At 54.1% G+C, this 121,896-nt stretch overlaps 1 protein-coding gene across 4 annotated transcripts; it reads left to right on the top strand.

Moving 5' to 3' along the window:
- The first annotated feature begins 36,444 nt into the window (after positions 1–36,444).
- SH3BP4 (SH3 domain binding protein 4) lies at positions 36,445–121,666 on the top strand. 4 transcript variants are annotated; one of them, XM_086719997.1, is made up of 7 exons: positions 36,445–36,635; positions 50,142–50,233; positions 73,549–73,617; positions 102,861–103,104; positions 107,393–109,749; positions 118,599–118,787; positions 119,590–121,666. In XM_086719997.1, exons 4-7 carry the CDS (start codon positions 102,987–102,989, stop codon positions 119,812–119,814), a joined length of 2,889 nt encoding a protein of 962 aa, XP_086576123.1. In that variant the 5' UTR covers positions 36,445–36,635; positions 50,142–50,233; positions 73,549–73,617; positions 102,861–102,986; the 3' UTR covers positions 119,815–121,666. The 4 variants fall into 4 exon arrangements, with proteins under 4 accessions (XP_086576123.1, XP_086576122.1, XP_086576124.1 ...); XM_086719996.1 differs by lacking the exon at positions 50,142–50,233; XM_086719998.1 differs by lacking the exons at positions 50,142–50,233; positions 73,549–73,617.
- The last annotated feature ends 230 nt before the right edge of the window (positions 121,667–121,896 follow it).

The following is a 121,896-nucleotide window of genomic DNA, read 5'->3' on the forward strand; positions in this document are numbered from 1 at the left end:
CAAAAATAAACATTACAACTTATTTTTTAAAAAAAGCTAGTAAGAAAGGTTAAGTAAGCTGTTGGGCCCAAAATTAACATGAAAGCATCCACGGTGGAAATGATATGAAATCCAGGATTTACTCTACAATCGTTGGGCAGGGAGGGGGTGGGGGACTTGGTGAGACAGAGAGGAAGTGAGTTAGTAATTGTTGAGGCTTGGGTTTCAGTCCATTAGGGTTTCTTTTTCTATCAAATTGTAAATGCTTCTGAAACTTCCCACGGTAGAAAAAAGAATTTAATATTTTATTTACAAAGCCCATCTGACACATTAAATTAAACCTTCCAAGAATTGTGATGCACCTATAAAGAGAAATCGGTCTATAAAGAGACAGACACAATATTCCTGGATGGGAATTTTTGCTATCGTAACGACATCGACGTTCACCCTAATTAATCTATTAACTCAATATAGTCCCAGGCAAAATTCCGACAGGCATTTATCGGAACTTGATTCTTAAGTTCATATGAAGAAAACATGTAGGAAAAGCAATACAATTAAAAAAAAAAAGCATTGCACTGCTTCTCGTCAAATTATTTCAACTATTTTTTTGCTTCGGAACATTCCTAATTCTTCTAGAATGGAAAGTTCTTAAGGCGACTTCAGATCAAAGAACTGATCTTCTATCAAAGTTTTCAAATCGTTTCTTATCCCTGTGACTCTGGAAGCCCTTGATCGTGTTACGGATGTGGCCGTCAGGAACAGCCCAGGTTGGGCGCCGGGGGGTGTCCTTGCAGCCAGAACATTCTCAGCCCTCCCAGAGGGGAGGAGGGGCAGTGGGGCCAGAGGTGGCACAGACCAGAGAAGGTAAAGCCTGGGGAGGGCGGTGGATTCCTGTCTCCCGGCAACAGCCAGGGAGGGCGCCAAAGGATGAACCGGGCTGAAGAAATGATGTGGTCGAAGGCTGGCGAAAGCAGTCCGTGCCTAGTGGTGCCACCATACAGGTCCCAGGCGAGTAGAGAAGTCACCCTGGGTGTCACAACATGAGTGTCATGGGACAGAGCACTGGGAGTGTGAATGCAGTTACCTGCATCTTTGTCCACCATCAGCCAGCTGCCAGTCACTGTCACAGCAGAATTTCACCCCTTGATGGAAGACGGGGCATTGCCAAGTGCATGTAAGAACCATCAGTGCCATTCTAGGGGCACCTGGGGGGCTCAGTTGGTTAAGCGTCCGACTTCGGCTCAGGTCACGATCTCGCGGTTCATGAGTTCAAGCCCCGCGTTGGGCTCTGTGCTGACGGCTCGGAGCCCGGAACCTGCTTCGGATTCTGTGTCTCCCTCTCTCTCTGCCCCTCCCCCGCTCCCACTCTGTGTCTCCCAAAAAACAAAAACATTCAAAAGAATTTTTTTTAATTTAAAGAAAGAAAAAGAGAACCATCAGTAGCATTCTAGAAGAGCCCTTTCCATATTCCGCTTGGAAAGAGAGGCGCACAACCAGTATGTATCAAAGTAATTACCTGGAGGCGTTGTTTTTCAAGAAACAATAAAAATTATATAAAAAACAGGGGCTGCCGAGACAGGGCCTTGTAATGACGATGATACGTACAGGGTTTTAGCTTCTTGAATTGCAAGTCTGTGACCCACAGAAGTGGGTGTGAGTAGAGCCAGTACAGTTGTTTGCCGAGAAAATGTCACGCTAAATATAATTATTTTCTGAATACCCTCTTCCCGTCTCCAGTGCGCAATAAGATGGAAATCACCAGGTATCTTTGGAAATCATCTCTGAGTTGGAAACATTTGGGTATTACAGAAAATTGAAAAATTTACTGGGGGGAACAATGACCCTACTTTTCATATATTGCGCAACCGGGACAAGAACCTACAAATAAAATAAGGCTTCTTCTTACGGCAGCCATCAAAAAAAAACCACAAAACAAAAAACTCTGGCATCATCATAGCAGAAACCAGTGTGTTTTGAAGGGCAAAAAAAATACGAATTGGAAAGAATTTTGCTATTGCCCAACAGATACGGACCCCCAACTGACATCATTTATTTTCTCAACTTTGGGGTTATTCCGTGGCTGAGCGATAATCCCCTGCACAGCTGTGGTCAAGCACAAGTGTGGCTTCTAGGCACTGAGAGGGATCGGAGGCAGGTACAGCCTCTGGAATGAAGGGCGATACTGCATTCCAAGCCCATTATCAGTCCCTTTGAACTCATCTCTAGCTATATACCACATGTCTTTGCAAATGGAACGGGTGACTAAGACATATAATAGGCGTTGTAAATATGTATAAACATGAACCATCTTGAATGTCAAATATTCTAATAAAACAAAAGCAGATATGTTTTCCTCATTACCCACTCAAATATATTCTAGTCCTTTTGTTTGATAATGAACTTCTTACTCTATGCTGGCTCATTCCGCTTCTTGGACTGTTTCTCACTTCTCCTTTTATTTTAAAAATTTTTTGAGAGAGAGGTGGGGGGAAGGGGGGCAGAGAGAGGGGGACGGAACATCTGAAGTGGAATCTGTGCGGACAGCAGTGAGCCCGATGCGTGGCTTGAACTCAGGAACCACGAGATCATGACGTGAGCAAAAGTCTGACGCTCAACCGACTGAGCCACCCAGGTGTCCCTCTTATTTCTCCTTCTGGAAAGACCCGATGAGAGTCTTCAATCGGAGGCGGCTGGAGGCAGAGGCAGCCGTGAAGACAGAAGGCACATACATACAAATGTCTTCTTTCCAGGTGACGTTTCGTCATGACTTCTGGGTCTCCAGCCATTGTGACAGGGGCCCCGGTAACCCAGAAAGCCCACAGGCTATGCCCTACACCGTAGCTGGCCTTGCACCCCATCTGGAACCCCATCACTGATGCTTGAAAGTCTGAGATCTTGAGATGAATAATGATTAACCAAGACTAAATGTTTGGAGTTCCCCTTGCTGGAACAGCTCGGGCGGAACCCGTAAGAGAGGTCACGGGAAATGGTACCCCCCGTGAGGGGAGCAGCTGGCATTCACACAGGGAAACTCGGAGGGGCTGGGGGTTCAGACACCACTGATGGAGAGGGGCTATAAACAATCCGTGCCTTTCACATTTTCTCTCTAGCTGCTCCGAGCGGTAACACCTAACGGCTCAGCATGACCATCTGTATCATGGCCGCTAGGAGCCCGGGGAGAGCTCTCACTTATTAACCACTGACTCATATTATTAACTGTCCCCAGGTGACCAAGGAGGCAAACAAGGACGAGAAGTTTGGGGCACTTACTGGAAGTCACTTAGAGGTAGAAAGAGGAAAAGCTATAATACAGGGTGGAGGGCAGGCGGGGTCCAGCAGGTTCACTGCTCTGCGCCTCCCCTGCGCTTAGTAGGTGCTCTGGAAACCGCACTGAACAGGTTGCAATCAGTAGGACGGAAGCAGTGCCCCTGGGCCGGGCCGCACAGAGTCGCAGCCAAGGAAACCAAAACACGAAAGGAATTCATGTCTTCACTCTGTGTCTCAAAAATGCCAAAGGGGAAAATAGACAAGCACTGAGAGGCAAACCTTCTTTGACATCCTTTTCCTTCTCGACTGTTCCTCGTCTTGCGCCAACAGCGGCCCACTGCTTCCAGAACTGACATTCTGCTCTTCAAATCTGCCCCTGGAGAAGCCCACTCTGAAATCCAGCCCTTATGACTCCCAACCTTTCCTTCCCCCTGCCCTTTTACCAGAACGTGTAGATTCTCTTCCTGCTAGACACGCTTTCTCTTTCCAAATCTTCACTACTGGGGCGTCTGGGTGGCTCAGTCGGTGAAGCGTCCGACATCGGCTCAGGTCACGATCTCGCGGTTCGTGAGTTCGAGCCCCGCGTCGGGCTCTGTGCTGACCGCTCGGGGCCTGGAGCCTGCTTTGGATTCTGTGTCTTTCTCTCTGCCCCTCCCCTGCTCATGCTCTGTCTCTGTCTCTCAAAAACAAATAAATGTTAAAAAAAAAAAATTAACAGAATCTTCACTACCTTCCCAAGGGTCCAGGCTGTGAACCCACAGGCACACACACGTGCGTGCACACACAGTCACCAAGTTGGAAAGAAGCAGTGTGTTCAGCAAGAATTTCCCCATGCAGAATGCTGGGCATCAGATTGTGTGCCCTGACTTGATGACATTATTTTGACCCAGGTCAACCCACCCCCCCCCCTTTGGCTCCCTGCCTTGAGGGCCACCGTCAAGGGGTCTCTCTCAGCCTGAAGAAGTTGTTTCAGGGTGTTTAGCACGCCTACTGTTCCATTTGTTTGTTCGTTTCTGATTTTGTTTTCCAGAAACGTTGCGTTTTTGTTTGAGTTGGTCACATAAAAGATTTCTGTTCGAGAATATAGTCTAGACTTATGAAATGTAACTCTCACTGGTTTTTTTATTTTTTTATTTTTTTTTATTTTTTTTTTTAACGTTTATTTATTTTTGAGACAGAGAGAGACAGAGCATGAACGGGGGAGGGTCAGAAAGAGGGAGACACAGAATCCGAAACAGACTCCAGGCTCCAAGCAGTCAGCACAGAGCCCGACACAGGGCTCGAACTCATGGACCGCGAGATCATGACCTGAGCCAAAGTCGGATGCTTAGCCGACTGAGCCACCCAGGTGCCCCATCTCACTGTTTTTTTTAAACGTTGATTTAATTTTGAGAGGGGGGAAGGCCGGGGGGGTCGGGACAGAGGATCCAAAGCGGGCTCTGTGCTGACAGCCAAGAGCCCGATGCAGGGCTCGAACTCAAAACTCATGGGATCATGACCTGAGCTAAAGTCGGAAGCCTAACCCACTGAGCCACCCAGGAGCCCCTCAGTGTTTTTCTTTTAAATTATCTCTTTACTGTCCTGGTTTTGTCTTTATCTTTTCACTGTTATGAGTAGAATTGTGTCCCCCCGCCCCCGCCCCACCCAAATTTCTTGTGTAGCAACCTTGACTCCACGGTCTCAAAATGTGAATTTATTTGGAAATAAGATCATTGCAGATATAATTAGTTAAGATGAGGTCATACTAGCCTAGATGGGTCCTGATCTGACACGACTGTATCCTTAGAAAAGGGCAAATCTAGGGGGCACCTGGGTGGCTCAGTCCGTTAAGCATCCGACTCTTGACTTCGGCTCAGGTCATGATCTCACGGCTTATGAGTTCAAGTCCTACATTGGGCCCTGTGCTGACAGTGTGGAGCCTGCTTGGGATTCTGTCTCTCCCCCTCTCTCTCTGCCCCTCCCTCACTCTCTTTTGCACTGGTGCTCAATCTCTCTCTCTCTCTCTCTCTCTCTCTCTCATACATAAACTTAAAAAAAGAAGAAGAAGAAGAAGAAGAGAAGCTTTGACAGAGGCACACACAGGGAGGATGCTGTGTGAGCACAAAGGCTGGGAATGCACTGTGTTTCTACAAGCCAAGGGACACCAACGATGGCCGGCAAACCACCAGAAACTCAGGGAGGGGCCTGGAACAGATTCTGTCTCATGGCCGCAGAAGAAACCGACCCCACCGACACCTTCACCTGGCACTTCCGGCCTCCAGAACTGGGACGCCCAGTTTGTGACCCGTTGTTATGCGACCCTAGCGAACAAATACGGACTAATACGAATAATCTCCTGTTCTCCCTCCACTCCTGACCCTTACATTTTGTTGTCATCCTTATGTCTCTTTCTCTTCCTTTTGATTTGATCTATCTGAATACCTCAATCTTGTAGTATTCAAACTTTGGATCTCTGCTCCTTTGTTTTTTTTTTTGGTTCTTTGGGTGACGTATCCTCCTTTGACTCTGGGCCTCTCAGTAATTTATCAGGTGGGTTTTATCAACTTTTGGCCCTGTCGTCAGCAATGACTTCTTCTCACTGTAGCCGGGAGCGACGGTGCAACAGAAGTGTGCACCCCACAAGCCCCCGGGGGAGTTAGTGCTTTCTTCCTTTTCCCTGTGTCCACAAATTTTCCTTAATGGATCTTCCATTTCTTTCAGTGTTGATCTTCTAAATATTTTCAGCGTGTTTATCTTGAGGCTCTCCAGCCAAAAGACTTCCCCTGGGACAATGATGATTCTCTCTGCCCAGATTAAACCCTGGGTCGTTGGAATGTGTTGTTTCGTATGCCATCCATCAACACGTCCCTTTCGGAGAGAGAGCCACCCCAGGCGAGGGCAACCCCCACGGTCACACGGGGGCCAGTGCTAGGTTGAACGCTCTTCTCTTGCATCTTGAACTTTCCGCACAGGGCCCTGCAAATCAACTTGTCTTGTTCGGAGAGGAGCGTTTTCTAACATCCAGAGCTTTGTGTCTTTAACTGCTTGTGTGCCGAGCAAGTTGCACACACTTCGTGTTATACGACAGCAGGTCCGCCAGGAAAGGAGCAATAGTGTGAGCCATGGGCCGGTTGTCCTGAATGTCCCGCTTGGTTTTCATGGAAGGAAGCCCAGGAGAGGCTCTGCGGTCAGTCTTTTCAAAGCATTTCTAGGCAGCCTGCCCTGAAAGTGGAGTATTTCCAGCAGGACTGGGGCTCATCAATACACAAAAATACGTTGTTACAGTCTTCGATGCCTGAAAGAGGAGTTTAAGTGAAAAGAATTCTCTTTTTTTTTTTTTTTTTTAAGATCTGATGTTTAAGTAATCTCTACACCCAACATGGAGCTCGAACACACAGCCTCGAAACGAGGAGTCACGCACTCCACCGACGGAGCCAGCCAGGCGAACAAAAGAGAATTCGACAGCCGGATGCCGGGCTGAGTGACACTCCAGCTCCCACTGGAAAGATCACGAGGCCTGTAGGTTTGGCAAACTCCAGGACCCCAGCTTGCAGCAGCCCCGTATCCCCCACAGGCCCCACGGCGCAGTGCGTCTTCTGTCCACAGACGATCTCAGCGGCCGCCAGCTATCTGGGCCCACCTCGGCTTACCTCCCACCCTAAGTCACCCCGGAGACTCAAGGCCCATCTTGACCCGCTGGTTACATCCCTGCCTCCCTCCTCCTCCTTTCCAGACCCTTCCCCTGTGTGGCCCTGCTCTCGCTGTCCAGACCCCTGGAAACACAGTAACACCCACTTTCTTAGTAGCGGTGGCCTCAGAGAATGTCTTCTTGACCTGCTGGGGTTTTCAGAGTGGGCCTCCCTGTCCACCATCCTCCCCTACTTGCCTTCTCACAGCTGAACAAAGCCAGCCTCCCCAACCCAGTGAGGGGCCTTCAGCCCATGCACAGGCCTTGACTGCTGACAGATTCCCAGCATGCCCCAGTTTCCTCTCATAAAACAAAGCAGAACAGAACTCATCAATATGCAAAAATGTGTTTTCATAGTCTCCAAAGCCTGAAAGAAAAGATTTTTTTAAAAAATAAGGCCATAAGAGCTGTTGGTTAAATTTTCTTTCTCTTGTATCCCAAAAATACTATAAATATTTTTGTTTTCATTTTTTTTTTTAATTTTTCTTTTTAACGTTTATTTATTTTTGAGACAGAGAGAGACAGAGCATGAACAGGGGAGGGGCAGAGAGAGAAGGAGACACAGAATCTGAAACAGGCTCCAGGCTCTGAGCGGTCAGCACAGAGCCCGACGTGGGGCTCGAACTCACGGACCGTGAGATCATGACCTGAGCCGAAGTCGGACGTTTAACCGACCAAGCCACCCAGGCGCCCTTTTGTTTTCATTTCAACAAAGAAGAAAACTGTATTTGACTTGCCAAACATTGCAAAATTCATCTGGCAAATAAATGTTTAAGAACATCTAATACGTTTTTGAAGAAGAAAGGTGCTGAACTGAGACGTATTCTAAAGAATACCTTAAAAACATACCCTGAAAGCAAAACAATGATGATTGAAAAGGAGAAAAGAAAAAGAATGACAACAATGCAGTGATGGCCCAGAAACAGAAAGGGCAAAAGCACATGCTATAAATAAATGTAACATATTATAAAGGTAAAGTCACAAATTAGTGAAGAAGTGAAACATTTTTCAGCCAAACCACATGTGTAAAATTGACTAAGAACTTGGGAGACAGAATTAAGTTCTTACTTTTCATCTTAAAACCAAATGAATTCCAGACGGAGTAAGGATGTATATAAAACAAAGCCATAAACATAAGAGGGGAAAAAAATGTGGTGAAAAATTTATGTCACATCAAGGTGAAAAGGGGACACCAAAGATAGACATGTTGACAGGATCGTTTTGACCAGGATTGCCAGACATTTACGAGGCCAGAAATACAGATTACAAATCACAGCCCACGTATCACAAGTATAAATATCCGAAAGTTACAAATCAAGCTAACACACTGTTAAGTGAAATCTGTTTTATCCTTCTAGTTTGACAAATATACTGTCATAACAACAGAAACAGAAATTTGCATAAGGCTATGGTTTTCATAGGATCGGAAGTCGCCAACGTATCCAAGACGGAATTTAATAATTATTGTGTGTATCTGGTGTTCTGTCGCTGAGCCAGCAATATTTGGGCCAGCCACACAACAAATATATACGTAACTAGTAAAATCTGTTATATTTTTTCTATAAAAATGCTTTTCGTATCTTCACTTCAGCAAAAATCACTGTGTTTATTTTTTAAATTTTCCACAGAATTTACACTCCGTTGACATTAATGTTCTAAGGGATTAAAAAGCGAAACTTAGGGGCACCCGAGTGGCTCAGTCGTTTAAGCGCCCAGCTCTTGACTTCGGCTCAGGTCATGATCTCACGGCTCATGAGATCAAGCCCTACATTGGCCTCTGTGCTGACAATGTGGAGCCTCCTTGGGATTCCTTCTCTCCCCCTCTCTCTCAAATAAATGTTACAAAAATAACATGTAAAATTTAATTACATTCCAAATGTACAAAATTTGAGTGACGTTAGTACATTTTCAAATAATAGTTTTCTTCTAAAACATCCAAGATCACCTATTACAATTACAAGGCCAAGTTCTAATTCATGGCCATCAGAATTTTAAATGATCATTTATGTAGAGCAGCGTTTTCACACATATTTTCATTAAGTCTTACAAAATATTTTTTATTTGTTTTATATTAAACATAATTTGTTGTCAAATTGGTTTCCATACAACCCCCAGTGCTTATCCCAACAGGTGCCCTCCTCAATGCCCATCACCCACCTTCCCCTCTCCCCCACCCCCCATCAAAATATTGTAATAAAAATAACGCTATTTGCAAGTTCAGCATTCACAGTCATGGTTGCCAACATAAAGCAATGGAATCACACTCCACACTTACGTTCACATGTGTGTGTGAGAGAGACACTAACCCTTACCGAGAAAGTAATGTGTGTGTGCACATTGGTCCGGAGACAAGGAGACTGTGAATTATTTAGGATTACAACATGCTCCTTGCCACCACACGCAATCATGAATGTCCTGCTAATCTGGAAAGACCTCCAGATTCAAGAACTTGCAGGTGCAAAGAAGAGAGGAAATGGACCCTCAATCCAAGCAAAAACTTACACTTTAATATGCAAGAGTGTGTTTAATTCATACTCCACAAAAGGCAGGTTTTGACCAATCTGTCCTTTTTCTTCCCAAAGCACTCATATGCCCTAGTGGTCCCCGCTCAGGAGCAGAGGCTCCCCTCCACTTTAACAATTGCCCAACACACGACTCCGGGACGTGATCACCTTTTATCGCAGAAATAGGCAAGAGGCGAGAAATTTTTTTCTAGGAACGGGAGTGACGGCGGTCACAACAGCTGTCCTTTCGGGTATGGACCCCACTGTACCAATGGCAAGCATTTCCACCTCATAAAGGGCGTTGGCTTGGGCAACATTTCAAAAAATCACCTTCTTATGAAACAAACAAAACAAAACACCCATGAATGAAATAAAAAAGCAAACTAGAATATACATGGCTATGTACGCACAAAACTAAGGATTAACACCTTTGCTGTGTTCAAAAACAAACTCTTACAAATGATTTTACACATAACAGCTCCCAAAGAAAAATGTCCAAAGATTAACAGCATCAAACAATTCACTAAAGGAAAACTATAGATGGCAAATATATATACACACACATATATATACATATGTGTATATATACGTATATGTGTATGTATATATATATATATGTATGTATATGTGTGTGTGTGTATTTGTGTGTGTGTATGTATATATCATTCAAACTTATTAAAGGCTCACCTTCCAGGTAAAAGGGTCTTGATGGAGATCCTAAGTGGCCTAAAGGCTTGCTATTTGCAAGTTTGAGAGCAGCAGGAATTGGAATCCACAAGGACGTGGGAGTTAGGGGAGAACTGTGAAGGCACCGAGGATCTCAGGAGGCAAGGGGGTGCAGGTCACAGGCCACAGAGAGGTCCAGGATAGAGGGACCTGTCGACTTCACCACTGGAGTCTGGAGAGGAAGGAACAGAGCGGCTGCACTATATCCCACAGGGTATTTTCTGCAGCCCCGGATGACCAACCACTGCCATGGTTGTTCTGCTGGGCCGTTACGTGTCACACATGGTGCTAGATGCTCACGGGGGGCACTTGTTTGGAATCTGACAACCTTTACTTATTCCTTTGCCCAGAGACAAAATACGGTGCATGGCTCTTGGGAGGTCACCAGGGATCCCTGAAAGAGTGATTCAGTAACCTGATGGCTTTTGCCAAATGCAGGTTCGCAAATCAGGGACCCGATGCTGGTTTAATTAGCCACGTCCTCTACTAGTTCAGAAGTTTAAATAGCTGCTTGTAGTTATTTGCCCTCTACATCTAAAGCATCACTTTTTGCTTTTTAACAAAACACACGGCTAAAAAATGTTCTGCTACCACAACTAATTTCAACTAACAATAAACACTTAAACTAGAATTTCAGGACGAATAGGTAGTGAGCCTAAAAATAATTTCTTTTTATTTGACATTAACTGTGCTAAGCACCTTTTTGTTTAACAAAGGACTTTAGAAGTCCTTATTAAAAGGAAATATTACAAAAGCCAGCTCTTGGAAACCAGCGCCTATCATAGATTTACATATTAAATAAGAGCAGCCCAGATAAAATTATAACACCCTTTCCCAAGTCATCCCTTGCCTAGCCATATTCTCATTGGGATACTGTGCTAAAGAAAGTGGAAATAATATTATCCTACATTCAGCTAAACTAAGATCATCACAACCTTAAATTTCAGTTTACAAAAACACTGTGCTCGGTGTGTCTGGGGGGCTCAGTCGGTTAAGTGTCTGAGTCTTGATTTCAGGCTCAGGTCATGATCTCACAGTTTGTGAGAGTGAGCCCCACATCACCCTGCACTCATAGCATGGAGCCTGTTTGGGATTTTGTCTCTCTCTCCCCCTCTCTCTCTGCATGCCCCCCCCCCACTCTCCAAATAATAAATAAATGAACTTAAAAAAGTAAAAACATTGATTGTCCATTGATCCAGTAGATTACTGCACGATGCTACTCTCCTGGACCTCCCACTGGCATATTACCACCTCTACTTCATAGAGAAACTCTTCATGGAAATTACATTTGATCTTGGAAATAACAGAAGAATTGCAAACAAAAGTGTTAATCACTTACACCTTTGGAAATGAAAGACCCATATATTGAAAACTACAAGACATTAATGAAAGCAATGGAAAAAGACACAAATAAATGGAGAGGTATTCCATGTGCGTGGACTGCAAGAATTGATATTGTTAAAACGTCCATACTACCCAAAGCAATACACAGATTCGGTGCAATCCTTATCACAATTCCAGAGGTATTTTTCGCAGAAATAGAACAATCTTAAATTTTGTATGGAAACATAAAAGGCCACAAATAGAACAATCTTAAATTTTGTATGGAAACATAAAAGGCCACAAATAGCTAAAGCAATCTTGAGAAAGAAAAACAGAGCTGGAAACATCACGCTCCCTGATTTTAAACTATGTTACAAAGCTATAGTGAGCACTATGGTGATGCCATAGAAACAGATACATAGATGAATGGAACAGAATAGAGAGCCCAGAAATAAACCCATGCATAAATGGTCAATTAATTTACAATAAAGGAACCAAGAATATAAAATAGGGAAAGGACAGTCTATCTGATAAGTAATGTTGGGAAAATTGGACAGTCACATGCAAAGAATGAAACTAGACCACCATCTTAACACCACACACAAAAATTAACTCAAAGTGGATTAAAGGTTTGAACATAAGACCTGAAACCATAAAGCTCATAGAAGAAAACATAGGTGGTGAGCTCCTTGACCCAGGTCGTGGCAATGATCTTTTAAATCTGCCTCCAAAAGCAAAAGCAACAAAAGATAAAACAAGTAGGACTACGTCAAACCAAAAGGCTTCTGCACAACAAAGGAAACAGTCAACAAAATGAAAGGGCAACCTACCGAACGGGAGAGAAGAATCGCACATCATATATCTGATAAGAGGTTAATATCCAAAACACAACATACAGCTCAAGAGCAAAACGATAAGCAATTTAATTTTAAAAAGTGGACAGAGGACTCGAATAGACATTTTCCCAAAGAAGACATCCAGATGGCCAACAGGTGCATGAGAAGACACTCAGCATCCCTGATCATCAGGGAAATGCAAATTGAAACCACAATGAGATAGTGCCAGCCACATGCTAGAACAGCTAGTAACAAAAAGACAAGAAATAATAAGTGTTGGCAAAGATGTGGAGAAACGGGAACCTTCATGCGCTGTTGACAGGAATGCAAATTGGTGTAGCCACTGTGGACAACAGGATGGGGGCTCTTCCAAAATTAAAAATAGGACTACCGTAGGATCCAGCAATTTCACTACTAGGTATTCATCCAAAGAAAGTGAAAACACTTACTTGAAGAGATATCTGCGCTCCTATGTTCTTGGCAGCATTATTGACAAAAGCCAAGATATGCAACCAACCTAAGTGTCCACTGATGGATAAATGAGTAAAGAAATTGTAGTGTGCATATATACATATATATATTATATATATATTATGATAATGGAATATTATTCAGCCATGAGATAGAACGATATCCTGTCATTTGAGACGACATGGATGGACATTGAGAGTATTGTGCTAAGTGGAATAAGCCAGACAGAGAAAGACAAATACTTTGTGATCTCTCTCATAAGTGGAATTAAGGAAAGGAAAGGAAAGGAAAGGAAAGGAAAGGAAAGGAAAGGAAAGGAAAGGAAAGGAAAGGAAAAAAAAAGGAAAAGAAAAGAAAAGAAAAAAAGAGAAAAACCCAAGCTCAGAGATATAGAAAATAATGGTTGCAAGAGGCAGGAGATGGGGGTAGAAGAAATCAGTGAGTTGTTTTGTTATGTTTTGTTTTTAGTTTAAATAAAATTCATAACAATTTAAAACAAATCATATATACATTTCACTGAAATTACAAAAAAAAAAAAAAAAATCCTGAGATGCTGTTTTTCCCTGGATCATGCTGCTGGTGCTCGTGTGTGGCTGTACTTCAACCATTGGTCTAAGTTCACATCACACCCAACAGTTCTGTGTCCTGAGGGTTAAGGAGAACAAGCCTAATAGTGCAGGCACATAGTAGGTGCTTATAAAATACCTGTCTAATGAATGCTAATGAACTGTGTGCTCGCTAGACCTCTCTGTGCTTATGACTGTTTCCAAGAGCACAAAACGTTCTTGAGATCTGGAACCGCTGACCCCTTATAGCCAGTTGTGCGGGAGAGAAGCCCATGGCTTGCGCCCCAGACCCTGCACTGGGGTGGGGCGGATGCAGGGGGAACCCGCAGAGACGCTCCGTCCGGCGGGAACCATCACTGTGTCGAAGGGACGCAAAGCTCTCCGGACGTGGCTCGGAAAATCGACGACGAGACCACACAGGGCGACTTGTTGATGTGTGACGGGAAAAGGTCAGGTGTCAGACAGGAAGTGAACACTGGGTTGGGTGAACAGAGGGAGCATGGGGATGTGTTAGGTCTTCGTCCTTGGGATGAGCAAGCCCAAAGCCAGGAGGGAAGGACCATGAATGGAAGCGGGACAGACAGTAGACCCATCACAGAAATGAAAATAAGGCCCAAAGCCAAGGTCCAGGTGGAATGACTCGGACCTGCAGGAGGTATGGGGCTCAAAAATAAAGGAGGGGTCACTTATAACGACCCGCCCCAGTCAGACCAGCTGCAAAGGGGAAAGCTCGCTAAGCCTCTCAGGGCCGTTCTGGCCTCGTTTCGATATCTGTCCAAGAAGTAAAATGCAGTGCAGTGTGGGGGGCGGGGAGGATTGTCCTTGGGACCCCAGCTAAAGGAAGAGGAGGGTCTTTGAGGCTGGGCTACAGAAGTGGGAACCGACACAGAAAATTACCGTTGGACGGAAGTCATTCGACCAAGGGTATAAAATCATTTCATTTCGTGTTTATAAAAACAGGGACAAAGGGGAGGGTGCGGTGATTAGGCGGGAGTTGGGTGGTACGATGTAGGCCGTACGGATGCACAAGAGAAGACAGTTACAAAGAACCTTTTGTTTAAACGTCTGTTATAGAGACTCTCCATTCTTAAGTCACACCTGTCACTTCCTACCGCCATCAAGAAGGCTTTTGACAGACTTTGAAGAGTACAAAAAAAAAAAAAAAAAAAAAAGGTTGCCGTGTGTCCTGTCTAGCACACCTTTCCAGGGTCTCCGCTCACTGCCTCTGAGCTACGTTACAAGTCTGTAAGTTGTAGAACAGAAGTACCAATGCAGTTTTCTCTTTTTGTGCGTAAAAATGCAAATTAGTGGTGTCTCCCGGAACGCGACTGATCGCCGACCGGTTTGCGCCTCTTGGTGAAATCGTTTCTGCATCTTGCCTGCTGTTGTCTGTATGATAGTTTGTATTCTCCTTTGAACAGGTTGTAATATCTTGCTGGTTCCCTCATTCGTCAATGAGTTACAAGAATTCTTTTTATTTTTATTCTTTTTTTAGAGAGAGAGAGAGAACGCAAGAAGGGGAGGGGCAGAGAGAGAGGGAGACACAGAATCCGAAGCAGAATCTGCCAGCGCAGAGCCCGGCGTGGGGCTCAAACTCACGGACCGTGAGATCATGACCTGAGCCAAAGCCCGATGCTTAACCGACTGAGCCACCCGGGCGCCCCTAAAAATTGTCTTTTGACACTACGCAAGGGGTGAGACACCGGAAAGATGTCAGGTTGTATTTACGTGTACATTGGAACAGGAATAAAAAACTCAAAATAACAGCACTCACGACAGAAGTTCTGTGAACCAGTCTTGGGAAGGCCTGGCTCCTCCCACCACCCTCCTCCCCCAGGGGTTGGAATAGATCGTGCGGCCCTGGGCAAGTCCGGGCCTTTCTCTGGGACTCAGTTTCCCCCTCTGGGGAAATCAACACTAGCTCCAGTTTCTGTGATCCCACACCGTCCATTCAATTTGATTTGTTTTCGAACAGGGGGCTCCTAACCAAGCCCTGGCAAGTTTGACTTTGATATAAAGGAGAGGGTAGGACGGAACGGACAAAGTGAAGTCCATCCGCTCGGAACACATATATCTATATACTCAGAACCGCCAACAGTTCCAAATACCCATGAAATTGTTAAAAGTTATTCTTTTGCGAATCTTTGATGAGTATTTATAGGCCCGCATTTAGCTGGGCAGGAAGGTGGGGAGTGAGTGTTAAAAGGAGTTACCAGCTGGCCGTCGCGTTGGGACAGGCGGCCTGTCTCGAGGGACAGCTTTAGAGATGCTTTCAGAAGTGATTACAAATCCGAACCGTCCACCCACAGGGAGGAGGAGAGACTGGAGCTCCGAGTTCACTCACCAGAGCACTTGACCCTGAACTTGTGGGTTGGGCGTGCAGGCACCTGGTGGGTCCTAGCTGGTCAATCCTTGGCGACGACAGGGACGCTGGAGGCAAGAGACAAGAGACATGTGTTGTGAGCGCAAGGCGGGACACCATCCGGTGCTGCCCTCGGGCCACAGGAAGGACTGGGGTGGCCACTTTGGTGGCTCCCTAAGGTGCCCATGGCCTGGCTTCCTGTCACTGCCAGAGCCGCTCCGGTCAGAAATCAAGGCACGCACACAGATGCGGGAGGCGCGGACCTGGTCCGAATACATGGTAATGTTCCCGTGGTCTTTAGATGTCATTCTATCCGGCTTCATTTGCCCTCTTCCTTTTTCCAGGAGAAAAATGCCTGATCACTCCCATGTTCATGCCTCAAAGGAGAGGCCTCGATTTCTCATTCCTCTCGCTCTGCTTCGCGAGTCAACATGAAATATATTTTACAACAACCCCGTAAGGAGAGCCGCATTTTCGGCCCGCGCACAACCCAGGTAAAATCACCTCTTACGCAAGAAAGTTTACTGCTATAAGTTCAAATTGTCCCCCGAGCCAGTAAGATCCTGTTCCTAGAACCTGCGTACGTTTTATGACTCGCTTCCTGTTACCAGGACCTAAATCTTCTGGAAAGGAGTCGTTAAACCGGAGGAATGTTAACCAGCAGATGGGTCTCGTTTTTCCACATCTGGCCCAGCGCACATTTCTAGTTGGATGAATGGTGGTGGCAGTTCTCACTCACTCCTTCCAAGTTCCATTTGACACAAGTCTGCAGCTGTGTGCAGCACAGGCCTGGCCTGGTTTCTGAGTTGTCCCTTCAGCAACGCTTCCCTCCTTCTTCTGATGCTGTGGCTGGTCTCTCATTTTAGGGGTTGTGCTTCCGGTCCTCTCTGCCGATGCAAAAATGGGTCAAAGAGGAAATGTGAGCTCCCTGGCTTGTGTTCGTCGTAGCATGGCACGTGGCTCAGCGTGACAGATGAAAAGGACCTCGTCAGTTTTAAAGAGCTACACGAGGTCAGTGGCCCAGGTGACACCACCCCGGAGATAAATTCAATCGCAGCAAGTCATTCGCAGAGATTATTTTGCTCTGGCCGCCATCTGCTGTGTGAGCTCCCGACCTTTCCTTCCACCCACTCCCCCCTGCCCCCCGGTCATCGCTGGGGTGTCTCCCGGGGAAGCCTCACGCGGACCACGTGCAGATTCTCATCGTTCCGCTGATCTGCAGCTGAGTGTCCGGTTATGGGCGAACGAAGCTCAGATTCAAGCGGAGGCCCATGTTTCCCTCTCCCAGGTAAAACTTGGCCATCTTGGCAAGTTTGCCTTTTTTTGCTCAAGGATCCTTTTCTGCAAGGAGGCGTGGAATGATGAGCCACCTTTGCAGTGAGTTCTCAGCGGCTCTCCTGGCGTCGCCTCTCGGGTTCCCCAGCTCTTGAGCGAGGTTTGGCGGAACGGGGGATTCCTTCGAGAGGTGTCGCCGAAGCCACTGGCATCCCCTCGCCTACACCGTGGTCCATACAGAAAGTTGGCTCCTTGTTACAGAGCTCAACCTCATTTAGCTCTAAAGAACCTCAAGCTTGGAGTGTCCCGAGTCTCACCTGGGTGGCCAACGGGTCTCGAGACCCCCGGGGGAGGATCGTGCTTCGGAAGAATGAGAAGTCTGAGCCCAGAGCCTGGGTCTGCACCCAGAGAGACCAACTTGTCTTGATTTGCCAAGGACATGTCCAGGGAATTGACTTGGTCCCAGGAAAATGAGACAATTGGTCACCCTACCTGTATTTCATGTGTTCACTGGTGGCAGCGGTGGGTACCTTTCTGACCTGTTTGCTCCACAGGCATGAGAGCGTTCCAAGGGAAAAGCATCTCTTTCCTGGAACAACCTCTTCCACCATCAACACGCATGTCCCTACCTCCGTGGGAAGTCCATCCTTCTCCCTCTTATGACTTCTACGAGGACACAGAAGCTTCCCTCTTCTAGAAGTGTTGCAAGGTGCTGTGATAACCAAACTAGGACTCTTGGTTTGAAGGCACATTGGGTATGGCCCCCAATGCCCATTCCAAAATAAAAATGCTCTACACCCCCAATGCCCATTCCAAAATAAAGGTCAGTGGGAAAGAAAGATTCCTGACCAAGCATAAGACACTGTAAATGCCAGGCATAGCTGCTGATCCCTCCACTTCGCCAAGCCTGCTTTCACCTCAGGCCCCTTGCATTGGCTCTTCCTCCTATTTGTTTTTTTTGTTTTTTTTTTTAATTTTTTTTTCAACGTTTTTATTTATTTTTGGGACAGAGAGAGACAGAGCATGAACGGGGGAGGGGCAGAGAGAGAGGGAGACACAGAATCGGAAACAGGCTCCAGGCTCTGAGCCATCAGCCCAGAGCCCGACGCGGGGCTCGAACTCACGGACCGCGAGATCGTGACCTGGCTGAAGTCGGACGCTTAACCGACTGCGCCACCCAGGCGCCCCATCTTCCTCCTATTTGAAATAGGTTCTCACCCTTCAAATCTTTGCACGGGTCACTTCTGCACTTCATCCAGATCTCTGCACAACGTCACCTCCTTAGAAAGAGCTTCCGTGATTAATACGGCTGCAAGTACGCTTCCCCGTTCATACTCTGCCTTGTTTGTCTTGACAGCCTTAATACTGTCCACACTTTATGTCTCAATTTGCCTGTGATACCTCTTCTCCACAAGCATGTAACCTTTATCGAGGAAGGGACTAATCGCGTTCATCACTATTGTGCCCCAGTCCCTGGGACACTGCTTACAAAATAGTGGATGCTCAGTTCAAAACGCCAGTGTCATGGAAAGAAGTGTCGCTTGGTTTCTTGGGTTCCAGATAAGATTTAGCATATCACACTCCGTACATATTATATAGTAATGGTCCGGTGACCTCCCCTGAAAGCCTTCTCCACATTCTCTAGGGAGGTCCAGACATTTCATGGATACTTCTGGTACTCACCGTCTGGGATTTCTAACATTGTTCAGTTTAAGTAGCTCGCCTCCACGCAATTTCAGTCTTTTAAATTGGTCCAATCCATGAGACGCTCAGAAAAGTCCCTTGTGTCAAGGAAGATGGAGATCACTATACTGTGGCAATGCTAGCAACTTAAAAAAGAGTGCTGAAAGAAAGTCAGCAAGACAGAGGTGCAAAGAACACCATAAATTTGCATGATGCAATCAATGTGATTGACTACCCAACAGCAGAACACACATTTTTTGCAAATGCATACGGACCATTTGCTGATATAAACCATGTAGTTTATAAGTAAGAAGGGTTAAAATCATATAGAGTTTTTTTTTTTAATGGACAGAATATTTGAATAGGCTCTTCACAAAGGAAGATACATGAATGGACAAAAAAATATCATGAAACAAGTTCATTCGCATTCGCGATTCTGCGGGAGAATGATAATGAAAACAGTCGTAAGGTACCAGCCACACTCACTGAAATACCTAAAATTAACAAGACTGACAATACCATGTACTGGAGAGATGGTGGACCCTCTTTGGAAAACCAACCAGCACTCCCTTGCGAAGTGAGACATATACCCACACCGCCCCCCATAATTCTACTGCTGGGATTTATCCAAGATCACTGAAAGCATCTTTTCGGAAGACTTGCGCAAGAATGCTCGCAGCATCTTTCTTCCTAACTGCCAAATCGGGACCACAAAACTCAGGTCTCCACTCAACAGGAGGACCGAAAAAGCGACCACTGTGGTGTATTCATACAATGACTAGTAGTTAGAGACCAAGTACCGACTCACTACTTATCCATACAACATGGATCGCAAATCTCCGTGATCCCAGATAGATACTGCATGGTTCATTTGCATAAAGCTGGAGAAATGACAGATAAGCCACAGTTACAGAAATCAGAGCTGTAGTGCCTCTATGAGGCGGGGCATTGACAAAAGGTGGCAAGAGGGAAGCTTCCGGAGTGATTGGCGTATCGTATATTTTGACCGGAATGTTGGTTTTGCAACCATCAAACCGAACACTTAAGATCTAAGCGTTATATTCCATGTAAGTGTTTCCAGATGATACTAAGCTAGATTTTTAGTGATGCAAAAGTCAAAGCAAAGAAAAGATCTCATCAAAAAACATGAGAGAAGCAGGTGTCCTGGGGAAGAAACACATTTGGGGGGCTTGGAGTCCTGGAACACTCTCATCCTCCACCTTGGACAGGACTTTTGGTTTCATATTTGTTAAAACACATATTCTCGGGGCGCCTGGGTGGCTCAGTCGGTTAAGCATCCGACTTCAGCTCAGGTCATGATCTCACGGCTCGTGAGTTCGAACCCCAAGTCAGGCTCTGTGCTGACAGCTCAGAGCCTGGAGCCCACTTCGGATCCCGTGTCTCCATCGCTCTCTGCCCCTCCCCCACTCATGTTCTGTCTCTCTGTGTCTCTCAAAAATAAACATTGAGAAAAAAAATTTTTTTAAAGAATACTGCATTTTCAGGATGCCAGGATACCACGATCCTAATACTTCATTCTCGGTTAGAAAGTCCCAGTTTCCATGACGATGTATTACCCCCAGCCATCACCACCTTTTTCTGAGATCCCTTATAAATGAGCTATGACATTTGATAGCAAATCCTGGATACGCAGCTGAGGGAATAGTACATGATTTTGACAATGCATTTCACGCCGAAACGCAAATGGGTGTGCATTCAGACTGTACATCACACACACTTGTAGGGTGTTAATTACTTGGAAAACGGAGATGCAGTGTTAGCGCCCTTTCAGAGCTCAGATCTGTCCTCAGTTGAAAAGGGGTGAGTATAAGCAGCCTCTGTCTCCAGGACCATTTACAGGCAGATTCCTGGAAATACCAGGGGACTCATAACGAAACCTTGCTTCTCAAGATAATCCCAAAGCGTAGAGTCTGTTACTAAAACAGCAAGACTTCAATATACAGTTTTATGTTCAGCCTATTTTAGGACACCAAAAGTAAGAGGATTCGTGGGGCATTTTGTAATTTGTTCCTGATTTCTTTCCATCGCTCTAGAAATTGCATTCATCTGTATGATTTTAGTCCGTGGGGTATTTAAAAAAAAAAAGGCAAGAAAAAGCACGGAGCATAGGTCTCAGGCATCTATCCAAAGGTGGCCTCACGACGAAGCTAGCCCCCCGGGAACGAGCTGGGCTCACTGACGAACGGGTTCAAGGCGGCCATGCCAGATTCGGGAGGCCATTCTAGCACAAAAGGCATGCTCGACATTATCTCCCATTCTCTGCAGAAACACCTACTGAGCCCAGGTAAGGGGGGACCACAGAAGAAAGCAGCCTTTGCATCAGGGTGCACCGGTGAGCCCTGCCCCGTCTGCCCGTTCCGTCCATATCAAATCATTCCAATGATGCGTTTACAGTGAAACCCCACGGCTCACCGTTGTTCAGAGACGACCAGTAAAGACAGAGCACCGGACTCCTTGGGGTCAGCCAACAAGGAGCCACGCTCTAGCACCGAGTAAAGGAGGGCAGGATGGGGGCCCCGTGAGCCCTGAACGCAGTCATCCAAGCAGTCCAGGCTTTGAACAAATGCAGCAACACAACTCCACCACCGTGGCCCAGTCTTGTGGTTGGTTCCCCCAGTATGAGGTCATGCTCTCTGCACCCCAGTTCTGGGGCGTGGGTCCTGTCTGTATAGAGAGCAGTGATGGTACCGAACGTTGCCCGACCCTACCTGATACTCTCGATTATGACATTTGTTAGGGGCCGGATCGTGTCCCCTCAAAATGCAGAGGTTGAATTCGGGGTGCCTCAGAACGTGAGCATGACCTCCGAGAGTCCTACGAACGTGGGATCCGAAAATCTGTTCTGTAGCTCTGAGAGTGGCAAACTGAATTAAAATTCACTGGAACTCTCCTCTGGGTAGGCACAGTTCTTGGCACGTGAGAGCATCCCGGTTAGGAAAAGACAGAGTCCTTGTCATTGAAAAGATGAGAAACAAACACGCAAAAAAACATTGAATAATCAAAATTCCGAGTAACAGCTCAAGGGTCACAACTGGGTGGATACCATGTTGCAGCCCAAGGATAATCTCTAGATGACTTGAAAGATAAAATTGTTATTGGAAGAATATCGAATTTTAGACCAAGTCCCCGGGACATCTAGAAAACATTTTTTCCAGCAGAGTGACTAATTAGGACACATCTGCTATGTGGTCAGTTTCATGAAATCTTGGTGACACCACCCAGTGTTAGGACCTTGATAGATTGTGACGTTTCTAGACTTGGACACAGTGTTGGTTTCTGTTTGTCTGTTTTTCACCAACACTCAACTCAGGGAATGCAGATGTGTCCGATTTGTGGATTTCTATAATAAATATGAGGTTCCGATGTTTCCGCTCTAGCCACTTTGGAAGCGACAGTTTCCTGTGCGTGGGTAGGGCTTGCTCAGCACCCATAGGAAGGTGCGCCCCGAATACCCACCTAAGAAAATACACTTGGGTGGGACAGCTGGTTGGAGGCACCCAGGGAACACTCTGAAGCTGAAAATAAAGACGCTTAGGTTTAGTGCCCATGTTGCATTATCTTCTCATTACCTCCTCCATTAGCACAAATCACTTAGTTGTAGAAAGCACATCAAAACTATTACACAAGCACGAATCTTACCATAAACTCTCCTCCGAGCTCTGCGGAAGGGTTTCCGTAGCCCCGTCAGACAAGTTCTTTTCCCAGAACTGCCCCTGTCACCTCAGGGAGAAAGGAAAGGGCTGGAAGCATTTTTTGGAAAGCAAGTGACATAACGCAGGCTTTCGTGAGCTTGACTCCCCGAGTTACACTTGACCAGAGGATGCTCACAGGCGTGACACAGCCCCCAGGGGCTTTGCCGGGGTGGAGGGGCAAGCCACCGCTCTCTGGCTGTCACTCCGATGCTTTTCTTCCAACCCAGCAAAACGGATGCCAGCGAGTGAGGATGCTGTCCTGGAGGTAGCAGCTCAATTTATTCTGATGCAAATCGTTAGCTAACTTTGGTCCTTTACGTATCTGCCGTAACAAATTGTGCGGGGTGTACCAAATGCGTCTGATACCCCCCATGGGTTGCAAACCCCGGACAGAAAGAGCTAACACAGAGTATAGAATAAAGCAGCCCCCACCATGTGAAGTAACGCACGCCAGAGAAAAAACAAGAGTCGCATTTATTTTGCAGGCATACGCAAAACTTCAGCGCAAAGCCTCAGAGCCTTGGGTGTAGACGTGCTTAAGGGAACCCTTTCTCTCTTACCAAGTGAGGTGCTGAAGGCACCAGTGAGGGAGGATCACAATTTTCACGCCAAAAACTGGAATACATCTGCTCCAGGCAGCTAGAAAACAGACGAACTATCTAAATTCCAGATGGTTCTGTGAGATCTAAGAGATGTCGTGAAGTCAGGAGAGGGAAGGCCCGTGCCATCCAGCCAAGAGGGGGACAAAGGTGGACAATTGGGAATGGGAGAGGTTCTGGAGAGGCAGCAAGGACCCGAGGCGCTGCCCTAACCATGTGACAACGAGGGGTGCGTGTCTTGCGTCCTGGTGCCCAGGGTGGCGGCACTGGGTCGTGTCCATCGGGCGCAGCCGTGAACCAAACATTGGAATCTCCACCTGTGATGCTCAGGTGCCCCTCTCCTCTACGGGACGGTGAGGACGCCACAGACACCTGCCTGCGTCTCTTGTTGGATAAGCGTTTCTGAACATGGCGGCCACTGCCCAGAACACGGCAGAACCGAATCTATTCACAAAATGGCGGGGGCGCCAACGGCCAAACACATTTCCAGCGCTGTTGTGAAAACCGCTGCAGGCCTGTGAAGTTGACATTGTTCTCACTTCTTCCTGGCGATCCTATAAACTGAACTTTGCAAGCCGATTCCTAAAACGTAAATATTTAGAAGGCGTGCTCGGTGATAAAAATACTCCATTAATAAATATTTAGGGAAACCAAAGTGTTTCTGCAAATGGTACCAAGATGAGAAATTCTTACAGCAAGAGAAAAAAAAAAGTCTGAGGTTAGTCATAAATGGCCAAGCCACTTGAATTCTTTGTTTTGAGAATCGAAACTTACTCCACAAAGTTGAAGGAATCCAAAATCCCCAGAAACTGAAACGCGTGTAAGGGTTAAACCTCTGGGAAGCGAAACAAAGGATACAGATTGAAAGGCGGCGGGAGAGTTTTGAGGAGATGGAGGTGCTCCAGAATGTTCTCTGTAGAAGATGGCCAAACGGAACACACACACGCATTTGCTCACACACACACACACACACACACACACACACCACACACACACACGCAGTTATGGTTTGTCATTGGATACTTTTTGAAATACGTATTTAATAAAGGAGCAAAAGTTTGGGGGGTTGTGGGTGGCTCAGCCGGTTAAGCTCAGGTCATGATCGCACGGTTTGTGAGTCCGAGCCCCACAGCAGGTTCTGGACTGACGGCGTGGAGCCTGCCTGGGGTTCTTGCTTGCTCGCTCTCTCTCTCTCTCTCCCAAAATAAATAAATACACTTTAATAAAATGAAAGTAAATAAACATATGAGCAAATTTTCGGAAGCTGCTGCAGCACAAGTGGGTTCCTGACTATGGTGCCATCGTCATTCTCGTGCTCTTTCGTGCAGTGGGTACTGACTGAGCCCTGAGACACCGAGGGAGAGGGTGGGACTCAAAGGCAAAAGACCCCAAGCGCAGGCTTCGCCCTCCTGGGCTTGGGGACAAAGGGAACACACCCAGGCCTGAGGTACAATCTCCAGTGAGCATCACCCATCGTCGTGAGAACAGCAGCAGGGGGACTTCTCTGTGGCGGGAGACTGGGGCGGCCCACCCTTCCTGGTGCGCCTGGGACTGCCCAACCGAGTACCCAAAGTCCCCGGAACCTGCGTGGTCCTGGGCCAGCGGCCGGGCGGTGGGCAGGCAGGTGTTCGGGTCAGGGAGGAACGGGGTGCCGAGATGACAGGAGAGAACCGAACCTGGGTGTAAGCTGGGGATCGTCAGCACGAGGACGACAGATGGTACCCAACCGCGGGGCAGGGGTTTGGGCCCCCTCCCCGGGACACGGTGCGCGTGCGTCTGGTACCCAGGCGCCGGGATCGCCCTTCCCCTGGGAGGCTTTTCCTTCCGGGCTCCGATGCCCACATGCCCCGTCTCCCTTTCCAGTTCTCTTCCAACTGGCGCATGTTTACCCCTGTTTACCCCCGTCGCACCACATTTAGCCCTTCCCTTTGTGAGGGCATCGCGGGGGCTCTGTTTTTCTAATTCCGATTTTTTCCTTTGACTTGGAGAGTGAACCCACTGCTACTCCTTTGTCCCTTCCAGTCAGCTCAGCCACTACCACAAACACCACCGACACTGACTTGTCACAGTTCCGGGGACAAGCTGGGAGTCCTGGATGGGCCCAGCTTGGTGGGGGGGGGGGGGGGGGGGCTGGGCCCGCTCTGCGGAGATCCCTCCTCCAGGTCTGGGACCCGCCCCTTCCCGCTGTGACCCCCGTGTGGTGGGAAGTGGGGAGAGAAGGGAGCTCTCTGGGGGGTCTCCCACTCAGGCGCTAGTCCCACAAGGAAGACTCCACCCTCATGACCTAATTACCTCCCAAAGGCCCCACCTCCAAACACCATCCCAGGTCGGTGAGGGGTTAGGATTCCAACATACCAATTTGGGGAAGACACAAGCATACACTTATGTCCTCCTGTATTAGACAGTGGGCTGTGGTCCTTCTGTTTGCTTCTATCAGCACTCTCCCCATCAGAAAACAGGTATTTACCAAAGCCAATTTTCTCCAAATCCCACTTAATGGGAACCAGGAGCAGTGGAAGTGATGAGGCAGGAGGAGAGCGTCTAATCCAGACTTGACCTCGGACAGGCGAATGGATGCATGACGAAGACGCAGAGAGACACAGAGCCACCGTGCTCCCTCCCGTCACCCGGCCTTCGTGGCCACCGTCCCAAATACCCCCACCTCCGAAATGGTGCTCCCCAGGGTCCCTTCAGACCGTGCCTTCTCCTTTATCCAAATGTCGCGCCCCCAGGCAACATACAGCAACTTGGAAAACAAAACCTGGTCACCCTCTTGCTATCCTCCTCCTTGACCTCACGCGTTGAGGAAGTCCTGAATGCTGGCCGTCCGCCTTCACCTCCCAGGCCTCCTCCAACCCTCCGCCGTCTTCCCTCTGCCCCCCTGCCCCTCCTCCATGGCTATTGCTAAAGTGATTCATTTTCCCACTGCCAATCCAATGGATGTTTTCCTGCGTTTCTCTTTTTAGCCATCCTGCTGACACCGGACCCTGCTGATGCGCTCGTATACTTGAAATCTTTTCTCTACCTGTCTCGAAGTCTCCTATCTACCCCGGATCCCTATTATCTTTGACTGCCCTTCCTTAGCCTTCTTCCAACTCCTCTTTGGATGCTCATTTACTCACTCAACAAACAGCTATGCAACATCACCTATTTGCCGGTGCATTAAGCCGTGGCAGTAGCCTCTTCTCTGGCAGAATTTACAATCCAGCGTGCAGGGAGAGGGAGGGAGAGCAAGGGGTGACGGACAAACACGGAATGAACAAGTGTGCAATCTGATGTCAAAGAACTCTGTGTGTAGGCAAAGTCAGAGCTGGTCAAGGGTAGCGGTCGAGGAGGTCTCTAAAGGGAGAGAGGTGGTCGGAGAAGGTGTCTCCAAGAAGGACACAGTCGATCAGAGATGGGACAGGGCGAGGGTCTGGGGGAGCGCGGGTCTGAAAAACAGAACAGCAAGTCTAGGACGCCGAGCAGGTGCCTGGTAGGTTGGAGGGAACGTGAAGGCCAAGGTGCTGGGGCGTAAATGACAAAGTCAGTGCCTGCACACGGAGGAAAAAAATGCCAGCGTTCTCCAGGCTGCTGTCTGAGCCTTCTCTCTCTTACATTTTCGTAGAGGAGCCTTCTCATCCATCTTCAATTAAGCTTCTGTTAAGCCCTTCATCCCGGTGACTCCAAATCTACAACTCCAGCCCGTACCTCTCAGTCAAGCGTCAGACCCGTAGTTAAGGCATCTGAGACATGACGCGTCCAAACCTGACCTCAGCTTTTCCTCCCAAACCGCCACTGCTCCTCTTCTGGGATTCTCCATTCCCCGGGGGGAGGATGGGGGGACACGTGGTCCACTAGGAAACTGAGGCCCCTTCACTCAGCCGCCAAACTGTGGTTTCCGCCTCCACAATCTTTACTACTTTGGGGGAGGGGGACACACAAGGTAGTCCGTAACGGCTGGTAAGTATTTGTGAAATGAAAAAATGAACCTGGAATCTTGGGGCTGGTGGGGACTTCAGAGGCGATCTAGCCCATCTGCTTATGGGACCCAAACTGAGAGGACAGAGTGAGCTATTCCGGGTCACGCAGGCAGCAGGGAGGACACGAAGGACTGCACAGGCTTCGCTTGTTAGGAAGCAGCAGCAGGTGCACGGCTTGCTGGGAAGGACATCGGATGTCAAAGAGACCTGGGTTCTGGGTGCCTGGGTGGCTCAGTTGGTAAAGCGTCCAACTTTGGCTCAGGTCATGATCTCATGGTTCGTGGGTTCAAACCCCACATCACACTCTGTGCTGACGGCTCAGCGCCTGGAGCCTGCTTCTGATTCTATGTCTCCCTCTCTCTCTCTCTCTCTCTCTCTCTCTCTCTCAAAAATATATAACCATGAAAAAAAAAAACCGTTTAAAGAAAGCCGGGTTCAAGTTTCTGACAATGCCACTTTCTGGCTCTGTGCGATCTCGAGCAAACCTAATTAATCATCGAGAACGATTTTGGCAGAAGGGAAAATAATACGAGGGAAAATGTTAGCATCACACCTGGCACGCTAGAAGCTCTCAAGAACGGTGAGTTAAATTTGACTCGGTGCTTCCTGGGGGAAGGTGCTGCCCTGGAAAGCGCGCTGTGGCTCCTAAGATGATGCAGACAGTCTGTGACTTTGACGGACTCTTCCTGCGGCTGCTGGAGAAACGGGACGTGACGGTGAGGCGGGCAGAGAGTCCCCACGCTGGGGCTGGGGGGTCCACCTGCAAGGCACGGAGCAGAATAAATGTCGGGAAGAGCTTCTCGTGGAAACAACTGACGAAGCCTTGGGAACTCGAGGTCTGCATTCTGAGCAAGGGCATGAACAGAGGACCCATCGCCCGAGAGTGCAAGTCCCCGCGTGACAGATGCAATAACAAGACCGAGTCAAGGGGGGCTTGTGCAGACGACATGGGTCAGGTCTACGAAGGACGAGGAAGCCTCCCACCGCCTGAGCTCCACACCACAGCCTCTGGGAGGAAGAAATTGGAAGTTGCATCAGACGCGGAGGTTTGGGGAGTCTTTTAGTGTGCAGTCTGGAGTTGTACGTTCTGAATACACCTCGGTACTGGATGCACACTTCTAGAGCAAGTGTTTTGCTGTCGAAAAGAACCCTCACGTCTTAGACTCCAGAAACAGATGGTCCCCCTCCCTCAGTCTATGAGGGCTTAGATTCTGATGCTCAGGGGAAAAGACAAGGTAACCTCGCTGACCCCCTTGCCCGGTGTGCCCTCTCTGAACATGGCCAGTTACCCGGAGAGGGAGCAGGGTGAACTCTGCGGGTCACCTGCCTGCCGCCTGCCCTCTGACCCACCTGATCCTTGATGTGGCCTTGTCCCGGGAGAGCAGCCGGGGGGCCCTTCAGGCTGATACCCTGAATAATCAGCCTAGAGGGAGGCCACCGGAGAGGGATCACCCCAAGGCCAACCCCATAGCAGGCCGCCTCCCAACACCGTCCCCTCCTCCTATGCAACGGTTCCAGCGAATGCTAAACACTCCACTGGCCAGAGCAGAGGTCTGCTGACGGCTTCTGGATTCGGCCTGCTTTCAGATAAGCAGCGAGGGCTGTTGGCAGCCAGGGAGGAATGAATCATGAGGGAAAGACCTAGACTATCTTAGAGTCACGACAAGCATGACCCTCCCCTTTGATGCCAAGAGAGCCAGAGCAACGGGGATCCAGGCACCGAACGGTGGCTGGAATCTCAGAATCTGGTGTGAGGCCCACCCACAGCTCGGTTCTCCCTCTCGTCTAGCCGGGATCTCCTCTGAGTCGTCCAAACTCCCTGAGCCTTGGTTTCTGTATCAACCACATCTTTGATGTCCTGGGTTCCGCTACGCGGACATTCGACGCTTAAGAGAGCGAACAACTTGCCTGCCAGGACAGGTTTCAGTCAATCCAGATCTCATACTCTTTATTGGGCCTCCTAAGCCCCTTTCCAGTGGCCCTAATCACCCTCCAGCCAGGTCCCAGACAGCTAGTGACAGTCCTCGCGCCCCAGAGTCGGAGGCGGTTTTTCTAAACGACTAACCCTAAGCCTGTTCACCCTGCCTTGACCGCCCCTTCCTGTTCCTCGCCTACATCTCCCACTCTCTCTGCCTCCCCACTGACCCTGGTTCTTCTCCACGTGGCCGTGGGTCCCATCCTTCTCTAAGGGACCGTATGATAAACTTCCTCCTTCATGACCGTCCTTTCCACGTCCGTGTGTCTTACCATACCTGATTAAAACACGTCTTGGATACGCTTTCTTTAAATTTTATTTTAGAGAAAATGAGAATGCGGCGGGGGAAGGGGCAGAGGGAGAGAGAGAGAGAGAGAGAGAGAGAGAGAGAGAGTCTGAAGCAGGCTCCACGCTGAACACGGAGCCCAATGGGGGTTTGATCCCACGACCCACGGATCATGACCTGAGTGGAAATCAGGAGTCGAATGCTCCACTGACGGAGCCACCCAGGTGCCCCAAGGCAAATCGTGGGTACTCTTAAAATAGTTTCCATAACTTCAAAGAAGGGATGATGAAAACTATGTCTACCTCAAAGGGTGGCTATGGGGATTGAGTATAGTTGCCCACCTAAGGGACTTAGCATAAGGTCCCTGTCGGGGCCTGATAAAGCACGGTGATTATCACCATCATTAGCACCTGGAAATTTCTTTTTTTTTTTTTTTTTTAAATTTTTTTTTTCAACGTTTATTTATTTTTGGGATAGAGAGAGACAGAGCATGAACGGGGGAGGGGCAGAGAGAGAGGGAGACACAGAATGGGAAACAGGCTCCAGGCTCTGAGCCATCAGCCCAGAGCCTGACGCGGGGCTCGAACTCACGGACCGCGAGATCGTGACCTGGCTGAAGTCGGACGCTTAACCGACTGCGCCACCCAGGCGCCCCAGCACCTGGAAATTTCTATATGCCTGGGCTTCCAATGATGCTGCCAGAACGTGTCTCTCTCCATCCCAGGTTCCTCTTTCCCTTTTAATGGGCTCAGGTGGGCCCTCTCCTGGCAACAGCAAAAGGCCACCATGCCTCCATGCAGCTTCTGTCCCACCGTGCTTCCAGAAAAGTCTGAGGTTCATGCCCCATTGGCTTACTTGAGTCACGAGTCCCTCCCTAAGGTCTGGAGGTTCTGATGGGCAGGGCCAGAAGTTGGGGGTGGGGTCATCCCCACCAGAAGCACACATACGAGAGGGTGACTCCTTAGAGGAAAACTGGGGTACACGAGTGAGGGGTTCTCTCTCTCAAAAATAAATAAATAAACTTAAAAATTTTTTAAATAGTAATCTCAAGTCCCCAGAAAGGGCAATGAAGACAAAAATGCGGCTAAGATGGCTAAGAGACAAAGAAAGCTTCTTATCACACAATAGTATAAGAGGAAGGAAGGAAGGAGGGAAGGAAGGAAGGAAGGAAGGAAGGAAGGAAGGAAGGAAGGAAGGAAGGGAGGGAGGAAGGGAAGTGGGGAGGGAGGGAGGGAGGGAGGGAGGAAGGAAGGGTGAGAATGCCCTTCCTAACATCTTATCCATGGAAAAACCCACTCCACCAGTAGACATAACAACAGAACAGAAGAAAAACTTAGAGGTTTTGCTAAGGAGTATCTGTCCACCTCTGTGCTCTATCATTAGGAAGAGATTCAAATGTTGCCTGTGGCTTCCTTATAAATTAAAAAATTTATATTTGTAGTTAGATTTTATATAGGTCATGGTTTTTGGACTGAGGTACGATCCTCCCTTTCTGACAAATAATTATTTCTTGGGGACAATAACTTCCTCCTGTAAAGCTTTAGACATCCGGGATTCTGAAGGTTCCCAAGGTTCTCCTTCCCACCGCATGGACATCCTTGGGTCTTTCTGGGGTGACTGCTGGACAGGACGGGGAAGCAGTGTGCTTCACGGTGAGGACAGCGCAAAAAGGAAGCCGCATTCCCCACTGCTGCATTGTGATGGTCTTCCCAGGTTCTGGAAAGTCTAACCCCAATTTAAAGCCGTATTTAAGCCCAATCTAAACCTACGTTGGTACGATCAGTAGTAACTGATTAAAAAAAAGAAGAAGAAGAAAGAAAGAAAGCTACTGCCCTGGGCCATGTGGCCAAGCCACTTGCAGAGAGCAGGTAAATATCAGCCTCCCGGTAGACGTTTTTGCTGATCGCACTGTTTCCCCCTCACAAAATTGGCCACGGGTTGTAGAACTGTCATCTCTGCTGTCTATTCCCAAGCCGACTGAGCACTTTTATTAAATTCTCACGGTGTGACATTGAAATACTCCCTGTGGGGAGGCCTGGCCTTGAGCTGTTGGGGTGCTCCGGGCTGCACAGGACTCCCCGGGGTTAGAGCTACACTTTGCGTCTGGCCCGTGGACACATCCCGAGCCACGCCACACACGCAGGCTGCCCCCTCCGAGCCCACAGCCCCTCCGGCCTCCAAGCCTGGCACTCGCACTTTCCACCTGGATGCCGCCCCTGTTCCCTGTTCCTACACCTGTCACAGTTGCATTCAGTCTCAACCATCCAGCCATGAGGGTCCCCGCCCCCTCATCTAGGCTGGGTCAGGTGGCTGTCCTGTGTGCGTCCTGCCACTTACTTGACTACCTAACACTCTACAGCATAAGCGCTTGTTCTCACAACTTCCTAGCCAGAAAGATCTAGAATGCACTTCTTTTCTTATCCCCGGGTCTAGCATGTTACCTGACATACAATAAGCATTCCAGACACTAACTGTTAAATGAATCACTGAATAAATGAGTAGGACTAGGAGTATCTATTTAGAAATATTTCTAGAAGTTTCCTGAAAGCCCCAGAACTCCCCTCAGCTGACTATTTTGTCCGCATCCCTTCTGGACTCTGCACGAGAGACTCGCGTGCTCCGGTGATGCCCTAGTTACGCCCTTGTGTGTACGGATTAATTAAGGACAACCAGCAAGATGGAGAGCTAAGTGTCACAGCATCTCAGAGGCTCCCCAGAATGGCAAACGGGTCACCCAACATTTTCTGACTAAAACAGTCTCTCGTAAAGCTAGTGCCTGACGGATTTCTTGGCAAAGCAATTTTCTCTGAGCTGCCGCAGGAGTGGCAGAGGACGGGGCAGTATCTGGACGCCCCACATCCCTATACAGGCAATAGGCTTTGGGGACCCAGCACCCACCATCTCTCTGTCCTCACCTGTCCATCTGTCTTCACCTCACTTTTTCACCCCAGACACATAGGGCATCATTTCAGCTTCCTAAAGGTGAAAAGCTCTTTCTGGCTTCAGGGTCTTCGCACATGCTGTTCCCTCTGCCTGGCATGCTCTTCCCTGGCTCCTTTCACTTTGTCTGATGTCACCTCTCTTGAGAGGGCCCTGCCTGGCCATCATACCTAAGGCAGGTGTCTCCTTTCTCAGCCTCTGGTGCTTGCCTTTAGGGCAGGTACCACGAGCAAGCTGGCCCCTTTCCCGTCTCAAACCACTTCTGGTCTCTCGGCACCACGAGAGCAGAGCTGATCCTGTCTCTCCCAGCCTCATATTCTCAGGGCCTGGCACACAGTAGGTGTTCAAGAAATATTTCTCAAGTACACAAACCTCATTCTTCAGGCTTATGAATCACGCAAAGACCACCTTCTCCCTCCACTTAAGCCCACAGAGGGCATTTATTCAGGCTACGGTTTTCACATTCTGAGTTGCAGACAACAAATGTGAAATTCCATTTGGCCACGTTGATGATTCACTGCCTGTTTTATGGAGTCGATTGGAAAAAAAAAAATGCCTTGTGCCTTATACTTTTTTCTCCCTTAGCTGTGTTTTGTATCTTTTTATTCTATTTTCTTCTTCTCACGGGCAATTTGGTCATTCCTGATTTCACGTCACCAAAAGAACAGTATTCTTTTTATTTCCTTGTTGAGAACGCCCTCGTCCATAGAGAGATACTTTCATGATGGGCCTACGTGAAATTTCTGGGTGGTTCCACCCTAACGGGAAGTGTATTTTGCAGGCGGCCAAAACGCTATAACATGAGCAAGTTTTGGCGGAGTTCAGGACCGTATGTGGCCCTTGGGAGTTTTCTTCTTTGACCTGCTATCTCTGGGGCCGCTGTGTCTATTTTGAGAAGCACTTAGAGTGAATCTTCGGTGGTGGCGATTGGTGCGGATTAAGCTTAAACTACCGCGGGTTGAAATAACAGAGGCACGTGTTGACAGTCCAAACCACCCCACTCCCTTCCTCTAACCTATCTGTGCATTTTGCTTTCCTACACTCAAGAATCTTCCTAGAATGGCATTTTTCCTACGCACAGAATACAGACCCTTCTAGAAGAGCCCACCCTCGTGGAGGAATCCTTTTGTGAAGTCTGAAGTTCGCTTTCTCAGCCTGTCTCCTCGACTCTTTCCCCTCAGAGCAAAGTTACCAAGTTGTCCCCTTAAGAACTACAGGGATTTGAAGAAAAGGTATTTCTGTGCACAGATGATACAAACCTAAGATTGCTCTCTTGGGTTTTATGTGACTCAAAGCACACGTGTAGATATGTGCGTGTGTAAGTAATGATGACAAGGGCTTATGTGTATAAATAATATACACACAACACAGAGCAATCTGCATGCATTCTCCCCCATCGAATCCTTGCGAGCACTGCACCCATTTTCAGATGAGTAAACACCCAGCCATTAAGCGGTGCGGCTGGCATTCAGCCACGGGAAGCCCCATCTCAGTGCCCATTACAGCCAGCCTGGCTTCCTCTGTGTACTTGAGCTTGTGTTCACACATACCAGAGTGAGTACACACATTCACATCACACACCCGCGTAAGATAAATTCAGGCACAAACACACTAACACATATGTAAATGCTTAGGAAATGTTTCTGCAGGGACATATAATAATGCACTGTTAACCCGTGGACTCTAGGGAGAAGGTATGAAATTGTTACACAACACACTTTTCTAATCATCCCTGTCCTTTGAAACAAACATGCGTTAGTTTCGTACCTAAAACCCCAACTTACTGATTTTGCTGTACATGTTCCCACTAGAAATGCTTGTTGGGCCACTGAACGTTAGGAATAGCTTACGTGTTTGTTTGTTTTTTTCTTTTGTCTTTGGAAGGGCAAGGAATAAAAATTGGTGGAACGAGAAAGCATACATTCAACAGGAAGCAACCTCTTGAGATCTCCTTGCCTTCAAGAACAGGAAAGGCAAAAAGAGTCTGCACACAACTTACCCCTAAACGTGTAACGTTGTCGCCCAGCTTCTCCCAGACCCGACTCTGGCTTTCTTATTTGATTATTTCTGTGTGTTGAATGCTGATCTGTGCTAATCTGCTAAACAGTTTACATGCAGCATTTAATTTTCATATTTGTTTAGGAAACTGAGTCACAGAGAGGTAAAACAGCCAGAGATTCAAGCCCAGCAGGCTGGCTCCCGGGTCAGTGCTCTTAGCCTGTCCTGATACCATTGAGAATTTCCTGGGCCCCCCAAATGCCCCTTTGATGTTCTCTTCCTCTCTGAGTCTTCTCTACCTGCCCTTTCAGGGTGACTGCCTCCTTTTAAAGGCTGCAACATACATTTTAGGGCTAATTGTATCATTTGCAGGAATTCAGTTGCCCACACCAAAATCAGAACACCAATATTCACCCTTCTTGAACCATGTCTCTGTCTTCCTGTGTCCTCTGAAAATCCAGGGTTTGCATTTAGAATCCTGTGCTCCCATGAGATCCTGATACAGCACATAAAATAAGCATAATAAGGGGCGTGTGGGTGGCTCATTCAGTTAAGTCTCCGACAGGCTCAGGTCGTAATCTCATGGTTCCTGAGTTTGAGCTCAGCATCAGGGACAGCTCAAGCCTGGAGCCTGCTTTAGATTCTGTGTCTCCCTCTCTCTCAGCCCCTCCCCTACTCGTGCTTTGTCTGTCTGTCTGTCTCTCTCTCTCTCTCTCTCTCTCTCTCTCAAAAATAAATAAACATTAAAAATTTTTTTTAAATGAGAATAATAAAAGTATCTGCCCTACTGGTTAATGGCGAAAAAGGACTCAAGGGGTAACTTGCTATGGACCTTGGTCAGCCAATGATAGCTTTTGTCCCAGGAAAGACCCCCGATTCCTCCAGGTTTCTGCATTGTCGAGGGCCCTCAGTCGTGCAGGGGGGACTACCGTGCTGCAGTAAGAAGGCTGGCAATTGCCGGAAGTGGTTAGAATCCAGTCTCCAGAGTGGTCTCAGGTCAAATTCTGGTCCTATCACTTTCTTGCTGTCCAATCAAACCCTGGAGCTTCAGTCTACGCAAGTGTGAAATGGACTAAAGAGAGTAGCCAAGTATGGGATTTAGGATTAAGTGTGTCACCCCATGGAAAGTGCTTGCCACGCAGTAAGTCAGTGGTGGTTCAATTTACTGAGCATTTATTGAGCGCTTATTGCATGCCTGGCTTAGGGACACAGGCTTGGCGAAACGTAAACGGTTATGATGCTACGTATTCCACTTGCATTCTGCGCAGCAGGAAGTACTCCTTCTTTGTAACGTTCACCGTGACTGCCTTTCTTTTCGTCTTACTTTTCCATTTTGCACTTGCCCTCACAGCCCCGCAACCGCCTGCATTCCACCGTCCTCGACCGGTGTTAGAAACAGGATTCTCAGAGTTAGGCACCACCCTCCGCGTCCTGGCCGACGCTGGAGGATCCAAACCTCACCCAGGGGTCCCTCTTGGAGTTCTCCAAGAAGGGGTGGGAGGACAGGGGTGCGGGGAGCACAGGAGCGTGACCGAAAGGTCACTATGAACCAGGCGCATCTAGATCTGCTCGGTGCCAGGGACCACGACCCCGGGGGCGCCCGGCGACCGGGACCCCATTCTCCGGGCTGGCGCCGGGAGGAGGAAGAGGAGGCACCGAGGCCAGGTCCTCGCCGGGGGTAGGAGGGCCGCGGCGCCACCCCCCGCCGGCACGCTCTCTCCCGGGCGGGCCTCCGGCGGCCCCGGCACAGCCCCGCCCCTGCAAACCACACCCGGCTCCGGCCTCCAGGAGGCCCCGTCGGCCCCGCCCCCTTCGCGCTCGCCCCACCCCCGGCCTCCGGCGACAACGGCTCGGCCACGCCCCCTAATTATCCACATTCCGCCCCCCGGCCTCTCGGCTGCCGCAGCGAGGTCCGCCCCTCCATGTTGGCCCGCCCCCTACTTATTCCTACCCCGCCCCGGCCTAGCAGCCGCCTGGGCTAAACCCCGCCCCCACGGCCTCGGGGGAGCGGGGGACCCGCTGGTCCACACCCCGCCCCTGCCTCTGGCCCCCTCGGCCCCTGATCGGCCACGCCCCCTCCGCTCTTGCCCCGCCTCCGTCCGCTAGGCCTGCGGAGGCCTGCTCCCTGCTCCCCCTCCCTGTCCCCCTTTCTCCCTCACTCCCCGTCTCCCAAGTAGCCTCGGCTCAGGCACCGCCCTGCCCCCAGGCCCCGCCCCGGCGCGGAGACCACCCCTCCCCTCCGAGCCCGGGTCCCCGCCTCGCGCGCCCCGCCCCCGCTCCCGCCCCCGCCCTCGCGGCCCCGCCCCGGCGCGGGGACCACCCTCCGCCCGCGGAGGCGCGGGCCGAGCGCTCGGGGCACTCTCGGCGGTCCCGGCCGTTCGCCGCCGCCGCGCGGAGATTCGCGCGGAGATTCCGCGGAGCCGCGCGCGTCCCCGGCCGGGCTGAGCTCCCAGACCGCGACGAGAGCCGCAGGAGCCCGCGGGGACGCAGTGCGAGCCAGGTAAGCTGGCGGCAGCCCGGCCGTCCCCTGCGGGCCGCTCCCGCCCCGCGCCCGACCTCGCTCCCGCGGCGCCTGCCGGGGCTCGGCGGGCTCGCACCCTCGTGGGCGCCGATCGCTCGCCCGTCGCCTGAGTTCGGAGCTCCGGCTGCCTGGGCACGGCCGGCGCCGGGAGGCTTCGGGAAGACTCGCGCCCCTGGCCGCCTCCTGGGCTCCCGAGTCACCCCGGCGCAGGCGGCCGGGCCGGGGTTCCGGGCGCCGAGCCGCTGTCGGAGCCCCCCTCTCCTGGCCCTGGCGCCTCCCAGGCAGGCCCTGCGGGGTGGCCCGGCTCGGTGACCGCACGCGTCCCCGGGGCGCCCCCTCGCGCGGCCCTGGGGAGGAGAGGGGGCGCGCGGTCCCGGGTTAAACTTGTTGGTGACAATGCATATTTCAACTTCGGAGATCCCTCGTTTTAGGATGGAAATGAAAATCCCGGGTTCTGGCCCGGCTGTCCGGTGAGCGAGCAGCCGCGAGCTGATAGCGCGGGCGGCCGGCGGGTGGGGACGGCCGGGAGAGAGGCACGTTGTTCTCCCAAGTGATGTTTCCCGGGAAGCCGGCTCCGCGCTGCGGATTGGTGGTGCCCGGGAGTGCGGGCGGCTCCTGGCCCGCGGCCGCTCCTGCAGCCGGGGGACCAGGCCGGCGCTGGCCCTTCCCCGGGGTGCCGGGCGGCGCGCGGGCGGCGGGCCCCTCTACGTGCCGAGAGGCCGGGGAAGTCTCCCGGCCAGTGAGATTCAAGAAGGGGACGTTGGGCTGGATTTTATTCGTGCTGATTCTTGGCAAGTTAATGCAGCAGATTTGCACTGTGTCCTCCATCAGTAATAAGTTCGTGTAACTTTTGATCACAAAAGCAGTATATGCTTTGGGTAGAAAATGTAATGAAGAGAAACAGAAACAGTAAAACAGAAACCATCCGTGATCTCACTCTTCCTACCTGCCTTCAATGTTTACATTCTTGGGGTCACAGGCTTGCCGATTTAATGAGTAAGTTACCACTGGATCCTCTCTTGCCTAAATGAAAGTAATCGCTTTATGCGACTCTACCCTTCCCCACCCTTCCAAGTGTGATGGTCTCTGAACACCAAAGTTTGGGCTTATTGGCCTGGCTCCCTTCTCAGCTGGCCACGGGTTCCCTTCCTGCAGGCCTGAGGTGGAGAGAGAGGGCGCAGTCAGCTTAGAACACTGGGTAAGACTTGATTGGCCTGGTGCCTCTCCACCTTCCCCTGTGGTTTTGGTTCCTTGCCTTGTAATAATGAAGGTAATGATTCTCAATCTGCTTCTCAGGCCACCATAAAAATTAATGGGTGGTTTGCAAAGCGTTTTGACATTCTTGGATGGACAGCGGCTGTACTTTAAGGGGCTAGGGAGCATTTTGCTGTTCCACGTTGCTGTCGTCATCAAATAAAAACAGTCTACCTCCCACCTGGCCGCCCTGACCAGGAAACAGTCTCTACTGATGTCCGGTGGAGCCTGGAGAACGTTCCCGGCTCCCTGCTCAGTGCATTCTGTCCAACAGGTCGGGGAGGGAGCGGGGGCTTGGAAGGAGACAGCACCCCCCCAATCCGCCTCCTCGCTCTGCTTTCCGCATGTGGGTGGATGTGGGGAGGGTGAGGGGAGACTGACATTAAGTGGGCCCCCCGTTGCACAGGCCCCCGTGCCTGTCCATCTGTGGAATGCCAAGGCCACGCTGATCCCAGAAGGAACAGTTAGTTCTGGGAGGACTCAGAAAGTGAACAAACCTGGCTTCCTAGGGATTTGTCTTACAGCTCGCTTGTTTACTAAACGAACAATGAGCAGCTCAGATCTGCGGTGCCGGAGAAGCTTCTGTGAGCTTTAGTTTTTTTCCTGTTGTTCCAAGACGCAGGCCCCACACTTTGTGGCCTTTGAAAACAATTACTAGGGACTCGGACCTGGTGTGCGAAGCCCGCGTGGGGAGCGGTGCACGCACGTTGCCTTTTGTTCCCCCGGCAGAGAAACCACGGTGGCAGAGCCTCTCTGTAGGCCGGTCTGCAGGGCGCCTGTTTGTCATTTGATAGTTTCGTGTGTTTATTGTTGCTACCACCAGCACTTTGATCTGCCCAAGGTCTAGCTGATCGCAGCCCAGACACAGGGGGATTTCCAGAAGGACCCAGAATGAGGGCTGGACAGATTGCAGCTAAGTGTCCTTAACTGGGCCCTCTGCCAATTAGTGTTGTGCTCTTAATTTTCTCGGTGGAGGGAGGAAGAGGCAGTCTTCCTGAATTTTCTCCCTTGCTGTTGTTTGCTAACTTGATTTCTGGTTACCCAGCAGCCTGGAATTACTTTCCTGCGGCTGCTGGTGCAGACTTTTTTCTTATTCTAATGGCTTCTAGTCCGTCGATAAGGTATGCTAATGTGAATGGGGTTTACGCCCTTGGGTCCTGGGAGGCCGCTCCCACATTTAAATCTTCAGATCGCAGCCAGTTCCTTGGGGGAGGAGGCCCCCTAGCTTCCCTCAGCTTCTTAGGGGAAGCCCTTGACCCAAACAAGCTTAAGAATCCCTGAGTTCGACCCTTGCCGACCTCATGCCGGGCTCCACGCAAATGTCGGTGGCTCCCTGTTTAGGGCATCAGCCTTGTTTTGACTGAGTAGAAGCTGCTGTTGTAGCGAGCGGGCCTTGGGCCAGCCACGTGGGTTTTCCTTAGGTCTGTTATTTTCAAATTCAACACCTGAACCGGGCAGTGCTGTGACTTTTCTTCTGAGAACTGGAGTCAGGCCCCCGGGATATTTTCGAAGGCCCTGAAGAGGCACACTGGGGCATCTTTGCCCCGAGGTCACTGCCTGACAACCCAGTTACTGGGAAAAGGGTCACCGAGCAGCTGCCTAGACATCACCCAGAGTGCTCTGGCTGGCTTTGCTCCTGGCCCAGAGGGGAGCCCGGGGGTCTTTCAGTGTTTACACTCAGCTCCCAGGACTCTGCCCCCGGCCTCCCCAGCTATTGGCACAATAGAAGCCCCACCTTCCGCCATCACCCTCCGCGGGAGGGACAGAAAAATAATTCACCGAGTCCCCGAACACCCAGGGCACAGTCCCGCGACTTATTCAGGATCTCTCAGGAAGCCTGAGCCTGCTTTTCAGTGGGCCCTGGGGCATCCGTGTGTTACATAACAGCACCTGGTGCCATCTGGCCGCACGTCTTAAGGGAGAGGATGTCAGTATTCGGCCTTTCGAAGGCAAGAGAATGCAGAAGGTATTTTAGAAATAAAGGGGTGTGTTTCAGGGAGGGAAGGGTGATCCCCACCCAGGGCATCACGGCCCCCCATCCGCCAGGTGACCCAGTGCCCGCCCGAACCAAACGCTCGGTAAGCGAGTAAGATTTCAGGAAGTAGAGAGGTGGGCTGGGTTCACCTAATTGAAGTTGAAATTTGGGGCGGTTTGGGGGCAAGAAGGGCTTACGAAGCATCGGGCCTGGAGTGCACGCTTAAAAATCCCTCCAGACACTGCGAGGGGTTCCATTTTACAAGGAAGCTACGAGAATTTAAGCAGCTCTCACAACACAGTGGTCCAAAAAGTGCTTGAGCTGAGAAATCAGCCTATATCTGCCTGAGCCCAGAGCTCGTGATCGCATCTCCCAGTGTGCTAAAATGAAAGGCATTCATACCTTTGGGTCACATGAAGCCACGCACAGGAGAATAGCAGAGTCCCTGCCTCCCTTGCACAATTCTAAAAAAGCTTGCACTCTGAAGGTGAGACATCTCTAAAACCTGTAAAAATCTCTGCAGCCTAAATGGAAGGCAGCCGGTTGGCACCTTTATTCCCCGGGGTTGGGGGGGGGGGGAGCGAGCTGTGTCCCGCCCTGTCCGCAGGGTCAAGGTTGATTTCCTTGGAAGACTGAGGTTTTGAAGTTGGGGTAACTCGGACAGGAGCCACCGTGAAATCTGTTCTGGTACCAGGAAGCGAGGGTATTCCGGGCAGATGAGGTCACTAGAACAAGGTAAAGATTATGGGAAGTCTGTTAAGTCAATGTGAGATAAGGATTCCGCCTTCCGCGTCGTAATCAAATAAATGACATGCCCCGAGATTATGCTTATCTGCTCATTAAAAGCTTGTCTCTGGAGAAACTCTCTGCTGGTTCCTGTTAGCCCCACTCCTCTGAACGAATTGAGAAGAAAACTTCCCGTGGAAGGCTTCTGTGGTTCCAGAATTCCTGGTATTCATTTCTCCTCTGTCTTCCTCTTTCCCCCAGTCTGTGGGACTGAGGCAGGAAACCCTGTCCCATTTTTAGGAACACGCAAGCCTGCTCTGGTCCCCGGGCCTGGAGGGAACAGAGGTGTCCTTTGCCGGCCCGCCCGGGCCTGTGCTCCACTGAAAACCCCACTCTCCGAGGAAAGGAACAAAGAGCCTTTCTGGCGGCACCTGCCGGTTAGGGTGCTGTCGTGTAAACACCCCCTCTGGCACCAGCTGCGGCACTAAATGTCGCACAACCTGCGGGAGCCAGTGGGAGCCGGCTGCAGCCCGCCTTCCGTTGCACTGAGCCTCCGCAGCCGGCCCCCTTACCGAGTGGGGGAACCCGTGACCCAGTCGCCCGGCTTCTGCCCGGACCGCGTGTGCCCGGCAGCTGGGCCGGGAGAGGACGTGGATGTCGCTGGTAGCCTGATTTCGGCCAGCCTCAAAACGTACTGGATGTTGAAATCTCCTGGGAGATTTTGTAAAAATCCACCTTCGCCAGCCTGGTGCCCGGTGGAATCCAGATCTCTGAGGGTGGGGCCCAGACACGGGCAGTTTCTACAAACTCCCCGTGAGAATCCCCATTCTACTCTAGTACTCAGGGCTCCACTCCGCCGAGGTGGGGGAATTTGTAGGAAGGACTGGAGATGTGGTTTGGGACCGGGTGGGGCAGACCCGGTATTTGAGGCCAGGGAAGGTTTTTAGGGCCAGGTTCTTGGAAGGGCAGCCAGAGGTCCCCGATCTTTCCAGTTGCCATTTGGAGACCTTACTCCGTTGGCCCTTTCCTTCCGTGGGTGGCGATCAGCATACTTCCTGGTGGTGCCTTGGTCTCTCCTGCTGGTCTAGAACAGAGAAGGGTGTTCGTGGACAAAGGGATCGGGATCAAGCCAGGAGGCCTGTCCTTGGGGCGATCGCTTCTTGGGTGGGTTTTTGAAGAGCTGATTTTAAAGCAGAGTGCCAGAGTCGAGAGGAGCTTCCCAGGACCACCCAAGCGAAGAAAGGAGAAACTAAGGGCTTTGTGAGTCTGAGCTTGGTTACACACGTAATCTGATTATTTGTTCTCTATCATCATTAGCAGCCAAATTATTTTAAAACAGCGAGAGCTCCTTGGGAGACAGCAAGCACGTGGGAAATGGGGAGCGTCCTTGAACGTCTGAGCCAGGCTTGTTAGCAGGCCTGTTAGCAGGAAGAGGGAAGCTAGGCCCCCAGGATGCAGAATTGGAGGAGGCGTCCCTGGGGTTGTTCCCTTACAGGGTGATGAGACGAGGAGGACCGGTTGAGAGGTTGAGAGCGCCGACTGGGGCCTCGTTTCCTTAGGGTTGAGCCCATGAGTGTGGAACAGCTCACTGGAGACTTTGAGTGTGAGCTGGGGCCCCTGGAAGCACGCTTCGGGTCACCCCATGAAGATGGGGCAGGAAAGCCAAGGGGGAGGAGGAAAGAAGCTGCTGGAAGCGGGAGACCATGCAGGCTCTGTGTCCCACCGAGCCGGGCAGAAGATGGGGTGGAGAGGAAGGGGGTTGAGAGCCTGACATAAACAGGGTGGTTGTGGGGTTGATCAGAGAAGCAACATCAGGAAGACAGGGGGCCCCTGGGTTTGGCTTGTTAGACCCGTGTGATTGTGGTGGTTGGAAGCTTCTAGAAAAAAATCGAGAACACCGAGCGTGGACCACTGAGAAGAATGTTAGCGGTAAAAGAAATAGGACTGTCGAGACAAGAGGGACCCAGGGCTGGGTCAGAGGGCCTGCGATGCTCCAGGGCAATGAGTGGGTGAGTTGGCCCCAGGTCCCCTGAGGGAAGGAAGGAGATGGTTGTGGGTGGTTGTCATCGGGAAGAACAGGTTACAGAAGCCTTCCCCAAATGCCTTTTCGCCCTGTGCTCATCTGGCTCGTTTTTTTGCTAGCCTTTGGGGGGTGCTGGCTGGGGGACTCCTGGGTGCAGGCCCCTTCTCGAGAACCCCTTCCTGGGTCCCCAAGATGGGGAGCTGACCCTGCTCCCTGCATGTCTGTTGACCCGCTAGGCTGGACACTGCTCAGCACCGGTTACACTTGATCGCCACACCTTCCGTGCACAGAGAGTGTGTCCCCTGCACGTGGGAACTGACAGGTGGAGAGAGGGGCTGACCAAGCTGAACACTCAAGGTGGTGACCTCCCGTATAACCATTTGGGGAGCACGTTAACATTCTCTTCTTAGACATCTTAACAGTTCAAGACGCACACTGGGTGGCGAAAGTAATTTCTGGCTTTTAAGAATTCTGGCCTGTGAATGGTAATCAGCTTACTCGGAAATGTCGAGTGGCACCTCTGTCACTCTGCCATTGAACGTTTCATTCAGCGAGGCTCACCCCACCTTTGCTTACCCGTTTTCCGCTACTGCCCCAAATTCAAATTGAAAGGATTTGAATTTTTAATAGGTTTTGGATACAAAGAAGTAAGTGGAATATGCTAACGCTGCACATGCGTTCGACTCTCTGTTTCTCATGACCCTGAGAATCGTGGCTTTGAGAAGTGGTATCACATATCTGTACGTGTCCTTTGGGCGAATGGAAAGTCAAGGCGCTGTGTTGAAATTTCACTGGAAACCGTCACTGGAGCTGATACAATAATACGTGTAAATAACTCACGTAAAGTGCCGGAATCGCTCAGTTGACGGCGCGGAGGTCCACGGTCACAGTCAACACGGTCGTCTGCTCTGGTCTGGTCTCCCTTTTCCTCTCCGTCGCCCCCATCCCGAATACCCCTCGCGGAAGTTGGGCTATTTGTTTTTCCCCCTTTGTGGTTTCAGAAATCAGTGTTCAAGACGTTTACAGGAGAAAAGCTCTGTCCCTCAGAGTCCTGGTGTCCTGGCGACACCTGTTGGATATTTTACCTTTGTAGTGCCGGATGAGGAAACCAACCGCACTGTCCCATTTTGTTCACGTTTCAGGCCCTCGTCAGAGGGTGCTGGCTCAGGGTGACGTCTCGGGAGATCGGACACTGGCTGTACATCCAAAATGAATTTCTTCGAGTTCATGCAGCGCATGTGTTTCGCTCGTATTTTATTAGAACCATCTATGATTTCAGGACTGTTCACCTGGGGACAAGTGTATGCTGGTCACAGAGACAGGTGCCTGAAGGACCTTCTCTGCTCCGTAATCAGGGCTGTGGCGGATGCTGGCAGTCACAGGTGGTATAGTGACTGTGGGAAGAAAGGAAAAGGCCACCAGGAGTTCATTTTCTCCAGGTGCGAGCCTTGTCCTTCCCCTCACTTGTATTTTATTTGTAAATATCTTAAGAGCCCGAGAAATTCAGTTTCAGGTCATATGACATTTAGATGCTCATCTCTCGGAACTGTAGTTACTGTTTGAAAGGGTGGGGCGCCTGGGTGGCGCAGTCGGTTAAGCGTCCGGCTTCAGCCAGGTCACGATCTCGCGGTCCGTGAGTTCGAGCCCCGCGTCAGGCTCTGGGCTGATGGCTCGGAGCCTGGAGCCTGTTTCCGATTCTGTGTCTCCCTCTCTCTCTGCCCCTCCCCCGTTCATGCTGTGTCTCTCTCTGTCCCAAAAATAAAAATAAACGTTGAAAGGGATACACACACACACGCACGCGCACACACTTGAAATACTCCTATCCACCTTTTAACATGGAGATTTTTCTGTGGTTTCAAGTATTCATCGGGCTTTTCCTCCTTGTCAGGCACTGTGCCGAGTCTCCTATAAATGGCCTTTTCTTTTCAGTCAATTAGGAAACAGCCTGACTTGCACAAGCGAAAGTCACACGTGCTTCAAGGAAAATCTTCAAGGAAAATGAAGAATGAAGCGACTAGCCACCTATCTTGTTCTTCCAGCCCTGTTCTTTGTACACAAGCTGCTGTCCGGGAACAGAAATAGGTGAAACTTCAGTTTTTCACAGACCGGAATCCGGGAAGTTCCTCTTTGCCGTGGTGTCTCCCATGACTTGGGGCGCACCTGGGGTTTCTCAGTCCCATGCACCTGTCCGTGTCTGGAACTTGGGCTTTTCTGTTTACTTCTGATTTTGACACTGGACAACTTCGAGACCCGGCTTTCTTGTCTGGGAAAGGGTGGTGTAGTGCTTACTTCTGGGAGCTGGGAGATGTCGACGCGGAGGTGTGGATTTTACCGCATCAGCCCCGTACCTATCCTGGGAGGTTTTTGTGACCGTGGCCTCTTTTGAGTCCTGTGTGCACCGCAGGTTTTTCTTAAATACCGAGTAAATAGAGATTCTTTGGTGATGTTTCGCCATCTGAATTAAACCGGAGTGCAGGGCTTCGATATTTTTAGGTGTTCAGTCTGACCTTTGGACCCCGTACAGGCGGAGACTGACGGCGTGATGTATTGGTAGATGTCTAAATAAGGATCACTTCCCCAATCCTTGCCCCATTCCTCAAATTTCTGGGAGCAGGAGGAAATGGAGGGATACAGTCAGCAGGTTGTGCCCCAGGCTCAGACCTGGGCTGGATTGTGGCTCTGGCTGGTCTCACGTGGGGGGGGACCAGCAGCCGGTCCCTGGTGGCCGCTGAGCCTGCGTTTTAAAAAGCCTGACCTGCCCGGACTACCCTGGGGGCTGCGAGTGGGGGGACTGAGAAACGAGTTGTGTTTAATGCAAGTACTTTCTAGATAAACACATTTTTCTGGAGGAGTTTATTGTGATTTTTCCTTCTTTTCTCTTAAAAAAAAAAAAAAAAAAAAGACCTCTCCCCCTGAGGTTTTTTAAATTAGTCAAGTAATCATATGTTCATCTTAGAAACATTAGAAAATGTGGGGCGCCTGGGTGGCTCAGTCGGTTAAGCATTCAACTCTTGATTTCAGCTCAGGTCGTGATCTCAGCGTTTGTGAGTTCGAGCTCCTTGTCAGCCTGCTTGGGATTCTCTCTCTCCTCTCTCCACCCCTCCCCTGCTCATGCGTGCTCCCTCCCTCCCTCTCTCTCTCTCTCTATCTCTCTCTCTCTCCCCTCTCAAAATCAATAAAAGTAAACTTAAAAAAATATATTATAAGATGCAAAAGGAGAAAAAAGTTCACATCACTGGAAGTCAGCCACTCACGATAACCACTCTGGTGTGGACAGGACATTTTTCTTAGGGTCTGTCTGACGTCTTCAGAGGTCAAGTCCAAGCCCTTGCAAACAGAGCAGCATGGTAGAGTGGGGACTTGTTCAGTGCGCACCTGATGCGTAGCAAGTCCTTCTTATTTTTGAATGAACTCTATGCTTTTGGAAAACTGCTTTTTACCTAAAATTGTTGCTGACGTATTTTCACATCAGCAAACACAGACTTGGACCCCCAAATGACCATCAGATTTGTACGGGAGGTACCCTCTTTAACAAATCCTTGTTCAGAGACCATTTCCAGCTCCTCTGAAATTATAAACAGTACTACAGTGAACATCTCCATACACACATCTTTCTTTCAATACATGTTTTTCCTTTGGATGAATTTTTTACCACTATTGTGCTCAAATTCTCCAGAGGACTTCTAATTCTATTAACGGTTGGACGAATGTGTAATCGCTACTCAGAGAAACACCTCCAAAGGCAGTGACCTTGAGAAGAGTTTCTACATCCGATTCATGCAACCAGGTGAACTTTAAGACCAGCCTTAGACCTGCCGGTACCCCAAACCCTCATGCTCTGCATTGTGAGCTTTTGGGGTGGGCTTGGAAATGCACACCTGAATTTTAGGATGTGCACTTACACGTGGGTTTCAAAAACATTAACATCTGGGGGGAAGTGTGCGTCTGAGGACACAGGAGGAGTTTCTGTCGGAGGTCCTAGGGGCCCCCTCCGCCCTGGAAAGGAGTGACTGATGATTTCCTCGCCGGCTGCTTCAGGAACTGTCATTGCTAGGGGCCCCCCCTGCCCCCCAGGGCCATGTCATTCCGGGCACGGGGGTGATTTGTGGGGCGGTGTCTCTGATCAGCTGTGACGAGACGGACTGCGGTTGGGTCTGGTGGGTCTGGCCCAGGGCAGCGCCCCAGACTTGGTTTTCAACTTCCAGGTTCATTAAGAGGAGAAAGTGCTTGCTGCCTTCCACGGACAGTGAGGCCGTCCTTTTGGTTCCTAACCGCGGTCTGCTGTCACAGGACTTCTTCGTTCTGGCAAGAGAGGAAGACTACGTTCGGGGTGGAATGTGTTTTGGCCTGTGTCCTCAGCGTGGCTTTGCAACGGGGGCCTGGCTGCCTCCTCTTGGCACAGCCGCGGCCATGAGTCACTGCTCACCTATTGTAACATGAGGCAGCACTGTGGAGGCTGACGGGAAGGCCTGGGGACAGCTCCTTCGCTCCGGTTATTTGTTCTCGGTGGAGTTTGGGGGGCGGGGAGCCCCTAGACTGGGCCTGAGCACTGAGCCTTTTGTAACTCTCCGGGGCGCTATCCCTGGCCCTGTTCCCCCCTCCCCGGATTAGCTGTTGTTTGACTCAAAGTCCTTCATTCCCTCACTCACACTGACCCTGCTGTGTGCCAGGCAGGAGGCTGGAGAAACCACTGGAGGAGGCCTCTGTCTAGGGAAGTGGCCACCAGAGTACAGGAGGAGAGGTCAGGGTTCGCGAGGTTAGGGAAGCGGCCACCAGTGTACAGGAGACGAGGTTAGGGAAGTGGCCACCAGAGTACAGGAGGAGAGGTCAGGGCTCACGAGGTTAGGGAAGTGGCCACCAGTACAGGAGGAGAGGTCAGGGTTCACGAGCTGTGCTGGGGGCTCAGGACACTAGGTGAGAGACCAAGAACTGGGCAGGCGCCTGCAGGGGACTTGGGGGCGGGGGCAGTGGGTAGTTGGGTGAGTACAGGAAATCAAAGGAGGTGACTGCTTTCTGGGAGACCCTGGCGGGGGATGCCAGGGGCAGGTGGCTGGATGGAACAGTCCTTCTGGGCTTCATTCAGCTTTGAACTTCCAGGCCCTGGAAAAACTTGATTAAACGTGTGGGCATGACTTGAAAGGGGTCTGACACCCTCCCCTCACCCCGGATCACCTCCTCACAGCCCTCCTCTCCCCACCTGGGACTCCCGTGACCCTGCCGGGTGACCGGCCACTTCTCCCTCCCGACCTATTAGGAAAGTCTCCTAAAATCATCCAACTAAATGACCACTCTGCGTGGGGTTGCATTACCTTTGTTAACAGGAATGACACAGGAAGCTAAGGCAGCTGTCAGATTAGTAAGAGAGCCACAGCATTTTTGTGTTCCAGAAAGGAAGAGGTATTGAGGAAGAAGGGGAGGTCTTTCAGCAGAAGCAACATCAGAGGGACCCTGTGACGGAGATCAGAGCACCTCTCCTGGGTCGCTTGTCTCCGACGTGTGCACCCAGGCCGTGGCGCACAGGGGCATCAGGGTGAGCCCTGGCTTTCCTGGTCAGGCCCAACCCCCCAGGCCAGGCCATCCTTCCCCTCCAGACAGCCCCCTCCAGGGACCGCAGCAGCCTGAGCCGCTGAGAGGCCGTGGCTTTGCTGACCGTCCTGCGGATTTCTGTGTTTAACCCACGTTGACCTGGCTAATCCCGGTTCCGCTTGGGGGGAAACTTCAGTACAGCCTTCTGTCCCAGGAGGACAACCCACCGTCCTTAACGTGCTCGGGGTAAAACCGTTACTTTTTCAAGGTTAAAAGAACATAACTGAAAAGCTGGAACATGATGTCACAAACACCGCTTTTTTGTCATTAGTCGAATTGTCAAGAAATTGGCTGCTGGCTAAATTGGGAGTCTGATTATTTTTCTGGGAAGGAGCCGGGTTATTTTGATGAGCAGGAAAAGAGAGAGAATGCAGTGATCCCCTGGGGGGGCGGGGGGGGCGCAGAGGCTGGGAGTAACAGGTAAGCCAGGCAGGCAGGACAGACACAATGCCGAATTATGGCTGAGCAGACGACTGGGACTCAGGCACTTGGGGGGGGGGGGGGAAACCTGAGCGAGTGTGACTTCGAATACGTCAGGTGGTTTGTGGTTGACCTTTGCCTTCGGGTTTTAGTGCCGGGAATTGCAAATAGGCAGTCGGGGCTGGAGGGGAGCGCCCAGAAGTAAGCAGTAGTCGTTTGGACGTGTACAGGGGCGGGTGAGGGCTGGGGTGGTCGTCACCGGTCTCCCCCCAGCCCCCTCCATTGTCTTCCACAAAACAAGTAATCTGCACATTGAAACTGTTGTGGGAGAGGAGAGGAGAGACAAGCGGTAGCTACCTCCCCCTGCACCTGCCCCTGCAGGCAACGAAACCGTTTGCTCCCGACTTACCAATGAGGACACTGAGGCCAAGAGACTCATGGATGTGTCCGTGGACCCTACGAGGACCTGGAAATACCAGGCAGTGAGGAGTCTTACGTGGTGCCAGTGCCTGGATGTGAACTGACGGGGTTGTTTGCCGAGGCACTTGACCGCGGGGCTCTCCGTGTAATGGTTGTGGATAGCAGAGTGGAGGGGCTCAGATCGCTGAAAATGACCACCCCAGACGTGTCCCTGGAGGACGGTTGTTCACGGGTGCTTCTGGGCTCAGCACCGAAGCAGGGTTAACTCGCTTTGACTGCATGTCAGGGGCCGTGCGCTTCTCCCCAGCCCCCACCCCCGCCGCGCTTGTGTTAAACACCGGCTTCTCATTTTCAGTCTCCCGTCCACACCCTGGGGGGGGGGGGGGTGTCTGTGTCTTTGATTCCCGTATCTTGCTTTGAATTGTAAGGATACTCAGAAACTTTGAAAACCAAAGTCATTTTCCTGGACGTTCTTGCATAACACAGATACGTTATGCATATGTTAGTAGTGATGGTTAATCGTAGTAGAAGAGAGGTCAGTAACACTTGCTCTGTGCCATCCCATGGCTTCACGGCTTTCCCAAAAACCTCTTCGTCCTCACGACCCGCGACGGGAGGACTCTTGCCATCTCTGTGGAGCGGGGAAACTGAGGCACCGGGAGGGTAAAGGACCTGGCGGAGCTGTGAGTGCAGAAGCAGATTTGAATCCAGGCTGTCGTGCTACACTGCTCTGGCCCCCCAGCTGGGTGCCCGGGGCAGGGAACCCCCCCAGGGCAAGCGAGGTGATATCCGGAACCAGACCAGGGAGCAGCGTGGGGGCAATGCTGTGGGCACACGGGCAAGATGACGTCTCAGGCGAGATGGGCATGGGCAGGTGACAGCCAGGTGGGTAGTCTGGACCGTTCCAGTCCACCAGCAGGAGCCAAGGGTGGAGCAGCCCCTAACGCTGGGAGGTTGGGGACCTGGGCAGGAGAGAGTGTCCACATTCCCTCCCGACTGCGCCCTCACTTGGCAAGCCCACGTGAGCCCTCCCGCTGTGCCGTGTGGCCGTGTGACCATTTCCCTCTCGTTCCCATCGAAGGTGGCACTTGGCAAGAGGTACACCACATCGGGCACCGTATGGAGCCCTCCGTTGAGATAATCGGGAATCGTGGATCTTCACAGCCCTGAGCGGTAGGTGTTCAGACAGCAGTCTTTGTACCCGAGAGGTCTGCCCTCAGATATCCCCCATTTTGGGGTGCCTTTCTGAATGGCCATTATCCGTTGAACTAAGAATCAGCACAGTACGAGAAGCCCCCTGCCCAGATGGGTGAAGGAGACCCTGCTTTTCCTGCCACCCTTGGAGAACCCCCGGTGGGGCTTCCCTCCATTAGGTGGTGGCGGCCACACCCAGGGCCACCTGATCCTCCATAACCTGGCCGCCACCGATGGGATGAATGGTAGGCAGGCCCCCTCTGGGTTGTAGTCACCCAGAAATCTGGAACTCAGGTTAGCTTGGTGGTAGAGGTGATGACTGATGGAAAGTTCCAGAATGTTGGCACCCAGAGGGAATAAATGGAAATGGCAGCATCAGTAGAACCATGGCGGGGGGGATGTGTGGTTACAGTTGGTTTTCACTGTGGGGCCTTCCAGACATAGTCACGTGATCAGGGCCTAGAGCCAGGTGGACCCTGAGCTATTCTCTTTGTTCTTTAAGTATTTAGTTTTTTTCCTTTTCTCTTTTTCCCTCTTTCTTCCCTCTTATTTTCTAGTTAGCTTCTGGTATTACTGCATTGGGGCTCAATAAAGGCCTCAGGAATGCTTCCAGTATTTTCGAGTATTCCTTGGTTACTTGCACCGCAATTGCGTTTTCTCCAGGACAGGGAGTTTGACGCAGGTCGATGAGATTAAGCTCCTCGATGATGTTGTGGTTTATGTCGGGTTTTATTTAGGTTGGGTTTGTGTGGTTTATGTGTGTTCCGCGTGTGGGCCCATCGGATTTCGAGAGCTGGGCTCACGTTCCTGGAGGTGACCGCGGTTCCGCCGTTTTCTCTGGATGACCGCTAACGGTTTCGGTGAGCATGATAACCAGATCCTTTTGCCACTTTGCGGTTTTCGTTTTGTCAGTGTAAAATTCCTCTTTTGTGTGTGTTCGACATTTCCGGTCCCGTTTTCTGGGTCGTTTTGTTTCTGATGGATTTCACGCCGCGCGTAAGCCATTCGCTGGCGGATGGACCGCCGCTGGCTTTGTCGCCACCTGATCTGAAGAGTTTGCGTCTCGGCCCACTTGGCAAGCTCCTTCTTCCGGACGCGGGGGTTACACCAAGTCCCGGGGCTCTGGTCTACTTAGCTCGAAACGACACGGAGAGCATTCCCGCCGAGGTCACCTGACGTGTGTTGGGACTGCGCGCGGTTCTCGTGGACTGTGCCCCGTGGGCCACGTGAGAGGCTTGGCCGAGCTCCCGTCCGCCACCCCTCCTCTCGTTGGGGCCCCCGGCCCAGTTTTCACCGAGACGTGTGACTTGTGTGTTGTTGGGTCCGCCGATCCTGTCACCCGGGTTTCGCTGTGTGAAGATTCTAATTAGTTGGGTTTTCCAGTCCTGTGTGCGTCTGCTTTTGGTTTGGGGCGTTTAATGCCTTCGTCTGGGGGTGCCTCTGGGGTGTGGTGAGGGTCTAGGTCCCAGCCCCTGCCCCGGTGCTCAGAAGCCCCCTTCTCTGTATTTGGGACGTGGCATTGATACGTGTGCTGGTGGGTTTCTGTGGGACTCCACAGTCGCGTCACGTCCCACGCGCGCTGACGTCAGCTGTGAGCCGTGTGGCTCTGTGACTCCGGGCGTCCCCCTTGTTCTAACCGTCCATCCATCCGTCCATCCATCCATTCGTTGATTCCCCCAGCGAATGCACACTGGTGGCTTCAGCCTGCTGGGCACGGTTCACCCCACAGCCTGTGCGTTTTCCCAAGAACTGGAAATACGATCTGGCCTGCAGGTCCCCGAGGCCTTCCTGGCTTTGCAGAGTCAGCCTAAACTTTTCGGTGTGGCCTGCTTCCGGGGACTGGCAGGCTGGTCTCCGAGCAGTTGGATCTCTGACCTCCCCTTCCTGCATCCGCCAGGCCCGGCCCCCAGATTCCACGGTGGTCCCCTAAGTGATGCGCGTCCCTACCCCTGGGCTTTGCTTTTGCTGCTTCCTGCCCCATGGGACCCTCTGCCTGAGGCCTTAAGGCTACATGGCTGCCCCACCCCCACCCCCAAACAGGGACCCTCGGCACCTTACGTCTCAGTGCAGCTGCACTGGTCAGAACTCAGAAGTCACCAGCATTAGCACCGAGCCCGGCACAGGCAGCATCCTTACTTTTGTTTTTAAGTTTACTCATTTTGAGGCGGGGGGGGGAGGGACAGAGAGAGAGAGGGAAAGAAAGAATCCCAAGCAAGCTTCACTGTCAGCGCAGAGCCCGACATGGGGCTTCATCCTGGGAACCGTGAGATCGTGACCTGAGCTGAAAACAAACGCCAGACGCTCAACCGTCTGAGCCCCCCAGGCTCCCCACTTTTCCTTGAAGAAAAACCTCAGCAGATTTAAATTTTTTTTTTAGTGTTTATTTTTGAGAGAGAGAGAGACAGAGCACAAGCAGGGGAGGGGCAGGGAGAGAGGGAGACACAGAATCCGAAGCAGGCTCCAGGCTCCGAGCTGTCAGCACCGAGCCTGACGCGGGGCTCGAACTCACAGAGCGCGAGATCATGATCTAAGCCGAAGTCAGATGTTTAACTGACTGAGCCCCCCCCCCCCCAGGCATCCCCGAACCTCAGCAGGTCTAGAATATCACCTGTGAGGATTACAAACATTGCCCAGGTCCCTTCCCTAGAGAGTTAGTTGGCCTGGGGCTGGGGTCTCTGCGTCTCTAAATTTAAAAGCATCCTAAGGTGACTGTAGGCCCAGCGGAGACGGAAAATCACCAGGTTAAAGTGACCCCTCCCCCGTGGGAATACACGTCTTGGTTCTCATTCCCAAGATGGTGTTTTTTCTAAACTTTTCGGGTGCCTAAATCTGTATTGTAAGAATAAGTGCTTTTGTAGCCATTCCGGTACTACGGACACGTAGAAGGTGAAAAGTGAGTCTCGGCTCCAGAGCCTTGGCTGCGTTCCTCGGGCAACTGACCTTGACTGCCCTTGACCTCTCGGGCAGATTCCACTGAGCCGACCTGCATCGCTCGGGTTTCTGTGTCTGGATTCCCAAGTGCTGTTCAGGTACGGTTTTCTTTTTTTGTTAGCTTCGGGGAGCAGGGTCACTTTTGTCACGTAAAACAAGGGGAGTGGACGTTCTTTTTTTGTTGTTGTCCCCCCCCCCCCGCTGCTTCAGACCCGTCTTGCCTCTTGCGGGTACCAGGCCTGACTCGCAAGGAGTTTGGCGCCTGTCGTCGTCGGGTGTGGCCGGACGCGAATTTCTTCAGAAACAACATGAGGAAACAAAAGAGGCTGTTTGTGTACGACCTTCCTCTCTTACAAGCTTTAACTTCTTTTTCATTGTGAACACAACCAAAAAAACCCCGCCTGATACGAAACTTGCCATCGTAATGGTGCTTAAGTGTAGAGTTCAGTAGTGTAAAGCGTGTTCACACGATCGTGCAACAGATCTCCACAACTTTTTTGCATCTTGCAAAAGCGAAACGTACACTAAACCTCCCCGTTTCTCACCCCCCATGCCCCGCCGCCCCCGGGGACCACCTTTCCACCCCCTGATTCTACTGACTGTGTTAGATACGCCCTCCGATGCGTGGAATCATCCAGCGTGTGTCCGTCTGTGACGGGCTTATTTCACTCAGCGCGACGTCGTCCGGGTTCATCCGCGCTGTAGCGTGTGACCGGATCTCTTTTCCCTTTCAAGGCAGAACAACGTTCCAACTGTGAGGACAGACCCCGTCTGCTTCACGCGTTCGTCCACCCGCGGACATGTGGTTGCACTTCTTGGCTCTTGAGCGTAATGCTGCTCTGAACCTGGGTGTGCAAAAATACCTCTCAAGACCCTGCTTTCCGTTCTTTTGGGTGTATTCCCAGAGGTGGGATTGCTGGATCCTATCGGTGGTTCTCGGTTTAGTTTCTTTGTTAAGTTAATTTATTTTGTTTTATTTATTTTTTGTTTATTTAGTTTTGAGAGAGAGGGAGACAGACAGTGTGAGCAGGGGAGGGGCAGAGAGAGAGGGAGACACAGAATCCGAAGCAACCTCCAGGCTCCGAGCTGTCAGCACAGAGCCTGACGCGGGGCTCGAACTCACAGGCTGCAAGATCGTGACCTGAGCTGAAGTCAGACACTTGACCGACTGAGCCACCCAGGTGCCCCTAAAGCTAATTAATTTTAGAGAGACAAGCGACAGAGAGGGTGAACAGAAGAGGGGCAGAGAGAGAGGGAGGGAGAGAATCCCAAGCAGGCTCCACGCTGCCAGCACAGAGTCCGACGCAGGGCTCAAACTCACGACCGGCAAGATCGTGACCTGAGCCGAAACCAAGGGTCGGACCCTTAAGCGACTGAGCCCCCCAGGCGCCCCCTAGTTTTAACTTTCCGAAGCACTGCCATCCTGTTTTCACGACGGCTGTACCTTTTTCCATCGTCCGCACCAGGACGCCAGTGTCCCGGGTTCTCCTGTTTTCTGTTTCTGTATGTTTGATCGGAGCCGTGCACATGCAAGTCAAGTGATACCGGGGGGTTATGATTTGCCCTCAGTGATTATTGACATGGAGTATCTTTTCATGTGCTTGTTGGCGGGTCTGCGGTTTCCAAGTGGCATTTATTTACTTAGATTTTCCATAAAGTGCTTTTGACAAACCCTTTTATAGGTACACTTTATGGGCACACACGGCTTGTGGTAAAGACGAAAACTCTAGTGAATCGTCCTGTGTGTCCTCCCATCACACAGTAGATTGGGGGGCTTCTTTCTTTCTTTCTTTCTTTCTTTCTTTCTTTCTTTCTTTCTCTTTCTCCCTTTCTTTCTTTCTTTCTCCCTTTCTTTCTTTCTTTCTTTCTCCCTTTCTTTCTTTCTTTCTTTCTTTCTTTCTTTCTTTCTTTCTATCTTTCTTTCTTCTTTCTTCCTTTCTTTCTTTCTTCTTTCTTCCTTCCTTTCTCTTGTAAGAGAGAGCACGAGCTTGAGCAGGGGAGGGGTAGAGAGAAATGGAGAGAGACTCCCAAGCAGGCTCTACATGCCAGCACAGAGCCTGATGTGGGGCTCGAACCCCCACGAACCATGAGATCATGACTGGAGCTGAAATCAAGAGTCGGAAACTCAACCCGCTGAGCCAGCCAGGCGCCCGGGAACCTTATTTCTGAATAGACCACTTAGAAGAGGAGTTTCTTCGTGAAACGAGGGAACAAGCCTTCCCCTGGCATCGCTCCCAGAGAGCCACCTTCCTTCCCCCTTGCAGATTATTTAAAGAACCTATGTAACGAAAGTCCATTGCAATGAGTAACCTCTAAAACACCCATGTGTCCTCAGGGACCTGGAATCTGAGACTAAAGGCCACCCAGTGACTGCAAAGCTTGGCCCTTCATTGTCTGTTCTGTTTAGGAGGGATCCATGCTAATCATAGATTTAGAAAACGCAGCCTATGGAAGAAATGAAAACTCCTCTGACTCCCGGTGGCTCCCTCCCTGCGAGATAAATCACTAGGACGTTCTCAGAAGTAGGGCCCATCTTGCTCAGTCCTGCAAACCTGCCTTTTCACTCCGCGGCCGTGGGAACAGCGTTTTCTGGCCGCACTGACGTCACCGCGTGCCATTCGGCGACATTGTCGCCCCGGCGTCAGGTGGAATGCTGTCTTCCGGGCGGTGTTACTGGTGGAACCCTTGACGACCCCTGAGTTGACCGCCCCCTCCTGTGCGTGCCCGGCCAGTCTTGCCCTCTGGACGGGTGCCCTCCCTTGGCATAAGTCCTTCAGCACTCTGTCCGTCCTGAAGTCAAGCCAGCGAGGCATTGGTGACCACGCTTTACGTGGCAGGCACCGGTCTGGGAGCCATTCTAGCTTTGGGAGAAGAAATACACAGTTTGAGCCTTCTGGAACAGACAGGAAATGCTTTCTCGCACTTCCCTCAGCCCTCCTGCCCTTTCTACAGCCTGGATTTGGGGCGATTGCAGGGGGCGCTGCCCCCGTGGACTGCGAGCCCTTTGCCACGTGTTTTTCCGGGTCTAGGTTGACAGGTGCGGTTGGGAGACTTCTCCTGAGCCTCTGACAAGGAATGTTTTCCGTTATCGCGGGTCAGCGCCTCGCCAGCCCCGGGAACACTCATTCAGAGATCCCCGAGAATGGTGACCTTGGCCCGCGGTGCTCCCCGTGAGATACTTCGTTGGGCAGAGCAGGTGGGGTGGCTCAGCCTGTGGACGCACGGCTCTAAGCTACCAGTGATCCTGACTCACAACTTGGAGGTGGGCACCTCTGGGATCTTCGGCCTGTCTGGGCCCCGAGGCTCCTGCCTTGGTGATGGGCTGGCCCTGTATGTCAGCGTGGCCCTTGGGTGCTCGAGGAGACTGGGGCTCCTTCCCTCACTGGCATGGGATTTCCTGGCTCAGAAAAAACTCAGGGATTCGTGGCTGGGCACAGCTTCTCCAGCTTCTCTCTACCTCCTCCCTCCCCGTGGCGCCCCATGTGTTCACTGGGTGGTGCTGGGGTGCTTTTTGGCTGATGAGTGGGAGGCGGGAGGGAGTTAGGTGGGTCCTAGCCAGTCAGTGCGCCCACACTGGAGGGGATACAGTTCATCTTTAGCCACGGCAGGCCTGCCCGTCCGGGACACGTGGCGATTTGTAACGGGGATAATCATAAAGCTCACCCTGATTGCAGGCGTGTGTGGCATCCTCCGGGCACACATCTTGGCCTTGCCCCTGGGGATAGGCCGCGCGTGGCCCAGCCAGCAGCTGCCTGGCACTTTGCGGAGTTTGGGGCCTGGAAAGGGGGAGGCCGGGGGGTAGGGTGCAGGAGCTGAACTGTCACCACCCCGAGGAGCCTCGGGCCACAAGACTAAATGTCATGTGGTGTCCTGGAACAGAAGAAAGACACCGGGGAGAAACCCAGGGAATCTGGGTAAAGAACGGACTTGGTTAATTATAATGTATCTGCGTCAGGTACGTTGGACAAATGCGCCCTCCTCACGTGAGAGGTCAGTCACCGGGGAACCCGGGTGTTGGGCAGTAGAGGGCAACTCCCTGCGTTTTCTCCCCAGCTTTTCTATAAACCTAAATCTAGTCTGAAAAGAAAGTTCATCTTTAAGAATAGACAAGAAGAGCGGCAGAGAAGCGAGTGGGCAACGGCGGGGTGGCCGGGCTGGCCCTCTGCCCCCGTGTCTGCGACGCCTCCGCCACGGTCGGTGTCAGCATGAGGGTGTCCTGCCGATGCCGGCCAGTGGTACCGGGTGCCCCCTGCCAGGAGGAGCCCGGGGCCCCCCGCAGCCCGGCCAGAAACGGCCCTTCTCTACAAAGCCAAGTGCAGTGGGCCCGGACCGCTGCGGGTCAGGCCGTGGCCTGTCTCTCTCCGTCAGCACATTCTTTGTTCTCTCCCGGACCAGACGTTTAGAGGTGAGCTGCTCTCCTGGCCAGTGAGGCAGCTGGCTTCTAAACACAAACACGGATCATCTTTTTGCCAGGTGAACTTGAGAAAGGTAGCAGAGCAGCAGAGACAATGGGCCCGTTTATAAGCTGCTCTGAAAATCGGAGTCCAGAACATTGGGCTTCGTAGCGAGCACAGGTGTTGGGGGCCAGAGCCCCGCTGGTCCTGTTAGCATCTCGGGGTCGATGCACGGAAAACAGGGTGAGATTGTCTCTCGTCTGTGTGCACAGCGTACACACGGCCGCTCTGAAGGGTGTGCTGCTTGAGATGTTTTTGGTTTATGCCGTGAGTCGGGGTTCAGGGAGCAAGCAATGTTACATTCTAGCTGCACACGCGTGCGCACACACGCACACACACACGCACAGACTTGTGGTGCACAGGCTCACAGGCACAGAGTTTGGAGTCTTAGGCAAGAAGTCTTTCCTCCAGGACCCACCTCGAGGAGGGCGGGTGGACAGAATGCTAGTCTCCGGCTGGACCCGACGTCTCCCAGCCCAGCGCTTCTCAGATCTTAGGTGCCCCGGAATCACCCCGGGATCTTGTTAAAATGCAGATTCTGGCACAGAGGGCCTGGGGTGGGTGCATTTCTGACCGGAGACTGCGCTTTGAGTGGCCGGGGCCTCCGCGATCAGCAGAGTCTCAGTCTGGGCTCTGGGCTGGCGGTGGCGTGGTATTCGGGAAAAGTGGACTTGTGCTTCACGCTTTGGGGCCGGGGCTGAAATTTTGCCAGAAGGGTGAACTGGGACATAAGCCTGACCGTGCGTAGAGGGACAAGATTCGGCGAGAAAGAGACGAGGAGGTGGCAGGGGGGTAGGAGCAGTAGGCTTGAGAGCGTCCCAGGGGGCCTGTGTGTGTGCACCTGGGGTGCCGTCATCAGAGAATGACAGCTGTGAACACTTCTGTGGAGCTGACCGTGGGCTTGGTGCTGTTCCAAGTGCTTCGCACATGCTGTTCCTTCCCCACGGCAGCCCCGTGAGGTGGGCCCCGTTTGTACCTGTTTTTTGAGATATGAGCATTTCTGCTGCCCGCTGAAGCCCTGCAGGTAAGAGAGGGTGGGAGCTGGGCCCCTGAACGCTGGGGGGTCCAACATCTGCTTGGAGGTGCTCAGGTGGGACAGGTGGCCTTTCCCGGCCGATGCGTCGGCACTCACGCGCATCAAAGCTCTCGGGCCCTGCACTGGGTCAGTGCCAGCCACCTGGGAGCTTCTGGACTCCACCCTGCTCAGGGACGAGCACTGGGGCCCCGAGGGCTCCCGGGAGGCGACCTAGAGCCGGGAGGGCGCCTTTAGGGTCCTGACTGCACCGGGGACCCCTTCACGGCTGGCCGGGCTTTCCAGAAGGTCCTTCCCCTGGCCTCCCTTTGCTTCTCAAACCCGGGTGTGTGTCTCTCCATCCCCGACTGAGACTGGCGGCACTTTGCAGCTCAAAACCACAACCTTCCCCATCCAGTCCTGGAAGAAGCTTGTCCAGATTCCTTACATGCTTAAGGTATGTGAGGGAAAACACATTTTCTGGTCCCTTCTCTGGTAGAAACAGGCAGTGCGGTTTCTCCCGGAGAAGGCCTGGTGTTTAGGGGGCTGGACTTCCAGAAGTCTTTTCTCCCTTGGGTCCCTTCCTCCCTCTCAAGATGCTGTCGGGCCACAGGACAGGTGTCTGGAGAACAAGGCGACCGCCACCGCCATGGGCCTGGCAGGGGGTTCGCTCTGCTGCCCGAAGCAGTTTTGTCTCCCTCAGACGATCCATTTATGGTTGGCATTTCTTCACGCCATCTGGAGAGGCGCTTCGTTCACCCATTCACTCAACAACCGCTTGAGAGCCGGCTCTGACCAGGGTGCGGAGGGCTGGCCCAAATGCACGGTCCCAGGCGCCGTCTCTCCTCTCAGCCCAGACGCTCTGGCCCGCAAACCCCGGAGGTCAGGCTGGCACACGCTCAGGCCACTTGTGCCCGCCGACCAGTGCCGACCCATGCGGGAACTCTGGCTGGGCTGGTTCCCTTGCTGCAGACGGCACGTCCCTCTTCTGTAAGCCTGCGTAGAAAGTTCTTTTGTTCGGCAATATTGGCATGACTGAATCGATGCTGCAGCCAAACAGGATGTGGTCTGGGTGGCTCCCAGCTTCCAGCCATCGGTGGTTCTTGTTTGCAGTTGCCTCAGGAGGTAACACCCACGGCCACCGCCCGCCACGGCGGAGCACAGGGCACTTCAAGGCCCTGGAGGGGAGCCTCTGGTCTGATGCAGGGAGACTGAGTTCTGCAGCGCCTCTGACCCCGCCTTTAACTGCAGGGAAGGGAGTGGGGGGAAGACGCGCGGGGCCAGTTCTGAGTCATAATCCAGCCTTGGAGGAGAAGGCTTCCAGGTAGAGCTTGGAGGCCTTTGAACTTAGTTTGCTGGGAGGGGAGACGAGGACTTCCAGGTGGGCCCCCCTTCTAGGTCGAAGCTGGTCTGTTTCTTTGCAGGGCGGGGTGAACAGGAGGCGGCTGTAGTGTGCGGGGCACGTGTCCTCCCTCTTCCATGAGGTGCCGGAAGGCGGGTGCCGTGGTCCCTAAATCTTGAGAAGATACAAAGAACGCTTTGAGGGATGAACAGGAACTCACAAACACAATGAGAGCCTGTATAGACCTGTAGCCACTACCCAGGCCAAGACATAGAACTTTACCTTTGAGGTCCCCGGCCCCTCCCCCCGTGCCAGTGTGTTTTATCCAAGATAGCGTAAGCGTTCAAGTGGCCCCTAACCTGAACTTTGTGGTTTCCCCCTACTATTTGTAGTCTTTCCACATTAGCCAGTAAACGTTGGGTCCTTAAGCACTGCCCTCTGGTTTTCACATCCGTAAAGTTTGTATTGATGGAAGCATGCACGTTCTGTTTGAGGCTGGCTGACCCTAATAGGGTCCCCAGTCATCCCCACCTGGGATCCACGCCCTTGGCTCATCCCTCCCCCTGGTGTGGCTGGCCCGGCAACCTGCTTCAGATAGGATTCTTCCGGTGATGGGTGCCATTTAATGATTAGGTTATCTAGATTCTAACTGCTGGATAACAGCCTTTATCTCTTGCTTGCTTTGATAAAGTAGGATGCCATACAGAGAAGCCCACTTGGCGAGGACCCGAGGCCTTCGGTCCAGTAGCCAGCAAGGGGTTGAATGGCGCCAGTAAGTACGTGAGCATGGACGGGGGGCCTCCAGATGAGCCCCTAGCCCTGGCTGAAGTCCTGAGTGTAGCCTGACGTCACAGCTGAGCCACATCTGGATCCCCGACCGCAGAAACCACAAAATAATAAACATGTGTAGTGTGGGGTCATTTATTACACAGCGCTGGCTAACTGATGTGTATTCTTCTGAGAGTTCCTTTCTGGCTGCGCACCGTGTCCCTGAGGTTCACCTGTGCTGTGATAACATATAGCTGTAGTTTATTGACTTTTACTGCACTGTGGTTTTCCACTGTATGTTAATACCCTAGTTTACTTACTCGCGGGCACCAGAGCGTGTTCACAGCCCTTCCTGTTACAGCCTGCATGCAGATGCCCGTCTCTGGGAGCCGTCTAGCAAGGGGCCAGCGTCACTTCCCGCAAGCACTATTCCGGGTCGTTCGGTTTGCTCCACACCGCCACCATTGTCCCATGTTGTGTGACTTTTCATTTTGGGAGGAGGTCTGATGGAAGGGAGAGGGCATCTGATTTGCTTTAATTTATGCTTTCATGACTATAGCTAATATATTAATGTTTATTGGCTTTTCTGGTTTCTTCCGAGGTGAAGGTCCCTTTCAGGGTTTTTAAGCCATTTTTCTTACTGGATTGCAGGATATCTTTGAATTTTGCTGGAGAATGAAACTTTCTTGGCTTTGAGTGTTGCAAGCGTTTCTTCCCAGTTTGTTACTGGGCCACAGGGGCGTTAACAGTCCCAATAACGTACATTCTGAAACCTCTCCCGAGGGGATAATCTGCAGCATTGCTTTGGAGGGTTCCACTTCTGGCCTGTGGTCCAGTCTCAGGGCCATGGCTGTGCCTGTGAAATTAGGCTCCTGGTCTGGGAGTACTTTCCTGTCCAAGGAGCTCCTGTCAGTCTCTGTCATTCTAGAGAAATCCATGAGTCAGTGCTGGGACCCGGGTTCCATGTGCGCCGCCCCCCCCCTCCCCCCGGCAGGTCTAAATCCGCATTTTTCTCTGCGGTCCAGATTGCTCCGCATGTGGGTCTGGGGAGAATGTGCCCCGCGTGTTTAGAACAAGTGCATTCCTGGAGAAAGTTAACGTTAGAGAAAGCGGCTACATTTCCTGCCATTCAGTGGCAGTGGCAGTTGGCTTGTGTTTGTTTGCACAAGGATTTTTCTGGTAACAATCTGTAGTCTGTTTCTGGTGGAATGGGAGGCGAAGTCATGATTTTGGGGATGGAGGTGATCTGTTTCCATGGCGATCTTTGTTGCCGGAGAGCGGCTGTGTGTTTGTGAGCTCTTGCAGATGATGCAGGAATGGAAAAATATTAATGGAAACAACCCTTTTCTCCAGCCGGCAAGAATTATTTTATTTTTTAACAAAGTTCTTTAGTGGGAAGTTACTATCTGGGAGCGCGCCTCTTTGTTGGTGAAGTCTGGCAGGAGTGGCCCTGGCGGGCTTGGCCGCTGATTGCCCTCCTCCTCCCACCTCTCCCCTTGAAGCGAGCCTTCTTGGGAAGTCCCGTCTGGCACAGCCTGGAGTGGCCACCCCGTCACCCCCCACCCCTGTAGGGGTGCTAGGTTTAGCAAGTAAAAATGCACGACATCCAGCTATATTTGAGTGTTTGGGACATACTTACGCTAACAAAATTATTCGCTGCGGATTCGAAATTCACATTTAATGGGATGTCTCTGGAGATCCAGCGTGTGTTCTCTGCCGATCCCAGGCTCCCCTGAGCCCCGGCTGTGCTTGGCAGTCCTGGATCTTGGTCTCTCGTGGTGCCTGGGCCTCTCCCAGGTACGGAGAGGGCATCACCTGCTCGTGGCCGACTGGCTTGTGGCACCTGGGGACACACCTTTGGCTTCCCCAGCTTTGCTCCGTCGTCCTGCCGGCCGCTGTGGGCACCGAGCTGAGGCTGGGAGTCACAGAGATGCCTCAGGGCTCACGGCCTGTCCAGCGGCGGCGGGTAGCTCGTAAACGCAGAGTCGGGTCTGCCTGCTGGAAGGCGCAGGAGCGAGAGAGCCTGGAGACATGTAGCACCTTCTGGAGAGCCAGAGTGCTCATCAGACTCACCCCCAGGGAACAGGGAGGAGCTCACGTGTGTGGGAGGCCCCGGAAGTGCCACCCTCTAAGTGGGGGGTTGGGGGGGGTTGCCAAGAGCTGAAGTGACAGGCTTTGTCGGGGGGATGGGTAGGGGCTGGACCCTGGGTTTATTATTTCTTTTGCACGGGCAGGGCAGGGCCTGGGGAGGCCTTCCCTACTGGAGCAGGCGGGATGTGTGTGTAGGAGTTTAGGGTCAGGCGGTGGAGCTGGTCAGTGAGAGGAATTGGCAGTGGGCGCTAAGGAGGCTGGGGGTGACATGGGGCCAAAGCGGGGAAGAGCCTTGGGATGGCTCCGGAAGGCCGGGCTCCACGCGGGCAGGTGGCCGGCAAGCAGGGCACCTTGTGTTCAGGAGCCGGGGAAGCGGGTGAGGCGGCGGGCAGGTAGGTGTGCGGAGGACGGGGCGGCTGGGACCCCTTGGGAGGCGGGTGATGAGCTGCTCAACATCAAACGGCAGATCGCAGCCACCTGGGGGGCTTTCTTTTACTATCAGGTGACAGGTCCTGGTGATGGAGCGTCGTCCCCGGGGGCCAGGCGCAGGCCTGGGGCCGGCGACACGGCAGTGAGCAGACAGGCGGCTCCCGCCCCCAGGGGCCCGGCCGGTTAGCTGCTTACAGAGACGGCTGCTGGCTCCTCCAGGGGCTCCCGGAGTGTCCACCGCGTGCCAGCTGTGTTCCAGGGCGTTCCGGCTGAACAGGATGAAGTCCCTGCCTTCGCGGAGCATTTTCCTCCGGTGGAAGAGAAAGGAAATAAACAAAACAACAGCACAGAATGTCTAGAGTGATCCGCGAATCCAGCCGAGGGGGCCGGGGGGGTGGAAGCGTGCTGGTTTGGATGGATATGTGGGAGCCTGAACGACCGCCCCCCGAGATAGTCCCATCCTCATCCTAGGACCTGTGAGGGGTGCTTTATATGGTAAGAAAGGACTTGGCAGATGTGATTAATGGAGAAAGACATCACCCTGGATTCTCCTAAATATAATGTAGTGACAAGTGTCATTTTAAGAGACAGGCAAAGGGGATCTGACCTTAGAGAAGGCCTCGTGATGACCGAGACCAAGATCGGGGTGGTGGGCTTTGAGGATGGAGGAGGAGCCACAAGCCAGGAACGCAGGTGGCCCCTAGAAGCCAAAAAAGGCCAGGAGACAGATTCTCCACTTGGAGCCTCCAGAAGGAACGGAACCTGCCATTGCCCTGACTTTAGGACTGGTTTCAGATTTCTGGCTTCCAGACTGAAAGCGAATGAGGTGGTGTTTTAGGCCACCAAGTTCTTGGGGGGGGTCAAGGAAGCGACATTTGAGCAGAGCCCTGAATGCGGCTGACTGAAAGTCACAGCTCATGGCGCTTCCAGAAGGCTGGGGTGGGCGTCCCTGCTGGTGTGGGCTGGGGCTGCGGGGCCTGAACCGGGATCCAGGCCCAACTTAGCGTCAGGAACTCCTTGGGAGCCATGAGCTCTGATGGCCTTGGCCTCCAGCCTGCACGTGAGCCACAGCGAATTTATGTTAATGTGAAAGGTCAGTTGGAGTACGAGGACCCTTTGCGTTTCCCCAGTTTAGCTGAATATAAATGTATCTTATTAATGGGATGGTGGTGGAAAGGGAAAGTGTCTGTTTCACATTTGCCTTGTGTTCTGGTTTGGGACCCCCGAGTGCAGAGCCGAGGTAAGGACTTGGGGACCGGTAGCGGGGAGCCGGGAGTGTGAGTTGAGAGCGGGGATAAGCAAGTGCAAGGTGAGTGAGTTTCTGAGCTCATGGTCACCGTGATGCTAGGGCTCCTTCATGCTGGGGACCGTCCTAGGAACCATGTGACTATGTCATAGAACCGTTCCTTGGAGGACAGGAGGCTGGGGCACTGACCCAGGGCCGCCCCAAGGAGCGTGTCCCTCCAGGCTGAGTGACGGCTGAGGCCTGGGGTGTTGCGATTGCACCTGTCCGTTTGGAGAGCATCTTTTCAGCACAGCGAGGGGGCAACAGATCCAATACTGTGTGGCCTTCGTGTAGTCTAGACTTGGTGACGGTTCCCTGGGGACGTGAGAAAGGCTGATAGTTCGGCTCCCTCCAGCAAGAGCCGAGACAGCCAGCAAGGTCTGGCTTAATGACTGTCGGCCATCGGTGTGACAGGAGGTGTTCCAAGGATCATCAGACAACGTTCAGATGTGTGTGGGAATGAGGGCGCACGGGGATCACGGGCCGCGCACCTGCAGAAGGACTTCTGTGCCGTGTGCCTGGCGTCCTCCCTTGAGACCTGCTGGGTGGCGCCTTCTCTGTGCCCCAGCAGCCCCTTCCCCTCCTCATCCTGTGCTCAGACGAGGACTTTGTCCCTCCGTGTCTTCCGTTTCCAGCCTCGAATTTCCCTACCTGCTTTCTCTTCCTTCCAGCTCCAGGATGCAAAACCCCAGTTTCTTACTTACCTCGCTGTCCCGCTGTGCTTCACGAGCAGAGGCCCAGTGGGGATCTGTGAGACGACAGAGTGGCCGGTTGACCCTCGAAGCTCGTGTCCCCCAAACCCGAATGAGCAGCAGCCCCCGAAGCTCGAGCCGCGTTTATAGTGGTGTTAACCTCTCGTGTTTAATCGGTGGTTGCTGATCAGGAAGGCAAGCGGAAGCAGGTGTCCAGAACAGTCACTGGGCGGAGACACCGATCATACAGGTGCAGGTGGCTTTGTTGGGAAGTGCGAGATGGCAGTGAGAACCCACCTTTCACGCCCCCCGATGACCACCTGGACTGCTGCGTTCTAAGCAGGACCCGGTTCCACACGTTCACCCTGTAGCTGGGAGCTAGGGGGACCAAGAGGGAGGTGATGTTCCACACAGCTATGCCCTTTGTCAGCCTTGCTGGTGGGCAGGGGGGCACGGTGGTCACCCAGCCCCGTGCCCCCAAGGGAGACCTTTCCCCGGGTGCACACCGCTCCAATGGCTTTTCCAAGTTTGCAAGGTTTTCTTAACTTTTTCTTTTTTTCTTGTTTGAAGATTGCGGTTTTTTTGTTTTGTTTGTTTTTAAAGTTTAATAAGTAGGATATTCCCCGAGGATGGGGACTGCTTTGCATTTCGGGATAACAATGTGTTTATCTCAACAAGGAGATCTAGAAACTGCAGATTCATTTCGGGTAAATATTTAAAACTACAGAATGGTCCTCTTGTCACATTATTTGGGTCTCGGGCTTCAGAAAATGTTTATTCCAGTCAGTGATTCTGTCACTGACCCAGTTTCTATATATGCTTCGCGGGTATGGCTTGTTATCTGCGGAGGGGAGTGGTCTGTGATATGTAGTCAAATTTAACGAATTATGAATCATTTAATGCCCCTAGTGAGTATCCTGCCCTTTGCTCCATCACTCTGGCTGGGCTTTCTAAACTGTGGGTGTTTCCACGGTCCCCGCGGCGAGGCTGGCGGAGGCCCCCCGGGCCCCTTTACGAGGCTGAATAGCGGAGGGGGCTCTCAAGGGCCTTAGTCTGGGATGAGTCAGGCGTGGAAGGGAACTGGAACCGGTTGGAAAAGCCAACCCCGGGGGGCTCCAGCTGCATTTCTCCCTCTTGTCTCTTTCACTGTTGCTGAGGTGACAGGTTGCCAGGGTGAAGGTTGGACCCCAGGAGGGAGAATCCAAGAGGTCAGGCGGCCCGCGGCCCTGGGCTCTCCCTGCCGTCGGGGAGGGGCCAGCAAACACCGAGGGCGCCCCGGGGGAGGAGGTAGCCGTGGGGTTCTGGAACAAAGCCCAAGTCAGGTGATTCCCCGCACTGCCCACCGCTGAGGCAAAGGGGTGAGACATCCCACGGTCACAGCATCCGGACAGAGCCAGGACCCGAGTCCGTGTTCTGTATCTGACAGCGTCCAGGTGTTCAGCACACCAGACTTCGACTTGCGCCCTCGCCCAGGACTCACTCCTGAACTCCCTTCGCCTCGTTCAAGCGGCCCATTTGACTTCCTCCTACTTGAAAAGCCCTGAGAGGTGTTTTTAATCTTCTCCCTGCTTTGGAGACATCAGTCTTATCGCAGCCTGCTCTGTCCTCCTCTGTTGGCTTTGCATTTGACCTTTCTTCTGTGGCTTGGTCACGCGTGCTGGCCTGGCTCTCCGCCACCGGACCTCGGCTCGGCCATCTAAAGCGTCCAGTCTTCGTTCTCCCATCTCGGAAATGGGCACAACAGTTCCTGCCTTTTCCCACCTCACGGTGTCATTGTGGGAAACAGCCGAGAGGCTGAGTGGGAAGGTATGTGTGCAGCCATCATGCGTTGTTCCAGTGGTTCTCGAAGTCTGTTCCAGGCACCCGTCGCGTCACCATCACCTGGTGGAGCCCAGCGGTCTGTTGCGGTGAGGCCTCCAGCGGGTCTGACCCGGGCTAGTCGGAGAACCGTCGCCTGATGCAAATGTTAAACGTTAGGTTCTCGCCCGTCTATTTATCGTCCAGGCGTTTTGTGGGGTCTCTGCCCTTTAGTCGGCACCAAATATCTGGTCTTGCGCGTTCCAAAGAGGAAAAAGAAAAGCCTAATTGGACAGACTGTAGCATGGCACGGAGAGCCCTGTTTTACCCTTGAGGAAACCGAGGCGCAGACTCAAGTTGGGCCGTTTGCCCGAGGCCGTCGAGCTGGTGAAGGGCCGAGCTGCCCCGTGGGCCCACGGACGTCCTGCATCCACGCGGCTGCCTTCCGCCACCCGGGCCGCTCCCAGACGCCACTCCCTCCCTGACTGGAGCTCGTCTCCCTCCCACTTATTCGGGGGAACAGTTACGGGGGCCAGACTCAAAAGCCCCGGATGCTGCCCTGGGGAAGCTGTCTCCTCTATTGTCACTTGGCCAGACGCTGGACTTACACTTCTGGTCCCCCACGGGAAGCCCAGGATCACAAGCGGGTCAGATCGCCCGTGTCCTTACGTAACCACCCAGCAAGGTGGAAAAGTTAGTCAAAGCCTGGAAGAACAACTTTCCTTTTTTTGTTTTTCTTTCTTTCTTTTTTTTTTTAATGCGAAAGCCCAGGCCCACGCATCTTCCGTTGGGTGAAGGTCTTCTCCGAGCGAGTCTGAGAGCAGGGTCTGTTACGAACCACAGCAAACCCCCCTGTTTTCCGGCTTCAAGTCACATAACAGCACAAAGACGCCAGGGAAGCAGTCTGGGTCCAGTCGTCTTATTTTTTCCTCAGGTGTTCAGTGCCGTCTCATTTGGCCACCTGCTCTTAAGCGATTCACCTTCATGGAGCCTTTGCGGAATATTCCAGCTGATTTTCGTGGAAGCTGCCCTTGTGCACACTTGGTCATTTGTTTCATGTGATCGTTAAATACAGAAAGATTTCCGTAACAGGCCCCCCACCCCCCACCAGCTGCAACCAGAGGGGACAGAAACCCAGAGGACGAGAGGCAGCGTCTGGCCACAGGAGTGCGAATCCACGTGTCTGAGACAGAGAGGGGACAGAGAGTGCCTCTGTCACACACACAAATGGAAGCCTCCCCCTGGGGAGGAGGGACAGCCAGAAACGCCGGCCATCACACACAGTGACCAACACGGACTTGTTCCCGCGTCAGGTGCCCCGGAGGAACCCACAAGTCGTGGAGAGTGAACGGATGGACCCGTAAAGAAACCACCGTGGGTGGCTGGCGGTCTGTCTCAATAAACCCCTGTCCCCTTGTGCTTAATTTTCTGTGTTTTTTTTTTTTTTTATCTTTTTGTATTTATTTATTTTTGAGAGCGAGAGACCCAGAGCATGAGTGGAGGGAGAAAGAGAGAGGGAGACACGGAATCCGAAGCGGGCTCCAGGCTCCGAGCCGTCGGCACAGAGCCCGATGCGGGGCCTGAACCCACGAACCACGAGATCATGACCCGAGCCGAAGTCGGACGCTCCGCCGACTGAGCCCCCCAGGCGCCCCATTTGTGCTTAACTTTCAATACAGGTTTAATACAGGAGAGAGGAAAGGCTATTGCTTCTCACATACCCTGTAAGACTTGAAATGTTGTATAATTATGGGAAAGGTCCGTGAGCCGGGTCTCCATCCTGTGTGAGGAAAGTTCAGCACATACATCAGGTGAGATTTCAGGCACTTTCACTTGGCTCTGTAATCCACCACCAGGCTAAATACGTTGTCCGTTAACAGAGTCGAGTTTCAATTTTGATAACATTAGATACAAAGGTCGTTGCCCGTTACCAAAGTGCCACATTTTCAGTTTTATTAATTGGTTATCTTGGAGTGGAATGGTTTTCTTCCATGACGAAAAGCCTGGGGTGAAGTCCACGGTCAGGCCAGGAGATCCCGCTTTGTCTTGAGGGTCACTTGCATAAAAACTACTGGTGTTGCCCTTGGGGGTCGGGGGTGGGGGGGGGGTCACCACTGCCCTTGGGAGGTCAGGGATGCCTCCATCACTGAGGTTAGAGGTAGGTCTAGATAACAATTTTGAATTGATGAAGTTTGCCTTTGGGGCCAGTTCTCTCTCTGTTTCTGGCCACAACCCCTATTGTTTTCTTTCCCTCCTTGTTGCCATATCTCCTCCTACCTACGATCTTGGCCAGCACGTCTGGCGTTTAGCCAGGCACCTGTGGATATATGCCCACTTCCCTTTGGCCTGAGCCAACCACGGCCTGGCCCTCTGCCCCATTGCTCAAGTAGGGCCGGGAGGGAAATGGGGTCGGCCGGCTTTCCCCGTAGAAGGTCAGACAGTGACTATTTCCGGCTTCGTGTCCCCTCTCCGGCCCGGCTGCTGAGTCCTGGACGTACAAAAGAACTAAGGACAGAACGTACACACCCGGGTATGGCTGTGTTCAATACAACTTGACTTATGGCCACTGCAACTTGCATTTCATAGAATGCTCACTCACGAAACATTCTTGTGTTTGTTCCCCCCAAACTACTTACGAATGTAAAAACATTCTTCGTTCGTGGGCCACGCGAAGACAGATGCAGCACCGGATTTGGCCCTTGGGCCAATGTTTGCCGCTGATAGGGGATGGGAATTTATCAGGTTCTGCTTTCCCCTCTTGTTCTGCTACTGTGGTTCCTTTTAGGACAGCTGTGTGACGAGGGTGAGCCGGTTCCTGTCGTGGAGACACTCCAGAGCCCGGCAGGCTCGGGGTGCCAAGGTTCCTTCAGCACATGGATCCATACATGTCCCTCGTGGTGGCTTGGAAACCTCAGCAAGTCTGTCATTCCCACAGCAGCCCCTGAGGTGGACAAGAGGGATCATGGGAATTTCTTTTCCCATCTCGCAGAGACGGTGTTACGGATTCCTACGGCTGCTGTAGCCAAGTACGCCGTGGGTGGCTTAAGCACCAGAAATGTACCGTCTCACGGGTCTGGAGGTTAGACGTCTAAGATCGAGCATCGACAGCACTGGTGCTTTCTGAGGGGGTGAGGGCGCGTCTGTTCCACGTTTTCCCCCTGCTTCTGGTGATTCGCTGGCCGTCCTTGACGTTCCTTGGCTTGTGGACACATCCCCCGATCTCTGCCTCTATCTTCACATGGCGTTATCCGTGTGTGTGTGTGTGTGTGTGTGTGTGTGTGTGTGTGTGTGCATGCATGCGCGCCTCCAGATCTCCCCCTCTATAAAGTCAGATAGGATCAGGGCCCACCCTAAGGACCTCGTTTTCTTTCCATTCCCTCCGTAAAGACCCTATTTCCAAATACGGTCACATTCTGAGGTCCTGGGGGTTAGGGCAAGACTCCAACATAGGAACGTGCGGGGCGGGGGGGGGGGGCACAATTCCCATGTTACAACAGAGGAAATGGAAGGCCTGGCTGAGCGTCTTGTTGGTGACCGTCCTGGGGTGAGAATGTAGGACCAAGCTGTCACCTCTGTGTTGGTGTGAATATAGTTTCCCATCTAAATGTCACAAGCCTCTTGATATTCATGCACCCAGCCTTCCAGACCTTTTTCAAGGAGGGTAAACCCTCTGTACTTGTGTCTTCAGCCGAGACTGTAAGCTGCGAAAACAGCTACTGACAGGTGCCCAGGGACATTGGACTGTGGGCAAAGACACTTGTGTTTGGAGACTCCCCGGATCAACAGAATCTCGTGTATCCTCCGCATTGCTTTTTGACAGCTCGGTGGTTCTTGGGGATTCCCCTTAATTTTGTCCAATGACAGCGTTGACGTTTCCTGAAATAAAACCAGGGAGTGAGGCATCTTCCCGACTTCAGGACTTGATGCCCACTTGATGAACATACATTAAGTCCTGTGGTCTCTTCTGGGGGGCCGTGGGGACGGGGGGGGCCCACTCAGGCATATGGCCACTCCCTGGGGAGAGCAGCGCTTCCCCGAAATACCACACCAGCTCTCCTCGAGGAAAGCTGGTCTCTGTGCAGAAACCTGGGGCTCTCGGAGGGGTTGAGCATGGAGCTAGGGAGTTGGAGAGGGGCCAGCAGGTCCTGTCCACTCAGTCCATCCCCCCTGGAGCTCCCCGGCAGACCCCCTCCCTTCACAGCCAGACCCCCTCCCTTCCTGCACTCTCAACACCGAATTGCCAGAGGGTTCCGTGTGCGTGTGTGTGCACGCGCACCAAGTACCTGCCCAGCGTCCAACACAGACAGCTCTGAGCCAGCTTGTTGGGCAACACGGGGTATTAGGTATAAGGTAGGAGCTGACCCAGTCACCCCCCCGTCTGCCAGAGACTCGTGTGATGCAATACAACTCAGCTTCAGGGCCACGGGTCTGTAAGCGAAAGTTCTCTCCCTAAATAATCCTCTGGAAGGAGCGAATGGAGAGCCCAGAGAGCTTGCAAGGTCCTTACCCCAAGTGCCGAGTGACTCAGCCCTTCATTCAGCAGTGAGTAAGCGTGTTGTGGTAATCTCTTCACGAAGAAAAATCCTGGCAACGTTTTCGAGTTAAGACGAGGTAGCAGCCTGCAGTTTCCCAGCAGACGTTTATTTTGTGCCTGGGAGATGGGCTCTGGGTAGCCTGGGGCGGGGTGAGCCGCAGCAGGGGTGAGGGAGGCCAAGGCAGGGACCACGTGGAGGTGCTCCTCCAGAACTCCGGCCTCGCCGGCCTCCCAAGTACCCAGCCCGCACAGGGACCAGAGCAGGGGAACGAGGCCCCCAGAGCTGGCACCCGGTCAGAACGAGGCTCGAGATTCCCAAGACCCCAGCCAAGATTTGAGGGGTTTGGGGAACAGGAAAGGAGGCACCCCGAGTTCTGGCGTAGGCTGGTATCGTGACGTGGGAGGAGTGACTTTTCGCAATGGGAAACGCGGGCTATCCTGTCCTCACCGTCGAACCAGTTGGGATCAGAGAAGTCTGAAGACGCAGAAGCCCCCGTGAGCCCCCTTGTGTTAACATTGTCACCACCTCCTGTCCTTTCTCGGCGCCTTGAGCACATTTATCCCCTTTTAACGTGATGAGGTCTCCGTTCTGTCTTGCCATCAGTCTTCCAAGGGCCGCGAGTGCCTTGCTGAATATTCGGGGAGTCCCTTGAGTCTCCTTGAGTCTTGGTGAATATTCGGGAAGTCCCTTGAGTCTCCTTGAGTCTTGGTGAATATTCGGGGAGTTCCTTGGCCCCCGTGGGTAGCAAGGTGGACGCATCCCAAACCAACGTGCCGGGTGGACAGCGGCCTCTGGTTTCCTGTGCCTTGAACGTCCTGTCCCCACCCCCCACCTTTTTCTGGCTCCTTGAGGATCTAAATCTTCTGTCGTGTTTGAATATATTTTCTCACATTGTTGCCTTTTTCAGCGCTCGTTGACTTTGATCGAGCTGTCTGCCTTGCCTCTGTGATTTCATTCATTGCTTGCGAGGTTTAGAAGTTCCGTCTACCTCGAGATTAACTGTGTACATGCCACATTTTCTCTTCGCTTCGGGTTGGTTTCTTCCTCTGTCCCCACGCCCTTCTGTACATCTGGAAATTGTTTACGTTTGAAGCCCCCGGGGGGGGGGGTGGGAGGGCAGACAACATACTCCCCGCCCCCGCCCCGTCTCAGCATCACAGGGAATGATTCCTAATGATGCCCTTTTTCATCGCGTGTGAAATATTTACAGGGAAGAGGGTCTGTTCCGGGGAAGGGGCAGGGGGCCAGGGGGCCTTGATTTAAGGAGGGCCTCCAGAATGAGATTTCAGCCTCACGTTCCACGACGTGATGGGGCCAGGAGGCAGTGGCTGAGAGGGAGTCACGCATTGGTGACCTTCAGCCCCGCTGCTCTGTCCTGCCATCCCCGCTTCAGGAGTCCTTCGCGGCCGTGGGCTCTGTAGTGTCGCGTTAGTTAGGTGGGATTCGAACCACCTCCTCCTGAGCGGCCCTGCGTGGTGTGCGTGAGGAGGCAAACCCCACTGCCGGCAAGGCGACTGGACTGTGTCTCTGGGGTTCAGCTCCTGAGATTGTCGTGTGGAGCTAAGACTGCCGGTCTCTGCAGCAGATGTAAGAGCAGGTGAGGGAAGACACGGCACTGGGGAAAAAAACAGCCAAGGGAAAAAAAAAGCCCTTGTCGCAGGCCGGGCTGCCCGGGAGGCCAACTCTGACACAGGTCTTTGTGCGGGAGGTTGACTGGGGGGATGCATGCTTGGGGTCCGCCCTGCCGGGGCAGGGCTTGCAGAGGGAAAGTGGGGCTGCAGTGGGTCTCAGGGACGCCTGGGGAGTAGGGTGGGGGCGGCTGCCCGGGGAGGGTCCCCAGCATCCCCACCTTGCCGTGCGAACGTGGCTCAGAGCACAGGGGACTCTAGAACCTGGAAGGGGTTCCGGCCAACCGACCGACGTCCTGAACCCTAGCCCCCCCACCTTGTGTCTTGCAGCTCCCCCCTTCTCTGGAAGAAAGGCCGGTTCCCGGGACTTCTGCTCTGACGTCTGGAAGCCCGTGGCAGGTAAGCCGCGCAGGCAGGGTGTTGGGGTGGGTGGCCGCCCCGGGCCTGCTTCGTGGAGACTGTGTGTGGTGTCGTGGCCAACGTGCACAGACCCGGATGGGGAGATGGGCCCGTACACCTGCAGAGCAACTCCCGAGGGAGGAGTCACTTCTGGAAGCTTCCTGGCCGTTTATGGCACGGCACACATCTCCCTCGGGGCTCTCTTGTCTTCTTATCCTCCTCCGCTCTCAGGGTCCCCAACACGGGAAGGTCAGGTGGCACCGGTGTGCCTGGCACCGGTGACTTCCCTTCCTGGTGCCACCAGTGGAACATTCTCGCTCTACCCAGAAACCAGATGGGCAGCTTGCTCTGCCCTGACAGCCATGGGGCAGAGCCCAGGTTAGCTGTCCTTCTGTGTATGCACAAAGGAGTTATTGTTACAACGGGAGAGTTTATGAGCTCCCAAACAATGACCACCAGCGACGGGGTGCAGGTTGAGAGAGTGCCATGTGGCCGCGGTTACGGGTCGCCCACCCCGGAGCTCTGGGAGGGCATTTGTCCCGGAAACGCGTTGGCAGGACGTCAGGAGGAAGCATTACCAGCCGTCACCAGGAGCAGGCGTGCCGCAGCAGCGAGACAAAGAGAATGGTGTCCTCGTAGAACATTCCCGGGTATTTTCTTGGCTTTTCCTTTTTTTTTTTTTTTTTAACTTTTATTATTGAAGGTGCAGTTGACATACAGTGTTACTTTGTGAGTTCCAGGCACACCATGTCGTGACCGGATAAGTCCGGATGTAACTCCCTGCTCCTCGGGGAAGTGGAGTCCGCGTGGGATTCCACTCCAAAGTGGGATCCTAGCAGCTCGTGATTCTTACTCGCTTGGCCAGCCATGGGACCGTCACCTCGGTGGGGTCGTCTACACAGCGTGGTGCAGGCTTCCTGTGTTTAAAAACCACACTCGTGTCCTCCCCCGGGTGAAAGGATCAGATAGAATTACATGGAGCCTCTGGGTAGGAGAGGGGAGCTCGTAAGGAATGGCGTAGAGGCTGCTGCCTTCCAGATCGTGTCTGAGTGATAAAAGCCCTTCCAAATAAAGTGGACAGCTGCTTGACTTATTCCAGGTTTTTCCTTAAGCCTTATGTATCCTCTGTTCAACTGGGGAGGGGGCTAGATGGCTGGATTCTGTTCCAACATTCTTATCCCCCCACCTTGTAGATCAGGTCTCCTCGTTCCCCAGTATCTGCAAGTGCTTTAGGACGGAAAGAATGTTTGGGATGTCTGCAGGTTACGCCCTGGGGGCTTTTAATAGTGATGTAAGGAATTTAGGAGCCTTCTGACCCCAGGGTCAGTGTGGGGGGGCCACCCCCCCGCCCCGCCCCCAACACTGAGGTCTCAGGATTTAAAATACTTCTGCCCTTGCCTTATAAGTACAGCCCCTTGCCCTGGAGGCTGTGGTCTGTTTGGATTGCAGCGAAACCCAGTGAAAGGCATCCAAATTCCTAGCATTCTTCTGGCCTGGCATTGGCCAGAATGCCAGGGGTTCTGAAATCAACGAGCAAACACGAGGCTTGGTTCTTTTCTCTAGATAAACGTGATAGACACCAGTGGGTTGTACAACACGACTCCCTGTCCGACCCCCACGTGGTCTCATCTCCGGGGTTGGGTGTGGGGTGCAGCTTGGCAAGTGCAGGCCACCCCCTCCTGAGTAAACAGCAGGAAGTTAGTGGGAGCCCCTGCCTGGGACCCCTCTCCTACCCCAGCAGCAACCTGAGTGGTATTCACGTGGCTTGCTTTTCCTGGCATTGAACCAGGCAGGGTTCCCGGGGCGGCAAGTTGCCTGTGAAGAGAAAGCAGGCTGGTGGGACAGCACCTTCCCTCTAGACAGGAGCCAGAGTGGTGCCCCTTGTCTCTGTCTTGGCATAAAGGGCTCCCAGGAGCCTGGAGAGCTTGTTTTGGGGGCTGAAATTTAGGGGAGTGGATGTGTGTCCTACAGCATTTAAAGAGATCATCTGCTGGCTGTGGCCAAAAAAAAAAGGGGGGGAGGTTCTTAACACATGTGGTCAGTGTTTGTGGCTTTCCCCCCACGGGAACGTAAATGCAGTTTTTTCTTTGTGCATTTTAATATTCAAGATCTGATTTGTGTCAAGTTCATCGTGCGGTGGGGCTTCCCAGGGTTTCAATGGGGATGTGCAGAGTTGTGCTGGTGCCCGATTCTGTGGTTTGCCTGTAATCCCAGCAACTCCGAGTTAGAGTCTTAACCTGTTAGCGAGCGCCTTGTTACCACCGCCAGACATGGTTTGTTAAAGCACCTGCTTTAATGTTGGCTGCTCAAGATGATGGACCAAGGCAGGGAGCAGAAACGAGCCCTGACTCTGTTTCTCATCACTTTAAGACCAGTGTGGATGACCGTGTCGCCGTGTCTCCAGCAAGTACCAGAACTTGGCCCTACATCTCCTCGGGAAGTGTGCCAGCCGAGGGCAGAGCTCCGTTCCTCCTCCGCAGGGGAGACCGAGGCTCGTTCCCACGGTTCTGCCAGTGCCTGGGACGGCTTCCAGTCACCACCCTCCGCATGTTGTATCTGCTCAAGCCCTGCGACACTCTTGTTGTCCTGCCCATTTTACAGACCAGAGATGTGGCTCAAGGGAGTACCTCATTCAAGTTCAAGTTCAGAGAGTCATTAGGAAGTAGAGAATCCCAATCCTGGAGCCCACCTCGTGTGCCCTAAGGCACTCCGTCCTTGCCCGCCCCCCTTTACCTTGGTCCTGGGAGGGCGCATCATGGCTCACGTGGGCTAGGGTCTCCGGGTCCAGTGCTGGCCAGTGGAAACAAATTGCAAGCCACAAACGTGAGCCACAGAGCTAATTTTTAGAGTAAACAGCTGATCACATGTTTCTTTTAGAACTGTAAATTTACCTGAAAGTCAAGGATACGATTCAGGAATGAGTTCCTCTTAAAGGAAGGTACCTTTCAGCTACCTGGATTCCTCTTCCGGAGGAGGGCCGGCCCTGGCCAGGCGCCCTCTGTCTAGACCACGTCAGAATCACCTGCTAATTCTTTTCAGGGGCTACTTTTCAGACCGGGGATCTCCAGACCTTTCTGATTGTGTGAGGTTTGGGAGTGTTTTGTTTTGTTTTGCAGTGAAATTCACGTAACATCCAATTCGCCATTTTACTTTATTGGTTGATTATTTAAAAAAAGTTTTTTAATGTTTATTTATCTTTGAGAGAGAGTCAGAGCGTGATCAGCGGAGGGGCAGAGAGAGGGAGGCTCAGAGACACAGAATCCGAAGCAGGCTCCAGGCTCTGGCACAGAGCCCGACGCAGGGCTCGAACCCACAATCTGTGAGACCACGACCTGAGCTGAAGTTGGATGCTTAACCAACCGAGCCACCCGGATGCCTCTATGGTTTTGTTTTTTTTTTTTTAATTTTAGAGAGTGAGAATGCACACACACATGCACATGGCAGTGAGCAGGGGAGGGACAGAGAGAGAGAGAGAGAGGGAGGGAGGGAGAATTTTAAGCAGGCTCTACACTCAGCGCGAGCGTGACGCGGGTCTCGATCCCACGGCCCTGGGATCATGACCTGAGCCGCCCAGGTGCCCCTCAGTTAACCGTTTTAAAGCGTACCATTTCCTGGCATCTAGTGCCTTCCCCGTGTTGTGTAGCCACCGCCTCTCTCTGGTTTGCAACGTTTTCATTACCCTGGGAGAAGAGCCTGCACCCGATAAGCAGTTACTCCCATCGTCCCCCTGCCCCCCTGGCCCCACCCCCTGGCTACCACTAAGCGGTTATTTTTTGCGGTTTCGGTCTGGCCCCAGTGTGTACGGTCTTGAGAGCCTATTTCATATGCCCTTGAGACAGAGCAGGCTAAGTCCCACATTGTCCACGGGGTGACACCCAGGCCTGCTTGGACTGCCCCTGGCCAGATGACCTAGAGGCACCCGTTCTGCACCTGCCGAGCGTGGACACCCCCTGGGGCAGGGGCTGACCTCACAGGGTCAGAGGGGGTGACCCAGGAGCAGGCAGAGGGCAGCCCCTCAGCCACGCGTCCAACCTGAGACAGCGCTCAGCCTCTTTCAAAACCTCTGCGTGAAAATGCCTTACATCGGTGCCGCCTCATTAAGTCAAGGGTGCAGTTGAATCTGAGTGAGGTCGCGGGCCAGCAAAGTACAATCTGGGGAATGTGGACAGATGAGAAACCCGAGCCACTCCCGGTGAGGGGTTACACTCAGAATGGTACCTGCCTTCTTAAAAGCCTCCTGTGTTAGTTGTGTTAACTCTCCTACCCGGCCTGCCTGAGGACAGATGAGAAATTTTTAACATACTTGAGGGTTTGGAGATAAAAGGTGTGAGTGAAGGAAGAGTCCACCATTGTTTATTTCAAGAGCCTCCCAATCTCTGGCTAAACCCCAACCCCCCCCCCCCCAGACGACAAAGAACCGATCTAATCAGAAACTCCCACATTTTCCTATCTCTCTGGCTTGAGTTTACCCCTTTGTTAGTTCATTGTTTAAAGCTGACGGGGCCGGCTGCACTCGGGAAGGGCAGAGTGAGTGTATTTTATTCTCTGGTCAGAAAGCGTCCACGCAAAGAGCTTGGCGCTTTCATCTGTCCTGAGTATATAGACGAGTTTCAGTTACGAGCCCGTGAGCATTTTGCCTACGTTAATTTCCTTGGCCTTCACTTTACTTGTCTGTAAGAATAGAGCCAGTGTCTAGAAAGTTGCTTCAGATCAAATCCAATTAAATATGCACTCCAACTTGCTCAGGAGTGGGGCGCCTGGGTGGCTCAGCAGGTTGAGCAGCTGACTTCGGCTCAGGTCACGAGCTCACGGTGAGTGGGTTCGAGCCCCGTGTCGGGCTCTGTGCTGACAGCTCGGAGCCTGGAACCTGCTTCAGATTCTGGGTCTCCCTCTCTGTCTCTGTGTCTCTCCCACTTGTGCTCTGTTTCTTTCTCTCTCTCTCTCTGAAAAATAAGTAAACATAAAAAAACTTTTTTTTAAATAAAAACTTGCTCAAGAGGAAGAAAAAGGATTATTAGAAGGATCGAGACCAAGCATAGTGGGTTACGGAGGACCCGAGAGCCAGGATTTGAGAAATGAAGCTGCTTTCCAAGAATTGGATGCCCACCCCCGCCCCCCTTCTCCTCACCCCTTCGTGCTTCTGCCCTGTCACCTGGCCTCTGCTGCTCACCCAGCGTGCACCTGGCCCAGGAATGGCCTCCAGCCAATGCACCGCAGTCCTCAGCGGGACCTGCCCCTGGGCCATGTTGGCTTCCGGCACTCGGGAGTTGCTTGGGCCAGCTCATCCTTTTGGGCCAGTCCTTGCTGAGTCGTTGGGTCAGCAGGCAGGTCGTGGACTGGCTCTCCGGTAGGGGGTGTCCCTCGCAGATCCATCAGAGGGATGGGCACAGGGCCACGGGCGTGTCCCTGGGCCAGGCAGTGACGGCTGATGGTCCTCCCGGGCAGGTGAGGAGGAGATCTGCATTCACCCTCACCTGGACTTACATGCAGTTTCCTTTCCCTCCTTCCCTCTCGCCTCCCCCCTCCCTCCTCTTCCTTCCTTCGGGACCTGGCACCACCCCATCCTTTTGGACTAGCCATTTAGCCCCTCTGGGCCTTCCTTTTCTCGTGTCTTTATTGAGGGACCGAGCATCCGCCATGTGGCTCCTCCGAACATGCGGTTAATGTGGTCAAGGGGGCGGCCCTCCCCTGACATTTCGGTCCACGCTGCCCATCAGGCACGTCGCCCTCCCCATCTTGGGCTGTCCCGAGGGTCCCAAAGGTCAGAAGAGGGATTAACATGCCCCACTGGCCAGAGTGAATGACTTGGGGCCCCTCTTTCCAAGAAGTGAGCGGCTGGCCTGCGGGACGGCCGGGCAGAGGCGCCAGCCTGGACCTTCCTGGCACACTCTGGTGGTGTTTTGTAGGCTGTCGTTGGGCAGACGCATGTCCTGGAGCTCTACCTGTGATGCGCCTAGGACCTGCTTTCCCGCTCTATCGAGAGTAGGAAGGGACTTAAAAGACCCTGGGGCCAAGCCTTGCATTTGACAGGAGAGGAAGCAGAAACTTAAAAAAAGCCGGCGTCTGTCCAAGCTCAGCGTTTTCCCAAGGTCACGGTGTCTTCCCAAGGTGTGACCACCTGGCCGTCTGCTATCCCAACAGGTCAGGGGTCCGCCCTGGTGAGGGTCTGTCATGTTCTACACTGTGTGGTGTGCCTGTCGCCTTGGCTCCTTGTGAACACGGACCCCCGTCCCCCATGCCCCCCATCCACCCCCCAGGCCTCCCTGGACTCTGTGCTCAGTAAACACAACTTGATCCTTTTTCCTTCCTTTTCTGTCGTCACTGGAAATCCTGTTTACACTCTGTTCCCTGTAGGAGCTGGAATGTGCAGCCTCCTTCAGTTGTCCTTGAAATTAAGTGTCACCGAGTGATGCTTTAGGTTGGCCTAGGCTGGCCTCTGACAGTGTCCACCACCCTCTGGGTTGTTCCTTGTTCTCTCGAACATCATGTTTATCAGAAGCGAGCAGATGTGTTTCACCTGGGGCCCACGGCCTCCTAGTGTGGTCCTTCTAGAGAGTCTGTGGCAGAACTTTACAGGTACAGGTGGTTTTCTGAAGAGAAAACCTGTAAGCCCTTACCAGGTTTCTCAAAGGATTTGCACCCTCAAAAAGGCAACAGTTCTGGACTTGGAAGGAAGCCCACGACAGGCTTGGAGATCAGATAAATTGGAGATAAATTAAGCGGGGGTCGGGTCCCACCGAGGCACCGAATCTCTCTCCTTGGCTGGAATACTGAGCGGAAACCAATGTGGAACTGGACAGAAACCGGTTAAATCTCCTCTTTCTTTACCTTCCCTTTGTTTCTTTTGCTTTTTGTTCAATGCAGCTATTATTTGCTCAGTTACAGAATGGGGAAGACTTGCCTTATGAAAATGCTTTGGATTTTCAAAAAAACAACACACGAAGAGCAAAGGCGCCGTGCAGGTGGCTAATGGAAAGCCAGCGTCCAGATCAAGGGGCAGCATCCACATTACCTGCAGGCCATCCGTGGATCCTCCCAAATTGCTTAGGTTCCACGGCGTTGAGGTCTTGAAGCAGCATTAGAAGAGGAATTAATGAGTTGTGGCTTTCAAAGGAGGCTGTTTCTTTTTAATGAATGGTACAGGAAGTCCTGGGGCCAAAGTCAGATCGGGCCAAGAGGAAGCTTCAGGGAGAGAAATGTTACTTGTATCGTGTTTAAAGATCTCTTCTGTAGCTTTGTTTCGTATTTAAATTTCGCGCAGCACTTCACAGTTTGCAAAGCTGTCTTAGATTTGTTCTAGATCTCCGCAGGGAGAGGTAGAGCGAGCCACATATTAACTACTAGCCTCGTCATACAGATGAGGGAGATTTGTGCCTCTAGAAACTGAACGGGGATTAAAGTGAGGTCAGACAGAACCTTCCAACCTCAGCACCATCACCCAGGGTCCCCATAATGAGATCTGGGGTCCCGTGGTGGAAGGCTAAAAGCAGGGTTCTGGAATTGTCCATCTGGAGAAGTCGCCCGACTCTAGTGGAGTCCAGGGGCTCCTGGATGGGCCTGCCGGGAACAGTGCTCACCAGATTCCTATCTGGCTTGGATTTCTTGATGTCAGAGGGATTTAATGAGAACCAGGCCCCCATCTGCCAAGGCGTGAAGATTGATCAGGGGGCAGAGTTGCATATAAGTCACCAGAAAATAGTTTGCCCACCTTGGGATGCCAAGTTTCTGTGGAAATTTCTTCAGGGCACCACACGGGAGTGGGCGTCTGAGTGAATCTGAATGAGTGCGTGAGGCCTGTCGAAGGGCCCTGTGGACGGGGGGTAGCCGGGAGACAGAAGGCAGCACCCCCGCTTTGCAGTCCTCTGGCGAGGCTGGACCAGCACGACCCAGAGAGTCTCTGCTGGCCCCAGAGTCCAGACTCAGGGGGGGACTTCCATCCTACAGACCCAGGCCACGGAGGCCAGGCTCCCGGTTGATGGATTTGGTGTGAGGGGAGCAGACGCTTTGGTGAGCGCATCCTGGCTCGGGGGGGGGGGAGGGGGGGGTTGGGTGCAGCCGCTGTGTGTTGCTTTACCGGTTGGGAGAAGAAGAACCCTCTTGACCAGTGTGGTTCTGCAGGGCTGCGGTCCAGACCCTGGAGAGAACCTGTCTGGGTGACTAACAGCTGTGTGGCCCCAATGACTGACCCGCCGTTGTGCCTTAATTTGTTCATCTGTAAAATGGGAATGAGGAGCTGCAGTTACGCGAGCGTGGTGCCTTCACGACTGTGCTCCCACCTCGTACAGAAGCGCATCTGTGGATAGAGCTGGTCCCGCAGGGACGGTGACAGGGGCTGGAGGCTGGGGGACGTTGCGTGTCCGCGTCCGAGTGGCTCCAGGGCCCAGCCCTGGCCTCCCTCAGCTGGACCGTGGGCACCCCCGTGTGTTCCCGCTTTTGCTTAGTGAGCCGGAGTTGAGTCTTGAGAGCCCCAAAAAACACCCGAGCTGGCCCCACACCTGTCTCTGTTCGGGGTGTGCAGCCGCAGCGGGACCCCAGTGCTCCCGGGTTCTCTGTCAGCACCTCTGGCCGCTACCGCCTCGATCCCGCCTGTTCGCGGCTTCTTCCTGCGCCTGCTTTTCCCCCCGAGTTTTCCTTTCCTTTCTCCTGACTGCACGTTAAGTTCCTTTTGTCCTGTAGTGGTTTCTTCCTGGTTGTAACTGACAGAAACCTCCGTGTGTACACGCTTCTCAGCGAAGGCGTCTTTTCGGACCGTTGGCCCAGCACAGACACAACATTTTAGCCCCTTAATGGGTTCCTGACGGGCACATTTTGAAAGCGTCCCAATCGAGCGATGTTCGGCATAGTCACGAAGTGGGGCAATCGCCACCTCTGTCTAGTTCCAAAACATTTTACCCAAAAAGAGACCTGCGAGCAGCCACTCGACCTCCCTCCGTGGCCCCAGCGCTGGAAACCGCGAACCTGCTCTCCGTCTCTGTGGATATGTGCCTGCCTGGAGCCCCACGATGTGTGACTTTTTGTGACCGTCTTCTTCCCTTTGCCAGAGTGTTCTCGGGGGTCATCCGTGTTGGGGCATGTGTCAGAATTGCCTCTCTTTTGTGGAGAGTAACGTCCATTGTGTGGCTGGACCGTGTCTTGTCGGCTTCTTCCGTCCGTGGACACTTGGGCTGTTTCTTCCTCTTGGTGATTGCATGTAGCGCTGAGGCTCGTTTCTATTTTGATGTTCTAGCTAAATTCTACGGGCTCTCCTCTGCTCCCAGCTCTTGGAGAGAGACCGCTCGCTTTGGGCTCCAGCTCCCCCAGCCTGCCCCCGTGCCAGTCCCAAGAACCAGGGCTTCACCCAATTGCTTCTTTGTGAAAGTCCTTTCGAAGGATGCTGATCCGAACACACCGTCCCCTTCCTGTCGGGACTCTCGAGTGACAGCTCAGCCTGTTCCCACCCAGTGAAACTCCAGGGCAGGGCCCGGGAACCTGCACTTCTCAGACCCCGACTGACCTGGTTGGTCGCTGCCAGTCTCGGCTGCGTGTCTCCCCCGGTTGGAGGGCCCATCAGACGAGAAGCAGATGCAGAGGCGCCCCCTGGTTCGATCGGGTGAGGAAGCAACTCTTGATCTCAGCGTCGTGAATTCAAGCCCCACGTTGGGTGTAGAGATGATTTAAATAAATAAAAGTTTTTGAAAGGTTTAAAAAATAAGAAGAGGCAGATGTTTACTGAGCCCTTCCCGACAACCGGATGTTAAGCGACCGCACTGGGCGTCCCAAGGTCGTGTCCCGCGCCCCTGACGGTGCGGGTGCCCCTGCAGCTGTCCAGCTCTGGCCCCCTGGCTCCAGATACTAACTAATCCTGTCCTGGGCTGGCTGTGGTGGAGGATGCCCGAGGATGCTGCCCTCTCCCTACCGGGGCGTGGGCTGGGCACCGACCCTTCCCGCCCACAGAGCAGGTGCAGACGGAAGCCGATAGCAGGTGGGCGGTGGGGCCTTGGACTTCGCCTCCTTTGTCTCTTCCTGCTTCGAGCCAACCAGGCTTTTTCCTCCTCCTCCTTTCTGTCTCCCTTCCTTCCCCTCCCTTCCTTTCCCCTCTCCTCCCCTCCCCTCCCGCCCCCTCCCTTTGGAGATGGGTGCGGCCGAGGAAATCTCTGAAGGGTTACTTGCTGCTTTGGGCGGTATCCTACCTAATATTCCTGTGTCTTAGTAAAGAATGGATCAGTCAGAAATTCGCGGAATAGCACTGCTATGGGAAACAGAGCATATTCCCTTTTATTTCTAATGCATTTTTAAGGGTGATACAAAAACTTTCCAGAAAGGAGCCGGTGGGGTGGAGGCAGCCAGTCCTCTAGGATTCTCAGCACTGGCGTTCCCTGCACGCCGAGCTCACCTCACTTGCCCCCTGGGGCCACCAGCCGGGGAGATTCCTGCTCCACCAGCGTCCAGACCACTGAGAGGAGTGCTGCCACAGGCCTCCAGGGCCACCCCTCCGTCCTCTGGCTGTGCCCGGGGACCCAGAGGAGGGCAGAGACCAGGAGGTAATAGGGGAGGGCTTGTGTAGCATCACGGTGAAGGTGAAGGTCGGGGGCATCACACAGCACCATCACACAGTGTGTCCTGGGGCGCGTTGCTTCTCCAGATCTGTTTCATCATCTCTACTAATCGAACCTGCCTTGGAGACGTTTATTGGAAGCCAGCCTCGCCCACCCGTTCGTCATCTGTGCTGTCTTGGGCCTTTGGAGGCGGAGCTGAGGGGTCACAGTAGAGGCCCACAGAGCCTGCGAAACTCCCCGCCTGGCCCTTCGTGGCAGTGCTGTCCCGGGGACATTGGGCAGTGTCTGGGGACATGACCGGTGGCCGCAGCTGGGGCTGGGAGTGCTGCTGGCATCCAGTGGGTAGAGGCTGGGATGCCACCCGCCTCTCCACGATGCACGGAACAGCCCCACGACAAGAAACCACCAGGCCCCAGATGGCAGTCGCCCCGGGGTTGAGAAATCCTGTTTTCCAGAAGCGGTTTTCTGTGCTAACTGGTTGGGGAAGGGGGCGTCTAGGACGGGTGATTCTGAGTGGTGCCCTTTGCTGGGATGGGGATGCAGGGGTGCAGGGGGGGAGGCGAGGCCAGCGTGTCGCCGTCCTGAGCGGGTGTGGGAGGCAGATGGCTGCCATAGAGACGTGAGCTTGGGGATCAGCAGAGACGAGGCGGCCCCGTTGCTCGGGGCGGCCTGGCTGTGGCGAGGCTCACCCCAGCCTCAGGGGGAGGGCAGGCAGGTCTGCTGGAGGTCCTGGAGCCCCTCGCCCTGACGCTTGGGAGCGGGGAGACCTTGGACCAGTTCGGTCACTTCTCCGAATCTCGGTTTCTCGACTGTACGGTGGAGGCAGTGATCGTCTGTCTCGGGAACAGGTGCGCGGAAGGCGCCTAGAACAGAGCCTGCCAGTCACTCAGTGTCCAACAGGCGCTGTGCGTGCTCGCGTCCACAAACCGCGTGGCTCAAACCATGGGAACAAGTTCTCACAGCCAGGAGGCTGCAGGTGTCAAATCCGGAGACCTGCAGGGCCACGTTTCTTCTGGAAGAGCCCACCCTTGCCTCTTCCCGGCGTCTGGGAAGTCTCGACGGGGGACCCGCCATCTTGACGGTCTTTGGCTGGTGGCTGCATCTCTCGGATCTGTCTGTGTCTCCACGTGGCCTTCGTCCCTCTGTGTCTGTCTGGGTGTCTCTGTCCCGATCTTCCTCCTCTCGGAGGGACACCTGTGATTGGGTTTAGGGCCCACCCTAATCCGGTCTAACCTTACTTCAACCTGATCGCATCTGCACCCTGTTTCCAAATACCAAGTTCACAGACGCTGGCGGTCAAGATCTAATGGATCTTTTCGCGGTAGGTAGGGTCGGGGGAGGGGGTGCATTTAGCTGACAGCGGTGGGTGTGGTTGTCTGATTGCCTGTGTTACGGTTTCTGTTGGAGTTCGTGTGCCTTCGGCCTTTCTGCCGGCCGGCTCAGCAGGAACAGGCTTACTTCTCTCTTTTCTTGTAGCAGCTGACGTGGCGTGTGGCCGATGAGTCTCTGTAGTTGACTGAAATTAAGGAAGACCCCCCCCCTTCTGACGACCCTCGTCGTTTTCAGAACAGCAGCCTGTTCTAGACGGGCCTCAGGAAGGCCGCGAACCTAGGAAGTCTGGCTTTGGAGAGGCAGCCACATCCCTAAACGGTGAGGTTGGGACAACCCGCAGGCCGTTCACTGGTTCAGGTCTTTGCTGAGTGGCTGTCACTCTGTGCGGGGCGCTATGGGGCTGCCTGCTGGAGGACACTGTCCTCGCTGACCCGGAGTTTGCAGCCCAGCTGGAGAGGCGCTCATTTAAATACGGTCGTAGTCAAGTGATTGGGTCCCATGGTGCCTGGGGCGCCGGGGCTGGTGACTGCAGATGTTGGCCTTGGCGCCCAGAGAAGCTTGCTGGTGTAAGGGGTCTGGAGCCTCCTGGCAGCTTCCTTTCTGCCCTGCACGGGCTCGCGGAGCACCCCAGGGACAGCGGGCCAGAGGAGACAGCAAGGACAGGAACTGGGGACGGAGCACCCAGCTCCCACGGCGCCCCCTTTGCATCACAGCACAGTTCAGGGCTTGAGGACCAGAGCCGGTGACCCTGTTTGCTGGGCAGGTCACCAGAACGGGCCGTGGGTGCGCCGGTTGAGAAAGGTGCCGGTTAGGGGCTCAGTGAAATTCTTCTCGTGGGGCCTGAGGGAGAAGCCAGAGTTAGCCTGTCAAGTGCACCTTGTGTTGTCTTCTCGAACCTGTGTGTCCTCCAGTGTCTCCGAGATGACTTTGCGCCTCTCGTATCTGAGTGGGGCGGGTGGCCCACGTCACCAGGAAAGTGGGCTCTTGCTTTTACCGGGGACCCCTGTGCCCGCGAGGCCTGGCCTCATCCCAAGCCACGCACTGTTTGCCTCTGTTACCTGCCTGGCCCGCCGGGCCCAGGTGCGCACCAGGCTGCCCTGGCAGGAGCCAGCCCCAGGCCCTCTCTCTCACTGTGTCCGTTGATATGCCAGGTGCGGTGGCCTCGCTCAAAAGCTGTGTCCACCTGGAGCCACGAAAGGTGAACGTAGCTGGAAACAGGGTCTTTGTAGATGTAATCGGTTCCGCTAAGATGAGGTCATGTCTGGGGCGCCTGGGTGGCTCGGTCGGTTAACCGCCTGACTCTTGATTTTGGCCCAGGTCCCGATCTCGTGGTTCATGAGGTCGAGCCCCACAGCGGTCTCCGCGCTGATGGCGAAGAGCCTGCTTGGGATTCTCTCTCTCCCTCTCTCTGCCCCTTCCGTACTCACAAGTGCACGCGCTCCCTCTCTCTCTCTCAAAATAAATAAATAAACTTAAAAAAAAAAAAAACTGGAGGTCACGCCGCAGTCGAGTGGGCCCTGATCCCGTGACTTGTGTCCTTAGAAGGCAGCTGTGCGAAGACTGTGGTGTGGAAGCCGAGATCAGAGCGCCCGGAGTCAAGGAGAGACCAGGATTGACAGAGGGGACAGAGCAGTTCCTTTGACTGAAGCCGCCCAGTTCATGGCGACTGATTCCAGCGGCCGTGGGAAACAGACCCATCCACTGTGCCCCAGCTTCGCGAGCGGGGAGGCGCTGTACGGTGCGGGCCGTGGGGCTCAGGGAGTGTGTCCTGTTGGTGAGGGGGCCGGTAACAGTGCCGGCCACATAAGCCCTTGCCCGGGGCTCTGAAGCCTTCATCCCTCAACCTTGACTAGGAGGAAAGCCCGTCCCCCGCTCCCCTTAGCGAATGTGGGCAAGTGGAGGCCAGGTTGGGGCATCGGCTGCAGATGATTCTAGCTGATACCAGAGGGTTCTGTCTACTGCAGGGAAGCCCTCCCGTCATTGGAGGTGCCACGGTGGATGTTCTGTCCCTCTGAGAGCGCCCCGGGCTGGGACCCGGAGCCCTGGGTTCTCAGCTCTGCGGGACTGATGAGCTCTCTGACTTGGGTCAGCAGCTCCGCGTTTCTCTTCTGGTTGCTTCATTATACGCCGAGCGAGGCGTGCTGTTACTGTATCTGCACACGTCATGCACTGGTCCCGAGCGCGTGAGCTTTCACGCACCCTTCCACCCGCGTGGCCACCCTCCCGTCGCCGGAGAGCCTTCTCCGGGCCCTTCTTCCTTGCCGATCCCGCCGTCTCCCCTCGACCAGTATTCTGGTTCCCAGAGTCCATTTCCACCATGCTCGTGGGTCACATGGTGTGTGCTCTCTTGTGTTGGGCTTTTTCTTGGCCATAATTCCCGTGGGCTTCCTCTGTGTTGTCACATGTGAGCGTTTCCAGTTGGTGGACACAGGGCTGTTTCCAGCGTGGGGCCGTTAGGGATAAAACCCCGCAAACATCGTCAGGCAGGCCCCCTCCGTGGACAGAGGCTTCTTTTCTCCCGGGCACGTGGGCCCAGGGGTACGATTGCCGTATCTGGCACACGGGAAGTGTCCCAAAGCGGTGGATGTGACTGACACTTCCGGCCGGATGGATCTCGAGGGATTCGACCACCTGGAGCGGGCGGGGGGCAGCCGGTGAGCAGATGGGTGGGACCCGGCTCCTCCTGCAGACGCCTGCCCGGCCCCCCTTTCCACCTACACGTGGAGCTACTGCGTAGTCCCCTCGCCCTTGCCTTGGGCTTCTGCCAAGACCCAAAGGATGGGCTCTGCTTCTGAAGATGGAACGCTGTGCCCTCCGGGCCTCACGATGCACAGCGACTGTTCCCAAGCGCTCGACTGTGCGTTTATGTGGTTGGTTCGGTTCAGACCCCGGCCCCCCACAGCGGAGCTGGGCTAGATCAGGACCGCAGGTTTATCTGCACGGTAACCACACCAGGAGACCGTCCCGGGGGTCCCTGCTCTGCCCCACTTTTCTCTTAGGACACACATGGATCTTCTCAAGGTCAAAGTGTTCTCTGTCTCTTTTTTTTAATGTTTATTTATTTTTGAGAGAGAGAGAGAGGGACAGAGCATGAGCAGGGGAGGGACAGAGAAAGGGGGAGACACAGAATCCAAAGCAGGCTCCAGGCTCCGAGCCGTCAGCACAGAGCCCGATGCGGGGCTCGAACCCACGAACTGTGAGGTCATGACCTGAGCCACCCAGGCGCTCCTCGAAGCGTTCTTTAAGACCGAGTTGCCCATCCATTGGCAGAGCTCCCATCACCTGGGCATTCGGAGTCTGCACCCGATGAGGGACCAGTGACCCCAAGAGCCCTGTTGTGTGTGCCTCGTGCACGTCTGCAAACGAACTTCGCCTCCAAGAGTTTAGTGTGGGGGGCGTGTTGACTTGGGACCTGTGTGTGGCACCCAGAAGGGGCTGCTGCTTCGGGGTGCCTTTGCGCTGGGAGTTGGAGCGGGGGACTCGGTGATGGCAGAGCGGTTTCGGGAGCATCGGTTGAAGGGTTTGGCCAGCAGCAGGCGGGGAGAACCTTCCAGGCAAGGGAAACAGCCTTGGCTGAGCGGGCCGCATTGGGTTTTCAACAGGGGGGATACTTTTAGCCGGTCAGAGGGTGGGCTGACCCAGCATCACACATGAGGGCAGTCACAGGGGAGAGGCTGGGCAGGAGATAGCGGGGGTGGGTGAGCAGATGTTATCTTGGGGGCAGAACAAATGAGGATTTTTTCCCAAATAATGAGGCCACAGAGACGGGGGCAGGGATTTCAAGGGTGTCAGGGAAGGGCCACGTCCTCACCCGGTAGAGTTTGTTTCGGTCTCGAGGAGGCCAGGTGGGGGGCACCTCAGCCTACCATTTGCACTTGAGGCTGGTCCTGTGTTGGGGCGCGACCCCTCGGTGGGTGGGCGCGTGGGTGCAAGCTGCTCGGCGATTCTCTGTCCTGTCTGTGCGTCGCGGTTACGTGAGAGCCTTGGCAGGTCTCTGGATTGGGAAGTATTTGAAAGCCTGCACGGGTGCTTGTCAGCGGCACATCCAGGGTCGAGCAGCGGTGACGGGGACCGCTTTGGGGCTCAGGCGCGTGAGGGCCGTACCAGCTGGAGGCTGTGGACGGAAGAGAAAGGAGACAGAAAGGGGATCACGCTGGCCGGTGGCTCCGATCGAAAGCAAAAATAACATTAATCATAGCCCTCGCGGAGGATAGCGGTTCTCAAAACGGGTGCTCTCGCCACCGGGGACGTTTGGCAGTGGCCGGAAACATTTTGGGCGGTCTGGAGTGGGGACGCTCCTGGCTGCTAGTGGGGAGACGCCAGGGGTACAGCTGAACGTCCTCCCGGGTGCCTGACAAAACACGATCCCGTCCAGGATGTTCACGTCCCGAGGCTGGGGACCCCGACCTGGGGAGCCGGCACTTCCGTATCTGCACATTTCATCCGCACGCTTTGCGGAGGTGGATGGTGTTATCCCTGTTTCATAGAAAGGAACCGAAGGCACCATGCAGCTGAGAGTTTCAAGCTTGGAGCAGTGACATCACTGAGAAAGTGGGGGCGGGAGGAGGTCCTCAAAGGTGAGAAAGTGGGGACCTTGGTTTTGAATAGATGATGACGTTGCCAAGAGGAAATGCAGAGGATTTGTGGCTTGTGGGACACCACGAAATCGAGTCCCTGGTACAGAGCTGTGTGGGGAATCAGTGCTGTTCCCATTTGTGTCCGTTCCCCAGGGAACACGGCGGGGCACGATAGACCTTGAGGCCCGCTGTGGGCCCACCCGGCAGGGCAGGTTTTGCTGTCCTTCTGCAGGTGCCGGCGGCTCAGAGAGGTTCAGTAACTCGGCCAAGAGCACACAGCTCGAGCTGGTGCTCACGCTGAGATCGACCCTGGAGCCCCATGTTTTCTGTGTCACCTCCCCTAAGTTCAGTCCCCACTGCAGTCCGAGGGTTGGAGGAGGAAGACGCGGGCGATAATTTAATGGTTTACTGAGCATCAGGTGAGGAGACCGAGGCCCGCGGCCGAGGACAGAGCCGGGATGGGGCCGGCTGTGGGGCTGGAGGCCCGGGCCAAGCGTATGAATGGGGGCTCAGTCGGTTAAGCGTCCGACTTGGGCTTAACCGACTCACAGTCAGGATCTCACGGTTCGTGAGTTCGAGCCCCACGCCGGGCTCTGTGCTGACAGATCTGAGCCTGGAGCCTGCTTCGGATTCTCTCTCTCTCTCTCTCTCTCTCTCTCTCTCTGTCTCAGAAGTAAATAAACATTAAAAAAAAAAATGCCTTTGAGAGGCCGCTGAGGTGACTTGGCCAGATTTTTCCAATAACACTTAGGAGGTACAAGTCCACAGTTGCCCTTTGCCTGCCGACCCCCGACTCCTCCTTCAGGAGCCTGAGGTGAGCACTCATCAGCGGTGCCCTGGTCACTGGGGACCCGGGGATGGAATGTTCTGGAAGTGTGGAGGCAAGGTCACATGTTTCAGTTGAGTCCGTGACTCTCTGGTTTAGGACCTTGACTCTTGTCTGCTTCCTGGCGTTCCGGTCGTATTAGATGTGACGGAGAGGGAGACACAGGGGGAGTACGCTGGGACAGGCGTGTATTTTCCTGGGGCCGCCGTAACAAAGTACCGCAGACCGGGCGGCTGAAAGCGACAAGTTCACACTCGGGGCTCCAGAGGCCAGACGGCCGAGATCACGGGGTCCGCAGCGTTGTCTCCCTCTGAGGCCATGAGGCAGACGCCGTGAGAGGCCTCTCCCCCTGGTGTGTGGCCAGCCAGCTTCTTCGCGTGTCCTCCCACTGCCCCGCCTCTGTGCCCAATATTCCCCTTTATAAGGACCCCAGTCATAGTGCACGAGGGGCCGTCCCAGTCACTTCGTCTGCACCGGATCATCCACCGAGATCCTATTTGCAGTGCAGTCCTATCTGCAGGTATCAGAGGTCATTTGATGAGGCACCCGTGAACCCACCTTGGTGTAATTCTTTGCCACAGCAAACGGTAGGGCTCTGGACCACGGTGGTGCAGTTGGACAATAGCAAGGAAGAAAAAGGATATTTCGAGGGGACTCCGAGCGCTTGTTGATGGGAAGTACAGGGCTTGTATGGGCGCTGGGTCCCGATGACAGCCTCACCTCTGACCTCTGCGGACTCTTTCCTGTGCCTCAGGCCCCGTGCACCGCTTAAGGGCATCACCTGTCGTGGGAGCTCTCAATACCGCTTTGCCTTCCTCGGGCAGGCGAGGACAGTTGGGCACAGAGAGGTCGGGGTGAGTGTGGCTGAGGTGGTGAGTGGTTACATGGGGACCTTCTGAAGCAGTGAGCAAGACCTGAGTGACAACAGCTGTCAGCAAACTGAAGTTCGGGGGGACGGAGATTGCCCGCCAAAGGGAACCATCAGTGCCAAGGTCCTGGGGCAGAGATGATTTGCATTCGGAACAGGAAAAGTACCAAGAAGGAAAGAAGGTCATGGAAGGCTGGGTGGGGCCAGATCGGGGAGCCCTGATAACTCTGCCAGATTTAATCTAAGTGCAGGGAAATGCCACTGGAGAGACTTTGTGGAGAGACCTCCAGCTGTTCTAAGGAAAGTGTGTGTTTAGGAGTCAGGGGAGAAGGGAATGAGACGTGGGAGACCAGGTGGGGGGCTGCTGCAGTGAGAGAAGGGTCAGATCAACACACTTTGGAGGCAGAATTGCCTGGATTTGTGACAAAGAATGTGTGGTCCCCAAAGTTTAATTTATTCTTTGTCCTTTACAGAAAGAGTTTGCCTGTCTTTGCTCTATGCCATCCTGGAACTCATTTAAAAAAATTTTTTTTTGGTTTATGTTTATTTTTAAGAGCGGGAGAGACAGAGTGTGAGCAGGGGAGGGGCAGAGAGAGGGAAGAGACACAGAATCGGAAGCAGGCTCCAGGCTCCAAGCTGTCAGCACAGAGCCCGACGCGGGGCTTAAACTCATGAAACGGGGAGATCCTGACCTGAGCCGAAGTCGGACGCCCAACCGACTGAGCCACCCAGGCGCCCCCTGGGACTCATTTTTAAATAAATGAGACCCACCATGTTTCTAGAAGAAAATAAAGTATATAAAGATGCCAATTCTTACCGATGCCATGCCAACAAAATCCCAGAGGGGTTACTTTTGTGAGGGAATGAGGAGGTGGGGAGACATTTTATTAGATTATTTTAACGTTCATTGGGAAGAAACAATAGATAAAAATTGCTGATAAGAGACTGAAGTACAAAGTTGCTGGACCTTCCAGGTAGGCAAATGTGGTCCAACTTCTGTACTAAATACAGGCTGATGTTGTTATAAACATTTGCAGACCGACGGCACAGAATAGATGGGATTCAAACCCCGGTGTCCGCCCACACTGAGTGCACTGAGATGACATCACATCCATCAGCAGGGGATGAATTGATCGGGAACTGACATAGGAGTGATTGCTTAGCCGTTCGGTAATGAATTTTGTAAAGTTCCTCACCGAGCAGCACAATAAATTTCTTGTACGTTAATGTCACTGTACAAGTCATTTTTTTAAATAAAGGAGAATAGATGTGAATGTTTATCAGGTTTTTCATTAAGGTAGGCCTTTCTGTGTTTCCAGGCAAAATCACAAAGGAAAGATTGATACGTGGCTGCATAATTGAGACTTTATCAAGTTAGCAAATGGGTTTGTGCATGTACAAAGCAGCCGAGCGGGGAAGACATTTGCAATGGCTAGGGTGAAATTTTAGGCTGTAATTCAGCAAAGGATACGAAATAATAGTCATAAAGCAGGAAATAAGGGGGGGGCCTCTGGGGGGCTCCGTCGGTTAAGCGCCTGGCTCTTGATTTCGGCCCAGGTCATGATCTCACCGTTCATGGGATCGAGCCCCGAATAGGGCTCTGCACCAACAGCTTGAAGCCTGCTTGGGATTCTCTCTCCGTTTCTCGACCCCTCCCCTCCCAAAATAAGTAAATAAGCTTAAATAAAATAAAAAAGCAAGTGCCTGTGATTTTTTTTAAAATAGCAGGAAGTAGTAGATACTCGAAAATTTCTGACCGTCGTGGCCAAAGGAATGTGAACTTAAACTTTAGTGTTTGTTTCCAGGAAAGCATTTGGCAACGCTTCATACTCTTGCTAGAAAGTCGTCCTAAGAGGATAATCCAGAATGCTGAGAAAGATTAGTTATAAAGATGGTCACCACCGCCGGGCCATTTATAGCAGCAAAAATCTGGCTCCCGCCAGGAGGAGCGGGGTCAGGGTGTTCTCCGATTGCGGAACCACGGAGAAGGCCCAGCCGGCCGGGTCGGAGCTAGCCAGCCCATTCATGAAACTTTCTGTGTTGACTTTCCCGTCTCCCGCTCAGCTCCCATCAGGCAGCCCGCGTTGCAAGGTTCGTTGAATCGGAAAGGCCAGGAGGGAGGCTGTGGATCAGTATGTCTGGCATCCGCTCGCCTCTGTGCTGATGGCTCGGAGCCTGGAGCCGGCTTCGGATTCTGTGTCTCCCTCTCTCTCTGCCCCTCCCCTGTTCATGCTTTGTCTCTCTCTGCCTCAAAAATAAATAAACCTTAAAAAATTTAAAAAAAAATAAAATAACTTCCTTAAATACACTTGTTATAAAAAGTGGGTTGATCTAAAGACAACTGTTAATTTAGTTGTTGTGTTTTTTTTTTTTATTTAAGGAAGACAGTTAATCAATGACCCACATTTAGAAATCACAACCCCTTTTAGTGCTGCTGTTTTGCCTTTTGATGACCGTGTCAGACGGACGTCCATCCCCTGACCAGCAGCCCCCAGGCCAGTGAGCGGACCTCTCTTCTCGTCGCTCTGACTGCATTTCAGAGATGGCCACACTCGTTCTTCCTGGCCACTGGCCGGGGACCAGGGCTGGTGAGTATTTCTCATCTGGGCTGGTCACAAGACCCTCCCGCACAGCCCGTCTGCCGCCAGGCCCGTCACAAGGTGGCCCGGCCTTCCCATGTGACCCAGCGTGGCAGACCGCAGACCACCAGACCTCCCGAACCTCCCGCGCTTGACGAGCGCCACATGAGGGTTACTCTTTGAACTTCTAGCCGTTTTCCGCAGCAGGCTAATGAGACACCATTCGTGGCCAGCAGCCACCATAACGTGCTCGGGATGACGGGCGAACCGAGAGGTCTGTGGGCCTCCGGTCCCGTGAGTGCCGGGAAGACGCAGCAGGACCCACCTCGTTCTCCTCCTGATGTGTCACGCGTGTTGCTGTCCCAGCTACATGATAAGCAGTGGAGGGAAGGGACGAGGGACTCCACCCGCTCGTGCCATTTGGCGGCCCTCGGTGCCCCGTGGTGCTGAAGAACTGGTCGCGCGAGCCATCCGTCCATTCGGCAGGTGACACCACGCACAGCTTGGGCCAAGCCCCGTGTTTAGTGCCGGGGAATCCGAGGAGCCGTGTCCCCCGCTTGCAAGGAAACGAGCGTGGTCGTCAGGGGACCAAGTCACGAGCGTGATAACAGCTGCGATGTTCAGGCTCAAAGCGGCCGGTGCCCAGAGGGGACACTGAGAGCTCGGAACGGAGATGGGTTCCATTGGCAAAGGCCCTGTTGGCCGAGGGTCCCTCTCAGACAGGCAGGTTTTAATGGGGGAGAAAGTAGGCCCCCCGGCGAGTTCAGGGGTGCCTTGAACTTGCCTTTGTCAGGAGGCAAACGAGAGGAGCAGCTCCTGTGTTTGGCGAGAGTCCGGGAAATGGGAAGGAGCATGCAGGCAGATGGGGAGAAGAGCCTGGGACTGCGGTTTTCACCCCAGGACCCTGGGCGGCAGGGCGCTGGCCGAAGGAGGCCGGGCAGGGGGAAGCTGGGCCGCGAAGGCCCGGCCCCGGGACGCTCCAGATCCGGGGTGTCCTCCTTTGTCACTGGCCGGAGAAACATGCCGTCTTGCCCGGCCCTCACTCCTTGGACAACAGAAGCATCGAGTGAGAGGTGGGGACGCGGGTGGGCACCCCGCAACCCGAGGGACCCCTGCCACCCGTGGGGCCCTGGGAGGTGCTTCTTGAGCTTTGGGGGAACAGATAAGGGCTTCCGCGCGTGCCCCTTCTAGCATCTAGCGCACGGAGCCTCCCCTCCTCCAAGCTCTAGGCTCCCAGTGGTGCCTCGGGCGTGGGTGCCTTGAACACGTCTGTTCTCACGTTTCCTTCTGCTGAGCACAGAGCCCTGTTCTAGAAGCCGGCGCTCGGTGGGTTTTCACGGAAGTGCTGGGGGCCCCAAGTGGCCCCTGCTGCCACTGCCCTGAACTAAAACCCGGGCGTCCAGCCTCAGTGAGGCCCACTCCCGACGCGGGTCAGGGAAGCTAATTCCCCGGGGCCCCCGCCAGTGGACCCACGCTCTTGGCACCCCCAGAACGAGGCGCCGTCTCGTGCTGCAGGTGCACACAGCGGCAGAGCCCCGGAGAGGAGACTCCCGAAGCCGCCTGTGCGAGGTGGCGTGGAAGCTTCGGGTTTCTCTGGGCCGGCCGCTCCCCTCTCGTAACTGGAGCCCGTGCCGTCCCCGCCAACCGAGAGCGAGCCTGGAAAGGGGACACAGGTCACGTGCTGGTTTTCCACTTGGGTCGTTGCCCAGCCCGGACGGGTCGGGGGTCAGGACGCGGCAGAGAGCTGGGAAGCTGGGGGGAGTGGGCCTCCTGCAGGGCTGTTTGCCTCAGAGGGAAAGAGGTGACCGAGATATTGGCAGGCACACAGGCTTGCCCTGGCCTCGCCGGGCTCCCACCTTCCGGTGTCCTCGGTGTGACCCCTGTGGGAATCAGGTGTCCCCAACGGCCCCCGCAGGCCCCACAGGCGTGCTGGGACGCGTGGCGCCTTGTCGGCAGCTGGCCCGTGGGGTCAGGGCCCCGGGGCGTCGGGCTCCGGGCTGTTGCTTACGGGGACACAGGTCAGCTGGGGAGGGGGGGGTCTCCGAATTACCTTGCTTCTCCGGAGGCCGCTGTTGCGTGGGGAGTGAGCCAGTTGGGCACACGGGATGCAGTTTGTGCTGACGGTCCGGGGACCGAAATCACCGAGGGCGGGTTGAAACTCGTGCCTGCTTTGTAACCCGGAGGGAATCTGATGCAATCAACACGACACTCTTACTCCAGAAATTAAAATCAAATGTGGAGATGAGTCATCTCCAAGAAGGCACGAACAGAACTCACCGGGGAGGAACCCAGAGCGGTCTGGGTGCCCCGGTTCCCCCACAGGCCGGGGCCGGGCCCACAGCTTGCCCTCTGCACCTTCAGGTCGGGGCCACCGGGGGAGCCCCGCGTGTCACACACACACCCTGGGGTCCTGAGTCAGGGACCCTACAGACGCTCGCGTTCCTTGGGTTTTCTCGGTTGCTTTGCTTTTGCAATGTTCCTGGGGCGGGGCCTTGGCAGAGAGGCCCCCACATGAATATTCTGTGAATCTGGAGCCCGAGGAGTGAGGCGGGTCTGCATGGGTGGCCGGTGGGCTGGGCCTAGGTTCCCAAGTTTGCCTCGAGAATCTGGAAATAATTCTGTGCATGTACAACGATGTTGTCTGTTCCGAGGCCAGCCTCCTCGTTCCTGGGGAGGAGCTAGGAGCAGGCTCTTGTCTCCGCAGATGAACCAGCCTTTGCGCTAAAGAAAAGAAAAACTCATTAGTTATGAGTCAGACACAAGGAAGCTTTAATGCCCCTTCCCGTCTTCCCAGACTTGACTACTACCAAGGGGGCAGGGGGTTCCCGAGTCCAGGCGTGGCCTGGGGAGGATGGGGGGGATGGCGTGGCCACACACCTCCCCCCCACTTCTGAGAGGTCCTGAGGTCCTGTGCCAGCCTCCCCGGGCAAGGGTGTGTGCAGCCACAGGCCGTCCTGGAGAATTGACTGACTGTAGCTGAGGCAGGGTGGCCAGACTTGTAGGTCGTGCCATCCAGGCACATCTGACTGAGGTGCCCCCCCGCAAGGGAACCCATCAGTGATTAAGAATGCGCACGTAGATTTCCAGAATAGGCTAGGATTCTCAGATTCATCCTGCTTTGTATAATCAAGTCACGTGGCCATCTGGGGGACACTAGACATTCACGGGGGATATTGACTCTTGCAAGATTATCCCAGGGATACCTTTCAAAATGGTGTCCGAAGCCTTTGTCTTTATTCAAATAGAATTCATTCATTCGTGCTCCTGCTCCACGCGGGTCTCACACAGCAGAGGGGACGCAGAAGCAGGGTGAGTGCTGTGGCCTCCTAGAGCTAACATTCTCTTGGAGAAATCAGGCTGGAGGCAGGACAGCATGTGATTTGTTGGGTCCATAAGGAAAGTAGGGAGAGAGGGTGGGGTTAGGGATGTTACCAGAGCAGGCACCTGTCCCTGCTGATTTGGTGACATTCGAGCAGGGAGCCGAATGAAGTGAGGGATCAAGCCTGGTGAGCATCTAGGTTTGGGCCTCCCAGGTGAGGGGACAGCAGGTGCAGAGGCCCTGAGGTCGGGAAGAGGGAAAGAACTTCTGGAAAAGGGTCCACAGAGCTAGCGAAGACCCCTTATATGAGGCCTTGAGGGCATCGTGAGCACACGAAGAGCTAAGAGGCTTTTGCAGGGCGTTGAAGAGAGTCCTGACTTCTAAAATCATTCTGAGGGCTAACTGAGGGGTAGGCTCCCCAAGGGCAGAGTTGGACACAGTGGACCTGGTGGAACGATGCCGATTACTGTAAACGTGGAAAGTCAGGCGGAGGTGCATTCTGAACGGGGCGTGCGTGGCGTTGGGCATACACACACTTGCGGGCCCACCGGCCTCCACGGGGTAGGGGGGTGGCTGCTGGGGAGGGAGACCGAGCTCTGAGGCTGGTTGAACGTGCCGTTCAGCCACGACCGCGGTGGTGAAGCCTGGAGGGGGCCCGAGGCAGCCCCCGAGCTGGGTTCGGACCTGGGAGGTTCCGTTCTGAGGGGGCCCTCGGTGAGCTGGGTTTGGGGTTTCTTGTCCAGCTGAGCAGGAACCCGGCCGTGTCTCCTTGTGAGGCTGTGAGGGGGCTCAGCGCCTTGGCCATGTGACCCCGTGGCTCCTTAGAGTTTTTCCCCGGGGCAAAGGGAGACGCGTACAACATTCCCCGTCTCTCTCTGGCAAGGCAGGTGATGAATGGTTCCTCACATCACCTTCCTCGTGGTTTTTGTTTGTTTGTTTGATTGCAGGCCCGTTAAAAGACGTACGCACATAGGAAAATAGTAAGAAAATAGCAAATAATTTAAAAACCGTAAATGGGGAAAATGGCATCGCGTCTGGTGGACATAATAACACGTGACAACAGTGTCCTGTGCTGGAAGGAAGCTTCACGAACTCGAACTCGTTACAAAGCGGAACGGAGCACTGAGCCGTTCACCCCGACACGACTTTTCTGACCGAAGCAGGGACGGATTCCCGGGGGCGTGTTCCTTGAGCTCCGGCAACTTGAATGTGGAGACGATGACTACAGATCTGAGGCAGCACATGAGTCACTGGAGAAGCTTGCAGGCCTGTGGGGGGGAGGGTGGAGCGAGAAGGGTGGAGAGGACCGTTTTCCTGGAGGCGCAGGGGAGGGGAGGGTGCTCAGGGAGCAGGAGCCACAGAGCGCCGGGCGCACCTGAGAGGCAGCAGGGCTGCGTGTGGTCACTGACTCACGTTGGGGTGCAGCCGAGTGACAGGCCCGGAATGGCAGGTGGAAACCGGGTCGTGGGGGGGCTCTGAATGCCGGGGCAGGGAGGTCAAACTTCGCGGATTTAAAAGCAGGAAGCAACACCAGGGAGTTTTGAGCTGGGCAGTGACCTGACGTCGATGGGACAGCCTTGAGACAAAAGGGCGCTTCCGTAACGGACAGCAGGAGGAATCGGGGATCCCACAGCCGCCGGCAGCACGGGCCTGGTGCGCTCTGGGTCTGGAGAGAGGTAGTTAGCAAGGCTAGGGAGAACTCGAGGCATTTTGTCCATGCTGCCTCCTGGAGTTTTACCCGCCCCCTAGAGCATCACCCGCCCTCTAGAGCATCACTCGCCCCCTAGAGCATCACCCGCTTCCTGGAGCTTCACCCGCCTCCTGGAGCATCACCCGCCTCCTGGAGCATCACCCGCCTCCTGGAGCATCACCGCCTCCTGGAGCATCACCGCCTCCTGGAGCATCACCCACCTCCTGGAGCATCACCCGCCTCCTGGGCAAGTTACTACAGCAATCTCTCCATGCCTGGCTCTGGAATGAGTGGAGATGCGGAGCTTCTCTGGGAACCCTCACCCTGATGGCATCTGGTCAGGGAAGGTTCCAGGTTCCAGGAAGAGAGAGTCTGCCAGGCTTGTCCAGCGAGGGCTGGCTGCCCTCTTTGCTGTCAGGACATGTCCAAGGATGGTCTCCCATTGTCTCTGAAGAAAACTTGCCATTCTGGGCTTTACACAGGGCATTGAGCGCCACGGGACAAGCGTCCCTCTTCCCGGAAAGGGATAGCATGAACGAGTGCGTTGATAACTCGGTGAGCACGCGATGCTTCCGGCTGCCCGGGAGCCTCGCTCTGGTGCCTCGACTGAATTCACCCTGGCTCATGAGTGCTGGGCTTGTCAGGATGTACAGTCAGTGGCTTATCTCTTCCTTGAATGGCACCCTCTCTGGGGGTATCTTTGTTTTTAAAAAGGACTGCAGATCTCTTTATGCAGACTGCTAACATGCCTTTGTGTCTCTGCTGGCTCAGGGTAAAAAACTAGGTCCCCCATCAACAGTAAACAAAAACAGTGATCTGTCTCCAGAAATCCCAGTGATGTCCTGAACCGCTTTCTCCTCTGCTCACCCCTAAGCCCGGATTCACCGCCCGCCCCCGCCCCCCCCTCCCCGCCGCCGCTGCCTTCTCGGTGGTGATAGCAAATGCAGGAATCTGACCACTCGTAAACGTTTATCTCCAGTTCCATCTGCCAGCCCGCAGATTCTCCCGAGTGCTCGCTGGGAAGCCGTGCCCTGTCCTGCAGGCACCTCAGGGGAGCTGCTGGCTCTCCCTCTCCCTGCCCTGCATGAAATCAGCCCCTCCGACGACCACACCAAGTCGCCCTGCAGGACTTTGTGGGGGTGTTGGGGCAGGTGCCCCCTGCCGATCGCCACGTGCACCTGCTCCCCCCCCCCCCCAGCCCTCTGCAGCCTGTCCATAACTACACTGTCAGTAACGGCATCGCTGCTTCCGTTTTGCTCATCTGCGGCCAGGTGTCCTCCATCAGAAAGCTTCTGTGACTTCCCGTGGTCTCCAGGGCCAAGGTCGTGGTCTCCAAGGTCAGCCCCATTGCCACCTGGGCGGGCTGCCTTCTCTCTCCTCACTTCGCCGGTCCCCAGCGCTCAGGTAGCCCCCGGGCCCTGCTCTGTCTGCCGACCCTTCCTCGGCCTCCAGAACCTTCCGGCATGTCCCTTACTCTGGGTAGCTTTCCGGGCCTCCCCCAGGCAGCTAATCGGGCTGGACTCTCAGTGTTATAGCACGGGGGCCTCCCCAGCCTGCCTTGGGGTCCTCGGGAACAGGGCCACGCCAGCCCTGTTCGCCGTGAGAGCGAAGAACTCGCCCTCCCCCTCCCCACCCCGTTCACCGAGTGCCCTGGGCAGCTCTGCAGTGGGGGGGGAGGGGGGGCCCTCATGGGACGAGCCGAGGGTGCCAGTCAGATTTCACAGCCAGCTGGCTTTGGCCGTGTCTGTCTGTCTGGCTGGCTGCTGTATCTCCAGGAGGCACCGTCAGACCTAGAATCTTGGGTGGTTAATTTGCAGGTCTACCCGGCAAGCACAGGTCATGGTCTCAGAACTGTCCTGAAGCTCCCCCCGCACCCCCCCCGCCTGTCCTCTCCGATCCCCTCCCCCCACCCCCATACACGAGTCCCATTTTCTCTCTTCCTGCCAGTAGGTGAGACCCGTCTTTTGGACCCAAAGGATTCTCACATCCTCTCGTCTCAGTGATGGATCTTATCACGCTTCTTTTCTGAAGCCAGGCTGCTCCAGGGGTGGGCTCTCCTTGTATCCCGGGGCCCGCGGGCTCCCCCATGCACGTGGCCACATCTTGCCTGGTGGGCACAGAGCCACCTCTGGCCTGATGACCGGCCTCCGCGGCCAGCTCCGCTCCCTTCTCTCCAAGAGCATTCCGGTGAGGAGTGTGGCGTTCGGTGGTTGAGAAGGAAAGAAGGAAAGAAATCCTCCCCGGGGCCGCGGTGAGCCCCTGTTCCCCGTTCCAAGCGCCTTACACGGATTCTCATATTCAGTCTCCCCACACACCGGTGAGGGCAGTGCTGTCTTGGCCCCGCGTCACAGGTGCAACAACTGAGGCCACCGACTTAAACGCTGAACACAAGACGTCCCCGCGGACGGCAGAGCTTGGACGCAAACCTGCGTGTGTTCGCTGTACGGTTGGCACTGAGCCCCCGGGAGGCTGCGTGCGGAGCCTGGGGGAAGGGTAGAGGCGGACGGGCTAGGTCACCCCACCCCCTGCCGCTGCAGGAGGCGGTGTTGGGGCCATGCGGGTCCCTCTCATTGGTGAAGGCCACTCATCTGGGCCAGAAGCCGTATTCCCAGCTGTCCTTGAAGGGCGCAGCCAGGGAGCCAGGGACCGGAGACCGGTCACACGAGCCGTGTTGAAACAGAGTGCAGTTCGCCTGCCCTGGTCCCTCCGTGCCCCGACAGGTGCGGCCAGCTATGGCGTGGCCGCCCGTTTCCGGGGAAGAGCATGGGGTATTTGCCGCTTTGAGGTTGGCTCCTGGCTGTTCCTCTCCCCTCCGTGGGCTGGCCAGGGTCATCCCACAGCTGATCACGTCACCATCTCCTGAGAGAGCCCCCCAGATGCCTTTGTGCCCCTTCGGGAAAGAAACAGGCCCGAGAGTGGCTCTGGAGGCTCGGTGACACCGTCTGGGCACATATGCCAGCTTCAGGGGCACACGTTCCGCAAAGGCCTCATGCGCAGAAGTGGCGACGTGTGTGTCTTATTTAGGACTGTTGGTTGTTGGGGATCCAGGGAGGATTTTAGGGGGGCGTGGACAGGCAGGGAGCAGCGCCCCTGGCCCACCCCCCCCCCCCGAGGCGGGGCCACAAGAGGTGCTGTGCTGAGTGCTGCTTTCCGGAGTATCCAGCATCGCAGCTGGGGGCTGTGCCTCTAACAGGACCAGCCATTGTCTGGGCACACGGACTCATTTCTTCTGCCCTGAACCCCGGAACCGGCCACGTGGAGTTTACAGCAGGCCAGGATGTGCTGCCCGGCTCTGTGCGCCCGCACAGCGGGTGAGATGGGCACAGGGTGTGCACAGGATCCGGGGAGTGGGCCCCCCCTCGCTCTCTCGGGCCAGGAAGAATGTCCTGGGTCTGTCTTGACTGGAATGGCCCTGGAAGAAAGAGGACTCCCACTGCCCACAAAATTCCTGTCCAACCTATGTCGCGCTTGCTCAAGGGAAATTCCTTTTTTTTTTTCCTTTTCCCCCCACTTTCAGGAAGAAGCACATCGCCCAGCTGACCCGTGTGCGGCATGGTTGCCTGAGGAGAGCTTCAGCGAGCGCTGGGATACCTGGAGGAGGAGATATGACACGTTAGCGGTCCCCCCAGGAAGAGATTTCAAGATGGCAGCTCAGCGGATCCGAGCGGCCAACTCCAGCGGCCTCCCTCGGTGCAAGTCCGAGGGGACCCTGATTGACCTGACCGAAGGGTTTTCAGAAACGAGCTTTAATGATGTCAAAGGTGAGCTCCCAAGAGACACAACTGTGGCTGAGGGGGCAGATTTGCAAGTGCTCTGAGACCCAAGGACTTCTCTGCCTTCAAGGCTCTCAAGGCCCCATTCAGATGTTAAGTTTTAGCTCTCTAAACTTCATGACGACACATTCAGCCCTGGAACAATAACCATTTGTTTTGTTTTGTTTTGTTTTGTTGGTGGGTTGGGAGGTTATGAATTCCCCGTTGGTTATGAAACTTCTTCATACAGAATATGTTTGTCTTTTCTCCTCTCGTTGAGTTTGGGTGACATTAAGGTAGGGACCTGGGTCACACAGGGAGTATGTTCATCCTTGTAGGCCCTCCGGGTTCCGTCACACTGTGCCGCGACAGCTCAAGAGCAGTCACAGGAGAGAGTAAGCAATGGATATGGCTGTGTTCCAATAAAACTTTATTTACAAAAACAGCACAGGGGCCGTTGTTCGCTGACCCCTGGTTTAGAGGTGGCCCCAGGGTCAATCACCCTGAGCCTCTGGGTTCCTCTAACAGACACTTACAACTGGGTCAGTGAGATGGATGGGTCATTTTCTTCCTAGAAGTCCACCTTGACCTTACTAGGTGCTTACTGGTGTCATGGGTTACATCCTCATCATCCATCGTTAGGCGGCTTCCCTACAGCGTTGACCACAACGTGTTGAGGTTACCCCCTGGGCCGTCCAGAATACAAGCTGAGCAGTGGGAGCAGACCTTTACCTTTGTATCTTTAACTTGGCACAAAGTCAGTGCTAAGTGAATAGTTCTTGAACCAAACTGCTGTCTCCTGGGTCACACTGTGGCCCTCTTCCCTGATGTCCTAACAACCGTATGTCCCCCATTTGTCTCTTCCTAATCCCTTCTCCCTTCACTGTATCCTCAGTCGCTTCCTGCCTCTCTGCTTTATGCTGGGAGCCTTGAGCACTGCTTTAAATGTTCCTCAAACAAACATACTGGCAAAAGAAGTCATGAGATTTTATTAATAACAGTAACAGAGTTACCAGGTAGTTTTATAAATAATGGAACCATTTATTTTTCATAGCCCAGTAATGGGCATTGTCTTCTTACTTTATAGCCTAGCCGATCATGGTTAAAGTTGGAAAACGTGAGCATAAATTGTGGGGTTTGGGCCGGGTTCTCGAAATGAGAGAGCTGAATTTTTCAAAATTAAGATAATGATCTGAGAGGCATCAGAGTCCTAAACACCCCGATTGTGGGAAAAAGATAAAGGAGACATCCTGGGATGTGAGCTGGGGCTGGTCCGCTGGGAGGGAGCCCCAAACCCATTTCCCAAAGGCAGCGGTTGGCCTCCCCTGCGTCCCCACGGTAGACAGGTGGGAAGGTATTCCAGCCAAAGTGTCCTCTGTGAAATCCTCTGCCCCCTGATAAATGTTCCGCCCGTATAAGAACCGAGGCGGAGGGGTAAGAAATGTATTATTCAGTGCACTGAACTTCCCGACACGCAAGGTTTTTTGTTTTTTTTTTCTTATGGAAATCAGGGATAGCTGTGAATCTGAGCAGCACTCCCCAGAATTCATTAAGATGGGATTCGATAGGGATTCTCCTACGTTGGATTGGATAGACGCCCCACCAGGTGTCCCCGGGTGCTCTGTGACAGTTGACTGATGGAGGGACCCGTCTGGCAGGAGCTCATACCACAGTCCATTTCCACGGAAGGATTGCCATTTCCCATTGGATGAGCCTGATCCTTGAGTGAAATATGTTACTGCTTCTCTGCTAAGGGGAGTGCTTGGAATTTTAAATGAAACCATTTTTATTCTTCAGTCTGTTGAAACCAAAGTGATAATTTGCATCGATACGTTCTCTTAGGCTATATACAAAGCCTGCTTAATAGCTTTGGTTTTTAATTTTAAAAATATCACTCTAAGGGAATTGTTCTGGGGAACATAATAGGGATATAACTTCTGAGGGACTCTAACAAGATTTTAATAGCTGGCACGCGCTCTAATTTTCATTTGGTTTTAATTTTTATGTGACATTTTCATTAGATGTGTCAAGGAAACACAAAGTGGTTTCTATTACAGGAGACGGTGGCTGGAAAACAAAGCAAGAGAGGTCTGCTGTTGTCCCCCGACCCCAGCCTGACCCGTCCCCTGTCTCCCCACCTCTCCCTCAGGGTCCTTCTCTTTCACTTGAATGTGTTTATTCACTCCCCTCCCTTCACTGTGAAGTGGTTTCTCCTTGGGGTGATTTTATAGCAGGGCACAGCCACGGAGAACTCTGGCTTTGCCTTTGGCCGACACCTTGACCCCAGCACATGCCTATGGCCTCTCTGGTGTGTGCATACCGGAGGAGCATTCATTCCACGAATATTTGTCGAACACCTGCTATGTGGCAGGCTGCCTTCCAGGAATACCACTGTGAGCAAAACACCCTAAGAGGGCTCTCACCCTAATAGGGCGATGCAGCACCCCCCCCCCACTAAAATATTCGTGGTATATTGGTTAATGATAAGTGCTGCGGATAAAATAAAATTAGGAGGGGTGGCGACGATGTCTCCTTTAACATAACAGTTTGTGTGTCCTTAGGCATCATTATGCTAAGCACATCATCAGAACGTTATCTCCACCAGAGCCCATCGGGCTCCTGAGGTCTGGACGGAAGCCCGTGCCCAGTGAACCCAGAGCCAGATTCTCCCCACCGCCCCACATGGAGGGCGGGAGGCGACGACCTTCACCGCCCAGATGAGCTTTCTACCAAGCTTCTCTCTCTAACTTGGTTCATGGAAACAAACAGAAACTTCCTGCTTTATTTCCCCAGACTTTGCTAAGGAAATACAATTCCAGTTCCATTATTTCTTTTCAAAGGAAAGGGAAACTGGCAGACGCTGTTTTTTTGGAGGGCCAGTTTGGTAGAATAGAACGCTTCTTGACTTCATCGTATATTAGAGAAGATGCGGGTGTAGGTTCCACTAAAAATACGGGCCTTTCTTAACGTTTTTTACAGGAAGCCAGACTATCCCTAAACCCTGTGAAACAAGGCACAGCTGGGGTGGGGGCTATCTTTTCTTTCACAAGGCGCTTTCCTCCTTCTCTGGATGTGCTTTGTCATGTATGGGTGGGAGAGAAGACACTTAGGTATTTCATCGTCCGATATTTTCCAAAACACACACCCCTTGTTGAGCTGACTTTCGTGGTTCCCGTTGCTGTCTACATCGGGAGCACACATAGTTGAACGCCGTGAACCCGAAATTAGCTCGAGTCGCTGTTGAACGAGTTGGGGGTTTTTCAGACTTAAACACTTGCTCGGAGATGACATGAATGACAGTGGACATAAACCTTTCATTTTCAAGGCATGCGGGAGAGCCCCTTTCCAAGCTGTCATTTTGAATGATCATTTAAAGGAGGCTGGAAGGCACCGGCCTCAAAAGTCTTACTTTATTTATTTTTTTAAGTGTATTTATTTTAAGAGAGAGAGAGAGAGAGAGCAAGAGAGAGCATGAGCAGGGAGGAGGCAGAGAGACAGAATCCCAAGCAGGCTCCAAGCTGTCAGCCCAGAGCCCGACACGGGGCTCGAACCCACGAAGCATGAGATCATGACCTGAGCCGAAGTCAGACGCTTAACCAACTGAGCCACCCAGGCGCCCTTCCAAAGTCTTATTTTGATGAGGAGTGGGTTCAGCTTGGAAACGTCAGAGACGGGTCTGCTTGTCAGGGAACCTTCCCCCCATTCACGTGTTCTGCGTTCAAGGCAGAGCGTGGGACCAGCTCACGAACTCAGATTCTATTCCAGGCTCTTCGTGTCCCGTCCCTGGCTACAGGCCATGGGTCACCCCACTCAGAATGTGACAGGTTTTAAGCCAGTCACTTTCGGTTTCTCTCTCGACCCAGTGGCAGCTCCAGGTAAGTCAGTTACATGAGGAAAACTCTGGCCAAAATCCGATGGCATCGGGGGCGCCCGGCTGGCCCAGTCGGTGGAGCCTGCGACTCTTGATCTCGGGGTTGTGAGTTCGAGCCCCACGTTGGGTACAGAGGTCACTTAAAAATAAAATCTTTAGAGCTTAAAAAAGGTTTAAAAATGAGATGGCGTTTCACAAGCGATCCCGGGGAAACGGGGGAGTATGAGCCCTCCCGCCCAGTGGGCTGGGACAGCAGTGCCGGCCCTCGGGAGCACAGCGGAGTTCCCTGGGACTTCTTTCTGGCACAGCCGCCCGGCGCTCTGCCCTCGTCGCCCAGAGCGCTCTCCCTCCTCCCGGGTTCCGGCCAGTGCTCCGCGGCGCCCGTGGGCCTCGCCCTCACCCCCTGTTTCTTTGTGTTTTATGCAGTGCCTTCCCCCAGTGCCTTGCTCGTAGACAATCCCACACCGTTCGGGAATGCAAAGGAAGTGATCGCAATCAAGGACTACCACCCAGCCAACTTCACCACCCTCAAGTTCTCCAAGGGCGACCACCTCTACGTCCTGGACGCGTCCGGCGGGGAGTGGTGGTACGCCCACAGCACCACGGAGATGGGCTACATCCCGTCCTCCTATGTGCAGCCCTTGAACTACCGGGACTCCACCCTGAGCGACAGCGGGGTGATCGACCATCTTCCAGACAGCCCAGACGAGGTGGCCAAGGAGTTAGACCTGCTCGGGGGGTGGACAGAGGACAAGGGACCGAGCAAGACCTACAGCAATAACCCCTTCTGGAACGGGGCCCAGACAAACCCGTTTCTGAACGGGAACGCGCCGGCGATGCCCAGCTTGGACGAGCTGACCCCCAGAAGCACCGTGGATTTGCTCCTTTTTGATACGGGCACGTCGTCGTTCACCGAATCCAGCTCCGCGACCACCAACAGCGTCGGCAACATCTTTGACGAGCTGCCGGCCGCAGGCCGCCTCCAGGCCGAGGCGCCGGGCAAGCGGGACAACCCCTTCTTCAGAAGCAAGCGCTCCTACAGCCTGTCGGAGCTCTCCGTCCTCCAGGCCAAGTCCGACGCCCCCGACTCCTCGGGCTTCTTCACGGGCCTGAAATCCCCGGCCCCGGAGCAGTTCCAGAGCCGGGAGGACTTCCGTGCCGCCTGGCTGAGCCACCGGAAGCTGGCCCGGTCTTGCCACGATCTGGACCTGCTGGGCCAGAGCCCCGGGTGGGGCCAGACCCAGGCGGTGGAGACGAGCATCGCGTGCAAGCTGGACAGCTCCGGGGGCGCCGTGCAGCTGCCTGACAGCGGCATCAGCATCCACGTGCCCGAGGGCCACGTGGCCCCGGGGGAGACGCAGCAGATCTCCATGAAAGCCCTGCTGGACCCCCCGTTGGAGCTCAACAGCGACAGGTGCAGCAGCGTCAGCCCGGTGCTGGAGGTGAAGGTGAGCACCCTGGAGGTGAAAACCTTCATCATCGTGGAGATGAAAGTGTCGGCCGAGGTGAAAAACGACATCTTTAGCAAAAGCACGGTGGGTCTCCAGTGCCTGAGGAGTGACTTGAAGGAGGGACCCTATGTCCCCATCCCACTCACCTACAGCTATGGGGACACGGTCCAGGTGCAGCTGGACAACCTAGAGCCCTGTATGTACCTGGCCGTTGTGGCCCACGGCCCCAACATTCTCTACCCTTCTACGGTGTGGGACTTCATCCACAAGAAGATCACCGTGGGCCTCTATGGGCCCAAACACATTCACCCATCCTTCAAGACCGTGGTGACCATTTTTGGGCACGACTGTGCCCCGAAGACGCTGCTGGTCAGCGAGGTCACCCGCCAGGCCCCCAGCCCTGCCCCCGTGGCCCTGCAGCTCTGGGGTAAGCACCAGTTCGTCTTGTCCAGGCCCCAGGATCTCCACGTCTGCATGTTTTCCAACATGACCAACTACGAGGTCAAGGCCAGTGAGCAGGCCAAGGTGGTGAGGGGGTTCCAGATGAAGCTGGGCAAGGTGAGCCGCCTCATCTTCCCCATCACCTGCCAGAACCCCGGCGAGCTGTCCGACTTCACCCTGCGGGTTCAGGTGAAGGGCGACCAGGAGGCCATCCTGACGCAGTTTTGCGTGCAGACTCCCCAGCCGCCCCCCAAAAGTGCCATCAAGCCCTCCGGGCAAAGGCGGTTTCTCAAGAAGAACGAGGTCGGGAAAATCATCCTGTCCCCGTTTGCTGCCACCACCAAATACCCGACTTTTCAGGACCGCCCGGTGTCCAGCCTCAAGTTCGGCAAGCTGCTCAAGACCGTGGTGCGGCAGAGCAAGAACCACTACCTGCTGGAGTACAAGAAGGGGGACAGCGTCGCGCTGCTCAGCGAGGAGAAGATCCGGCTGAAGGGGCAGCTGTGGACCAAGGAGTGGTACATCGGCTACCACCAGGGCAAGGTCGGCCTCGTGCACGCCAAGAACGTGCTGGTGGTGGGCAGGGCCAGGCCGAGCCTCCTCTCGGGGCCCGAGCTGAGCACCTCGGTGCTGCTGGAGCAGATCCTGCGACCCTGTAAGTTCCTCACCTACATCTACGCCTCGGTCAGGACCTTGCTCATGGAGAACGTCAGCAGCTGGCGCTCCTTCGCCGATGCCTTGGGCTACGGCAACCTGCCGCTCACCTTTTTCTGCCGGGCCGAGCTGGACAGTGAGCCCGAGCGGGTGGCGTCCGTTCTGGAAAAGCTCAAGGAGGATTGTAACAACACGGAGAACAAAGAGCGAAAGTCCTTCCAGAAGGAGCTCATGATGGTAAGTGCCCGGCAGGGGCCGGAGGGGGGCCAAGTCCAGTCTTGCCGCCTTTCCCCCCGCCCCCGCCCCGCACACCCGGGCGTGGGTTCAGTGAATCGCCAGACCGGCATCTGGGCTCACCTCCGCTCCCCGAAATACACGCACGCGCGCCTGGAGATGGGCGTTTGTGTAGGGACCCCCAGACGGCTCAGGGTCCAGCGTGGAGAGCCCCGTTCAGGCGGCTTCCCGCTGGGCTTGCGAGCTCCTTGGAGGCCTCAGGCGGGTCTCCCGGGTGCCCGGTGGGTGTGGGGGCGCAGGGAGGCTCGCGCTTCAGCCCCCTCTGCTCCAATCTCTTGGGAGAAGGTGCAGGTTTCATCAGGTTCCCTGCAGGATCTGTGCCGCCCCGAAGTCTAACTTGATCGAGGCGTCTTCCTCTGCCTCCTGTGTGTGTGTGTGTGTGTGTGTGTGTGTGTGTGTGTGTGTGTGAGTAGGGATTGAGGAGGGCCTCTGGGAACTGCGATCTGAGAAGAGGAAAGGGGGAGGGGTTGGTGTCACACTACAGGATACACCCGGGCCGCCGGGTGAGGGGGGAAAGCATTCGCTGCACTGCTGAGCGAACACGGCCTCCCCGGCCCGGGTTCCCACCCGCTCTCAACAGTTCATCTGCTCCCGGTGGCCTGTCTTGGAGAAGCTGACTTGGAGGAACTCGATAACGTCCTTCTCTTGGCGTCCGCCTCGTTTCCGTGGGGGACGTCCTCTCGATGGAGAAAGCCTGCTTCGTTCACCTCCCCCCCGCCACCCCATCTTCCCAGTAGGACACATCCCCGGGCCTGTTCCTCTGGAAACCCTTGTGATTTTCCACTGGAAGCCTCTTGGTGTTCCTTCCTTGCTCCGTCAGGCTCCACACAGCCTTCTCGCCTCCTGACTTGTGTACGAAGTGAGTCTCAGCGGCCCTAGGATTTCTGCCGCCCGACCCGGCACCTGCCATGCTGTGTGAGCGCCTCCGGGAACGGCCGAGCCGGGTGTGTGTGCTGAGGTCCGTCCGTGGCGCACACGGCTCTTGGGAGCCGGAGATACCCAGTCCGCGGGGCACAGCCACCGCGGCGGGGAGCGGGCGTTGCAGCCTGACGACGCCCCCAGGAATGTAAAATGCCAGGCGCGTGCCGCACAGTGAGAGCCAAACCTCGTCCAGAAGAAGGGACGGGAACCGAAGATGTCGATCTTGGCAGCTCGGAGGCTGGGGGCGCTGGTGGTGGCAGCTTCCGCGGGGAGGACGAGGGATGGTCGTGGCTGGGGAGGGCCCGAGGCAGCAGGGGGACGGCACGTGGGCCCTGGGCATGGCCGTCACAGCAGTGGGACACCTGTCCCTTCAGGGCATCTGCCCCCTCGCTGGCCCGGCCTGGAATCCTCCCCGGAGCTGCGTCGAGCCCTCGAGGCCCTCTCCCCTCCACGGACCTCGAGCACCGGGCAGGGGCGCGTGTCCCTCTCTCGCGGGGCCTCAAGCTGGGATTCGCCGCGGGTTCCAGAATCGGGTGCTCTCACGGCACATGAATAGTGTTGATTGTTCCTTCATTGCCGCCTAAAAAACACCCCCCTCCCCCACCCCCCGCCCCGAGTGGGCGGAGGTGAAAAACAACACAGCGAGAGAGGCCCTTCCCAGCTGTGGAAAAATAAAGACCGAGGAGGCGGCTTGTTCATCCCGGTCCTTCATGTCAGGCCTTTTCAGACTTAAGCGAAGCTCTTTCTGCCCCGCTTGGGGGACTTCTCTGACAGCACAGGTTTTCGGGGGGCCGTCCCTGGATTTGTTTGTGGGAGCGATGCGGGGGGGGGGGTCTCTTGTGCCCCTGGGTGGGAAGGCTGGCACAGCAAGGTCTGCTCGGAGGCTTGTGGGTTTCCCTCGCCCGGGCCCTGGGCTGAATCCGTCACCATCTTGAGAGCGGGCGGATCTGAACGTGGGCGAAACCTCCAGAAACCCCGGGCTGCTTTGTCCCAGCATGCAGAGGAGTCCTGAAAACCGGGATTCCTTTCTCCCGCCGCTCGCATCACTGAGCAGTGGTATTCTGCAGTCTCGGCCTCGGGTGAGCCGGCCCTCCGGCTGTCACAGCGCGGCCGCCACGACCCACCCCGGCCACCGAGTCATGTCCCACCCCCTTGCATTCTGAAGATGGTTTTCTGTTCGGTTATGCGTCCGTGGTCTGGAAACTGAGTAAACGAATTGGAAAGGAGGGAGGTTTGAGACGGTAGGTTTGCAGGGAGATGGGAAGGAGCCCGGAACGAAATGAGAACCGGGTGGTTCCGTCCTGCCCACCGTCGAGTGGGGTCCGGGCCCTGCCTCAGGCCTGGAGCTCTGCTCGCAACGTCAGGTGGAAGGCTGTCACGTCCCTGGGGAACCAGCCCGGAGGCCGTGCTGGCAGACCTTTCCCGCGAAGCGACCCGGGGCCCTGGGTCACTGTACTTCGTCGCCCCAGACCCTGGGCTTCACTGGGCTTTCTCCCATCCACAGTGGCCTCGTTTACTCGTGTTCCGGTTTCTTCTTATTGTCCGCATCGGATATAAACGCCGCGAGAGAAAGGACCCTGGCCCCCGGGACACAGTCCGCTACTTGAGGAAATGCACGAGTGAATGAGAGCAGACCTCGGCCCGGGCTGAGAACCTGAAGGGGTGCCACCCACGCGGCCAGCCCGCGCCCTGGCCCCGCTTCTTTGATTCCGTGTCCTTGCTGTTGCTTCAGCGCGGGTTTTCGATATCAGCGCTCCTCCGAGGGCCATCTTGCACAACCACGTGGGCTCCTTGGTGCGCCTGCCTCCGTCTGCCCTTTCTCACCCACGCGGTGCATGACCGCCGTCAGAGAATGCCCCGTCTGTCCCCGGCTCACCGAGCTCTGCAGGAGAAGCCGGGACGGCCCGTGACAGAGGATGGCCAGCCCGTCGACGGCCCACCCCGGACCTTATTGAACGTGGTGGTGAGGGGCACTGCCGGGCTGCTGTCGGGAAGGGGCGTGACTGGCACTGACCGAGGAGGGTAGGCAGGGTGGACAGAGCCCCTGGGGCCCAGAATGAAAGAGCTGCCACAGAGCGTTTGTACTCGATATTCACGAAGCGTGTCTTTGCCGCCTCCTGTGTGCTTAGGGGCGATGCTGGGTGCTGGGCTTCCCAAGAACACGGGTCTTTGACTTGAAGAAGGCACGGAGTGAAGAGTCACAGCGCAGGACTTACTTGTCTCGAGCCCCGAAGAGAAGGGCCCCCCGGCGGATCAGGGAACGGCGAACAGGGTTGAGGCAGGGTGGATCCTGATTCGGGCAGGAAGCACAGAAACCCACCTGATGAGGGAGGGGCTGTCAGGTTGGGGGTACCGCGCGGGCAAGGACCGGGGTGCGCGAGGGCATACATAGATGGGGTCCGATCAGAGGCTGGGGTGATAGAGGATGGTGATATGGGGGGTGTGGAGCCCCCTGTACCAGATAATGCTTGTGCTTCATTCTGTAGGCATTCGGGGGGGGGGGGGTTACGTGTTTTAGGGGAGGAGAAGAGGTCAGGCTGGATCCAGATGTGTCCCTGGACCTTGGATTCCAGGTGCATCCCTGCTCCTTGCCACGTCTCCCAGTCTCCGAGCCACCCAGAGGCAGCGGTCAGTGGAGAGCCCCAGCCCTGAGTGTCCTTCCTTCTGATGATCAGGACGCCTGGGGGTGGGGGACCCAATTTTCGTACTCCTCTCCAGGTAGATTTGTGTGAAGGAAACAAATGAGTAATTCTGACCCGGATCCCCCGGGCCACGCCCCCTCCGTCTGGTTTTCACACCTGGCTGTCCACAGCCGCAGGGCGCGCCCCGCAGCCAGGCCTGTGGTTGCCGGTCTGCCGCGTTCTCCCTCCTCCTCTGGCGGGTAGCCGTCGGGTGGCTGGTGGGTCCCAGGGCCTGCGGTCACTCTCTCACTGCGTCGCTGGTGACAGGCTCTGTCTTCCTGCACATCGGTGTCGACCTTCAGAGCGCGGGGGGCGGTCTTTGAGTTTGCATACCTTCCTTGACTCACCCCAGGTGTTGTTTTTTCCTGAATGAAAACAGTCCTCACTGATTTTTGTTTGTCTGTAAACACAGCCTGTGTTTCTTTTTTGCACCGAAATTTTACACGCGTGAAGGACAGAAGCAGAAGGCGGAGGGGTCCCTGGCCCCATCGCCCGTCATTAACCTCTTTGAGCGGTTTGGGGCGTAGACGCCGCGGCTGTGTATAAATTCCGTGGGGTTGGCCGAGGGGCTGTCCCCTCCTCTGCGGTGCCCGGTGGAGAGCGTGCGGGCAGCCCTGGGCGCATGCTTGCTGCTTCCCGGGTCTGCTGAAGGGCCGGGTGCTGGTGCCTCCTTGTCCGTGTGTCTCTGCACACCTGTCCACAGATGTTCCAGGACACTAAGCCGTGGGCCCTTCCCGAGCTCGAGAAGCCATCCGTCGGCGACGTCGCGAGCGTCACGGGGCGGGGGGCGCACAGCTGTGAGTGGCAGGTGCTGTTACCGTGGTGGCTGACCGCACGGTGTGCACCCCTCCTCACTTTCATCGACCTTGGGCTCCGTGTCGGGATTCTTGCTCTCTGGGGGGACAAACCACGGCCGGCTCTTTGCCGTCGGCACGTTGAGGTTCTCTACCGCTGCTTCTGGTCCACTTTGTGCAAAACAAGTATCTGAGTGTGTTTGTACCGGGAACTGTGACGACACTGAAGGAGAGGGCTTGGCTCAAGCGGTGGCCCTGAGTAGATCTGGGGGGCCGAGTGTGTGCGTGGAAGGTGGCACACGGAACCCCGAGGTTTTCGTTCTGCGACATGCTTCCGATAGGAGAAGTTATGTCTCGTGTCCGGGAATCCCTCGCAAACAAGACACAGGGTCTGTCCTCGTGGCGGGGAGGGAAGGGCCGTCGGGGACAGGGGCAGGCCTCCCTGGAGGGACCGAGGCCAGCGCTCAGAGCTGGGTGCTGGAGCCGCCAGGGTGGCCGGGGGTCACTGGTGGCGGCTATGGCTGGGGTCGTTTGAGTCCGGGTGCGGGCTCTTTGGAGAAGGTTCTCTGAGAAGAGAAACTTACTCTAGGGTACAAATCGAGGGAGGGACGGCTGTTTCCAGGAGTGAGGTGGGGTGGGATAAACCCCCAGAGCCTTGGACGCTGATGGAAGTCACGGGGAAAATCGCGAGGTGGGGGCAGACGGGGGCTGGACGGGATGGCGTGCGGCGATTCTCTGCGAATCGGCAGAAGAGCCTCCTTATCGCCCCAAACAGGAGGCAGGTAGCGAACCAGTGTGCATTTCGGCAGGTTCCGGGGCTCCTGCACCCCCAAAGCAGGGGCTCCCCTGCCCGCCGCTCATGGGGGAGTGCGGCCCTTCTGGTGTTTGCACATCTCGGGAATAGAAGCACGCGCGGGATTCGCATACAGCAAAACCAAAATGACACTTCATTATGTGTTCCTAAGAGTGTCTCCCAAAACAGCGCTTGGCAGACTGGCTCCTGTGAAGGAAGTCGCGCTGGACCGAGCTGTGCCCGGCGGTTCCCACACGTTTCTGCTGCTTTCCCTCCACGCCGGTGGATTCGGGTGGCTGTGGCAGAGACCGCGTGGCCCGCAGAGCCACGTGTGGCCCTCTGTCCACCAGGTTTGGCCACCTGGCTGAAATTGGAGTTCACTCTGAGATTGCAGCCGGAATCAGCATCGTATTGAATGGGGTTTTCTGGGATGACGTGTGTGTGTGTGTGTGTGTGTGTGTGTGTGTGTGTGTGAAAATTGAGGAGGAAGCTACAGGGAAAGGTGTCAGAGCCTCCTATGGTGAAGCTCTCTACTACCCAGCTCTGGTGGCACCCGAAATGTGCCCTTAAAAAAGTGTCTAAACTGCCCCTTGGTGGTGGCGTGGCAGTTTTGTGACGCTTGAAGCTGGTGTGGCTCGATCAAAGTTGTGTCACCGGAGCTGAAGTTGGTAAAGGAAGGCACCTCCGTCCCTGTGCTCCCCGCGCTCCACGGGATGGAGACCCCGTCCTTGCTCAGCGCCCCTGGGGACAGAGACGCGACTCTGGCACGTTCTGTTACCTGGAAAATGAGGTCGCCTCCAGAGCCGGGCGGCTGAGCGAGTGCACAGACACACGCTTGCTTTGTGTGAGTGGAAGCTGAGTGGGGACACTGGGGGGCCGACCGTCCAGCTCTGTGAATAGCCCATTTGCTGAAATACATAAGTAGTTGAAACGAGGCGCAATCCAGACCCGCGTTTTATCGGGTTCCGTTCCTGACGTCGAGTAGCAAGTGTCCGCAGAACCGTGGAGGCCGTTCGTTGGCCTGAGCGCCACGAAATGTGGCCCTGCCTCCATCTCTGTCACCCTGAGCGGTGGGACCCTGGACAAGCCACCTGGCGTCTCCGGGTGTCTGGATCAGAGCAGAGGACAGGCAGGCGGGTCCGGCTCTGACGCTCAGTCGGGGTGGGGGCCTCTCCGTCACTCTCTCGGCTTCGTCTGCAAAATAGGGTGAGCTCAGCCCCTGCTTCACGGGGGTTCTGAGGAGCGGATGAGCCCACAGAATGAGCCTGGCTCACAGTAAGTCTCACTAGTAGTGGCCTACTGCGAAACAAAACAAACCGGAAAAGGACCACGGGATCCTCAAGCTGCCTTCTGGCTAACCACAGGTGCAGCTAGTTGCAGCTTTGGGACCCGGGACAGCACCAGATTGACCCGTCACCCCTGTTTTCAGTTGCAGAGCTTGGGGTGCCTGGGTGACTCAGTCAGCTGACCGTCCGACTCTCGGTTTTGGTTCAGGTCATGCTCTCGCAGTCTGTGAGTTCGAGCCCCACGTCAGTGCGGAGCCTGATTATGATTCTCTCTCTCCCTCTCTCTCTGCCCCTCCAACGCTCACGTTCTCTCTCTCTATCTCTCAAAATAAATAAATAAACTTTAAAAAAAAATTGCAGAGCTTGACCTGCTGGGGCATCCAACTAATGCATTTAGGAAATTGCCAAAAAAAAAAAGTCACTAATCGTCCGTACTGTTAAATTCCCAGACATCGAGATGAGGGTTCTCTGTCTCGATTAGCTGCGCCCTTTATTTTTTTGTTGTTTAGTTTTAAAATTTTTTTAATGTTTACTTATTTTGGGGAGACAGAGAGAGAGAGAGAGAGAGACGGAGTGTGAGCGGGGGAAGGGCAGAGGGAGAATGAGACACAGAATCTGAAGTAGGCTCCAGGCTCCGAGCCGTCTGCAGAGACGGCTCAGAGCCCGATGCGGGGCTCGAACTCACCGGCCGCGAGATCATGACCTGAGCTGAAGTCAGACGCTCAACCGACTGAGCCGCCCAGGCGCCGCCCCTAGCTGCGCCCTTTAAAGTTAGCGACCCGGCAGACCGTAGCCGCACTCATCCAAGGCCACCCGCCATCCTCACAAAATACGGACAGAGTTCTCGAACGAGCCACGTGTTCGGCTCAGTCGGGAAGGGGCTGCTTCCTTTGTTGTTCTTAACGTGCTCTTTGGAGTCTGGAAGTGTCCACAGCAGGTGCTCCATGGAGCGTGGAGGGACAGGACGAACACCAGGTGCCTTTCTGCCTCCAGCCTCCCCAACCCCATGCTCGCCTGAGGGTGTCGGGGTGTAGTCCGAGAGGGTGCTGGGCGGCAGAGGCCTCGTGGATGGTGCCAGGCCCGCGTGCACCTGGCAGCCGTCACGAAACGTGGGTGGCTGGACTTCTGCATCTCCCCGTGTGCAGACGCGTGGGCCTGCTGGTTTACGCCGGCTGATGTGACTTTCTTTAAGACCCCAGCCCGGGGTCGCACAGAACACACCGTGTTGGGAGCCGGCCTGATCCCACCCCTTTCCTAGATGGGGAAGCAAGTCCCCGGTGGCCACCAGCTGGTCCAGGGCCCGCCTCTGTCGCATTGCCTCCTTCCCGCCCAGGGTGGCCGGCATTCCTTGCCCTCCTGAGTCCCTCCAGACTCCTGTCCTGAAAACACACTAGAAAGTTCCTGCAGCTTAGGCAAGGGAGCAGTCCTGTCAGTTCCAGAAAGTTTTCTGATGGTGCTTCCTTGGGTTCAGCCTCCGGCCTCCCCGTTCTCCTTTTCCTCCACACCAGGCCTTCACTTTGCCCCCCAAACCCGAGAGCCCAGATGTCCGGATGAGCTGCGGGCCCCAATCTGAGCCCTCTGCCTGCGGAGCTCTGCATCCGGCCGAGGCCCGCGGCACCTAACGTCAGCCCGGCTCTAGGTCCGGTCCCCTAAGCCCCGGGCGTGTGTTCTGTCTCCCCGAAGCATCGCCCTCTCCAGCCGTCCCGAGGGTGCAGAAACGGGGCCAGCTGCGCTCACCTGCCCTCCCACCGGGAGTCAGCATCCTGGGGCCGCTGAGACAAAGTACCACGGACCGGGTGGCCCGGGACAACAAAAGCTTATTCTCTCCCAGCGCTGGAGGTGTTCGCGGGCCTGGATCCTCCGGGAGCTGCGAGGGAGGGGCTGCCTCTGGTTGCTCTGACAGCAATCCTTGGCACTCGCTGCCTGCGGCCGCCTCTCCCCCATCTCTGCCTCTGTCCTTCCGATGTGGACATGTCTCCTGATAGAGACAACCAGTCACTGGCTGAGGGGCGGCCCTCGTCTACCGTGACCTGGTTTTAACTAATTCACGTCTGCAAAGCCCGTTTCGAAACGCAGTCATTGTGAGGTTCCGGCTGCCCGTGAACTTGGTGGGAGAGCACAGTCAAGCCCAGGCCACCCCGCAAGCCATTGCTCTCGATCCGTCCCGTGCCGCAGCCACGCTGGAGTTCGGGGGGCACTTACTAGGCTTAAAACTTTTCGGAGGAAAAAGTTTTTCGGTGCAGCCTCCGCGTGGAGCTCTGCCTGAGACCAGAGCCAGCCCTCTGACCTGCCCGGTGCTCTGCTCCTTTGTCCTCAGGCCTTACTGAAAATGGACTGCCAGGGCCTGGTGGTCAGACTCATCCAGGACTTTGTGCTCCTGACCACGGCGGTGGAGGTGGCCCAGCGCTGGAGGGAGCTGGCCGAGAAGCTCGCCAAGGTGTCCAAGCAACAGATGGACGCCTACGAGTCTCCCCACCGGGACAGGAACGGGGTCGTGGACAGCGAGGTGAGCGTGGGCTGTGACACACAGTCACGGCGACATCCACCCGACAGTGCGTTCGTGGGGATAAGCGAGTTAATGCGGGAAAGCACGTGGCGGGCTCTCCCTGCGTGGGGCAGGCCCCATCCCCCCCCGGGACAGTTGGTTCTGACCGTGGCAGGGCCGCTGTGCCCAGAGGAGGGAAGTCAGAGCGGCCAGAGCAGAAATGCCCGCCCCTGCAGATCCTGATCTTAAATTACCTTCCGTCGGACGGAGAAACTTTACCTCCCGTGTGAACGGAGCCCTTTGTGGCCGCTTGTGGTCGGTCTCCGTCCGGGTCTGTGTTGGATGGGTACCAGGTATGTTGTGTACCTTCGGCCACAGCTGGTGGGGTTCCTGCTCAGAGGTCCTTTGTATCCTCCCTTGTTCGCTTTAAGCTTCCGGAAAGATGGCTCAGGCCCGGGAGACCCGGGAAGCAGGAAGTCCCCAAGAATAAGGGCGTCCTTTATTAACGCAGCGAGTTTCTAAAGAAATGGCCCACACGGAAAATGCCACAGGGGTTGTAAGGAGAGAAATCCTTCCTGTTGGCCCAGACACGATTTGCCACTTAACCGGCTCTCGCACGAAACACGTTCCTCCCTCAGTGTGCTGGTCCCAGGCAGAGTCCGTCCCCCCTGCTTCGCTGGGCTTCTCACTCTCAAAAGAGAAGCATAAGTAATGAGCCCAGGAGCTGCGGGTAAGAGGATCGAATCAATAGGATCAAATCTCTTTGCTGTCCCCTAACCTTTTCTTCCCCCTCCCTCCTTTTATTTTGGACTCCGCCACCCAGGCCATGTGGAAACCCGCCTATGACTTTTTACTGACGTGGAGCCACCAGATCGGGGACAGCTACCGGGACGTCATCCAGGAGCTGCACATAGGCCTGGACAAAATGAAAAACCCCATCACCAAGCGCTGGAAACACCTCACGGGGACTCTGATCCTGGTGAACTCCCTGGACATCCTGAGGGCAGCGGCCTTCAGTCCTGTGGACCATGACGACTTTGTCATTTGAGCGGGTTCCCTCCTGTCCGCTGCTGCTCTGGGGCATGCACCCCCCCCCCCGCCACCGCCCCCCGTCTGTCCCAGATGCCCGGGCAGTCACCTGGAGCGGGGGAGGCAGGACGGGCCGGCTGCTCGGACACATCCGGGGTCCCTCTCGGCTGGACCCGCCCCCGAGGACCAAGCACAGACAATGCTCCGTCGTCCTCCTCCGTTGAGGGGGGAGAGGGGGTGCTGAAGAGAATTTCTACCACAGGTCGTCGCCAACCAAAATAGCTTTCTATTTGTTAGGTATAAATTTAAATTTAAAATCACTTTTTTTTTTTTTTTTTTAGGACGGGGGGAGGCCTATGAGACAGGTGGTATCTAATTTTTTTAATGGACCAGGAAAGTTTAAAAAACAAAACAAAACAAAACACCTTCATAGGGGCGGATGCTGTTGAGGTTTTTATGTTCTAGAGAGACCTTTTTAAATTATGTTACAGATGTATATATGTATTTAAAGGCGATTCCCAGCCTCACTTTGCATTTGAACACTTAGCACAGAGAGACGCTTGTTCCGGTGTTGGACCTCTTTTGCTCTGTCCTTGTGGAAAGGGTGAATCAAATAGGAAATGTGGTTTTTCGGTAGATGAATCTAGCTCTTGCCCGTCCTTTCTGGGAATGTCCTGGGCCCTGCTGTCCCCTCTGAACTCCTGTTCGCTTCTGTACCTTTGCCCCGTGTTACAGTAAACGATCAGCGGCAGCACTTGTGACCCTTCCGTGAGCTTCAGTGGGCAAAGTAAAATCCTGCACGAGCCAGCAGGTGCCCTTGAGATGACGGGCCGCTGGGAGCTGGCGTTCGCTGTGGCCCCCACCTGCGTGCGGTCGGTCACTCAAGAGAACGGTGCCACGTGCAATGCGGTGGTCCCTGCAGCTCTCAGATGCCATTACCCTGGGGGCAGGGGAAGGCTTCCGGCAGGGCTCCGGGCCTCTCTGCTCCATGGGCGTGAAGGAGACTTCACCACGAGGGACCCCTGTGCTCGTGTGTGTGCAGACGTGCCTGCCGTCACTGGCCAAACTCCGCTCTGTTCCATGTGACGTGAACCCCGCTCCCTTCCTGGTGTACCCATGTCCCCCAGGAAAAAAACCGCGTTAAGGGACACCTTTTTTTTTTTTTTTTTTTTTTTTGTACAATTAGAGATTATCCGAGCAGGATGTATGTTTTCTACAAATGAAAACGTGCCCCGCCTGGAACCAGAGGCAGAATGCTGCCCGCCTTTACGGTTGTAGATCGGCGTGGCCGTGTGCGGGCGAGCGGTGTCGGGCCCCTGATCGCACCGTGGTTGCGCCCAGCTCAGAAGGGAGGAAGGGGCAGGACTGAAGAATTGGAATTATGTGGCGCATGGAGAGAATTCCTGGGAATGGGTCAGCACCCGTGCTGGGCGGTTTGGGATTCCTGGACCTCGTTCTCCGAATCTGCTGTTTTGAAACACATCATGTTGATCACTGGGTGTAATCAGCCTACGATCCCTATCGGGCTGAAACATTCTTATGTACCTGTCGACTCAGATACTGAAGACCAACTGGCTAGGAAAAAAAAAAGAAAAACACCTAGAAAAACTACGTTTTTTATGCTGCAAGAAGCAGGACCCGCAGTTCCCCAATGATCACACGAAATAACCTTAAATTCTGCTCCCCCTGTCCACCCTCATTCTTCCCAGAGATTGTCTCTCACCTTCTCCCCAAAGAAGAGACAAACCCAGTTGCACCTTAAACCGTGGATATTTTTCCTCAGGGGCTTGAAGTAGTTTCCTATGCAACATGTCTTGTAGCACAAATTGAATTCTACAAAAGTTGCAGTAAATTTTATTTGCATATTTTAACCTATTAGTGTGCGTGTGTTTTTCTGTACCCATCCAGACTTTAAATTTTGTTTAACGTTTATTCATTTTTGAGAGAGAGAGAGAGAGAGAGAGAGAGAGAGAGAGAGAAAGCAGGGGAGGGGCAGAGAGAGGGAGACACAGAATCCAAAGCGGGCTCCAGGCTCCGAGCTGTCAGCACAGCACAGAGCCCGACGCGAGGCTCGAACCCACGAACCGCAAGTTCACGACCT

The sequence above is a fragment of the Puma concolor genome, chromosome C1, assembly GCF_028749965.1.
Source record: "Puma concolor isolate L17-30 chromosome C1, mPumCon1.1.hap2, whole genome shotgun sequence".
Taxonomy (NCBI): domain Eukaryota; kingdom Metazoa; phylum Chordata; class Mammalia; order Carnivora; family Felidae; genus Puma; species Puma concolor.

Excerpts from the sequence above, each read along its gene's own strand:
- SH3BP4 (XM_086719997.1), top strand. The coding sequence starts at position 102,987 with ATGGCAGCTCAGCGGATCCGAGCGGCCAACTCCAGCGGCCTCCCTCGG. Across the intron at positions 109,750-118,598 it reads TCCAGAAGGAGCTCATGATG|GCCTTACTGAAAATGGACTG; the intron begins GTAAGTGCCCGG and ends CTTTGTCCTCAG. Across the intron at positions 118,788-119,589 it reads ACGGGGTCGTGGACAGCGAG|GCCATGTGGAAACCCGCCTA; the intron begins GTGAGCGTGGGC and ends TCCGCCACCCAG.